Source organism: Juglans regia, chromosome 12 (assembly GCF_001411555.2).
Source record: "Juglans regia cultivar Chandler chromosome 12, Walnut 2.0, whole genome shotgun sequence".
Classification (NCBI taxonomy): Eukaryota; Viridiplantae; Streptophyta; class Magnoliopsida; order Fagales; family Juglandaceae; genus Juglans; species Juglans regia.
This window is the reverse complement of record NC_049912.1, coordinates 4,518,724-4,662,902: the sequence shown is the minus strand read 5'-3', so window position 1 is coordinate 4,662,902 and position 144,179 is coordinate 4,518,724. Positions and strand designations below refer to the sequence as shown.

Genomic DNA, 144,179 nt, shown 5'->3' with positions numbered 1-144,179 from the left:
CAATTTGCCTTTTTCAAACTCAGTCAATCATGCAAGTCAACCTTTAGAATTAATTTTTTCTGATGTATGGGGACCAAGTGCTGTTACCTCAAGCTATAACTCTCGTTATTATGTTTGTTTCTTGGATGATTGTACAAAATTCATTTGGTTTTTCCCTCTCAAAAATAAATCTGAAGTTGAAAATATTTTCTTCCAATTTCAAACATATGTTGAACGTCACTTTGATACAAAAATTAAAGCGGTTCAAACCGATTGGGGTGGTGAATTTCGCCGCCTCAATACTTATTTCAAAAATTGTGGTATTGAACATCGTATTGCTTGTCCTTATACTCATGAGCAAATGGGTTCGCTTGAAAGACGCCATCGTCAAATTGTTGAAATGGGACTTGCTTTATTAGCTCATTCAAAACTTCCTCAATCCTATTGGGAAGATGCTTTTCAAACGGCTACTTATATTATTAATCGTTTGCCAACTAAAATTTTGAATAACCTCTCTCCGTTTGAAAAAGCTTATCACAAAAAGCCAAACTACGATTTTATGCGTGTCTTTGGTTGTGCGTGTTGGCCCAACCTACGACCCTATAATCGTCACAAAATTGATTTTCGCTCCAAAACTTGTATTTTTGTAGGCTATAGTCTCTCACATCAGGGGTACAAATGCCTAGACTTATCAACAGGAAAAATCTATGTCTCTCGACACGTGGTCTTTGATGAATCTTTATTTCCATATCAAAAATCAGATTCTCCCTCTCTCAGTCAATCTCAGTCAGACACGGCATCCCTTCCTTTTGATTTACATTCCACACGTCCGCACATGCTAACTCCACATATAGGTTCTCAAATATCTCCACCTAATCCCATGCCACTTGAATTTGATCTAATGCCACATACCACTCCAACGGTATTGAACCAGTCAGATGATGCCAACGCTTCGGACCCGCATGCTGCTTCTAGCTCGACACCTGCTGCACTTCCACATCCCAATACCTTGCCACGCCAAGTGTCCACAACTGCTACCACCCAGCGCATGGTCACCCGGTCCCAAACTAATCACCTCAAGCCAAAATTGCCGTACGTAGGATATATCAAATATCCTCTTCCAAAAGCACTTCTTGCCGAGGTAAATACTTCTTACGTTGAGCCAAGTTGTTTCACCGAAGCAAATAAACACTCGCAGTGGAGAAATGCAATGCTTTCGGATTTCAATGCATTAATTCAAAATGGAACTTGGGAACTAGTTCCACCCTGACAAGAATACAACCTTGTTGGAAATAAATGGGTGTACCGTGTCAAAAAAAAGGCGGACGGTAGCATTGATAGATTTAAAGCCCGCCTTGTTGCCAAAGGCTTCCATCAACAAGAAGGTGTTGATTTTACTGAGACTTTTAGCCCAGTGGTTAAACCAACCACAATACGACTTGTCATCTCTCTTGCAGTCTCTAATAATTGGCCTCTACGCCAACTAGATATTCAAAGTGCATTTCTTCATGGATTCCTTCAAGAAGATGTTTATATGCAACAACCACAAGGATTTATTCATCCGGATTATCCTCATCATATTTGCAAATTAAAAAAGAGTCTCTATGGCCTTCGGCAAGCCCCAAGAGCGTGGTTCTCTCGACTCACGGATCAATTGCAAACACTTGGATTTATAGCCTCGAAAGCTGACACCTCTCTCTACACTTTTCACCAAGGCAAGGTCCAATTAATCATCCTCATCTATGTGGATGATATAATTATTACAGGTTCAAACACCAAGGCTATTGATCAATTAATTGGCACCTTATCAAAAAAATTTTCCAGTTAAAGATCTTGGGCAATTATCTTTCTTCCTTGGTGTTGAAACATTGCGTATGGGTGCTGCTTTGTTTTTAACCCAACGAAAATACATTGGTGAATTATTACGGAAAGTAAACATGGACAACGTAAAACCATGTGCAACTCCCATGGCAACCACATGCCATCTCTCTAAATTTGAAGGTGCCGACTTCAATGATCCCCAGCTTTATCGAAGTACAGTTGGAGCCTTGCATTACCTTGGTTTTACACGTCCAGATATCGCTTACAGTGTTCATCGTGTAAGCAAATTCATGCATCAACCAAAAGAACCTCATTGGCAGGCAGTGAAGCGCATCCTTCGATATCTTAAGCATACCATTTCATTCGGCCTTCACTTTTCCAGACAAATTGATAAAGCTCTTCATAGCTTTAGTGATGATGATTGGGCAGGGGATAGCGATGATCGAAGAAGTGTAAGTGCTTACTGTATTTTTCATGGAAAGAACTTAATCTCATGGAGTTGTAAACAACAACAAACAGTTGCAAGAAGTAGCACTGAGTCTGAATATAAATCTCTTTCCAACGCCGCTGCGGAACTTCAATGGATTCAATCGCTTCTACATGATTTAAACATTTCTCTTCCTCACTGTCCAACGTTATGGTGTGACAATATTGGTGCAACATATCTCTCATCCAATCCGGTGTTTCACGCCCGCACTAAACATATTGAAATCGATTTTCATTATGTACGAGATTAAGTCCTACAAAAAAAGCTTCAAGTTTCGTTTATCTCTTCAACAGATCAGTTGGCTGACTTGCTCACCAAAGCATTAAATGCTCCTCGATTCACTCTGTTACGAGCCAATCTTCAATTGCAAGATCTGCCATTTCGATTGCGGGGGGATATTGGTGCACCTGATGCCGAAGTACAAGCAGAAACTCACGTAACAGACATAAGGAATCATAAAGCTGTTATTGCTGCACCTGACGCCGAAGTACAAGCCGAACCGAAACTCACGTAACGGAAATGAGGAATCAGCCACAACAAATCACGCACAAGAGAATCGGATGCTTAAAATCTGGGATTCAGTTTTTTTGTATTTCAAAATTTGAATGTTTACGATGACTCTCCAATTGTATTATATATAGCAACATCTGTGTGCATATCTGATATATGAAAAACAGAGCATATTCTCATCCATTGTTCTTCAACTTTTATACTCATAATTAAAACTGAGATAGAACTACAAACAGAAAGGTAGCAAAAGAATGACATATTTGCAAGTGTAATTGACAAAAGATTGGAAGCAAGCCTGGTAAATATGAGGTGGCCCTTGCAAATCACTTGAACTTGACACGAGAGAGGTGTAGTTTTACACACATACTTCGCTTTCTTAGACCCCAGTTCCACTTTTCTGCAAAATGGAGCAGTAATTAAGCTACATCAATCCAAATATCAAACCATGCACATGATCATGCTGAATAAACCAGAGAGAGATTTCAGCCTCTACAAAATCCTCAAAAATCTTAGGCAGCAAGTTTTCACATCACACCAGAAGTGTGTTTAGTATGTGGCTTACAAATAGGCCTAAATCTTTGAATATTCTAAAAAATAGAAAAGAGTGGCACTACAGCTACCATTGGGAGCTACCGTTAGTAAAAAAAAAATCATAATCGTAAAAACAAGCGGTAGAAACCATTGGTAAGAGTAGTATAACTCAATAGGAAAATACTTTAGCCATAAAGGAATTACACAAAAATAAATCCTCAAACTGATGTGGCTTGATATGATACGTCAGATTGTAAAGTTATTTTTATTATAAAGTAGATCTAACGAATTCCATGATTCCACATCAGTTTGTGGGTTTGTTTTGTGTAATCTTTTTTATTTCTGTAGCAATTCTCTAAAGAGAGAGAGGAAGACACAGGAAAGAGTATCCCAGAACAATGTTTGACAATATTCTTAAATATTACCTTTTATAGTGATTGGCCGATGTTGATCCTATGACAAGCTTCCTGATCCCATATTTAGAGATGAGTTTTAGGATTCCCTCCCTAATAGAGTTCATTTCAATGGTTTGCGTTTGTGCCTGTACCTATATATATTATTTTGAAACACCACAAAAAAGAGGTCAGAAAACTGATCAGCACTTAGATCGATGTTCCAATCCGGACGATCGAGAAGATAAGAATTAAAGATGCACATGAGAAGAATTTATACCCCCTTTTGTTGGCAGAAAAGAAAGTATTCCTCCATGATTGCATGCATATTTTGTGTACCACTTTCCAGGCGTTCTCTGACCTTCCTTTCCGTCATTAAGCTTCGCACTGATCAAGTACATGAAGAGAAGACGACTCAAATAACTCCAAAACTACTTCATAAATAATAAATACATGTGGACTCCAACGTGCTGCATGTTAATTCGGTTTATGATGATCAAGTTTTTTCAAAGATAGATATAAATAACTTGCCTAAAGGGAACAGCTTTGCAGGCTTGTGAACATGAATGATGCAAATCCTGCTTCCTCCGACGTTGTTCTCTATGGCCCAAGACAGGATTGATTTGCAGTCTTTCACATCTTTTCCCACCGCAACGTATGTGATCATATCCTGATGATCAGCCATGGAATTTCCTCAAGTGATCTTATGCCTACTACCCGCCATATATATATATATATGCACTTCATTTTTTGTGAAAAGCACAAAAGTCCGACATGCAGCTAGAAATCATGTAAAATTATTACATTTCAAAGACTTTTGTTGTGCAAATTAGTCTGAACACATTTTCTACTTAAGTACGCATGGACTTGTTTGGATTAAAAAACATTCTCAATTCATTTTATCTTATCTAAAAATTATAATTTTTCTATACTTTCAAATAAAATATAATAGACAATTTAATGTACGTTTTCAAATCCAAAAATAAAAATTATATTAAAATATAATATTCTAATAATATTTTATTCAACTTTTAATTCTCATCATCTCATTTCATCTTATCTCAACTTAACTCAACTCATTATCCAAACCTCACAATTTTTCTTAGTAAAAACTTGTGTGTTTAGTCCTTGTGCCAACATACATTTTTCTCAAAAATAATTTTTATATCTATAAAATAACTAATACATAGATATATAAAATGTTTGGTTGCTGGAGTGAGTTAAAAACTGATCAATTTATTTCATGCATTTAAATATATATCTGAATCTATTAATTACATTTAAACACATTTTAATGAGATGTATAAAATATTACTGTTTATATATAAATTCAGATAATTTGAAATCACCTCGATATATATATATATATATATATATATATATATATTACCAAAAACAGCGGAAAGGAAGAGGGGGACTGAAGAAGAAGAGAAGGAAATGAGAATTTGATAAACGAACAAAGAGTAAACAGAGTAAGCACAATAATAAATATGAGCAGTTAGAAGCAGGCGGTTAAACCGACCATATGTATGTATGCAAAGCAAAATAAGATATATGAAAAATAATTCATTAACATAAAGATAATGAAATTACAAGTGAAGCAGGTAGTGCCAATTTGCACTTACAATATTTGAAATAGGGTGAGAGTAATGAGAGATGGAGGATGGAAGAGAAAGAGGCGAGTGAACTCTGGAATTGACTCTGCCTAATTCTGAAGTAAGGTTCTCCTTTTATAGCATAAGGAGTTCCTGTTTACAATCATTAAACTGAAACAGTAAAAGCAAATCCGTGAGTGAACAGTGGGTACTGTTTTAGCACGGGTATGAACAGGCTGTCAACTTTATGTCTTTAGTTGTCTGAGTGACTGCTTTCGGCGTAGAGTGGCAGCATTATCATTGTGTCGGTTTGTGTCTTTGCTGACTGCTTTTGACACAAAACATCAAAATATCAAAAGAAGGGCTCGATCAGTTTGAGAGACGGTCAGCCTTTCCTTGGCAATTTTTGTTTGAAGAGCTCGATCAGTCTTTTGGACGGTCAGTCTTCAAAATTAATGTGGTCAATCTTCAGATAATCTTGGAGTATCTTGAGAATCATGGCCAAATTGATCATATGAATAATTAGTAGAAGTCTCCGAAGATGCTTCTGAGTTATCTTCATCAGAATCATTTTCTAGAGATTTCTTTAACAATTGAACTAAATCCTTTTTTGAGAGTTCTTCCAAAATATTCTTTTTCTTGGAGGAACTTTTCTTGGAGGAGCTGCTGGTAGCTTTTCCTCGTTGGGAAGTAGTTGGTGAAGTAGGAGCCTGGATCTGTGGATATCCAGTTGAAACAAGAGAACCATATGTAATTTCGGGAAATTCCTTTTTGTTCTGCAAGTCTGGAGCAGTCTGGGGAAAATCTCGAATTACATGTTCAATTATCTGTTAGGTATAGGAAAACCTATCCCACCATTTTGTGCAGCAATAGCGAACCAAAATATCAGCATGTCTTTCATAAGTCCATTTCATTATCCAGGGTACTTTGTATCTTTGGCAGAAATGGAGAATATAGGGAAATTTTTGCATATGCCGATCAATTTTTGGGTTTGCATAACTGCAATAGGATTTGAAAGCTCGGATGAGCTCATCAGGAAAATTTTCAGGAATAGGTCCAAATTGGTCCCACCATCTGAGGAACCAGTATGGGAGATTTCCTTTAAATTTTTTGTCGAAATTAAGAAACCATGAATGACTCATATCTGGGAGCTGGAAAAACATGAATCGGTTCCAGGCAGAGATATAGTCATAATAGTTGAAAGCAGTGTCTGTTTTGGCCAGTCTTTTAGGAGTAGATGGGTTTGTTCCCCATTCTTCCTCATTAATAACATGGAGAATGTAGGCACTGTGAAAAATCAATTTTTTGGGATCAATCTTATCATAAATTGGCTTTATGATAATTGAATCAGTATGGATTAGGATATTGGAGTAAAACTGGAGATTCTTGGAGGAATCTTCAGGGATCCAGTGAAATCCTGGGGGAAAATAGGAAGAAGCAATTTTGAATGGATCTATCTGGGCGGATCTATTCGGCTCAATGTAAAATAGGTGAATAGGGTTCACCTTTTTAATGTACACAGCTTTTCCTTTTGGGAGGAAATGCTGGGTAGCAGAAGTAGAAGTAGCTTTGGACTCAATTGCCTTGGCATAGGGGTTAAAACTACTAACAAGTGTTGAAGCAAAAGTAGGCGGTTGAATTATTTTACCAAGAGGGGTAAACCTATTGGCAATTTGCAAACTGTTTGAAGCAGGGGTTGAAGCAGTTTCATTCTTGATATTTTTCTTATCAGGAATGGGAGGAGGGGGAGCAGTTTGTTTTTCTTTTCCTTTTTCCTTGCTCATCGTGGAGATTTCTGCAAGAATTCACGGGTAAGAAAATCAGGAATAGAATTTTGAGAACCTTTGATGTATTCAATATCAAAGTCAAAAATACTTAAAATGGCTTGCCATCGTGCAAAAATATGTTTTGATGCAATGTTTTTAACATCTTTTTCTAAAACAAATTTAGCACTCATGCAATCAATTCGAACCAAAAACTTTTGATTAAGTAAATCAGATTGAAATTTAGAAATACATAATACTATTGCCAAAATTTCTTTTTTAATAGTACTATATTTTTCTTGTGCAGAATTCCAAGTTCCAGAATGGAAGCGAACAATTTGTTCAGAGGAACCTGGTGAAACACATTGTTTCAGAATGCCACCGTAACCAATGTCAGAGGCATCTGTTTGAACAATTTTGAAAGAATCAGAAGTAGGGATACCAAGGCACGGAAGAGTTTTGACATGTGCTTTGATTTTCCTTACTAAATTAGTATGAATTTCTGTCCAAGGAGGAGGATTGGAAAGGAGTCGTTTGAATAAAGGACGACAATGTTTCCTCATATCCTTGTAGAAATCAGCAACATAATTGAGAGATCCTAAGAACCTCTGCAATTGTTTTTTGTCAGTGATGACATCAGGAAATTTGTCAGCAAATTCAATGGCTCGTTGGATGGGCCTGATTTTGCCTTCAGAAATATCATAACCAAGGAATCTAATCTTGGTTTGGAACAATTTAATTTTTGTTGCAGAAACAACAAGACCATTATGTCTAATGATGTCAAGAAACGTTTGCAAGAGTTTCCAATGTTCATCAATAGACTTGGAGAAAACAAGAACATCGTCTATGTAGACAATGGTGAAAGTAGAGAACGAATTGAAAATGTCATTCATAATATTTTGAAATTCACTAGGAGCATTTTTGAGACCAAAAGGCATCACATTCCACTCAAAGTGACCAAAGGGGGTAACAAAAGCAGTTTTGTACCTATCTGACTCGGCTATTTGGATTTGCCAAAAACCGGACTTAAGGTCAAATTTGGAGAAGACAACAGCATCACTCAACCTATGAATTAAGTCATTCTTGTTGGGAATAGGGTACCTAATCCACTCTAAGACTTTATTCAAGGGTTTGTAATTAATAACTAGACGAGGAGTCCCTCTTTCTAGTTCAGCATTTTTCTGGACATAAAAGGCAGAACAAGACCAGGGTGATTTGCTATCCCTAATAATGCCTTTTTTCCGGAGATCAGAAATTTCTTTTTGACAATATTCCAAAGTTTGTCTGTTCATTTGAACAGAGGTGGCTTTTGTTGGAATATCCTTTTCATCAAAACTTTTAATGTATGGGAGATGTGTTTCTTCCTATACCATAAAGCATTGGGTAAATCAGAACAAACATCTGTTACAAGACGTTTGTTAAAATCATTAATTTTTGAAATCAACAGAGAAGAGGATAATTGTTCGGAAATCTTTTTATATTTAATTTCCTGTTGAAGGAAATTCAAATGTTTTTGTTTTGCTAAAAACAAAGATTTCTTGCTTTTATCCGTATCAATTTCAAAACGAGAAGCAAAATGAAATTTAACCTTTTGACCAAAAGGATCGGTAGTGATACCGTCTTTTTCAGTCATAAAAGGGTATAAAGAAGATATAAAAGGGATTCCCAAAATCACTTTGTCAGACATGTTTTTGACTAAAACTGAGGGAATCCGAAAACAAATGTTATCCTGGCAAACATGAGCATTATTGAGCTCATAATTAATGGTCATCTTTGAACCATTTGCCGAGAATAATCTTTCGGTAGATTTTTCAAAATACTTGCTAGGAATGAGTCCTTCTTGAATGCAATTCAAGTCTGATCCGGAGTCAATCATAGCAACAACAGAAAATTGAAAATCATGAGCAATAATAATATTAACTCGAGAAAACCATTTAGGAGGAATGGTATGACGAATTAAACAGATCTGGTTGTCGGCAGGTAAATCCTGTTGACTAGAACCAGCCTCGGTTTGCTCATTGTCAGAAGGAATATCTTGATCAAGTTGTTTATCAATCTTGATTAATAAAAATTCTTGTCTTAAAACTTCGTTCTCAGATTTGAGGTTATTTATTTCAGATCTGAGATCTACAATTTCTTTTTTGACAGAATTTATTTCAAATTGTCAATCAGAAACAGAAATATCCTTGGGTTTTTTCTTTGAAAATCTTTCCAAGGTTTCTTGAAAATTAACCCTTTGGTTAGAGGGTTCTGGATCTTTGCGAACCATTACCTTTTTCAGCTTTAGGAGGTATTCTTCCTTAAGCTCAGGGTTAGAAATTTGAGAAATCAGGGTTAGCAAAAGATTTTCTTGTTCTTCAGCCTTAGTTAAGACATTAATTGTCTTACTGGGAGGCTTGCAACAAGTAGAATTACAATTGCAACCTAGCTTTAGGTCAGAGGAATCGAGAGTTGTAGTTTCAGAGTAATATTCTGAATCACTAGAACTATACTCAAGAATCTCCAATGATGAAGATGATTCTATTTCTAGGAGTCGAAATAGTTCTTCTTTATCATGGGGATCGACATTCATCTGGCTAAGCTTCTTTTTAAAAGCTTTGGCTTTCTTGGGACATTTATCAGCAAAATGCCCGGTCTTGCCGCATTTGAAACATTTCCCTTGAGAAAATTCTTTAGAATTTTTGAAATTCCTTTTCTTTGGAAATGATTTAGAAACGGGTTTTTTATATGTTTTCTTATAAAAATCATCACGGGGTTTTGTCCTGAAACCGCCATAAGGTTTAAAAATTTTATGCTTTCTTTTAGATGGAGCAATACTAGGAAGACCGAATTGTTCACAAAAAGTGCCCATTTCGTATTTGGCCTTCTTACTATTTCTCATCTGTTCACGAAGCATTCTTTGATCATGACACATACTAATGCCAAGTTTCTTAACAATACTAAAGATATCACCATAGGTGTAATCCTCATAATTAAGCAACCCAGAGGCATCAGTTAGTTCTTCCTTGACTTTATAAGCAAATAGACGAGGTAATCCGTCAATGAATTTCTCTTTCCAGTAAGGCTTTTGACTATCGTCACGAAGCATTACTCGAGAAATAAAAACATCTTGGTACCATCTATAATCTGACATCTGATGACATCTGAGATTGTTCAACTGGTCGCTTACACGACTAGTTATGTTAGATGGGGTACCAACAAAGTGTTTTAAAATAGTGTAAATCAAGGTATTAACACCATGATCAGGATGTGCCATCCCAATAGTCTCATCAAAAATAGGTAAACCTTCCTTATCGCATTTTACTGCATGTTGGATGGTTTCTCTAGCACTATTGGTTAGATACTTATCCCACCAATTTCTTAAAACACCAGTAAAACCTTGTGTTAAAATCATGACAATGTCTGGTTGTCTAATGTTATTGTTGATATAAGCATTAGCCACCATAGACATTTTACTCATGGTATTGATGATTTCTTGTTCTGAGAATCCATCAATATTCCATTCGTAAACTTTGTCAGCAAAGTAAGAAGATTGGTTTTGAAAAACTTTTTCTTCAAACTGTAAATCAGGAGGTGTAGGTCTGGAATACCAGTTCTTTGTCAGACTCATTGGCTTGGGTCCTTTTGAAGAAAATCTGGCAATTTCCAGGTTTTGAATATCCTTGTCTTTAGAGGATTCACTGTTAGATGATTCTTCTGAAGTTTCTTCAGGAACAAATCCATCACCATTACTGTTAAGAGTACTGGTAGAAGGTTGTTCTTTCTTTAAATCAGCAATCATTTGATCAATTTTTTCCAAAGTTTTGGCCTGAGGATTTTGGAAATCAATTTTTGGCCTTTCTTCGGGTAAACTAATCAAAGGTTTTCCAATCTTTTTCTTTGGCTGATCTTTAGGAAGAACCAAAGGATGATTGGTTTTAAAAACAGGGGGAGAAGTGAAAACAGGCTTCTCAACCTTTTCTTCAATCCGATCTAACTATTCTCCGATCGTATGAAGGGCAAGATTCGCAAAATTGTTTTGAGAAATAATCTTTTTTGCTTCTTTCAGAATCTTGTCTTTTTCTGGATCTTTTGAAGCAGCGTCAGAGAGTTTGAAAGGTGAAGCTATCACTTCTAATCCCTTAACAGGAATAACAATAGTCTCCAAAGGAGGATGACTGGATTGAATTACAGTCCTTCCTTCTTCTTTGACAAAATCATTTTTAACAACATTTAAAGTATTTTTTGAAACATAAGTGTTTTCAGCAAAATCTAGAAGAGAAATATGCTGCTGGAGCCTATTCATCTCTTCCTTCCATTTGCGTTTAACACGTTGTTTTTCTATATCTGAAAATTTTGCAACATAGGCTTTTCGCCTTTGTTTATTTTCAGAAGAAGCAAAATCTTTTAATAAAGCAGGTAAATCAATTTCAAAAGGTTTGTTCAAAACATTTAAACTGTGATGAACAGGTGCAACAGGGTCTTGCATATCTGAAGCTGTTGGAGACATAGAAGAAGTATCTTCTTTGTCTGCTTCATCATTTATGTTCTGGTTTTTTGAGGAACCAGTAGCTCCTTGTGCAGTATAAAAAGCAGAAGTAACTTGAGAGGACGAAGAAAGTCCTTTCATTTTTAAAACAGGTTTAACAGGTTGAGCTGTCCTTACAGAATCTTCAAGAAATTGATGGAGGTCATCCTTTCTTGGATTGTTCTGAACATGATCAACAAAGCTAGATCTGGAACCAGCAAAAGAATTTCTTCTTCTATTTGAGGTTTCAGATTTGTCAAAAGAAATTTTTACATCTCCATTAAGATATTGCTGGATGATGTCAACATCAGCACCCGTAGCAATATTTTTTGGAGGCATGGGCATTTCTTGTTCCAAAATCCATTCATTGGGAAGAGTTATTTCATCCCAATAAATTCTTTTTGGAACTTTAATATCCACATCTGAAGAGCTACTCTGGATCAGGAGAGTATGCTTTCCAGAAGGTTTTGCAATGGCTTTTGGATCTAAATTCGCTTTTAAAAGACGATAATAAATCCTGAAAATTAAAGCAAGAGGTTTACTTCCTTCAATCATATGATATCCAGAGGTCAAAATATTCAAAATCAAACATTTCAGAATATGGTTGTCTGTTAGGGACAACGTTATGTTTGGGAAACAATCAAAATGGACCGGCCCTTCAGATAAAGAAGACTGGACCATTCCGAGAATGCTATCCTCAAAACCGAGGAATCTGCCATCTCTTAAACAAAAAAGAACAGAAGCATTGATGCCTAACCTTGTTAAAGGTTTAGCAGAAATTTGTACAAAACCTATGTGAATATATTTAAATCCCTCTTTAATGTATTTTTTAATGTCATCACTGTTAAGGAGATAACATTTTTCATGAGATTTAGATATACTATAGGTTTGTTCGACTGTTCGAACATTCAAAGTATTTAAAAAAGTATTTTTTAACCAAGTTGTTTGGTAAATAGAAGATGGTTTAATATCTGAGATCTTCCACGATCCTAGATTAGGAGAAACAGGCTCTTCTCCAAAAGAGCAATCTTCTTCATTAACGATGTCAGGAGGCAAAGCCGACCTGGAACTAATTGAGGAATTACTCCTCCACATCCTAACAGGTTTTGATCTTAATCTACAGGGAAGGTTGCATCTCAAAGAGGCTGCGAACTTACCGTTTGTGGGACTACCCTAGGGAACCCATCCATGTCCTGACGCCTACCCCGGCAGAAAGTGGGACTTACAAGGATTCCTTACTCTATCCCAGACCTGATCCTGAACCACCTAGTGCAGAAACTCCCGCACCCAGTAGAAGATGATCAAAACAAGATAGAAAATAGAAGAATAATGTGCAACAATTAGATATACCAGAATGGCTCTGATACCAGGGAAAGGCTGCTTCTAACACAGGTTTAACAGGTTCACCCAGTAGAACATGTAATTCGAGATTTTCCCCAGACTGCTCCAGACTTGCAGAACAAAAAGGAATTTCTCGAAATTACATATGGTTCTCTTGTTTCAACTGGATATCCACAGATCCAGGCTCCTACTTCACCAACTACTTCCCAACGAGGAAAAGCTACCAGCAGCTCCTCCAAGAAAAGTTCCTCCAAGAAAAAGAATATTTTGGAAGAACTCTCAAAAAAGGATTTAGTTCAATTGTTAAAGAAATCTCTAGAAAATGATTCTGATGAAGATAACTCAGAAGCATCTTCGGAGACTTCTACTAATTATCCATATGATCAAAGACAATAATCAAAGACCAAACCGAATTAGAAACTGCATGTGTGCGTAGACTCTGAAATCGTCAAAGTCCAGTGATTAGCTAGCTGTATGCATGCATGCATGTGGTAATTACAGTCAGCTTTTGATTGATAATTACAACTCTATACCCAATTCGTGTCCCGCCCGCGTAATATATTTTTATAGGAAAATAATTTGTATAATATTTAAGATTTGTTGAGGAGAATAACTTATAAAATTTAAATAAGATTTTGATAATGAGTTGAATTGAGATGAAAATTAAAAGTTAAAAATTAAATAAAATATTATTAGAATATTATTCTTTAATAATATTATTATTATTTTAAAATTTAAAAAAATTAAATTATTTATTATATTTTATGTAAAAATTTAAAAAAATTATAATAATTAGATGAGATAAATTAAGATGAATAAAAATTATTTTTATATCCCAATCATCTTTTTTAATATTATTCATTTTAAAATTGTATTTATTATTATTATTATTATTATTATTATTATATAATTGGAAGGAAAGTTCTCAACATTCAAACATGTTTGGTGAGTCAGATATGACAAATGCACTTTTATAAAGCAATTGGCAATTCGTGTTGATCCTGTCCCTGATCGGGCTTAATTCTAGTCTTTCCACAAATTTAAATATCTTGTCGTATTCATAACATAATATATTACAAGTGGGAGATTCATTAAAGAAAAAAAAACAAGGTTGAAGGACTAGGGCAGGTTTGGGACCTCAAACAAAACACAAAATTTTCATCTTATCTTATCTCATCATTACACATTTTTCAAATTCCCATACAAAATATAATAAACAATTCAACTTTTTTAAATTTTCAAATTCCAAAACAATAATAATATTAAAACTTAATATTTTAAACTTCAAAATAAAACATAAAATTCTCATCTCACTCCCAAACCTACCTAAGCAAGTCATCCTTTGATAGCTCTTGCCGTCCACCCTCCTCCCCATTTCATTTTCCTCTTCATTTCTTCTACCGATGTGTGAATATATTTTCAGGGTAATATTTTTTTTTTCTCACTTCCATTTTCACAGATTTATTATATTCCGGCAACCATTAATTGATACATGCTCCACCACATCACTCTACAGCCACCGATCTATTGGAATGATGCAAAATTACGATAAAAATGTTTGCGCGTGGCCCTCACGTATAACTTGTCTCTGTGCATGAGCTTCACTTGCTATCGCTCCCTACAATTTCACCGGCTACATTTTTTCATTTTTAATAATATTTTATTAATTATTATAAAACTAATTTTTATTTTATTTTGGGATAATAATTTTATTCTATCACATTAAAAGATAAAAAAAAATAATAATTAGAATGATGATAGACAAAAAAAATATTTTATATTCCATATAATATTTTTCATTTTCTCGAACTACATAATATATTAAGATTTGAAAATTTAGCAAACGTACAAATACGAGAGAAAAAAAAAAAAAAAGTAAGATACACTATTTATCATTACTATAGCTTGCAACATTATATATATTTATATATATATTTAAATATATATTTGTTAGAAAATTTTTGTTCACGATCCCTAAGTTGTTATTAGTTTTTTTTTTTTATAAGAAGTTGTTATTAGTTGAAAAGACATGAAGCATTAAAAATAGTAAATTATAAAGCTATCTTAAAGAAGAATGAACATCTTAATTTTAGTAAATTACTAAATAAGCGTGGCATGAAAGAATGAAGACTCAAGTGCCCATCACCCGTGTGGTGCCTACAAACCTCCAGCGGCATGTTGGAACACTTCATTATCTAAAAAAATACTTTTATGGAGTTTTGAGAGAGAGAGAGGAGATAAAAAAAAGTTGAATAAAAATAATATATTATAATATTATTATAATATAATTTTTATATATAATTTTTAATTTAAAATTTTAAAATTTTGAATTTTTTTATATATTTTTTTAAAATAAAACCTGATTATTGATAATCGGTTACAATTTCTATTGATCATGTCCTGATCGAGCTTCTAGACTCATTTAAATAAAATAAGACAAAAAAAAAAATCAAAAAGGGCGATCCATTGTCTCCCTATCTTTTTCTTCTATGTACGGAAGGTTTGATTGGTTTGCTAAAGAGGCATGATGGTCCAGGCATGGTTGAGGGGGTTAGAATTTGTAGAGGGGGACCACGAGTCAATCATTTGTTATTTGCGGATGACAGTGTTATTTTTTGTAGAGCTGATATGGGTACTAATGAAAAGATCCAGCTTCTTTTAGATGACTATGAGAAGGCCTCTGGGCAGTGTATCAACAAAGAGAAGACTTCTATGGTTTTTAGCAAAAATGTGGATGAGGGATTGAAAACAGAAATTATGCAGCTTTGGGGTGGGAGTTCTACACAGCAATATGAAAAATATTTGGGGTTACCACCCATGGTTGGACGATCAAAACAGCGGGCTTTTTCTGGTATTAAACATCGTTTGTGGCAAAAACTTCAAGTGTGGAAAAGGAATCTGATTTCCCAAGGAGGTAGAGAAGTTTTGGTCAAAGCAGTAGCTATGTCCCTACCAACTTATGCTATGAGTTGTTTTCTATTTCCCAAGTCTTTGTGCCATGAGTTAGAGATGATGATGGCTCGGTTTTGGTGGGGTAATCAAACTCATGGCAAGAAAATTCATTGGGCACGTTGGGAGAAACTTTGTGCTCCTAAATTCCGGGGTGGTTTGGGTTTCAAGAAACTTAGTGATTTCAACTTGGCTTTACTTGCTAAACAAGGTTGGCGGCTTCTTACTCACCAGAACTCTCTCCTATTTCGAGTGTTTAAGGCAAGGTACTTTCCAAATTGTAGTTTGTTTGAGGCCAAGATTGATTTTAATGCTTCTTTTGTTTGGAAGGGTATTTTTAGTGCTTTGCCTTTGTTAAAATCTGGTTGTATGTGGAGAGTGGGCAATGGTCGCAGTATTAGAGTTGTCCAAGACTCTTGGATCCCGGGTTGTAGCCGTGATGAGGTCCAGGGAGCTATGGAGCATCTGAATAATGAAATTTTGATGGTAAATGAATTAATTGAGGAAAGAACAGGTTGGTGGAAGATTGATGTAGTTAGAGCTCTCTTTGATCCAAGGTTGGCAAATCTGATTTTGAAGATTAATATCTGTTTATCTGAAGAAGACTCTTGGTTTTGGACTTCGGAAAGAAGTGGTTCATACTCCGTTAAGAGTGGTTATAAGGTCTTACAATGGGAAGCTTCTCAGATTCTTGGTGAAGGGTCTAGAGGTGAACAAATTTTGAAATTCTGGAAGTCCTTATGGCAATTGAAGATTCCCCATAAAATGAAGATTTTTGCATGGAGGGCTTGCCACGATTACTTGCCTACTTTCCAGAACTTGAGACAAAGGAAGATAAAAGATGAGGATAGATGTGTTTTTTGCCATCTGTGTTCTGAAGATACAGCCCATGCATTATTTTTCTGCCCTATGATTCATGATGTGTATATGCAGTATTTACCATCTTTGCAAACTTTAAACTCCCCTTTATCTTTTTGGGATGTAGTGCTGCATATTAGAGATAAGGGTGGTCTTGAAATGCTTACTACTTTTTTTGTTATTTGCTGGGCTTTATGGTACCGAAGGAACCAGTTTTTGTATGAAAAGGTGGTGCATCCTTGTTCAACAGTGATTAATAATGCCCTTTCGATGCAATCAGCTTACAAACAAGTGCAAGTTCTTGATGGGGTTAGCAAGCAAGTAAATACGGTGCTTAGTTGGTCTCCACCCCCACCGGGCTTCTTGAAATTAAACGTGGATGGTGCTATATTTCCTGATCATCATAAGGCAGGTATTGGGATCATACTTCGGGATGAAAAAGGTGATGTGATTGCTGCTTGTAGTAAGTTAGAAGGTGATGTTGCTTCTCCCGAATTTATTGAGGCCACTACTTTGCTGAGGGGTTTACAATTTTGTGCTCAATGGGGTGTTCCAAAATTGGTTCTTGAAACAGATTGTTTGATTCTTGTCAATGCATTGCAATCCCAAACTACTTTTCTCACTGATTTTGCATTTCTCTTAAATGATATTAGTCGTATGATGAGGGGCTTCCAAGAAGTGCAGATTTTACATGTTAACAGGTTGGGGAATATTGCAGCTCACCAATTAGCAAGAAATGCATGGAATGTTGAGGATATTGTAATGTGGTGGGGCTCTTGTCCTTCTTTTGTATCACAAGCCGTATGGCTTGATAAAAACAATGTTATGTAAGGACTTTATTATTTGAAATGAATGGATGAATCATTGGTTATAAAAAAAAAAAAAAAATGATTGACTATTAAAAAATGGGAAATGGGGGCCCGTTTTGGGCTCCCGTTATTGCTACCCGCTTGACGCTTAAAGGCCTTCATTTTTTTTTGTTTTATTCATCGTGCTGCCTCTCCTCTTCCCTTTTCAGTTTTTTCTTTTCTTTTCTTCCCTCCCCCTAAAGGAAATGAAATTGAGGTTTGAAATATGGTTTCTTTCTAATACAATTAATGGAAATTATCTTTTGGGAGGAGTAGAGAAGGGTGGGTTCTTATTTTAGGGCCTGTTTGTTTTTAAAAATGAAATGAGATGAGATGAGATTTTTAAGATATATGTAAATAGTATTGAGATATATTGAGTATAAATAAGATAAGATAAGATGAGATAAAATTGTGTTTGTTTATAGAGATGAGATGAGATTAGTTTGACTTTTTTTACTAAGAATTGATTGTTGTGGGACCCACAACTAATAAAATTATTTTTAAACACAACTCAGCCACTGAAAATGAATTGCAACCCGCGCATGAACAGTGGATTCGGAATGAAGAGCTTCCAAGCGTTTGAAAGGGCACTATTGCTGTGCTCGTTACATTTTTTTTTCCTGTTTTCCTTGCATGCTTCCTTTATTAAAAATTCATGTGGAATAATTTTTTATTTTTATCAAATATTTTGCTGAGTCACTAGAAATATTTGTAATGTAAAAAAAAAAAAAAAAAACCAAAATTTCATTTAAAAAATAATATGCTAAAATCTTTTGTATGTAGTACCTATTTTATCAAATATTTGTTTGAGTCATTCCTAATATTTTGATATGATTTTTGCCATTCATTATTATTACAGCAGACACTCGTTAAAAAAATATATATATTAAAATAAATGTAAGGCATGGATGAGAAAGAATTTATTTTTTAATATTTAAAATTATTTGCGTGATATTTGCTATACACAAACACGTGTGTTAATAAAAGGAGCTTCGTCAAACCTATTTTAATATGAACGAAGATTAAAAACACTAATCATTAAACCCAACAACCTTATAAATAAATAAATAAATAACCAAATTCAATAATGTAATTCATCTACCATTTGTCATTAAATAAATAATATGTCCAGCATGATGAAATATTGAGCAATCCACATCGAGAATGATATAATGTTTAAATTCACATCTCGCATAAAATACATCAGTTGTCGAAAATAAGTATACTTTCAATGGCAACAAAAAAAAATCAGTATTAAATACACGCATAATGAATTAAATAACACCATCAATGGCCACCCCTTGCTTTCCACATAGAAATGGCAATCTCATCTCTAATCGCACCCATATTGTTTTGGGCTTCAGTTGACAAGTCTACATGACCAGATGAGGATGCCCTGTCACCAACCGCATGCTCAATAACAGGTAGATGCATCGTACTCCACGTCTGAAATATCCAGTCATCGGGGGTGACCGTTCTAATATAGTTGTGCAGTGCACAACACGCTGTAATAATAAGTCCTTGCCTCCCAACTGAATATGGAGGCATGTTGGAGAGAATGGTGAATCGTTCTTTTATAACACCAAATGTTCGTTCTACAATATTACGAACTGTTGAGTGACAATAATTAAAATAATCTTTATATCCATGAAAACCCCTGTGATTGTGACGATCACTCCGGTGATAACGTTCTCTTAGATAGGGACAGCAATCCCCTAGTGCATGGATAAGCTGAATCCACAAGATAATACTGACCTAAGAGTCCATTTATTTTCAAAGCACTAACTTCAATTAATATAACGGCAATCACAATGAAAGTTCCAACTTAATAATATTTGACAAAGTTAATAAAAAAAATTACCCTCTGGTGGCCATGGAAAACGGGCTTCTAGATCACTGGCAGCATGGTGGAACACATGTGCATCATGCGCATATTTCTCCCATCCAGTGTAAACAAATATAAACTTCATATCGAAATCAGCTATTGCCAAGACATTTTGGGCAACTCTACCCAACCTATTTCGATATGCCTCGCGCAACTCAGCTGGGACGACAGCTGGTATCAACGTACCGTCCATCGCGCCAATGCATCCCTATAAACTCAACAATTCAATCCCAACTGCCTAACACAACCAACTAATGCATGATGTGATTGTTACATTGTATGTTGTAAAACAAAGTTTGAATTTTAATTGTTACCTGAAACCAAGGATAATTACGATTGTTGCTTGAAATAAAAGGGTGCACGTTGTTCCTTGGAGTTGGCACAATCAATTGCCTCCCAACCTCACATAATGCATTAATGACTTTTCTAACGTTTTTATTGATTGTTTGCGTCGAATGTTGAAACCTGTCCCCAACAATTCACTGGCCTTCTGCATGGCCCACAAGAAGGCAAAACATACCCACAGCTTCCTCCACCGTCACTTCTCTTCTAGAATCACGTATCAAGTGATTGTTACGTAACAATCCGCATAAACAGCGGAATGTAGGTACCTCCATACGAAACATAATCTTGCAATTATCTAGATGACTATTTAGAATTCCTAAAATATATTGATTCCCTCAGAGGCCTATATTATGTTGTGGTGATTCTTTCGCTGTCTGTGGGACAATATCCTAATAGCGTTCATGATATCTATGGGCTCCATCGGATCACCACTATCACTCCCGTCGGTCCAAGAATTGTTATGCTCCATTCTCTACTATATGATGTGGAACTGGGCTAAAAACTCAAGACAAGTTGGGGAATAGACCAATAGGAGAGACCTATAGCATTGTGAAGTAGTTTTCATGAGTGTACGTTTCCATTATAGAGAAGCAACCAACAAGCTCAATATATGCAAAGAATCATGCAAACTTTTGGGATTCTTGACCATATCCCGTATCTTTAATTTTCAAGCAAATGGAACTTACACTTATTTCAGCAAAAATTATTGAATATATCACTTAAAATATACTTATAAATTCTTATGACTATAGTATATATATATATATATATATATATATTCTATATCAGTGCAGCAAAGACATGTGAGAAGAGTAGTTTGTGTCTACTATTCATATTAACATCATGTGTAAATTCTTGTACCACTGGCATGCATCTAACCCCATGACCAAATCCTCGTTATGATCATTCTGTTCTATTACATCTTGACCATATTAAATTATATAGAGCATATCGATAGTTATGAAAAATAACGATATGCTGTCGAACAGCTTGTTGGGCAGAGAGCATATATATATATATAGGCCTAAATTAAAGTAAGTCAACCTATCAAGTGGAAATGCTAATATTGAGAAAGAGCAAAAACCAGTATACTTATGACAAAATACCCACAACTTCAATGAGACCAAATTTACAAATTACAGTCCAATATTAGCAAATAAATCGCTACATTATAAACCATGTGAGAAGCACCCAAGTAATTGAGTGGTCCTCTTCAGTCCAAAACAATAACTGCCATAACATCATCCCTAAAGTACACCGCAGCATTATAAATTAAGATGAAAGACCCAAGTAATTCAAGAGGTCCACTTCAGTCCAAATTGCAGTGTTCTAATTACTAATGGTTTTTCTGTTCACTATTGTTGTTGATATGGTAGTTTCTGTGGTCCTATGCATGGCCATGAATATAAAAAAAATTTAAGTACTGTTTTTTAGGAGAACTTTATAATAAGCCCTTCCTGTTTCTATCTTCCTATATTCTGTCTTGATGTTTACAGTTGATTTATTCCTAGCTAGACTCTGCTGAGTACATGTAGGACTGGTACATGCTAATAACTACTTAGATGCATTGTGCATAAGTTTGACACTTTATTCCTTCTCCTGTAGTTCAAAATTTTGAAAGGTTACTAATTCTGTTTATATTACATTTATTTCTGGGTGATTCAATTACCTACGACCAGTGGTACAAGTCAGTGGCTTTCCAATAACATATTTTCTTCTCACTGTGAAAGACTACCCTCATAATTTACTAAGCATGCCTCTAGGTGCTAGAATTACAACCATGTATTTGTGGAGCTATGTGAGAAGTTTTACATGAATAGAGACATCATTTCTTTGCTTTAAGGGCAAAGGGCAAATTTGCAAACCTACAGCTGGCAAGTAATCTGTTGACCCGACAGGAAGAAAACTTCCTAATAACTTCCTGTTATTTACAAGAGAATTATTTCATCTATACAGGAATCCTACAAAAGTGATTTTATAAGCTGATTGGTCAGTTTTATTTTTCCTTTATTGAATTTTTAGTTAGCATTTTGTTGAGCCAAAACTTGCATTGTTATTGTCAAGCGAGTGTGTAAAAGGTCTGTCTCTAATTTTGCAGTTCTCACTAAAACCTAGTCATTACTGATAACAAAATTTGACCTTATAGCGTGAGAAAATATTTTTTACATGCTCTGCAATAGTCCCAGTGAAAATATTCATTTACTTTACAGCATGAACACAGATAACACCATTTGCAAACCGTTAGGCAACTAGTTAGGTAAGTCAAAAGCAATATCAATATATCATAATCCTGGGACATGTAAACTAGTTTTTAGGCTTCTTACCCAGAGGAAAAAAAAATCTGGAGTAAACTAGTGGTTGGGATTTCCAAAACCTACAGCTGCATATTCTAACAAAAGTTACAAGCATATTGTACTCTTGATAGCAGTGGAATGGAACTATATCTCCAACAGTTGCAAATGTCTATGAGGTGTCTATTAATAGTTTATGTCAAACCAGATTAACATCATGGCTAATTGTCTTCAAATTAACATCATGCAAATATTTCTTCTCACGAGCTAAACATCTAACCCCATGACCAAATTATATAAAACAGTCCACTTGCACTAGTTTTTTCAGTAACCAATATATATATATATATATATATATATATAAAGTCACCTAGTTTTAGGTTAATATACATCTTATTCATAGTTGATGTAGTATAAACAATATCTTGAATACATCGTATTCAGCAATATATATGGAATATATTTCATCACAATAACCAAGACAAATATATATATGCACAAACTATACATCAAACTATGGACAAGCAGTAGCAATAACATCAAAATAATGAATCAGCAGCTCCAACAGCCAGTTTGAAAACACACTAATCTGTAAGAGAAGTCAATATTTATTTAATGTGGTAGGTCCTACCACATAATGAACCAACCAAATATTTCAAATTAAACAGTTCTGATGTTAAAATATTTAACATCAAAACTGTGAGTTTTTTCCCTCCATCCATTCATTCAAGTGAATATAAAATGGTTGATATTCCTCCAAACAGAAATATGACAAGTTTGAGAAGAAGCATAACCTAGGGGGTAGCAACCTCTACCTTCGGGATTCGAGTAGATGCCTTTGAGAAAATTTGATCACGTTCACAAAAACCTACAGCTGGCCATTGGGCAGAGCACCAAATCAGACATCAATTCAAGAGGCAGGAAAAATGTGATATAAACAAACTCTAATAACATGAACAAATACATTCACAATTTTGTTGCTCTACCCAACACATAACACAATACTATTAATATAAAAAGAATTATTCCGCAACATCACAACTGGATTTGAATTAAAAAAGTGCATTTATCTTCCAAAGATATCCATGAAACCAACAAATGTTAACAACAATCGATGGCAAACTCAAATTACATTACACCGATGAAAAATTACAACGAAGCAAAGTAACTAATCAACCACTCAAGACAACCTAGTAACTAATCAACTATGCATAGTTCAATCACTCAACTATGCGATGCCCATGCGTGCCTATGGGCATCATCCATTACCAAAAATCCTCGTTGTGCCAGAGGATTCATTAATCGATCAAACGCACAGGAGAAAACATCGGTAGGCAGTGGGGGCTGAAGTGCTTGTAACAAGGCCACATAGTGTGAAAAAAGAATCGAAACCATCATCCCTATCCATGCAATGTATGGATCCTCTACTCCGCTTTTCCCTTGACGCTTCTCCTCTGCCATCGTAACACTTTTGCGTGCCAAGTAGGAACGCGTGATCACTGCAACCATGTTCGATATCTTTTCGTCGTGCTAGTTGCTTTGCCCTCCCTTCTGACTTCGTCGGGATGAGTGAGTCGATGGTGTCCCCATGTCCATGGAAAACTGGGACGGGCCATTAAAGACAAAATCAGAGTTCCCTTGGGTGCCAAGTGCGGGGCTCCGAAGGCGCATCTCAGTGTCAAGATGCTCCTCCTCGTCCAAAGATGGTGGTGGTTGGGTGGACGCGTGGTGGAGTGTACTGGTGGCAACAACAGCGCCAAAAATGGCACAGAGGTCTGCATATCGTGGGCAACCTGAGGTACGAAACTTCTTTACTTGTGGCTTGGCCTGGATAAGGAATTTTAAATTCAAAAAAGTAGGGAGGGATTAACTCGGGAAAAAGTGATATATAATAAAGGGATTATTTCGTAATATGAAAATATGGCATGGTTAGAGAAGTATTACCCTAATGGCATTTGCCCAGTGTTCGTCACTCCCTATAACCGTTTTGGTATCGGAGTCCCATCCTATACCAGTTTGGTGCATGAGGTCCGCGAAAAGTCGTTGCATCATCTTAAGCCGATGTATTTTCCCCTTGATTTGGCTCGCTTCGTACGTCCTTACACCCAATGCCGTAAGATGTGCAGCATAGGAAGCATGGTCCCTAGAAGTGATCTTCCCAGCCCTCAATGCACCATTAAGGGCGTCAGCTAACATCATGTCAATGAAGACATCCTCCATTCCATCCACCCAAATCATCGGATCAACGTCTGAAATGTCGGTATCGGGGTCCATTTGAAAATGCTAATAATATGATATTTCAATCCAAAGACATTTATATCATATGGCCAAATAAATGATAAATGAAATCCAAATTGTTTAATTTAGAAGTGGGTCATACCTGCCGAGGGTGAGGTAATCGAGAGGAGCGTAGGTAGTAACGCTAATAAATTAAAAATGTTGTTAAAAACAGTTTGTTGCCAATATGGAATCCAAATAAACACGTGTTTCCAAATTATTCACGTGATCATATACGAGCTTGACATATATTACCTACATAATCAATGAAGATGTTCTATAATATTATTTTCCTAGGCAGAGGCTTTGTAATTATTAGCAAGAATCAATGGCACAACGTGCATATATGCAGGACATGCAATTGTTTTGTAGAACTGTGATGTGGAGGGGCTGAAATTGCAAAGAAGTGAAGGACTGAATTAGTCTGAAAATTAACTAAGCAATCGCTATCCACTGCTTAATAATTCATACCACATATCATAAATGTCTAAAAAAAAAAAAAACAACCAACCAGGCTTCGTATCCTATTCTGTTGTAATTTCGTACTCTTATAATTGCAATTCCGTAGGTTTATCACATAATGAAATGATCATGTGAATAATATAATACACACTTAGATTTTTTTTTTCCCAAATGGGTATGTAGAAAGACCGATTCCTTTCAACTAATGCACCCATTGAAGTCCTAATCAGTCCTTCACTTATTGTTAATGGCAGTCAACCATTTAGATTAAAAACTGGGTTCATATATAGTTTATTTCAAGTTTCCATCTCTTGATATTAAATTCTCCACTAGGAATTTTTCCTCTACCACTGAATGGTGTCTAGAAAGTACACCATCAAGTTACCTTCATTTTTTTGCATCTAATATGAATAGTTTTAAAAAAACACATTTCCACCCAAAAACACAACCTCAGATAAACCAGATTTATCAAAACTAAACTACAAAAACTTATGTATTTCAGCAATTCAGCCCTTAACACTATACAAATATGATCAATGCCTGTGACATGTTGCCCCATAATTTTGATGACCTATGAATGATTAAAAGTATTAAAAAAGCAAAACCAAATAACCTTATAAAACAAAACTTCCATTCTTCCTTCTCATTTTCCTAGTCCTTCTCCTTCTTCACTACTGCCTTCTTCTTGGCAGTCAAATAGGGTTTTTAATCATAGCTTCAAAACCCCTTGCATAATACAGCCACTTTCCAGCTCTTCAGATGGAATTTAAGCTAATATGGTGTAAGTTGCAATTATGTTAGTAGGAGATGATAATGGAGACTTGTTATAATTATAGCGTTTGGTTGGTCTTTTGCTGCCTGTGTCTAACTTTGACCATATATAAATACAACTATTGTGTCTATCACTTGATATTGACAAAGCAAACCATTTCAGTGTTCAGACACACTTGCATTGTTCAGTATTATAGCCTACGAATTGTAATAATATTTTTTTCCCATTTCCTGCTCAAAGTTCTTTGGCAATAACTTTAACTTTGCTAAATTATTTTGGTATTTGGTGGTCATCCAAGTTTTTTAATGCAAATATTAAAGACAACCAGATTGGTAATTGGGCTTTTATCTGCCCATCAGTTGCTGATCTTTCATGTTCTACCATTTTAAATTCAAACACAAAAGAGAGTCCATTCAAACCCAAAACAAAACACAACCACTAATCGATCGATAACCACAAACAAATCTGGTCCAATGCATTAATCACCAACAATAAACAAGATATTTGCAGAAATTATTCATATAAACAAACAAATATTAGAGGGTTCCTAAAACACTACCTGGTATGACCTCGTTGTCGGACCCGTGATGCCTTTGGAGACGATGGTGAGGGAGCGTTTATGGCAGTTGTTTTTGAGAGATAAACCCAGGTTGCAGCACCTAACTGTGGTGGAGGAACGGGGGGTTTTGGCACTTTTCGGCATTTATCTATATGTAGGGTGCTTGGAGAAATGAAATGGGAGAAGATGACTTCGCAGCAATTACTTCGGTGATGGGTAGGGGAACAGGGGAGATTCGCACGGCAAGAACAATAGAGGTTCCAGACATATTTCGATTTTTCTTGGAGATAAGCTTTTCTCGAGATGTCGTTTGGAAGGGTATGTGAATGGCAAGGATTTGCAGCCGGGGGATGCACTAAAATCAGTTTTCCCGAGAGAGATGGAATCGAAATCTTGTGAGATGGGATGGGTGAAAGAAGATTCGCACGGCTTGCAAGTTCGAAATGGGACTTACAAGAGAGAGGAGACAGACGCGAGATTCGCACGGTAGAAGGTAGTCAACAGTGTTGAGTGAAGAGATGAAAATCTTGGGACCAAATTGTGTTTGTTTTCGGGAAACTTCCTAACCATACGAAACTGGTTTTAAGGTTTTCATAGTTTTGAGTTTATCTCTAAAAACAAACGGGCCCTTAGTCTCCGTTGTATTCCAACCTTTCCCATCATCCAAACTGACGATTGGGGGAGAAACTGAAGGTATTTAGTATTACAAATTGAAAGAACTACAGCTAACCCAGAAATTTGATATCCGACGCACTAGCACTACATATAGAAAGAACTACAGCAAAAAAGAAGTGCATTACGCCACCAGTTCCAGCCCCGATTTGAACTGGAAGGAAAAGGATATACAATGTGATAGAAGCCCATTTGCATAAACCAGCTCTGGTCATTGACTTGAACCAGAAAGCTAGAACTTTCAATGGAAAGGGAGCTGCTTTGCAAATTACTTCTGCACCAATATTTGATATGAACCAGAAGGAAAATTATCTTTAGCGGAAAAGATGCCACCAAGCGACAGATGACTCAGGTTTTTTATCTTCTTTTTTTTTAGAAAGAGAACGGTACTCCAATTTTATTGATAGTTCTCACTTGTGGTGGGGGAAAACCGTGGTTACATTCAAACACCTGGTGGATACAAATAAGCATAAAACCAAAACCTAGGTATCAAAAAACCTAAACAACCAACCAAAGTAAAACATTAATCACTATTGTTGAAATTACAATAACACAAAACAGAACCAACCTTAGAAAGAAACCAACACCTACAAGAAAGAGCACACAAACAAATAATAATATCCAATGAATAAAAGAAACCATAGAAAACCAAACTTACCAAGAACAAACTTATGAGATGCGAAAATACGGATGTCCAATCCTGTCCATACGAAGAATCCCTCTTAACTGGGTCGGCATATCGCTTTCATCCACCCAATCCCTGTTTAAACCTCCAGCACCATTCTTAGCCAGAAAATCAGCCACAGCATTACGTTCTAATTGATTAATGATAATCTCAATTCTACCAAAAACAAACTGGTTCCAATCCCTTAAAGCCACCTTAACTTTGTTCAATTTATGAGAAAGATTAAAAAGGCCAACACCATGCCCCTCTAATCTCTACACACTCTCAACAAGACGAAAAAAATCACTATGATCAGTCCACATAAACTGAAATCGAAATGGACTAGAACCATACCTGAAAGGATCCTCACCCATTTGGATCACCAACGGGGAGTGATTAGAAGTAGTACGAGCCAAAACCTGAAAAAATACATTAGGAAAACAATTAAGAAAATTAGAATCGATGAAACATCTATCTAACATTGCCCATTGACGAGCCAGTCCAGCCTGACCATTACACCAAGTCATACTTGGGCCTTTAGAGCACATATTCAACCAACCATTGTTATGAATGCACAAGTTGAAATTTTCCATAGCTGCAAAAAGACGAGGATGATGACCTTGCCGTTCCGAATCATTTTTTATAATGTTGAAGTCCCCCCAAATAACCCAAGGAAGGTTACCACACCCAGAAGCTTCTAGGTCCTCCCACAACATTTTCCTCTCTAGCTGAGTGCATTTAGCATACACAATGGTAAGGACGAAAACATGCCTCTTCTCTTCAATTTTTACTGACATAAATTGATTAGACCTAGCCAACTAATGAATAGAAATGGTAGAATTCCAAAGTAACCAAAATTTTCCCTGTTGCTCTTCATTAGTAAGAAACAAGTCACAGTTGAAACGCCCAAAAAAATTTAGGAATTTTATCCGCCTTCAAGAAAGGTTCGGCCAAAGCAATGACACAAGGCCGAAATTTTCTAGTAAGTTTCTTCAAACGCTTATGAGAAGTACCAAGATCCCGAATATTCGAAAAAATAATTGGACTTATCATAAAGTCAGTTTGGAAGGGCGAGTGACCACCCTAGTGGAGCTTCGTTTTTGAATCTTACCAATCATAAAATTTGGGCCTTCTGAATCAGAGCAATAGTCTTTGGACATATCACCTTTCAGCTTATCTCACTCCAGTTCACAATCGGGAGTAATGGCAATGTTCAACTCTTGCTCGTCAACAAATGTACACCCATCATGAGCAATATCTTCATCACCTTCCTCTTCAAGTTCCTTAGTTAAAATCTATTCCAAATAAACCTTTGAGCTGGGCCCATTACCAAGTGCAACAGCCTCATTTCCATGGCCGACCAAGTCCAAAACCAATTCATCAGTCTGAGTAATCTGTTTCCCCTCACTTTGGACCTTAATACCGAACCCGTTGGCATCCTTTTCTTCACACGGCCCACAAGAAACCTCACACTCCATCCCTGTACCTGCATCGCCTTTAGCAGCAACATTCACCAACGGAACTGACGCCGAATCCTTGCCACCCATTTGAGCTGCTACAAATTCTGTCTCCCTAGCCAAGAATGGAACAACCTCTGTCGAAGACTCCTTTTCAGGTAGAATCGGTTCCTCCACGACCACGTCTTCATGTGATTCCATATTTTGGTCAACCTGAGCAGCATTATTATCTATTGCATGCGGAACTACATCTAGCTCTTCTACCTAGGCCTGCAACCCGACCAAACCGGGATGTGTTTTGGCCCAATCCGACCCGATCCGACTTTCAGTCGGACACTAACCAATATGACCCGACTTGAAATGGGTCAACTCATTATAACATCTACTAATTAAAAAGCTTCGATCTGACTGCATGCATGCCCAACTTTATCGAAAACAGATTTATATCATTATTTTCGGCTTGACAAGATCTCGATCTCTCTCTCCCTTAATAATCCTTGACTGCTAGTTGAGAAAAAAAAATCCCTGACTGCATCTCATCACCACAACTTCAAACTACAGCTGAGAGCTCTAATAATCTTCACTATTGTTCAACAAAACTCATTCAATCCTACTATCACATCTCCGTAAGGTTCCATCTCAATCATCCCGACGTCTGAGAGGCTGCCTTTTCCCACTACAGCACTCCACTTCTCTCTGTCTCTTCCTCGCAACCATTTTCTGTGCAAGATAGAAACCATTAAACAAAGATTGAGGGAGGGGAGAAAGAGACCCTTTTGTTTTGAGCGAGAGAGAGAGAGAGAGAGAGAGAGAGAGAGAGATCAAGTGGAGCCAGTACCTATCTTTATGGACCATCGATGGTAACCCAAGTGACCGTTCCTTCGAAGGTGTTGCTTGCAATGAGAGAGGTCAAGTGGCGAACATTTCATTGCAGGGAAATGGGCTCTCAGGCAAGATCTCTCCAACCATTGCTGGGCTCAGGCACTTAATCATGAACGAACGTAGAGAAGCAATGATGAACAGAGGCGACAACGATGACGAATAGAGAAGACGGCGATGACGATGATCACAGAGAGAAACGGGGACGAATGGCAGCAAGGGGGTGAGATTTGTAGAGGGCAAGAGGGTTGGCGGCTAGGGATTGAAATCCCTTGAGCTGTTAAAACATGTAGTCGGATTGTTTTTACTTCTAGCGGGTTCGACCCGCAAGCTAGTCGAAACAGTATTTCTCGGTCGGGTCGGTTCGGGTCACACGAACGGATCGGATCATCAACTTTTCTGCACAGCCCTACTTCTACCACATTTTTTTTTCAGCTTTTTTAACCCAAATATGTCCACTTTTCACCATCTTTTTCTGATCACTTCCACTTTTGCAAGTTTTTTTGGTTATGGCCCTGACACCTGCATATATTGCAATACGCCGGTAAAGTTTCAAACACAACGTCCTGTTTGCGGCTTTGAGGCTGACCAGGTTTCCCAATCCAAAAGTGCGAAATTGGTCCTTGTGAAGCATCCACCTCTAGGCACATCCTAGCACCATCAGTTCTGGTGGCGCAAGTTGTAGAGTTGTCTAGACGTATCAGTTTGCCAATGGGTGCCGTAAGCATCCGTAAAACAGAGGAATGGTATAAATTCGGAGGGAGGCCTGGCAGAAATACCCACACCGGAACCCACGATGGTTCAAAAAATTCATCAAAATTTGGTCTCCACGCAAAAGATCTATAAGGAACGCCATTGATGTCTCAAGATTCATGGGACAAAGATTTATTGAAATCAGTTTCATTGGATAACCAAACACATGTCGCGGCCTTTGCATGGCAGAGACAACAGGCAGACTCGAGAGTCCCCATCGGCAGCAAATAAAGGCCCTAATGGCATCCAAAGATGGTCTTTGCCGTAGAAATTTCAGAACCAAAGAGAAATGGAAGTGTTTAGCAATCTTCTCCAGTTCCTCAACTGAGAACGTGAAATATGGTTCTCCATCAATGGTTTTCTGGTGCCGAATTCCATCTCCGGCGATGGTTGGGGCACCTCAGAGACAAGATCAACAAACGATCAAGGATGGCCAGCCTTAGGCAGCGGCCCATGCAGCCTAAGTACAAACCCAAACGAAAAGCGAAAACCCTAGCAGAGCAGTTTTACGTAAATAAGGAAAGTTAAGCCTAGTCCTTCGACTCAGGTTTTTTACTTGAACCAGCTTTTGGTATTATTTTCTAACCTGTGTGAATCATGAGCTTTAAGTTCTTCCATTTGCTCTATTTGTTTTTAAATGAGCCAATGTCCTCATTGATTTTTTTGTTTGCAGACAGAGGAGAGGAGGAACTACCAACTAATTCTGAGCCATCAAGGAAAAGCTTACTTAGGGGTGGAAGTGATGAGCAGAACAATGATATGAAGTTATCAATTTGTAGGGAGGGGCAACACGAGTGAGAGAGAGAGAAAAAAAAATGATTCTCAAGTGTTTTCTTCTACAGTAATAATTACAGTTTTACATATGTTTCATTTAGATATAAAAATGATTTCATCTTATCTTATCTCAGTATTACAATTTTTTTTAATTTTTATATAAAATATAATAAATAATTCAATTTTTTCAAATCTCAAAAAAATAATAATATTAAAAAAATATTCTAATAATATTTTATTTAATTTTCAATTTTCATCTAAAATCATCTCACTATCCAAATTAATTAACAAGATCTTAGACTTTTATTTACAATGTCTATTTTATTAGTTTTGTTTTGAATTTCAAATCTCATGATTTTCAGCATATCAATATTTAACATAAAGAGAAGTAAATTTTTTTTTAAGTACATTTAATATTTTCCTTTCTTCTATTTTAATTTCATATATTTTTTTTTAAAAAAATCATAAATTCCACTCACCATTTTTTTCTTGTTCTCTATTAAAATATTTATAGGCTTTTATATGTAAAAGGCAATTATGCATAAAAATGTAACTCGAATTTTTTTTTTTTAATATATATTTTCCTTTGAACAAAATCCTGTCCCCACCCTAAGATTCGTCTTTGATTGCAGATTCTCTCAGCGACATATTTTTCTTCCTTTTCCTATCTGGTTTGGAATAAGATTAGGCGTCGTTAGAATTCAAAAATCACCTTAAGGTTACGTGTGGTTCTTAAATTCAGTTTAATTCAATTTAATTTTAAATTAAGTTTAATATTTAAATATTTAATTTTTAAATTATTAAACTTATTTTAATTCAAAACCTTCTTAGATATGAGACCCATAATATTTTTCAATTTAAAACATTTTCATACGTGAGACTCATAATTTTTTTAATTTTTCATAAAATGTATTAAATTCATCTTAATATACAAACACACTTTAAACTCAGTTTAGATAGACTCCATATAACTCTCTTCACTACTCAACTCACTACTATTTATAAAGAATTCAACTCAGCTCAACTCAACTAACATACAAACGTAGTCATAACTCATCTCAACTCATTATTATAACTTTCTCAAATTTTCACATAAAATATAATAAACAATTCAACATTTTCAAATCTCAAAACAATAAAAATATTAAAACATAATATTATAACAATATTTTATTCTATTATTCATAAATCATCTCAACTCATATCTGAATCCAAACGACTAAACGAAAATTTTGTAAAAAATAATAAGATGGTTTGTGAATAATAGTGAGATAGTTTAAATTGAATATTTTTTGAGTTTTATGAAATGAGAGAAAAAAATTGAATAAAAAATATTATAAAGTTAAAATATTATTTTTGTTTGAAAATTTGAAAAAATTGTATTTTTTTTTTAATTTTTGTTTGAAACTTTTGGAAAGTTGTAAAGATTAGTTTTAAAATATTTATATTTAAATTATATTTGAAAAAGAAATAGAATGAGATTAGATTAGATGATGTAGATTAGAATCTTGAAAGGATATATATTTACAAACAAGCAGTCCAACCCAAAAGGTTTGGTTTCTGAGAATTTAATCAAGAAAATGATATTTCCAACCGAGGGAAGCCACCACAAAACTCACCGATTTGCAGACCGCTCAATGGTTAAGATGAAATTTAATTGACTAATTTGTAATTATATTATAATAAAATATAAATTATTATATGAAATATTTTTAAAATTTTTAGTAAAAAAAATTATTTAAAATTTTTAAATAATTTTTTTTTATTTAAATTTAATATAACAACTTAAAATGAGGTCTCAATGCAAATTTTGTACCTCAATTTAGCAAGATTTTAAAAATTTTATTTAAAAATATAATCAATTCATTGAATTAAATATTTAATTTAGTATTATGGAGCTTTGTATACATTGAAAAATATTAAATATTTTATTTAATGAAATGGTTTTTCTTTTTTTTCAAAAAATAAATAAATATAACACCTCACTTTTATTTATATAAGCCTTGTGCAATGTCGTTACCATTGAGTCGACCTGGCTGATTTATATATATATATATATATTATTTCATGATTAAGAAGTATATTTTAATAAATTTATGATTAATTTTAATATTTAATGGATTTAAAAAATGTTTAAAAAAATCAAAAATAGATGTTCGGTATCTCTCCCCTCGGTGGGTGTAGCACCACCCTTTAATTAAGCCGTGGGCAGGTTTTATTTTGCAGGAAAATTAACTTTCCTTGACATAGTGCAAACCACATGTATCTATTCATCCATTGAGAAATATTTGGAAATCCTGAAATTTCGATACCTTTCAGTTTGGACTAGGGGTGAAAACTGACGTGTTTGGCATGGTTTTTGGGTAAGACCGATGCCGACCAACGAGAGGAAATATAGAGGAGCAACCGGCCATAATCGGTCGATGAAGAGGAGAAAAACTGGTCTTCTTGACTTCAACGATTCTTTGGCAGTTCATGGTCAGTTCTCGGTTTGAGCTAGCGGCGATGGTGGTCTGAGAGTAGAGAGAGAGAGAGAGTTGCAGAGGAGAGAGAGAGAGAGAGGATAAGAGATACTAGAAATGGATCGAGGAAGAATACGGGAGGTAGAAGACGATATAATACCGAAACGACGTCGTTTGGTTTTAAATCAAACGGCGTCATTCTACTTTTTTTTTTTTCATACGTTAAGGTTAAAATGATGCTGTTTGGATTAAAACACAACTACATGCATAAATGACGCCGTTCTACTTAAACTTAAGTGGAACGTCGTCATTTCATATATAAGACTGAAACTAATATACCATCGGCGGGTTCGGCAATGGTTCAAATCAGGACCGAACTGGCCAACTTTGGTTTGAGCAAATAACTGACGTACGCCGACCAGTTCTTCACCAATTCTGGCTGGTTCCTAACTCCGGCGGCTGGTTCCAATCAGTTGCAGCCAATTTGGTCAGTTCCTGTACACCCCTCGTTTGGACAAGAACAATAGAATATAAATCGTAGAAATGTTTTAGTCATAATGAGATTTCATAAAGATAAATTGACAAGTTGATATGGTTTGATGTGGTACACCAGATTGTAGAATAAATCTAACAGCTCACATAAAGTCATGTCAGTTTATAAATTTACTTTTATGAAATCTTTTATTCCTCAATGGTTGAAATATTTGCATAGGAAGATGTTTGATTTTGGGGGCCAAATTAATATCACCTTGATTATATGTGTTTGAGTGCATTATGTGTGTGTGTGTGTGTGTGTGCGCGTGTGTGTGTGTAAGGATATAAGAATGACAAGTCTCATATGGCAATTTCCATGATCACTGCACTGTTATAGTTGCGACCCCAATTCGTGCCACGGTTATTATAACCACAATTAACATCACAATTGAAGCAGTTAAAATATACGGTGGTAGTATGGCCGTTTGGTATATGACAAGGATTCCAAATATCATGATAGAACCAAACACATAAATATTTGATTTCACTGCATTCGAGATGTCATTGCGCAAGAAGTGGTAATCTTACAATATATCTTTACCTGAAAGATGATAGTTGATCCTCTTACCAAGGCTACTAGTAGAACTGTAAACATATGCTAGGAGTTGGAGACTTAATCAGATTTTATATAAGTTGTATTAATGATACTTTACTAACTTTATTGTACATTTGACACTATTAGTATCTATTGTGTAACTGAGATTATTATTTTTATCTCATAATATAAGTTAATTGATACTAAGTGAAATGGTAGGGGGCAAATATGGGCATCTCAGGCCCATCCCAAAGGAAGGGCCATAATCAGAAAGTAAAGAGAAGACAAGGGGGACAAGAAAAAGCCAGTGTAAAAGAAAAGGGAAGGTGACAAAAAAGATAGATTATAAATAGCGCAAAACAAGTCAGACACGCAAGGGGGATGAAGTGACATAAAGTTGAATTCCTCACCAAGCACTAATAGGGCTTAATAAATAGGGAACTTCAGAACAACCAAAGGAGGATTACGAGAACACATTAGTCATCTTCAACTTGAGAACAAGAGCTCCAAGATATTATACTTTCTCCAGAAAAGAGGTCTCCGACCTTCATTGTACAAGGAAAAATGAGAGACCATGAGAGACTGTAAAATAGTGGATTTGCCCTCCAAACAACCCATGAACGTAGACCCTGTGCCAAACTACGTAAATTTGTGTCTTGTTCTCTATTTATATTTCCTATATTTATTTTCTATTCACTACTACGGATGTACGTACAGACACATTATAGCCGCTCAAGACTGCCATCAGGAGCTCTAAACCACACTGATTGAGGCTCGAAACATCACCCTGGGTCGGGAATTATTTTTTCTCCAATTTTGGCCTGTTGTGCGATTTTTAGCATTAATAGGTGGCGTTGTTTGTTGGATTGATTTATTTTCTACATTTAAAGTGGGAGAGTGATCCTCTCCTGACTTGCAAAATCATCTCCAAATGAGTAGAAAATTTTTCTCAGATAGGCATTTTCAGCTTTTCTTATTTTATTTAGTTGGTAACACTATCATATCCTCAATTGCAAACTTTCCATGCTCGGGAAGAAAATTTCCTCACTATCGAGATCAAATGTACTATCCATTTAAGTGCACAATACCGTCACATACATAGCACACGTTAATTGTTCATAGTGTCCAAGCACCCACTGTGCATGCCGTGAATAGTGCCATGCATAGGGATATACTGCCAGTCGTGGGCCATCGGCGCTTTCTGTCGCCTACGTAGTGGTCCCCAAGGACTATGGTCGGGCATGCAGTGGCCCAAGGCTACGCATGTCATGCACCTAATGTGCGTCGAGGAGCCGTGAGCCCGGTGTGGCTACTGACGACCACCACGTGGACCGACGATGCCTTATACCCCGACCACCACAGCTAGGGACGTGGTGGTCCACGACCATGCATGTCGTGTACGAAATATAAAACAAAGACAAAACCATAAAGGTATAAATATTTCGAGATCTTAATTAGCCTTTTGCAGTTTTTGAAAAATTCTCTATAAATCTTGTTTGAAGATGCTTGATTGATTTCCACTTAAACCATCACCATTTATTTTATCACAAATATAAGCGAAAATGGAAGAGGATATAAGCATGCACATTGTGAGGTTATAATTACCTAATGAAATATAAATATTAAAAAATAATCCTATGGAATAAACTTTGATCATTTTATAAAATAAAAAATCCTAGGTGTATAGAACCGGATCCAGATCCAAATATCGAGCCATAACCGGAGCCGAATCCGGATCCAGGTTTTAAAAAACTGGTGGATAACCGCCCAGATAAGCCTGAAAAGAATATGGGTGATAACCGGATGTAAATCCAGACATCCAAATTCTAACCAGATATCCGAATTGTAACCTTTTTTTACTTTTTTTAAGACTTTTTAAAACCATATTCTAGCTTTGCCTTTGCATACACAATTTCATGCACTTGATAATTTTTTCCAGCTTAACCTTTTGTTTTCTTCCATAAAAGAATATTTTTCATTTTTAATAATATTTTATTAGTTTTTATAAAACTAATTTTTATTTTATTTTATTTTGGGGTAATAATTTTATTCTATCACATTAGAAGATAAAAAAAATAATTAGAATTGCTAACATAATGTTTCGCACACCTTTGGGCCAAGTTCCGATAACTAAAGCCTTTGAAAACGGGTCTTGCACAGGTGTGTGAAGTAGTTTTATTTGTGTTGAACTCTAATGGCAGCTGCAAAAATTAACAACACCTTCATTACACTAATCCCCAAGAAAAAGGCCCTTACTAAATTGACTGAGTTTAGACCCATTTCTCTTTGTAATGTGATGTATAAGCTTATTTCAAAAGTAATGGAAAATAGATTAAAGAAAATTTTTCCACTCATAATTTCTCCTTCTCAATAAGCTTTTGTTCCTAATAGACTAATTTCTGACAATGTTATTGTGTCATTTAAGGCTTTACATTCTATAAAATTTAAAATGACAAGTAATGAAGGCTACATGGCATTGAAGCTAGACATGAGCAAGACTTACGATAGAATTGAGTAGAGTTTTCTAATAGTAGCGCTATACAAAATGAGATTCTGCAATCAATGGGTGGGGTGTGTAATGAAATGTATTGAATCTGTCTCTTATGCAATTTTGGTAATTGGAGATCCTCAAGGAGCTTTCCAACCAACTAGAGGTACAAGACAAGGTAATCCTCTTTCATCATATATTTTCATCTTGTGTGTTGAAGCTCTAAGTAATCTAATTGGAAAGGCTGAGGAGAATGGTTTGATTCATGGTGTTCCAGTTGCAAGAGTTCAGCTTAGAATCTCTCATCTTTTCTTTGTGGATGATACCCTTTTTGTTTTCTAAGTCTAATTCTATTGAATGGAGAAGGTTGTTCAGTCTTTTGAAAGTATATGAGACAGCTTCAGGACAAAGATTAAATATTGAGAAGCCCTCTATTATTTTTAGCAGAAATACTGTCGAGCTTACTCAAAATTACATCCTATCTATTGTTAGGATGAGGACTGCCATGCCATATGAAAAATATCTTGGGTTTCCATCTGTAGTGAGAAGGAATTGAAGCAAGTCCTTCAAAGGAATCTTAGATAATATCAGCCTGCCTAGTTTGGGTACTGAGAATACCTGAAGTATTCTTATAATACCTCACTGTTATTCATTATTTTATTATTATTTTTTACATATTTTTTACTATTATTCAATATTCTATCGTTACTTTTTTATTATTTTTTCATTACTATTCACAGAATACCTGAAAATACCTCTCTACCCAAACGCAACAAATTGAAGTGTGATAAAGAACCTTTGAATTCCCGGTAACTCCTGCAATAGAATGGCACCTTTGTTTGTTTATTATGTCTTTACTTGTGCCCTGAATGTTTTGAAATCGGAAGTTTACAAAGCAATAATGCTATATTTCAATTTTTTTTTTTTTTTATTTTGTTACCTATCATAAAAATTATTTTGTTTTTCCTTTGTTCTCATTTAATTAATTGTACTGGAACAGTGCAGAAGTTGCTGCTTCTTTTAATATATATATATTTTTTTTACGTCTAGAATATATGGTGGTGGTCACCATATATTCATGGATTGGTGAAAATTCATGGATTGGTGGTCTGGTGGTGGTCACCACCAGCCACCCAGTGGGTGGTCCTTGTTGTTCACCCCGTGGGTGGCCCGTTTCTGGCTAACAATGGGCACTTTAGTGGGTGGCCTTGATTTGGGCCTGAAAAGATGGTAGCCTGTAAATAAAAGTTTTTAATATTCTTTTAATTAGTTTATACAATTTGTTAGTAGGAAAAATAACACAGTAGCTCAAACTTTAACAAAGAAAGCTATAGAGATAGGAGAATAACTAGTTTGGATAGAAGAGGTCCTGGACTTCATTGTGGGATGCCTTCTTGATGATACAAGTTGTAACACGTAATTGCTATGGAAAGTTTCTGAGGTTATTTTCAAAAAAAAAAAAAACTGGGAGATGTGTACTATATTTTTATTCTATCAATTTTTTCTTTTGCTGTGTACTTGGGCTACATATATTCATTAGATTTATAAAATTTTTATTTTACTTACAATTTTTATTGCTATGGTTCAACGTGGGTTAGCTGATAGGCCTACATTGTCATATTTACTATTGTATAAGCTTCTTTGGGTTCCAGTGGACTTGTCAAGGGTTACAAGTCATATTAACAGCTCACTTGCCAATAATCAAGCAAATATTCTCTCCACATTTATACCTCCAAGATTTTAGGAATTACTCTTTATGTTTTGTAACTGTAAATACATACCATATTGTAATAGTTACCTTAGATAGATTATACCATATTGTAATAGTTACCTTAGATAGATTTTTCCTGTATCTATTTATTCTAATCACCTTTCACTGTAAAAGTAAGAGTTTCAGAAATACAAAGTTTTATTTCTTGACATGGTATCAGCCTAATCGATCTTTTCCCATGGCTTCCCCCTCCCCATACCTCCTTCACCCATCCGACTCCCCTAGCCTCATCCTTGTCTCTGGTCTTCTCACCGGTGACAATTTTCCCAAATGGTAAAAAGCCATGACCCATGCTCTCAACGCCAAAAACAAATTAATTTTTGTTGATGGCACTCTCCCCCCACTCGACCCTACTTCTACAGATTACAAACAATGGAATCAAACTAAAGATATGGTTCTCACCTGGCTTCTCAACTCCATCAGTCCCTCCTTAGCTAACTCCCTTGAATTTCACACTGACCCTCGAGAAGTGTGGCTTGATCTTCAGTCCTGTTTTTGCCATGGCAATAATGCCAGGATTTATCACCTCAAGCGTGAGTTATCATCTCTGCAGCAACACACCCAGTCTATTCAGGACTATTATAATCAAATCAGGCAAATTTGGGATGAACTCAGCCATTTACAAAAAACCAACGATCTGAAAGAATTACAGCAACAATCTAAAGATGAGAGAGTTTACCAATTTTTACTCGGCCTAAATGATTCTTTTTCCCAACTCCGAACCCAAATCCTTGCCATGGAAACCCTTCCCCCCATCACCAAAATTTTTTCTATTCTTTTTCAGGAAGAGCAGCAGCGTCTCCTTCATGTCCGACCAACAATGGCGTCGGAAGCAACCCATGTCTTCGCCGCTCACTCTGGTGGTCCTCCAAAGAAACCCCTGCTCTGCACCGAATGCGGCAAGCACGGCCACACCCATGACCGATGTTGGCGGATCATTGGGTATCCCACAAGTCGTGAGTCCCGCGGCAAACAGCCGTCTTCCATCCTCGGCAAACCCCCTTCCTCCTCGCCCATGGTCCACCAAGTTTCTTCCTCATCTCCGATTCCCGGTTTAACGCCCGATCTGTACCAGAGGTTACTCGATTTGCTCAAGCCGCCCACTCCCACCGCAAACTTCGTCGGTAACGTCTCCTCCTCTTTCTCTTTTGATAGCTACCGTGACTGGGTGGTCGATAGTGGCACCACCGACCATCTCTGCTATGACCGAACCCTGTTCTCCTCCATGATCTCTCCATCCTCTGACCGAATGGTCACTTTACCAAATGGAAGCCTAATTAAAATTGAGGGAGTCGGCACTTGTGTAGTAGCCGAACACCTCATTTTACGAAATGTCCTTTTTGTTCCTCAATTTCTTTTTAATCTCCTTTCTGTCCCTCAACTCACCACAACTAATTCTTGTACTGTTTCTTTTTCTTCTTCAAATGTTCATTTTCAGGACCTGCACTCGACGAGGCTGATTGGAGCGGGTGAACTTTGCAATGGACTTTATGTGTACCGGTCACCTCCCACCATGGTTCTTTCTACTCAAATTACTGCGAATAAAATTTTGTGGCACCAACGCCTAGGTCACCCTTCCCGCTTAGTTATTCCTAGTCTTTTCAATAATTCTTGCATCATTTCTGATTGTGATATTTGTGCTCGCTCTAAGCACACTAGACTACCTTTTTCTATCCATGCTAATAAAAGTGATACGGTTTTTAATAGAATTTTTTGTGATATATGGGGTGGCTATCATACCTCCTCTCTTTGTGGTGCTCATTATTTTCTTACTATTGTTGACAATTTCTCTCGCACCACCTGGATTTATCTCATGCGCTATAAATCCGAAGCATACACTCATCTCATGCATTTTTTCGCTCTCATCCAAAATCAATTCAATACTACCATTAAAATCATTCGCACTGACAATGGCCAAGAATTTCTTTCTCATAAATTTCAAAATTATCTTCATGAACACGGCATCATTCATGAACGCACCTGTGTCGAAACTCCTCAACAAAATGGTGTTGCGGAACGTAAACATCGGCACCTCTTGAATGTCGCTCGTAGTCTACGTTTTCAAGCTCACTTACCTCTAAAATTTTGGGGTGATTGTGTCCTCACCGCTGCTTACCTCATCAACCGCACGCCCAACCGCATTCTTCAAAATAAATCTCCTTTTCAACTTCTCTTTAATACCCCACCAAAATATGACCATCTCCGAGTGTTTGGTTGTCTTTGTTATGCCCAAACTCTCCAAGCTTCCCGTGACAAATTTTCTCCTCGTGCCTCTAAGTGTCTTTTTCTCAGATATCCTAGCACTCATAAAGCATACAAACTCTACAATCTTGACACTCAGGTTATTTTTTATTCTCGTGATGTCACCTTTCATGAACATCAGTTCCCTTTCCAGGATCTTCCTCCTTCTTCCCCTACATCTCTCCCTATCATCCCTCTCCCTGTTCCTGAACCCATTTTACCAACTCCTCCCCCTTCTCCTCTCACTTCCGAACCCCCTTCCCCTCCTCCTCCTTCTCCTCCTCCCCCTCCTCCTCCTTCTCGTCCTCGTCGCACTATTACTAGACCCACACATCTTCAGGACTATCTCTGCCCGACCATACACACTGAGCCCACTGCATCTTCATCCGCTGCATCGACCTCAGGTACTGCTCATCCTTTATCTGCTTTTCGTTCTTATTCTCGTTTCTCACCCTCTCATCTCATTTTTTCGTTCTTAAGAATTTTTGTTGAAGTTATTTTGCTCTCTTCATTTTCTCTCCGTACACTTTTATCTTTTTTTTTTTTTTTTTTTTTTTTTTTTTGCTGGTTGGTATCCATGTTTCTTTTATCTTTGAAGTTGGTGTCCATGTTTCTTTGAGCTCGTTTGGTCAGCGCCATAGGGAAGGAGATGGATTAATTGAATATGATGCTGTGAGATGATGTAACTTGCCTCGTTTCGAGAGGAGTGGGAGGATTAGCTCTTGTAACATTCAATCCAACTTTCATAACATATTTAAAATACTCCAATATTCCCAAAAAAATACAAATCTGTTTATTCAAACCAGATTATATGTTCCTCTACCAGGACACCAAAAAACAAATACCTCAATGAGATAATTTAAAAATTCCATAAATATTTTGAAATATCTAGGACTCCAAATATCAAATAACATAAAATCATAAACCTATTAAATAAGCCTCTCCAATAAACTTGTACCATCTGGCACTTATTCTTCTATGATCATCAAACTTCACTCTTGACTTCTAGCTGATGCATCAAAATTATCTAAAAAATATTGTGAAGATAAGGGGTGAGTTATCAACAACTCAATAAACAGTAAACATATACTAGTATGTAAACATGAGCATTTTCAGAATTCAGAATGCAAAACAAAATGTTTACTTTCAGAATGCAGAAACAGAAACATTTACTTTCAAAATGCAAATATCAAAACATGTTACAAAACATCAGAGCGGAACTTTCAGAAAAACATTCTTATTCCAAAAATCATTTGGCATATCAAGATCTGAGATCTCATCTTCATAAATCAAAGCATCACATCAGGACAGATACCATGTTTAACCCTCGTAGTAGGGTTATAAACTACCATTATAACCCGTGGAAGGGCCGTATCAACTATTATAACCCGTGATTGGGCCGTATACCATATTTAACCACCGTGATAAGGTTATAAACCACTATTATAACTTTTGGAAGGATCATATCCACTATTATCACTCGTGGTTGGGCCGTACCCACTATTATAACTCATGGTTGGGCCGTATGCTACTATTATCACCCGTGGCTGGACTGGGTAGGCAGTGGCAAGGAGGCTGGAAAGTAGGCGTGTGGCGAAGATGCTGGTTACGGTGGAAGGTGGTGAACTCGGCGGCTGTGCACTGGACTAGAGAGAAAAACACGGTGAGAGAGAGAGAGAGCAAAATGTAAGGGAAAGAGATCAAGCTCACTGTGAGGTGCGACAGACTGGGGGTGTCGAAAAGTCCTTGGTGGTGGTTTCTGTGAGGTCTAGACAGTGGAGATCGAAGGCGACAGCAAGGTGCAACACCTAGTGAAAGGCCAAAGGAGGGGGGCTCGATGGACGACTTGAGCAAAAACTTGCTCTGTTTTGGGGAGCAAAAACATGGGTGTTTGAGGGTGGTGTTTTTCGACCTGGGTTCACAGCTAACTATGGCGGTGAGGTCTGGGCAGAGGTTTACGTGGGGTGGATGAACCAGGCGGCAACTATGTGGAGGTGCTAGGGTGGAGCGACAGTGCACGGTGAGGGCTTCGTGCATGCATGGGTTGCGTCGATTTCGTATAGGGGCAACGTGAGTTCTGGATGGTGCAACGACTAGAAAAATAGAAGGCACAAGGAAGCTTAAAGCATTGGGCACTATCTCACAGTGGTGTGTGGTGGCCAAGGGAGTCGATGGCAGCAAGGGGATGGCTGAAGAGGGCAGCAGCGGCAACGAATGTCACGAGGCAATTTCTCTATGCGTGGGCTAATGTATGTATATATATGTGAGTGATGGAAACCCTAAAGGAAACACTGAGATGAAGAAACGTGCATGCCACGGACTTGAAGAATGTAGGGGAGAAAATGACGAAAAAGAAAACGTGTGTGAACTGTGAAATTAACGTATGAAAATAGGTGATTGAAACAGAACAAAAACAAAAACCCTAAAGCTGAAGAGAATAGAGGCATATGTGCATGGGAGTGCAATCGTGCGTGGCGGTGAAAATATCATAAATCTTCAAAACAAATATTTAAAACCTATAGTCTATTCCAAAAAAAAATCGAACACTCAATTGGGTTTTTCATACGCATAAGCCCAAAAAAATATATAAAGATTGGGCTTGATTGAGTCCGAGTGTTACAATCGAAGTCCTTTGAGGTTGTAAGAGAAGGTAGAGGGGTGCACATCACAAAAAAGGGTAGGAAGATAGTGAAACATCTGCGCTTGGATATAACCACGGCATGGTGGTTCATAAAGGCGTTGGAGGATTGCATGAAGTTGGGGAGAAGTGAGCTCTACACAGCCCACCATGATGGAGACAAGGGTTTCGTAGCTCAAAGATGTTTCAACACCCAGGGGGTGTTTATGGAGCTGGTGGAACACAGACGGGGGTCGATGGGAGTGTATCTTCATTCCTGAAGACAGAAAAGGGAGGGGGTGGAGAAACCTGGTGGGTGTTTTAAGGGTGGTTGGCGGAAAAGGATACTCCATTGGAATTCCACCAACTATGACAACAGTGACGAAGAAAGCCCAAGGATACTCCACTGGTTTTCTATCAGGGATGTCATCAGCGTTGAAGGGTGCGCAACCACTTACGTCGTATATGCAAGCGTTGCAACAACCGAGGTGAGTTTGGTATGTAGGTTGGCAAAAAGCCTCTGCTGCAACTAGCTCTGGCCTGCGAGGTAGTGCTTCCATTTCTGTAGGGGTGCAGAGAAGTGGGGAGGATGATAGGTGGGCTACTGGCCTTAATAAGGAAAGACTTCAAAGGGAGTTGGATGAGGTGTTCTTGCAGGTAGAGGCTTTACAAAAAAAATAATAAAGGGGCTGAAACAGTGCGTAGAGGAAGATTATGAGGGAAAGACTAAACGATGCGTTGAGGCTATTTTGGTGAAAGAGGTAAAATGGAGCATTGAGGGTGTAGGGGGACTGGGGACTAGGCTGTTGAAGTCTCGTTTCAAAGCAAAGCCTCGTCTGGAAGGAGAAGGCCCGAGAAGGCCATATCAGCGTATTGGATGAGAAAGGGAGGCTAGTACGTCGGTGCCACCTCGTTACTCGGCGGTAGTATCCCTGGCATAGAAAGAGTCGCCGATCTTGGGCGAGTCTCTTGGTGGTACATCGGAGCCGGTGACTTTGCCTGAGGTGGAAGAAGGAGAAATTTGTTCTCCGCAGGAAGGGGAAGCTTCACAGATGTAGGTTGAAGCTGAGGGAAATATTGAGGAGGAAAAATTTAGAGGGGATGATGGCGAAGATGAACTTGGAGGAGTGACTCAGTCCTGGAGGGAAATGAGTGTCTTAGTCATGGATTCCCGTAGCACTGGGCTAACTCAGAATATGCCGATGGAGGGAGAGGAGAGGTTTGTAACCGAGGATATTGTTGTTGAGGAGGATGGGACTGAGTTGGAGAAAGGGGAAACAGAAGGGGAAGGATCGTTGATCCTGTTTGAGGCTGCTGACTTAGTGGCTGAGGACAATGTAGGGGAGGATCCCTCCCCAATCAGTATTTAGCCCCCTCTACCTTCTGATTGGGTAATGAAAAAGATGGAGGAATCACAGTGTTGTGTGGGAATTTCGTGTGAAGGATATGCTGATCAATTTAGGGAGTTGTTAATAGGCATTGAGGCAGGCCATTACCAACAGGGAGCAGGGCCAAAAAGAAGCAGGGAGTTGAAGAGGCTAGACTGATCTCTTAATTATTATGGAAAGGATGGGAGTGCAAGTCGCAGTAGGAGTAAAGAGAAGGCTGGAATTGTTGGTAAATGAAGCCCAAAATATTGATATGGAGTTGTAACAACCCGATCCAAGAGTAGGTCATAAGATAAGTTTTATGTAACTATAAATATTATTATTATTATTATTATTACTTTATTAGATTTTACATTCGTTAATTTTAATAGGATTATTGTCATATTGTTATTGGTATTTTATATATATGACCCTTCAAATTTTTCAATAGCCACTAGAGTTCTTTTGTTTCTTTAAGAGCATCCCATTGGATGCCCCATAAAATTCTCTATAATTTAACTAAAAAGTACATTTCCTAAAATTGTTTCCTAAATTTTACTCATATTTCAAAAACCTTTTATATCTTATTCCCCATCCCTATCTCTATTATATTAAATAATATTTCTCTATTCTTTCTTTATTATTTTTTTCTCTCACTTCCATTTACAATCTTAACTACCAACTATTTTGTCTGATTATCTTCTTTTTAAATATCACATTCTACTAAATACTTATACGATTTTGGCTACCGAATACAATATTATTTTTCAAACAAAAATCCGTATTATAAAAATAGTAATTTTTCTTTTAATATGTGCATTTTCTAACAGTAACATTTTGAACTCCTACCTCCAACAGTAATATTGTGAACTCTTGCCTCCAACAGTAATATTTTTTTTTCACCAACGGTAACTTTTTTTATCTTCTCTCAAACGATAACATTTTTTGTCATATATGTAACGGTAACTTTTTCCTCTATAAATACGCATTCTGCTTGCATTTACATTCTCACAAACTCAAGTCTCATTTGATCTAAAGAACCGAAAGATACGAAATACTGCAAAGAAACCCAACAACACAGAACAAATTACCCATGGAAAGAGGAATGAAACATAATTGATTTAAGGAACCAAAAATTACATTTTTTAGAATATCATGAAATTTACATAATTGGTTTAAGGAACCCATGAAATTTAACCATCATTTCCTTTTTTCAATTTATAGTAAAATGTATGCACATTAAACCTCAAGGAAGAAAAAAAAAATTGTAAATAGTGTTCAAAAGATGGTACTATGCTAATGAATAAACAACTTCCGTAGGAGGTTCCTCAAAACATAAACTGAAATAAAAGAAAGACTTATATCTAATATGAGACTTCAAACCAAATGGATTATAACAAGAGAACAACTACAAGTGAGTTTTCATCATTAAAGTTTAGCCCAAATCTTTATAAAAAAAATCTTTAATTTTGTAATCTTTTATCCAACAAAGTTCCTAAGTATAAATATGTATCTTTTCTTTTTAAATTTCCGATTTATTACTTGTCAATTCAACCCAACATCGTTCAATTACTTTCAATAGTTCCCCTTCTATGAAATCAAACACCACAAATAATTACATATAGCACATTTGAAAGAAGATAAACCACAAGTTGAATCACACATCAAAAAAGAGATAATTCCAAAACTAACAAAAATAGAACAATAGGTCCCAAATTCCATAAACCTGAGCTTAATTAAGTATTTCATTTAATGATGAAGGATTCTCACTTTTAACACATTCAAAAGCACATACAATGTCAAGACCCAAATATAATTTTCTTTCTCCTAATTTACACAGCAGCCAAGTATATGGTACACAAAAAAGGAACATATTTTAAGTTTCAAGCAAACCAAGAGGCATATATTGTTTGATATAAAGCATCAGAAACCAATACATGAGGGAAAAGGGAAATCATCATAAAGCAAAAGGGAAAAAAAATACATCAGCTATTCAATTTCTTATTCTTTTTGCAACTAGAGATTTTCACAATAAGCAAACAGTACATGAAGGAAAATGAGAGCAAAATCAAAACGATCCCACACAAGCACAACATAAAACACAATTTTAATTCAATAAATCTAACTGGATTTTCGCAGCAACCAAACAACGATGAGAAAAATGAGAGCAAAATTGGAAATATCAGCTTCGACTGCAACACAAAACAAATTTCACAACCACATAAGTCCGAAAGTCACATCTCATAGAAAGTGAAAGAAAAAACATCTATACAGAGTAATTTAAAAAAAAAATCTATGAAACATCATCACTTTCTCGGCAACCAAACACTCAACACAGACAACCAAAATACAGACAAATCAATGGCAACGCAAGGTCAAAATGAGAACCAATTTTCTCAAACAAAGCCCAAAATGAGAATGACTAAACGAGAGTGACAAAAAATAAAAAAAATTGAACCAATTTGAAAGCAAAGAAACATTCTCGGCAGTCAAACTGTGAAGAGATCGCCGACGCAAAGCACCAAATTGTAGGCTCTCCATCGCATACTTACCTTGATCATGGCCTCGGGAGGAAGAAAAATGGGAAGAGAGAAACAGAGAAGGAGAGAGGTATGAAGTGAGAAATTGTTTTCGAAAATGAGGGAGAGGGGTTGCGAAATATGGTGTTGCGAAATCAAAGTCACAAAATTTTGAAGAAACCGAAATCAAAACTTACATAATTTGCCGATAGAGAGGGGTTGCGATCGTTGGTGTTTCGAGGGAGGGGTCATGCCATATATGGGGAACGACTGTAGATCCCGTAAACTTAAACCACAAGATGGGCACTCTAATGGATAGGGGTTTTTCTCCAAATCCCTAAACTTATCCCCAAATTATAGGATAGATCCCATATAGAAAATCCAATGGGAATGCTCTAAGCCTTGTTTCTTCCTATCTCCACCCTTCATCCTTATCTCCTAATGGATCATATCTCCTAATTGATCATCCTAATGGAAAACAAACTCATAAATCCTATCATCAATCCTCCATTCTCCCTCTATAAAATCTCATGAAGTGTCTGTATTATATACAACACAAACAAAAGACCTTCCCTATGCACATATTAGCCTTGCTTCACAACAAACCACCGTCTCATGGAACAAGCAAAACACATAGCACGCCCATATGGAAAAAGCTAACCACCACCCCAGTGAGCCACCCGTGATCTGAACTATAGCCAAAGAACTTTGACACCCTGCCATGCACGTAAACCTCCGCCACTAATAGATCTGAAAGTCGACCACCATGAGCCTAAAACATTCACGAACACAGAGACCACTAGTTGCACCCATCAAACAGAGCACCGTCAGCAACAACCATAAAGGGCCGCGACTCGACGACGGAACCACCGCGGCAACTCCACTGCCCAAACATGCATGATCGTGAAGACCTCCAAGCACTGTCACACATGCACCATGTTGTGGCCTTTTGCACCCATAGACGAGCATCTTGACGCAGCCAACCTTGGTTGTTCCACCACTACCCTACGCCAAGGACAACTTAGGCATCACAGAAACTGCCGACTAGTTGTTCCTGTCAAACCCACGTCTTCCTAGTAAGCCTACGACCGCCGCCCCTCCTCTCTCTCTTGGTTGCTTTTCGGCGTGACAGAACTCTCTCTCCCTCTCTCGGTGTTGAACCACCACAGAGGAGCCTCCAGTTGTGTCGCCTTCACTCCCAGCCACCTAAAGCTACCGTCTTCTCACCCAGCTCAACCACTTGCTCCTCCTCCTCTCGGTGAGTCCCCTGCCTCGCACGCCTCCCCGTTGCCCTCTGTTTCTCGACGGAATATATTAGTTGCTTTTAGAGCAATGGTAGTGGCTTTTCCATCTTCATCTCTATCTTTAAATTTGAAGAATATGTCTTTAAAATCATCCACATTGGTTTATCTATCTTCATTTTTATCCATAGCTATAAACAGTACTTCTTCAAATTTGAAGAAGCATTGTTTAATCTTCAAACATTATTTTTAATATTTTTTCTCTCTCTATCGAAATGACTCTTCTCTCTCACGCGTATTTCCTCGAAAGTCTTCCTCCTTCTCTTCAAACGACTCTTTTCTCTCTTGCTCTCTTGCTCTCTTCTCTTTGACACCAACATTTGCCTCAACAATATTTCAGCCTTCTCTCTGCGCTGATACACCATTGCCCAAAGCAAAGCTCAAGTGCACCACGGTGCTGTTCCTTCATCAACGACGGCCTCTTCTCTCGCCAAGTACTCAATTTCGTGCGGCTGTTTGGAAACCCTAGAGAATGTGATTTTGTGCAAGCCACTTGTTTTTATTTCACAAATTATTGTGTGATTTCCCCTTATATGGAATGTGTGATTTTCCCTAATTAGAGTTGTTTTAGGTTTTTTTGTGTGATTTTCCTTGATATTGAACCGAGAATAGGGATACATAGAGCAGTGGAGTTTGGTTCTTGGGTTTTTTAGATTGTACATGCCTCTGTACATGCTTCTTATTTCTCGTGAAAAAAACTCATGGGTTGTATATGCTGTCTCTAAAAATTTGGGATTTGCTTCTTGTGGTTTGCAAATGAGAATGTATGCTAATAACCTACACTGATTGGTATGATTTGCTTATGTTCTTTGCCCTTTTATTGCCAAAATAATGAAAACTACTTTGTATTTAACTGAGCAATAAGATTTGAAAAATGCTTGGTTGCATGTTCTTATAATGTGTCTATCATGTGCCCTTTTATCTTTGTGCGTTGTTACTCCAGTGTCACCCTTAAGTCAGCAGGTATGCAACTATGTTTTTGTATGCCTTTAAACTAGATGCACAACATGTTTATGTATGCCTTTAGACAGATTCACACAAATAAAACGAAGGCATATTAATGTTTTTCCCTTGTGCACTGCATACATACTCTGTTTTTTATTGTATTTTCTTTTTTCCATGTTGCATACATACTTTTTCTATTGAGACAGTTTTAGTAACATTTTATCCTTCAATATTTTGTTGCAAAATGAACTGTTTAATTGATGAGGATCCATTCTTCACCACACTATTAGAAAGTGGTGAATGTGATATTAACAACCCCCTATGGGCAGTGCAAGTGTTAATGTCCAAGCGACACAACCCCAACGGGAAAAAAGGAAACAAAAATCCCAGCGGGGTGTGTCATTTACTGTAGAGGAAGATACTCTCCTCGTTTCAGCTTGGCTTAATATTAGTATGAACTCCATACGGAAGACTAACCAATCATCTACACAAACATGGAGTAGAATTTATGACTATTACCACACATTTAAAAAACCTAATTGTCAAGAACGGTCTATACCCTCTTTGACCAATCGGTGGTCAATCATTCAAAAATGCGTCAATAAATTCTGTGGTAGCTTAACCCAAGTTGAAGGAATGCATCCAAGCGGTGCGACCGAGCAAGACAAGGTATAATGCTCTATGCTATGTTTTGTGGTTCTAATTATTACATATTTGCAATATTTTTAGTTGTATCTTGTTCCACTATTTTGTAAATTGATAAGGCAAAAATCTTATACAAAGAGAACCGAAAACATAACTTTAGCATAAATCATTGTTGGAATTTATTAAGGCACCAACTGAAATGGCAAACACACATGGACCTCTTAAAAAGGAAAAAAAATGGGACAAGTTTAGGTATTACTCCAAACTCAATACTTTTAGGGAAAGACATGGAAAATGTGTTCGTCGATTGTGAGAGACCTCTGGGCAAGAAGGTTAAAAAAGCAAGAGATAAAGAAATAAAATGTAATGAAAGACAAAATCTAGTAATTAATGAGGCCTTAAACCAAATGAAAGATGATAGGAGGACTTGTATGATGGAGAGAAGAGAATCACAATTGAAGTATGAGAACGAAAGATCTGAGTTACTACTTCTTATGAAGAGAAAACTTGAGTTGGAAATTAAGACTGAAAGAGAGAAATCTGACTTGGTAGCTCTTAAAAAGAGAAAAACTGATATGGAAATTATGAATTTGGATATTGATTCCATGAAGGGTTTGCAGCAAGAATATTTCCATAATCTTCAAATGGAGATAATTGAGGAACAAAGGAATAAGGTCATATCTCGTACATAGTTGTATGTTTGTATGATGGTAATTTTGTAATTGTTTTGATTGTGGTGATATATTTTATGTAATTTTTGTACTGCTGGTTGAACCAAATTACATCATTTTTTTGTGGAGCTGCTGTGGAGCTGGGCTGTTGTGGAACTGCTGTTGTGGAGCTGGTGGTGACATATGGAGCTGCCAAGTCCAACTTTATGTAGTTCAAGTTGTATTAAAATCAACTTTGTGGATTTTCTATTAAGTTGATTTTGATACATGAGGTTTAAGGATAAATCTGTTTAGAATTTCTTTTGGTTGGAAGTTGAATGTGTATGGAATTTATTTTGGGGGTAGTTGAATTTGTATGTAATTTATTTGGGCAGTTGAATTTGTATGGAATTACATTATATTAAGTTGTGAATTTGTATGAAATTTATTGGACTTGGAGTTGAATTTATTTGAGTTGGATGGTCTATTGAATTTTTTTGCCTTCGGGTAGTGTAATTTGACTTGAATTTATTGGACCATTCAGATTAACAATAGACCATCTAGATGCATAAAATAAACCATCTAGATTTATAGGAAAAAAAATTTCTAAAATAATGAATATTTTATTATTATTTGATTTAAATATGCATAATCCAATGTGGATAAGTTTTTCATATGCAAAATCAATCTTCAAAAGATGTGATTTTGCATATGAAGATGCATAAACCACTATCAATACTCTTAGGTTTTAATTTACTAAGTACATGTGTTAATGGAGATTACTTTTATGCCCTTTTTAATCCCTTCCCATAGTATCTTGAAGGAGTGTTTTAAGTATAATTACATCTATAACCTTACGTTTAAGTATATGTTAATTATGAATATTATTGTGTCATTTTATTTGAAGTTGAGGTTAATTTTATTAAATAAATATATTAGTCATAAGCTCATTTTTATAAGAAAGTGTTTAAAGAATTTGAAATATATTTTAAAGTATACTATTGAGCCTAATATTTTAGTTAATATTTCTTTTGTCTATTTAGTCGGATTTTTAATAAAATTATTATGTTATATTTTAAATAGAAAAATTAAGAAATATGTTAAGAATATTTAAATGATATTTACTAGATTTTTTATAAGATTGAATAATTATGTGAAGAAATGAAACCTATTTTAAGAATTGAGATTTTTCATGACTTATTTAAAATAGCCCAAGTATTCTACTGGATTATAATATGTTATTAGTATGGAAAACACTACAGACACAAAGGGATCCTACAAAGGGATCTCACACACTCATGTGACACACTGTGTGAGTGTGCCACGTTTCTTTTTTTCTTACTTTTTTTCCTCCTTCCATGCAAGTCCCCTCCCCTCCTCCCTCTTTCCCTCTCTGTCTCCGCCCGTCGCTGCCATGGTGGTCGGGGACCACCCCAAGGCTGGCAGAATCCACCTCATGAGCTGTCGTGCACAGGAGCTCCCATCCCCCTGCTGAACTATTCCTCTTGGACCGTCGGCAGATTCTGCCGGCCCTGAGGTGGTCCTTGACCACCATGGCGTCGACAGGAAGGGTGGAGACAGGCAGAGACAAAGAGGGAAAAGGGGAGGAGGGGATGGGACTTGCACAGGAGAGGCGCTACCATGAATAGACTACTGGTAGGAGGTGTTACAGGAATGTAAGAGGGTTGAATGAGCTCAACAAATGCCTTAGAATTAGATCTTCGTTGAGACAATGGAAAGTAGACATTATCTGTTTGCAGGAAACAAAGCTGGAGTTTATCACAAGAATAACTATACTAAGTATTTGGAGCTGTCAGTATGTAGGATGGTCTTACTTACCTTCACAGGGGGTTCCGGGGGGTATTTTGGTGATATGGAACAAGAGAGTAGTGGAGAACATAAATGAATTTGTGGGAGAATACTCGATGGGATGTTCCTTTAAAAATTCTATAGATGGTTTTGCTTGGGCTTTTACGAGGGTTTATGGCCCTAACTTAGATTGCGAGCGACGATTGCTTTGGGATGAATTGGCAAGCTTATGTACTTGGTGGGAGGTCCCTAGGTGTATTGGTGGAGATTTTAATATGATAAGATTTCCTAGTGAAAGGTCGGGGCAGGGGAGACAAAACCATGCAGTGGTGGAATTCTCAGATCTAATATTTGAGTTAGACCTTATGGACTTACCTCTCATGGGTGGAGAGTATACTTGGTCTAATAATCAAGTTTGGTCAAGGCTGGATAGATTCCTGATATCTCCTTCATGGGAAATGCAATTTCCAGATTCTTGTCAGAAAATACTTCCTTGTGCTTGCTCTGATCACTTTCTCATAATGCTAGATTGTGGAGGAATTCTAGGAGGTAGAAGACCATTCAAATTCGAGAATATGTGGCTAAAAACGGAGGGGTTTGTGGAATTGGTGAGACAATGGTAGAATTCTTATCAACTAGAGGGTACTCCGAGCAAAGTATTGGCTGGAAAATTGAAGGCTTTGAAAATGGATTTAAAGAAGTGGGATGAACAGGTATTTGGTATTGTAACCTTACAAAAAAAGAATCTACTACAAGAACTACAAAGTTTGGAGGGTGTTGAAGCGGAGAACGAACGCAAATGACAAGTTGAAGTCGATTATTTTTCTCTCTAATAGGCTCTGCGAAGATGGGATGAACTATGCAAATTGAGTTACTTCTTAAGTGAACTCGAAAGAAGATTAGCATCGAGCCTATAGGGATGGCGCCAAAGCTAAATTCAGCCATACAGGAAGATCTTGTGTTATGGTCAATATGAGAACATTAATTAATAATTTGACAAAGGACCCAACACACCCTTCTCCAATTCCAAAGACCTGAACCAACCCAACAAAAGAGAAACTATCCCCATCGGCCCATAAACTCATACCAACACCGATGAAGGAAAAAAGGAAAATGAACTGTGATTAAAAATGCAAGGTCATAATTATCATGTAAACCAAAGACAAAACCATAAAGGTATAAGTATTTAGAGATCTTCATTAGCTTTTTGCAAGTTTTTGAAAAATTCTCTATAAATCTTGTTTGAAGATGCTTGATTGATTTATTGTAAAATAAAAAAATGCTGTTAAACAAGTCATAATTAAGTACTCTAGCTGACATTTGACAATCACTTATCAGCAAACAATTTTTTTGTTTCACAGCCAACTAGCTAGCTCCACCTCCGTTGATAACACTTGATAACAATGTTTTAAGGAGTGGTCCACTTTTTTACAAAGATACATGTCGGAGCATATCTATTTGGAGCTTGTACAGATCATTTCTCTATAAATATTATCCAAAAATATTTATTGAAACAACTCATAGTTCAATGGAGTTTTAGAATAGACTCTCACCTACAATACCACTCAAACATCCATATTCCTGCAAAAATACTTGACAATTAATCAAATCACACAACATTAAACAATTTATTGCCAAGCTCCATCTTGGCTGATAATCCTTTCAAGTACCTCCTGTTGGATCCCTTAATGATTCGAGTGGCTTCAAGACACCTGTCCCAAGATCTGGTCTCCTTTTTCTGTTATTGTCAGAACACTTCAGTGCCAATTGAGCCAAAGATTGAGCAACATTCAATGGCCAACGTCCAGCCGAAGGATCCAAAAGGGATTCAAAATTGCCTGCACGTAAGGCAGAGTTGACTTCATCTACTATAGAGTAGGGTGGTGATTTCCCTGTCAACAATTGCAGTAAAATGATTCCAAAGGAGTAAACATCTGACTTCACTGTAAGAACTCCTCTTTGAAGAAATTCTGGATCTAAGTAAGGCAAAGTTCCCTTTGGTACAGTGTTATGACTCAGTGTTACACTGTCACTTGAACTTTGATCGCGGCTTAACACGCGGCAAATTCCAAAGTCACTAAGTTTACATACATAGTTGGAATCAAGGAGAATATTGGCTGGTTTCAAATCTCCATGCACTATGGTGCGAGGTCGAGTACTGGAATGAAGATACACCAGGACAGAGCATAACTCTATGGCGATCCGTAGTCGAGTTTGCCATGACAATGGAGGACTGTTGTCCTTGCAATTGAGTCGATCTTCAAGGCTTCCATTAGGAAGATATTCATAGATGAGTGCAAAAGCTTCAGGGCAAGATCCAATGAGTTTCACAAGATTGGGGTGCCTCAACTGACCCAATACATTAACCTGATATATATGTATACAACCAATAAATTTAAGATCAAATTATTCAACCAAAATTTTTGAGATCAAAATAATTTTTCATTGAAAATGTCTCCAAACGTGCTAACTTATTTAAGTAAAATATTTTTCTGATCTAAAAAACTCTAGTGTTTTTCAATTAATGCATATACAAACCTCCATTTGGAACTCTTGGGAGCCTTGGGAGCCATGAGAATGCAACTTCTTTATAGCTACCTCAGTTTGTAGGAGACCTATATAAATGTTGCCATATCCTCCTTGTCCAATTTTCTGGGATTCATGAAATCCTTGAGTAACTTCTGCAATTTTAGAAAGGGAAAATTGAGGCAGCTCGAGCATGTATCCATTTGAGTCCTCTTCTTTTCTCTTTAGCCCTTCAGCTTCTTTCAGTACATGATCACGCTCCATCTGCAATTCATCCCTTTCTTTCTGTAACTCTGCAAGTTGGCTCTTTAATGATATTTCCTGTTCTTTGGAAATCCATAGTTCATCTATGTATTTGTCTCTCTGATTCTCTGCATCTTGGGCCTATTGATCAGATTATTAGCAATTTCTGTAAGATTTAAAAAGCTTACAATTGTATTGTTTTCAAGCATATATGGTGAATGCATTTAGAAAAATTATAGACATAAGCCCCACATTTCTACTCACCTCTTAAAAGTATGTGATTTTACTCTTTTGCCCTCATATTTTTTGAAATATTTCATGATATGAGGGTAAAAGAGTAAAATCACATATTTTTAATTGATGTACAAAGTGTGGGGACTTCTGTGCAGCACAACTCATGCATGTATTAGTCATGTAAAATGCACTATTTTTTTGCAAAACGTGTACTGAAGAGTGTAAAGAAAACCCCCATGAATTCAAAGCGTTGAAGAAGTTCACTTATAAGTAGCAGAACTCGTAACTAAAAAGCTTACTCTTAGTATTGATTCAATCATATATTCCTCTGCTCTTTGACGCACGAGTGCCTCTTTTTTTAAAGCTGCCATCGCTTGTTGAAGCTGCTCTTCTAAGCTCCGCTCCTGCTATGATCCATAAATCCTTTAATTTCAAAGCCTTGTCGTGTTTTATACCCATTTGATTATTGATTGATTCAGATGAATAATGCCAATGAGAAATGTTAATTAAACATTTTTGGCATACATTAAATTTGCAAACACAGAATGGAATGTAACAGAATGCTTTGCACATACCACAACATTGTGAGCTCCATTAGAAGAAGTTGATATGTTACTTGAGCTGGAAATCAATCTCGGACTTTGTTGCACAACTGATGGAGCGAGAGCCAGAGTAGAAGAGCTTCTTGAATAATCCAAAGCCGCCGGCGGAGAGAGTGAACAGCTATACTGCAATGCTTTGCCATTTCTATCATTCCATCCATTTAGAGTTATTTCAACCGGTCTTGTGGGAGAGCTTGCTGAGTAACTAGAATCCTCAGGACTCGTTGGAGATGAAAGCTCTTTAGAACGTTCCGGGAAAGGAGCAATTAGAGCAGCCAGATCAGTGGTGCTCCTATTTCGCCCAACCGTAGCAGACCGTAATTTGGGGAAGTCCGAGCATTCAATTACGGGACTGCCGACCCTGTTGTTGTACCCCGAAGGACCAGACCGTGATCTATTTAGGTTTGATTGTCCAGTTTCTGCACTTGCTTCCCTATTTTGGCACGCTACTTCCATCAGCAGAATGATGATCATCACAAAGAAAGAGGACGACTTTGAAGTGTTTGCGAGAGTTTAATTAAATATTTTTTTTAATATTATTATTGTTTTAAAATTTAAAAAAGTTGAATTGTTTATTATATTTTGTGTGTAAATTTAAAAAATTTATAATGATGTGATGTGATGAGATTAGATGAAACACTTCTTATATCTAAACGGAGCTCTGACTGCGTTTAGATGTTGAGATGAATAGTAGTGAATTGAGATGGTAGAGTGTAAAGAAGTTAAGATGAGTTTAGATGTATTTATAGGAAGTTAAAAAAGGTTGTGGAACCCACGAGTAAAGAGGTTTTGAATTGAGATGAATTTAATAATTTGAGAGTTAGGTATTTAAATATTAGAGTTAACTTCAAAAGATGAGTTTAGATGTATTTTGACACATAGAAATTGGAGTATTTTGAAGTGTTTGCCGTAGTATTTACATATAAACTTTTGAACTTTCTTCAACTTAAAAAAAATAAAGCATGATCCAAGAGTAATAAAGTATCATATTTGCAAAGGAATATGTATAGACCACCTCATTAAAAACTGAGACAGAACTACAAACAGAAAGGTAGCAAAAGAATGACATATTTGCAAGTGTAATTGACAAAAGCTTGGAAGTGCAAACCTGGTAAATATGAGGTGACCCTTGCAAATGACTTGTACTTGACACGAGACAGGTGCAGTTTTACACACAAACTTCGCTTTCTTAGACCCCAGTTCCACTTTTCTGCAAAATGGAGCAGTAATTAAGCTACATCAATCCAAATATCAAACCATGCACATGATCATGCTGAATAAACCAGAGAGAGACATTTCAGCCTCTACAAAATCCTCAAAAATCTCAGGCAGCAAGTTTTCACATCACATCAGAAGTGTGTTTAGTATGGGGCTTACAATAGGCCTAAATCTTTGAATATTCTAAAAAATAAAAAAGGGTGGCACTACAGCTACCATTAGGAGCTACCGTTAGGAAAAAAAAAATCATAGCGGTAAAAACAAGCGGTAGAAACCATTGGTAAGAGTAGTATAACTCAATAGGAAAATACTTTAGCCACAAAGGAGTTACACAAAAATAAACCCTCAAACTGATGTGGCTTGATATGATACGTCAGATTGTAAAGTTATTTTTATTATAAAGTAGATCTAACGAATTCTATGAATCCACATCAGTTTGTGGGTTTGTTTTGTGTAATCTTTTTTATTTCTGTAGCAATTCTCTAAAGAGAGAGAGGAAGACACAGGAAAGAGTACCCCAGAACAATGTTTGACAATATTCTTAAATATTACCTTTTATAGTGATTGGCCGATGTTGATCCTATGACAAGCTTCCTGATCCCATATTTAGAGATGAGTTTTAGGATTCCCTCCCTAATAGAGTTCATTTCAATGGTTTGCGGTTGTGCCTGTACCTATATATATTATTTTGAAACACCACAGAAAAGAGGTCAGAAAACTGATCAGCACTTAGATCGATGTTCCAATCCAGACGATCGAGAAGATAAGAATTAAAGATGCACATGAGAAGAATTTATACCCCCTTTTGTTGGCAGAAAAGAAAGTATTCCTCCATGATTGCATGCATATTTTGTGTACCACTTTCCAGGCGTTCTCTGACCTTCCTTTCCGTCATTAAGCTTCGCACTGATCAAGTACATGAAGAGAAGACGACGACTCAAATAACTCCAAAACTACTTCATAAATAATAAATACATGTGGACTCCAACGTGCTGCATGTTAATTCGGTTTATGATGATCAAGTTTTTTCAAAGATAGATATAACTAACTTGCCTAAAGGGAACAGCTTTGCAGGCTTGTGAACATGAATGATGCAAATCCTTCTTCCTCCGACGTTGTTCTCTATGGCCCAAGACAGGATTGATTTGCAGTCTTTCACATCTTTTCCCACCGCAACGTATGTGATCATATCCTGATGATCAGCCATGGAATTTCCTCAAGTGATCTTATGCCTACTACTCGCCATATACATATACATATATAAATATATATATATATATATATATATTTATGCACTTCATTTTTTGTGAAAAGCATAAAAGTCCGACATGCAGCCAGAAAACATGTAAAATTATTACATTTCAAAGACTTTTGTAGTTCAAATTAGTCTGAACACACTTTCTACTTAACTACAAAAACTCTCAAATATTTAACGCATGGACTTGTTTGGATTAAAAAACTTTACTAATTCATTTCATTTTATCTAATTATTACAAAATTTTCAAACTTTCAAGTAAAATATAATAAATATGAATTCAATTTTTTCAAATTAAAAAACAAAAATTATATTATAATAATATTTTATTCAACTTTAATTCAATTTTCATCTCATCTAAACTCAACTCAATTCATTATAATTCAGACCTCACACTTTTGTTTAGTAAAAACCTGTGTGTTAAGTACTTGAGCCAACATACATTTTTCTCAAAAATAATTTTTATATCCATAAAATAACTAATACATAGATAAAATGTTTGATTGTTGAAGTGAGTTTAATTCATTCCAAACTAATCATTGATGAACCCATCATGTTTTCAATTAAAAAGTTAAAAAAATCATTTCAATCTATTCCATGCATTCAAACACATATTTTAATTTATTTACATTTAAACATTCATAAAATATTACTGTTTATATATAAATTCAGATAATTTAAAATTACCTTGATATGAAAGACCAAAGCGAAGAAACTGCATGTACGTGTGCGTAGACTCTGAAATCGTCAAAGTCCGGTGATTAGCGTGTATGTGCTTATTACAGTCAGTTTTTGATTGATACTTGCAACTACCCATTAATTCATTTGTTGATTCGTCAAAGTCCCGACCGCGTCATATATATAGTTGATTTGTATAATATCTTTTTATAGGAAAATAATTTGTATAATATTTAAGAGCTGAGTAGAATAACTCATAAAATTTAGATGAAGTTTAGATAGTGAGTTGAGTTGAGTTGAGATGAAAGTTAAAAGTCGAATAAAATATTATTAAAATATTATCTTTTAATAATATTATTATTATTTTAAAATTTAAAAAAATTAAATTGTTTATTATATTTTGTATAAAAATTTAAAAAAAATTATTTTCATATCCAAATCATCTTTTTTAATATTACTCATTCTAAATCAGTAATTATCATAATTATTATTATTATATAAATGCACCTAACTAGCTAGCTTGGCAGGAACGTTCCCAACATTCAAACATGTTTGTGAAGTCAGAAATGACAATTGCACTTTTCTCTAGCGATTTGTATTGATCCTTTCCTGATCGGGCTTCTAGAATTTCCACAAATTTAAATATTTTGTCGTATTAATGACATAATATATTACAAGCAGGAATCTCATTGCATTAAAAATACAAGGTTGAAGGGCTCAGCAAGACTATCGTCCTTTTCTAGCAGCAAAAACGGAAAGCACGGTTGATGAGCATTTAAATAATTGCCTCTTAAAAAATTCATCCAATTTTTAATTCTCAACTGTTTTCTTCTATATTAGTTTTATATATATTTACAGTTTTACTTATACATATTTGAATATAGAAACGATTTCATTTCTTCTTATCTTATCTCATTTCATCATTATAATTTTTTTAAATTTATACAAATATAATAAACAATCCAAAATTTTCAAATTTCAAAACAATATTAATATTAAAAAAATAATATTTTAATCAACTTTCAATTTTCATCTAAAACAATCTCATCTCATCTTACTATTCAAACATGGAGAGTGAGATCAGAATTTTGAATTTTAGATAAAAGTTTAAAATATTATTTTTTTAATATTATTATTTTCGGATTTCAAAAAATTAAATTGGGATTTGAGAAAGTTAAATTGTTTATTATACTTTGTATAAGAATTTGAAAATTTTGTAAATATGAGATGAAATGAGATTAGATGAGATGATAATTTTGTATTTTGTCTTTGCCCCAAACCTACTTGGCCATTTGAATCCAGAAACTATCTCATCTCATCATTACAACTTTTTTAAACTCTCACACAAAATATAATAAACAATTCAATTTTCTCAAATCTTAAAATAATAGTAATATTAAAAAATAATAATCTAACAATATTTTATTTAATTTTTAATTTTATCTAAAACTATCTCTCTCACTATTTAAATCACACCTTAGACTTCTATTTACCATGTTCATTTTGTTAGTTTTTTTTTAAATTTCGATAGACTTTTAAGTTTATATTTAAAAGGCAATTATGTCTAAAGATGTATCTCGAAATCATTTCTTCTTCTATTTTCCTTTTAAAAAATTCCTGGCCCCACCCTAAGATTCTTCTTTGATTGTATCATTTCATTTCTCTCAACCACATGTTTTCCTTTCTTCCTCGATAGTTAGATTGGAGAATAAAATTTGAGATGAGTTGAGATAGGTTTAGATAAGTTAAAATAGTTTGTGAATAGAAAAATAGAAGTTGAATTATTTATTATATTTTGTGTGAAAATTTAGAAAAGTTATTTTAAAATTTGAAAAAGTTGAATTGCTTATTATATTTTGTGTAGGAATTTGAAAAAGTTGTTATGATGAGATAAGATGAGTTGAGATGAATTTTGAATGCAAATGAGGCAGATGAGATGAGACGAGAATTTTGTAAAAAATAATAAGATAATTTATGAACAATAGTGAGATAGTTTGAGTTGAGTATTTTTTAGATTTTAGGAGAAGAGAGAGAACAAGTTGAATAAAAAAATATTATAAAATTAAAATATTATTAGAATATAGGTTTATAATATTATTTTTGTTTGGAAATTTGAAAAAAATTGTATTATTTTTTATTTTTTGTTTGAAAGTTTTAAAAAATTGTAATGATTAATTTGAAAATATTTATATTTAAATTATATTTAGAAAGAAAATGAAATGAGATGCTTCTGATCAAGCGGGGAATGATCCTACTCACTGAGAGCGGACTTTCTGAACAGATCTTCCTGCTCTTCTATGTTGTTGCATGTTGTCCCAGGCCTCCATGGCTTTTTCTGGGTAGATCTCCTTGCCCTTTCTCTATAGCTGTTGTCCCGACCTTCTCTCCACAGCTTTTACCGAGCATATCTCCTTGCCCTTCATTACTATTGTTGTCCCGGGCCTTCTCTCCTTGTTCTCGCGTTTTTGCTTATGAAGTTTTGCTCATTTTCGCCCTTTTGCTTATGAGGGTCGTCTTCGAAGCCATTCATATCCGTTGTCTTCACCTTCTCCAATAGTTTCTCATACCTCTCCACGGCCAGTAAGTAGTTTCAGGCAACTCCAGGTCGATGACTATCACTGTACGACTCAATTAGTTGCCTCATCACATCCCTGATGATTTTTGGAGGTAACCTCGGGCGTTATCGACATGTCATAGTGATGGAGATATCTATCTGCCACTTTTATGGAATATGATTTGATCGAGCTTGGTTATGATGAGTCGCCTTGGGTTATACCCAACTCCTTGCTGCTTTACGGTCGCCCCAGGGCCTTAGCGACTTTGTTTGGAGAGACCGGTGTTCTGTACATTCGTTTATTTAATGAGAAATGCTTTAGACACAAAGATAAGATCTCACAAAAATAAATTTATAAACTGAAATATCTTAATGTAGTGATTTAGTTTTATAAGAATCTCTTTGCATAATTGTAACATTTTTCTTATTTATTTGCACCCAAACTGCTCAGTCTAAATCGAGCATGCATGCTAATTTCGGATGTATTTGGACCCAAAAATACATCCGTTTATAAGAATCTCTTGGCATGCCACACACTTTCCTCCGTCGGTGTAAATCTAACCATTAACATTAATAAAAATCTGACGTGCGAAACTATCAATGGATCAAATCCATGAGTACTCGATTAATTATAAATTAAATTATAGTATTAGTACTTCTCAACTAATACCAGATAAAATTATGAATTGTATAAACTTTGCAGACCATTCTTAAAAAAGAGAGGCACTTTATGATAGCAAGTTTTTTTTAAAACAAAAAATAAATATAAAAAAATTAATTTTTTAATAATAAATCTTATTAAAAATATAATGCGCTTACGTAATTTATAAATATATTTAACATTAAGAGTAGGGGTATAACCGGTCCGGTCCGGTCCGGTTTTAGATAAAATCTAGGACCAACCGGTATGTACCGGTTTTATATTTTTCAAAACCGATTACGCACCGGTTACCCTCCTAAACCGATTACGCACCGGTTACCCTCCTAAACCGGTACTTCCGGTTTTACCGGTTTCCGGTCTGGTCCGGTCCGGTTTTTCGGTTTTTTAAAAATATAAATTTCATAATTTTTCATTAAAAATTTGTTTATAAAAAAAAAAAATTGATTTAAAAAAAACTATTTTATACTTTTATTAATATATTAGACTATATAATAGTATTAATATTAGACTATTGATATAGTTATAAGTTATATATTAGTATTAGTTATAAACTTTTAGTGATTTAGTATTAACATTTTATGTAATAATTTATAAATTATAATAAGAAATTATTTCATATATGAATATATATGTTATATATAAAATTTCACATAAAAATTTATAATTATACATTATATATAAAACTTATATATATTAATATTTAATATATATAAAATATTTTGTATAAAACTTATATATAAAAATATTATTGTTTATTTTTTTTAATCAACCGGTCCGGTCCGGTTCGGTCCGGTCCAAAAAATTCCGGAACCGGAACCGGACCGGTTCCGGACCGGACCGGTTCAAAACCGGTAAAACCGGTCCGGTTCGGTCCGGTCCGGTCCGGTCCGATTTTCCGGTTTGAGTTTACACCCCTAATTAAGAGAAATAGTCCGAAACGCGAGCTGTCCTAAACAAAGACCAAACTGAAGAAACCGTGTGCGTGGATTCCGAAACCGTCAAAGTCCGGTGATTAGAATTTAGCGCGTACGTGCTATTATTCCAAAACAAATAAGAGAAGCTAATTAAATTCTGTACCTTCTTTTTAGAAAAATAATAGATAAATTTTAGAGAAGCTAATTTAAGTATTTTTTAATAATCATAAATTTATATATTTAAGAAGAATTTGCGAAATTTACATATATTAAAAATTATAGTTAAAATTAAATATTTTTATATACATTCCAACTTATATTAAAAAGGACAATGCTAGGTGGTCGTCTAGCATGTACCGATGGACGTGTCCTCTAATATATTTGAATTTTTTTTATAAATATTTGTTAATATTCTTAATTATTAAAAAAAAAAAAGAAATTCACAAATTAATTAAAAGTCATTTTTTTAACTATTTAATAAAAATTAAAATACCGAAACGGTAATTTTTGTTGAAAATATTTTCAAAATAATATATTTATTATTAATATTATTTTTTGGATTTATTTGAAAGCTATGAATAATTTTGAAAATGGAGAATTTATGGAATGTTTATAAGCTATGAATTATGTTTATAATAAATTGCGTCTACACAAGGACATTAAACAGTTGGCACAATGATATTGAGTAAGACCATTGATCCTCTTGGTGAGGGTGATTTATTAAGACTAGGGGTGTAACGGGTCTAGTTTGATTTAGTTTTGAACAAAATTTGGGATTGAACCGATATGTACCGGTTTTACATTTTTAAAAACCAATTTCGCACCCGTTACTCCCTAAACAGGTACTTCTGGTTTACCGGTTTCGGTCCAATTCGGTCTGGTATTTCGGTTTTAATATGCTATATTATATATGATATAATATATATAATACTATAGTGACAATATATTGTAGTGTATTATAATATATATTATAATTGTATTATAGACTATAGTGATATATTATAGTATATTATAATATATAGTAATATAGTATTAGTATAACTATTAATACAACAGACTATAATGATATAAGATTTTAAAATTTAATATTATATTAATTAGTAATTAATCATATAATACAAAATTATTTTATATATAATTATATATTATATATATAAATTATATACAATATAAAAAATTATAATATAGATGAACCAGTTCTGTCTGGTCTGGTTTTAAAAAAAGATAAACCGGAACCGAACCGATTTTGACTGGTTTTAAGAAAAATAAAACTGGTACCGGACTAGACCAAACGTAGGTGGGTTCGGTCCGGTCCGATTTTGCCATTTTTTTTTTACATCCCTAATTAAGAGGATGGACCCCAAGGTGCTGCCAGCGCTTGGCGCATAGTTTGCAAAATAAAATACAATAGGTGCAGCAGTTGGGACTCGAACTTGGGCAAGTCAGATGGAGGGAAGCAACGTAATCGTTGGACTAGAGTCCAACAATTGAGTCACTTGATAACAGGCATAATAAATATACCTATTTGGATCAGATTTTAGAAAAATGAAAAGTTACAACTTTTCATGCACATCCTTTGGCCCTCTATAAAAGGACTCATTGGCCTACGAATTTAAACATAGAATGACAAGAGTTCAAGAAGGCAATTTTGAAATTGTCTCTCTCCCAAAAGTTTTCATTTCTTCAAAACTTGTTATAAGATCTGTTCATTTTACAGAGAATTGATTTCTAATCTCTTGGTTGAATAGCAAAATCTGATGGTATTCGGGGTCTAATTTTGTGTGTGTGCATAACGCAGTTAGACAAATAGACTTGTTCTGGGTTTTATTGTATCTTAGATACAAATTCGCTTGTAACCCGTGTGCATATCGTTATTGGTGGGGGTGAATATTGTCTTAAGGAAAACTACATTGAAACGCGTCTTGAAACAAACTTTTCCCTTACTATTTTCTCTTTTGCAGCCCCTCTGCACCAGCAATCTTAAGACAATATATGATTATTAATGACAAATAGTTTGAGAGAGTTTGCTTCAGATTTTGTAAAAGTCAAACGTTTTGATAAAACCAATTTTCGGCGCTGGCAAAACAAAATGCACTTCTCCTGGCTAGTCTCAAAGTGGTTTATGTTCTATCCACTCCTACGCCTTCTGCAAATAAGGATGAAACAATCGCTCAAGGTCGGGCAAGGATCAAATGGGAACAAGACGACTACATTTGCAAGGAACATATTTGCAATGCAATGTCTGACACATTGTTTGACGCGTACCAAAACAAAGCAACTGCCAATGATCTATGAGACGCACTTGAGGCTAAGTATCTTATAGAAGATGCTACAAGTAATAAATTTCTGGCTACAAAAATTTTCAATTATACCATGGTAGATTTTAGGCCTGTTATTGAACAATTCAATGAGATTATGCATATTCTTAAACAGTTCTCTCAACATGAAATGAAAATGGATGAATCCATATCAGTTTCATTCATTATTATTAAACTTCCTCAATCATAAAAAACCTATAAAAAAAGTTTGAAACATAGAAGTGAAGAAATGTCTCTAGAAGAATTAGGCCAATATCTTTGTATAGAAGAAGAGATTAGGCTTAGAGACATTAATGAAGAGCGTGACTCTTTGACTTCCAACATATACATGGTAGAGGAAGGAAAAATCCAGAAACCAAGACAACCCAATGAATCCAAATTTGAAAATCGGAAGAGAAAGAATAATTTTGAAAGAAAACAAAGTCATTTCCAAAGAATCAGAAGAATCTGGGAGTAAGATTCTTCTATTGTGGCAAATAAAGTCATTACAAAAGAGACTGTCGTTTTCTTAAAAAGAAAAGACAGGACTCTGGTTCTAGAGAGAATTATGAGGACTCTGGTACTAACACTCTTGAAAGAGATAACTTCTAGTGAATTGACTCAGGAGCAACAAGGCTTGTTTGTAAAAACAGGAGCCTGCTCAAGAGATACGAGCCAATGGTAGATGGTTATGTTCTTTACATGGAAAACTCATCCACTGCCGTAGTTAGAGAAAAAAAGATAATAAAAAATAGAGTTTACCTCCAAAAAAGTTCTTACTCGAAAAAATATGTATCATATACTAGAAGTTAGAAAGAACCTTCTAATTATAAGCTCCATTAGAAGAAGATGTTGATATGTTACTTGCACTGGAAATCAACCTTGGACTTTGTTGCGGAAATGAAGGAGCGAGCTCCACAGTAGAAGAGCTTCTTTAATAATCCATGTCAAGAAATAAAACTTTGTATTTCTAAAACTCTTACTTTTACAGTGAAAGGTGATTAGAATAAATAGGTACAGAAAATAAATCTATCTAAGGTAACTATTACAATATGGTATAATCTATCTAAGGTAACTATTACAATATGGTATGTATTTACAGTTACAAAAATAAAGAGTAATTCCTAAAATCGTGGAGGTATAAATGTGGAGAGAATATTTGCTTGATTATTGGTAAGTGAGCTGTTAATACGCCCCCTCAAGTTGGTGCATGGAGGTCCGTAATGCCCAACTTGGGTAAAAAATGATGGAAGAGATCCCGGCCCAATGTTTTGGTGAAGATGTCGGCAACTTGCTCATGGGAGGAGGTGTGAATAGCATTGAGAAGGCCGGAGCGAGTTTTATCTTGAACAATGTGACAATCAATCTCAATATGTTTAGTGCGCTCATGGAACACATGATTGTGAGCAATGTGTAGAGCAGATTGGTTGTCACAATGGAGATGGATAGGCTCGGGGTGAGAGACACCAAGATCAGTGAGAAGTTGTTTCAACTAGGTGAGTTCGCAAGTGGTAACGGCCATGGCGCGGTATTCAGCTTCAGCAGAGGAACGAGCCACGGTGGTCTTTGTTTTGTGCGCCAGGAAATAGGACTGGTGCCGATCTGAACAAAATAGCCTGGGGTGGATCGACGAGTGGTGGGACAACTGGCCCAATCATAATCATTGTAGGCAGTAACATGAAGAGTGTTGGATGAAAGAAAGAAAATGCCTTGTCCTGGACTGCCTTTGATGTACCGAAGAACGCGAGTGGCAGCTTGCATGTGAGGGGCATGAGGAGCGTGCATGAACTGATTGAGAATGTTTACTGCAAATACAATATCAGGGCGAGTGATAGTCAGGTAAATGAGATGACCAACAAGTCTACGATAAGGAGAAGGATCTGAAAGAAGAAAGCCATCTTGGTTGGTGAGCTTTAAATTTTGTTCCATGGGAAAAGAAGCTGTCCGAGCACCGAGTTGACCACTATCAGATAAAATGTCAAGGGCATATTTGCATTGGTTGAGAAAAATGCCTTGAGATGATCGAGCAACTTCGAGACCAAGAAAATATTTGAGAGGGCTGAGATCTTTTGTTTTGAAGTGTGTAGAGAGAACACTTTTGAAGATTTCAATTTGTGATCGATCATTACCAGCAACTAGAATATCGTCAACATAAACAATAACAAGAGTGATGTTGGTAGAAGTAACCAGAGTGAATAAAGAATGATCCGCCTGAGATTGAGAAAAACCTGCATCAAGAAGCATAGTAGTCAGTTTAAAAAACTAGTTGTGGGAGGCTTGTTTGAGGTCGTAGAGAGATTTGCGGAGGCGACAAACACGAGAGTCCTCTGTCGAATAATATCCAGGAGGAGGGATCATGTAGACTTCCTCATCAAGGTCGCCATGTAAGAAGGCGTTATTGACATCAAGTTGGTGGATAATCCATTGGTGGGAGGCAGCGACAGCCAACAAACACCGAATAGTAGTCATCTTGGCAACCGGAGCAAAGGTCTCATGATAGTCAAGACCTTCAACTTGAGTATAGCATTTGGCGACTAACCAAGCTTTGTATCTTTCGACTGAGCCATTTGCTTTGAGTTTAGTTTTGAACACCCATTTGCAGCCAATGGGTTTCTTTCCAGGAGGAAGAGACTCAAGGGTCCAAGTAGAATTAGCTTCTAGAGCATGAAGTTCAGCAGTCATGGCGTCACGCCAATGGGCGTGACGAATAGCAATGGAATAACAGGAAGGATCAACAGAAACAGTGAGAGCATTTAAAAAATGAGATGAGAGGGTGAGAAACGAGAATAAGAAAGAAAAGCATATAAATGATGAGCAATACCTGAGGTCGATGCAGCGGATGAAGATGCAGTGGGCTCAGTGTGTATGGTCGGGCAGAGATAGTCCTGAAGATGTGTGGGTCTAGTAATAGTGCGACGAGGACGAGAAGGAGGAGGAGGGGGAGGAGGAGAAGGAGAAGGAGGAGGAGGGGAAGGGGGTTCGGAAGTGAGAGTAGAAAAGGGAGGAGTTGGTAAAATGGGTTCAGGAACGGGGAGAGGGATGATAGGGAGAGATGTAGGGGAAGAAGGAGAAAGATCCTGGAAAGGGAACTGATGTTCATGAAAGGTGACATCACGAGAATAAAAAATAGTTTAAGTGTTAAGATTGTAGAGTTTGTATGCTTTATGAGTGCTAGGATATCCGAGAAAAAGACACTTAGAGGCACGAGGAGAAAATTTGTCACGGGAAGCTTGGAGAGTTTGGGCATAACAAAGACAACCAAACACTCGGAGATGGTCATATTTTGGTGGGGTATTAAAGAGAAGTTGAAAAGGAGATTTATTTTGAAGAATGCGGCTGGGCGTGCGGTTGATGAGGTAAGCAGCGGTGAGGACACAATCACCCCAAAATTTTAGAGGTAAGTGAGCCTGAAAACGTAGACTACGAGCGACATTCAAGAGGTGCCGATATTTACGTTCCGCAACACCATTTTGTTGAGGAGTTTCGACACAGGTGCGTTCATGAATGATGCCGTGTTCATGAAGATAATTTTGAAATTTATGAGAAAGAAATTCTTGGCCATTGTCGGTGCGAATGATTTTAATGGTAGTGTTGAATTGATTTTGGATGAGAGTGAAAAAATGCATGAGATGAGTGTATGCTTCGGATTTATAGCGCATGAGATAAATCCAGGTAGTGCGAGAGAAATCATCAACAATGGTAAGAAAATAATGAGCACCACAAAGAGAGGAGGTATGATAGCCACCCCATATATCACAAAAAATTCTATTAAAAACCGTATCACTTTTATTAGCATGGATAGAAAAAGGAAGTCTAGTGTGCTTAGAACGAGCACAAATATCACAATCAGAAATGATGCAAGAATTACTGAAAAGGTTAGGAATAACTAAGCGGGAAGGGTGACCTAGGCGTTGGTGCCATAAAATTTTATTTGCAGTAATTTGAGTAGAAAGAACCATGGTGGGAGGTGACCGGTACACATAAAATCCAATGCAAAGTTCACCCGCTCCAATCAACCTCGTCGAGTACAGGTCCTGAAAATAAACATTTGAAGAAGAAAAAGAAACAGTACAAGAATTAGTTGTGGTGAGTTGAGGGACAGAAAGGAGATTAAAAAGAAATTGAGGGACAAAAAGGACATTTCGTAAAGTGAGGTGTTCGGCTAAGACACAAGTGCCGACTCCCTCAATTTTAATTAGGCTTCCATTTGGTAAAGTGACCATTCGGTCAGAGGATGGAGAGATCATGGAGGAGAACAGGGTTCGGTCATGGCAGAGATGGTCAGTGGCGCCACTATCGACCACCCAGTCACGATGGCTATCAAAAGAGAAAGAGGAGGAGACGTTACCGACGAAGTTTGCGGTGGGAGTGGGCGGCTTGAGCAAATCGAGTAACCTCTGGTACAGATCGGGCGTTAAATCGGGAATCGGAGAGGAGGCAGAGACTTGGTGGACCATGGGTGACGAGGAAGGGGGTTTGCCAAGGATGAAAGACGGCTGTTTGCCGCGGGGCTCGCGACTTGCAATGATCCGCCAACATCGGTCACGGGTGTGGCCGTGCTTGCCGCATTCGGTGCAGAGCAGGGGCTTCTTTGGAGGACCACCAGAGTGAGCGGCGAAGACATGGGTTGCTTCCGACGTCATTGTTGGTCGGACATGGAGGAGATGTTGCTGCTCTTCCTGAAAAAGAATAGAAAAAATTTTGGTGATAGGGGGAAGGGTTTCCATGGCAAGGATTTGGGTTCGGAGTTGGGAAAAATAATCGTTTAGGCTGAGTAAAAATTGGTAAACTCTCTCATCTTCAGATTGTTGCTGTAATTCTTTCAGATCGTTGGTTTTTTGTAAATGGCTGAGTTCATCCCATATTTGCCTGATTTGATTGTAATAGTTATGAATAGACTGGGTGTGTTGCTGCAGAGATGATAACTCACGCTTGAGGTGATAAATCCTGGCATTATTGCCATGGCAAAAACGGGACTGAAGATCAAGCCACACTTCTCGAGGATCAGTGTGAAATTCAAGGGAGTTAGCTAAGGAGGGACTGATGGAGTTGAGAAGCCAAGTGAGAACCATATCTTTAGTTTGATTCCATTGTTTGTAATCTGTAGAAGTAGGTTCGGGTGGGGGGAGAGTGCCATTAACAAAAACTAATTTGTTTTTGGCGTTGAGAGCACGGGTCATGGCTTTTTGCCATTTGGGAAAATTGTCACCGGTGAGAAGACCAGAGACAAGGATGAGGCTAGGGGAGTCGGATGGGTGAAGGAGGTATGGGGAGGGGAAAGCCATGGGAAAAGAAGATCGATTAGGCTGATACCATGTCAAGAAATAAAACTTTGTATTTCTGAAACTCTTACTTTTACAGTGAAAGGTGATTAGAATAAATAGATACAGAAAATAAATCTATCTAAGGTAACTATTACAATATGGTATAATCTATCTAAGGTAACTATTACAATATGGTATGTATTTACAGTTACAAAAATAAAGAGTAATTCCTAAAATCATGGAGGTATAAATGTGGAGAGAATATTTGCTTGATTATTGGTAAGTGAGCTGTTAATAAAGCCGTCGGTGGAGAGAGTGACCGGCAAAACTCCAATGCTTTGCCATTTGTATCAGTCCATGAAATAGTTGATGATATAAAACTAATTGGAATATTTGCTCGAATTTTTTATTACTAGATCATATAAGCTTTTTTAGAAAACAATTTAAAACATTGTTATTACTAATATTGGATATATGGATTCATTCGATCCCCTCAGTTACTAAGAATCTGACGTGTCTTGATATCAATACTTGATAGATTTTTATAAGAATATCTTTGCGTAATTGTAACATTTTTCTTATTTATTTGCACCCAAACTGCTCAGTCTAAATCCAACATGCATGCAACTTTTGGATATATTTGCACCCAAAAATACATCTGTTTATTTAAACAGTTCTTTTATATACAATCGGTAAATACAACCGGCATGCAATCGTCCATGCTACGTTAGATTTAAAATGAATAATTCTTCCTCTCTCATCAGCTCTCTAGCTCTCTCATCAGCTCGGTCTTTCTCTCTCATTAGTTCCAGTAGCTCGGTCTCTCTCTCCTCAGCTCTCTCTCATCTCTCTCATCAGCTCGATCTCTCTTTCATCAAGTGTCTCCACGTCAGCTACGTTTACATGACGCCGTTTACACCAGACGCTTGCAACAACTAGCGCTTTTCTTACTTAAAATTTAGCATGCCACACTTTCCTCCATCCCCGTAAATCTAACCATTAATTAACATCAATAAAAATCCGACGTGCGAAACTATCAATGGATCAAATCCATGGCTCGATTAGTTATAAATTAAATTATAGTACTTTGTGATGTAAATTACAGCTTCTTTGAATAATATTAGATAGATTTATGAGTTGTATACATATCTCGCTCATCTTTTTTAAAAGAGATTGAGACACTACCGCACATTATTTGAAAAAAAAAAATCTAAAATTTATATAAAAAATTAATTTTTTAATAATAAATCTAACAATTTTTAAGAAAAAGAAAAAATACGCCACGCAACTTATAAATGTATCGAAGAAGTATTCCAAAACGAAAATCTAACTCATGTCCTAAGCATCGATCCTTGGACACTTATCTGATTAGTTTTTTTAAATAATAATTATAATAATTTAAAAAGTTCTCTACCAAAAAAAATCCAAAGACCAAACAGAAGAAACCGTGTGCGTGGACTCTGAAACCGTCAAAGTCCGGTTTTTAATAATCATATATTGTATTCTTTTTTATGAAGAATTTGTGAAATTTACATATCTTAAAATTATAATTAGAATTAAATTTATTTTATATACTGAACGTCCCAATTTATATTAAAAAGGACAATGCTAGATCGTCCAGCATGTACAAATGGCCGTGTCCTTTAGTACACTTGAATTTAAAAAAAAAAAATAAATTAATATTCTTAATTATAAAAAAATAAATTTATTAATAATCACTTTTTTTAATCATTAAAAAAGTTAAAATATCGAAACAGTAATTTTGAAGAAAATCAAAGTATGATGTTTCCTTGTAAAAAATTCAACATCAAAACATGTCGGTCAAGTCAGATGTGATAATTACACAATTCTCCAACCATTTTCAAAGGAAAAAGACTATTTTGACTCCCCACTTTGCCCACTTTATTTGACCGCTTGTCCATTTTTAATTTTTTTTTAATTTTTTTTTTTTTAAGTGATTTTAAATGTATTTGTGTTTTTTTATTTTTTTTAAATATATTTAAATGTATTAAAAAAATATGAAAAGAAAAAAGGGAAAAAAAAAAAAGAAAAGTTACGCTGGGCGGTACGCCCAGCGGTCAACATGGGGCGGCATTGTAGCCGCACCCTTTTCAAAGTCTTTCAACGAATTTAAACAATTTTTTTTTTAATTAAGTGAGAGAATCATAAAATTAAAGAAAAGGTTCATGAATGTTTAAGGGTCAGCAAGTCATCCTTTCTCAAGAGCCAAAAAAAAAAAAAAAATCAAAAGCATGGTTCATGATATATTTGACGATAATAACTATTTACGAGTTGATTTTGACAAATGAGTAATTTTTATTAGAAGTAACGACTATAAGATCATCAGTTGAGTACTCCAAGAGTTGGTAATCTAATTAAAAAGAAAAAGGAGGAAATTAAGTCCCAAGTTCCTCCCACATATTATACTCAATTCAAATAAATATAAGAGCATTTACATGATTAACTCTTAAATAATTCACCCAAATTTCATTCAAAGCGTTTTCTTCTATTTTAATTACACATTTTTTTTTAAAAAAAAAAATCATACATTCCACTCTCTAGCTGTTATAGCATGTTTAATTCAAGATAAAACGTCTAATTATTTAGAAGAAGTTTCTACATATAAAAGGAAATGTTTTAATCATAAAGAAATTTTATAAAAATAGTTTTATAAATTTACGTAATTTGATATAAAAAAGGTCAATTTTGATATATAAAAAGTCAATTATGTATAAAAATGTTAACTCGAGTTTTTTTTTTCTTAAAAAAATAATGATATCCGTACAATACATTTTATAATATATTTTATAATACATGTTATAAAATAAGGATATTTTTATAAAACTGTGTTAGTTTTATAAGGTATTTTACAAAAATAACTCTCTTTTTAAAATATTATTGTGTAAAGTATTGTGAAAAGTTATGTATGTTTATAATTTCTCATCTTGAAATTGCTAGAACTTTCCTTTTGGGCAATAAGAACATTATATAATTCTTGATGGGAAAATTAGTTTTATTGTAGAATAAATCAAACAGATCATATAAAACAAGTCAATTTATAAGTTTATATATATATATATATATATATTGAAGATATAGTAGTACTTTTCATTTAAATGATTGAAATATTTCTTAATTCATCTTCTACAGCTAGCCCCTAGAGCACACCAATATCATGATATGACTATATTGCTCTTTTCTAAAAGGTTAATAAATATTAAAATTGTGTTGAAATCATGTGCTTGAGAGCAGAAGTTGATATTTTACTTCAAGTACTGCATGCATGAAATTTTTTGGTGCATACTGATCATTTGAAGAATAATTGTTGAAATACCGACCGTCGGAGTCAGGAACCGGACAGAACTGGTGAAGAACCGGCTGGCATGCAGAAGATATTTGCTCAAATCGAAGTTTTTCGGTTCGGTCTCGATTTGACCCAATAAAAAATAGATGAACCGGCCGACCGTTTCTACTATTTTTTTTTTATTTTATACTATATAAGAAACGATGTCATTTTAATCCACCTAGTTGAAAAAAAAAAAATAAAGCAAACGGCGTCGTCTCCATTTCATGATTAGGTTAAGATCCCCCTTCTCTTTTCTCATTCTCATCTCTCTGCGCCGTTCTGTGTCTCAGCTCTCTCTCTCAGATTCCTCTCTCTCCAATGCCGTCCCTCTCTCCCTCCATCCATTTGCACCGTTTCATCCATTTGCATTGTTTCAAGCTCCCATTTCCGATTCGTTGAGGTTTGTTGATGGAGACCAGGGTTCTTTTATTTTTCTCAGATAGGGTACCGATAGTGTTGTGATAATGTGATATTTGTTGTGAATCATTTGATATTTGTTGTATATCTTGTAATTTTGTGAATCTGTGATGATGGAGTTCGAGTTTACGTGTAATTTTGTGAATCTGTTTCTGTGTTTCTCATTCCTCTCTCTCTCTCTCTCTTCACGCCATCGACGATGTGGACGAATCGACTGGTAGAAAATCGAGACCGACATCGACGATTTTCTTTCCCTTCACTGGCTGGTTTCGGTCGAGATATTCTTTTTTTTTTAATGTATCGATGCAGTCTCGGTTTCGACTCTAAACCGAACTGATAGGTAGGTTTTTCATCCCTACTTCTCATGATTAACTTTGCAAATTGGGGAGGGGGAGCAGGTCAACCACCTGCTCACAAGGCAAGACAGATAGGTTGTCTTTTTTACGAATAATATTACATATAGTCATAGAGTACGCAAGAATTATGCAATCCTTTTAAAAAAGAGTGAGATCCATTATTAAAAAATTAGTTTTTTTTCACGTGAATCTTGTATTTATTAATTTTTTTCAAATAGATTGTGCAGCACTTATGCATTACATGATTGTAAATATTATTTATTTCTTTTTTATTTTTCTTTTCTTTTTCAGATATGTGTGATTTGTATCATTCTTTTGGATATTTGTTTTTTGGGCGTTTGGATTTTTTGGTTTGGATTGGCAGAGGTTGGACAGTGGGGCCGCCTGTTTGGCGGGAGCTAATGGTGAAGAGGTTAAGGCAAAAGGTTGGGCCAGGATGGATAAAAGATGACCAACCCGCCCGGGTGAGTGCAGGAGCTGGGTAAGGGTTTATACCATGCATTACACTTCGTAATTTGTATATGAACTATGAAGTGAAGACTTTATAGTTGGCCAGCCATAGGTTACACGGAGGACGCTAGATCTTTAGCCCTGCTCTTGTCGTTTGGCTTGACACAAAAGTAATGAAAAATCTATCTCATAAATATAGTTCTATCTAATATCAGCATTTAGGTTATAGAATATGTAGATGCTGCTTTGACTTTAACCATTTAACCATTGTTTATCCCTTAAACATTTTCCCTAAAATAGGGATTCGGATGTAGGGATATTTTGACCAAAACCGTAAAATAAACCTCAAATTATAGGAAAAGTGGTGCTTTGGGGGCACCGAATGTAAATGCTCTTATGCTTTGTCCAGCTGGCAAATATATATGGGGTGCTACAAATGGCATACTTTCTTATGTTTTTAGATCATGTGTTGTGGGGTGTCCAATGGAAGGAATGGTATCTCCAGCTAAAGTAGCATATGTGGCTCTGAAATATCACTTGGCGATACAATCGGTGTTGGTACCCCAGGTAATCTCTAAAACTACCTTCCATTTTATAGTTTTTTTGTGTTTGTGTTCATAATATTCCATATCAGATTTGGGTGTTACAACTAGTATGCACAATGCAGTACTTGTTTTGTTTATTAAAGGTTCAGATATGAGAGTTGGGTGCAAATAAATAAATCTGACCTCAAGGTCTTGGTTTGGATGAATGGAGCTGAAGAGCTAAGGGAGAAGACATAGGGTGGAGGTTTGGAGTGCGAGTGGAGAAATTGGCTGAAGTAGCTCTGAAAATTATTAGGTTGGAGGGAAAGGAGGAGAGGTAAGAACGTTAGGGAAAACAGCTAGAGAATCTGATCAGGAAAATCTAGCTATCTTAACACCTACCTTGCTTGAAAGGATTTAGTAGAGACCAAAGCCCATTGAAATTTGAGTGGTTTATCAAGGAATTGGAGAACATTGAAATTTAATGTACGAGGGAGGGAGGTGGAAACATTGAAATGTTGAGAATGTGAGCATCAATATGAATTGTGAGACCTTGTGCACCTCTCATGCTTGAAGCAATTGGTTGAAGATTGAAATTGGCAACCGTTAGGCTGTAGGAAAGTCATCAAATTTAAACCTTTCCTTACAAGAATTTTGATGATGATATACCTAAGTTGGAGATAAAATTCGTGAGCCATCATGTTGAATCCTTATAATTTTGATATGATCTTACAATGTAACAATGGTATCAAAGCAGTGGAATTCACTTTCAAGCAGCCTCATTCCATAGTACTTATCAGTCAAATGCAGTTATTATGACGTAAATTTAGTCATGTCAGCTGTGTTGATATGAATTTGAAATGCCTTATTCATTTTGGAGTTATGTTAACCTGCGTATTATGAGTTCTTTCGTATTTTTATTAAAAGGCACTTTATGTGGCGTTGCCTTGTGTGTTTTTATCTTTTCAGGTACTGTCATTCCAATGTCATGTTGTTGATTTCCTTCACAGATGGGGATCAGCACAGTCGATTCATCAGTTTCTTGTCTTGGGGGCTGCCCATATGCCAAGGGTGCATCTGGAAATGTTGCAACTGAGCATGTTGTGTACATGCTAGATGGGCTCGGTGTGAAGACAAATGTGAATCTTGGTAAGCTCATGTTGGCTGGGGAATTTATCTCTAAGCATCTGGAACACTCATCTGGCTCAAAGACCGCAATTGCCTTGAGTAAAGACACAGCTCGAGCCTCCAAGCTATGAGGTACTAGCTCTAGGCCAATTTACACTTGCATCTTCCCATTCTTTAGATAAGTTCTGAGCACGCATCCTACCATGGGGATTCTAATAAATAAATTGTATTACCACGTCACCATTTTTGGCACTACGGTTTCCTAGTACACGTGCTGTTACATGTTTATCAAACAACCAAAAAAAACAAAAAGGAAATGATATTTTCAATCATATAGTGTTCTACGTACTCCTTTTAAAAAATGTGAGTAAATGTGATACCAATATGAAAAATTAATTTTTTAATTATGGATCACATTCTTTTATAAATGAAGTGCACGGTGCTTACACAGGTCATAATTGCATCTAGTATTACTAAACAAAAAATCCAAAATAAAAAAAAAATAAAATCAGTGCATATGAAGTGAGAATAGAGAAGTGCATATTCAAGTGTGAAAAGCTTGTAATGATAGCTCAACTCAAAGGTGTTCAAGTGTACTGGAGATTTTTACTCAAAAGTGTGACTGTGAGGATGTTGACCAGTCCCATGTATTATATTGTTATGGGTACTATACAAAATACTAGCCGGAAATCTTATATTTTAGTGACCATCAATGATTTAGGGAAACCTTTAATTATTTTTGTTGTTGATAGATTTCTTTTTGGGGGACACTGGGCAGATATATGGCATATCTAAGATGCCCCTAGGTTGAATGACGGATCCTGATTAACTGCCAGGTGCTCAGGCCGAGGAACTGCGAAGGTTGAGCATGCGGTCTACAGGTAGAGCAAGGTTAACCTCGTGCACGGCCATAGAATAGTTATGACCAAGGAGACTTGGTCAAGCAAACTTAGGCTGAGCATGGTTACCTGCCTTCGTGCATCGCGGGATGGTTGCTTACTTGAATGGCTAAGCAAGGGGTGGTCGAGCGAGCTCAAGGATACCTTGCCGGTGATAGAGATTACTGATGGGACTAGTGATGGCCGTTTATGGCCTCGCCTGCCCACATACGCCACGGGAAAGGCTCCTTTGGGTGCATGACAATATGCACCCGTTGCCCACTGTGCGAGGACATATGACACCGGTGGTACACATAGTAACTATTAGCCCCCCTGTCGTGCCATAGCTAGGCCAAGCCGAATAGTTTCGACCACTTGCAATCCTATGCACGTGGTCGCATGGTAGAGGTTGCCTTCGTGAGGGTTGGTCAGGGACCACCCCATTGGAAACAGATGACGCAAACAGTCCACATGGTGGCTGCTAACGCCCCTGTTGGCCCATAGCTGGGTCGTGGCAAGTAGTCTTGACCACATGCAATCCCGTGCACATGGTCGAATGGCGGAGGCCACCTTTGTGTGGGGTAGTCTGGGACAACCTAGTCAGAGATAGATTACACCGGCAGTCCACATGGTGGCCATCGGCACCCCAATTGGGCCACAGTTAGGTCGTGGCCGAGTAGTCTTGACCACGTTCAATCTCGTGCATGTGGTCGCATGGCGGAGGCGGCCTCCACAGGGACCACTAGGCCGTAGAAGGCCTCAACGACCCATGTAGCATTTAAGTGCACAGTGCACCCCTGCTCTGTGCCCATGTGCATAATCCAAGTGCACAATGCCTATGGCGAGAAGGTGTTTTCATGTGTGAAATGCTGGGTGCATATGTGCCACGTGCACAATGCGTGTGTTTCAGTGTATTATGCTCCTAGTTGTATGGGCGAGAGTAAGGTAATCTCGCCCATTTTAATAGTGCTATGAAAGCAATAAAATAATGGAGGAATCTTACCTGATAATTGGTAAATGATTTCAGAAGTCAGGAAATCCTCCTCCTTCAAGTTTCTGTGCAGGAAATAAATCAAATCCCACAAACGATGCAAAATGTTCCTGCCAAAAATCGCACATCATGCTAGAATAGGAGAAGAAATTATTCCTGGCCCACGGTGGCGTTTCGGCCTCATCGGAGTGGTATGGAGCCTCTAGTAGCGGTCCAGAGTGCGGTAAGGTGTCGTACGTACATCCATAGCAATGAATAGGAAAGTAAATGCAAGAAATATCAATGGAGATGGAGATATTGATTTACGTGGTTCGCATTGGGTCTACGTCCACGGGCCGTTTAAAGGGTAAATCCATTATAATATGTGTTTTATAATCTCTCATGGTCTCTCATTTCTCTCTGTGCAATGGAGCTGGAGAATTATTTTATGGAAAAGATCCTTGTCTCTGGAGCTCTCGTCGCGAGGTTGAAGAAGGTAAAGAAGTCCCCTCCTCGTCCGGTCTGATCCCTTTTTATCCTAACCTTGGGAGTGATGAGGAATGACGACTTTATTCCACTCCTCACTTGCATGCCTCACTTGTTTTTCTCTTTCTCCTTTTTATTTTCCTTTCCGTCTCCTCATTCTTTTTCCTCTGACATATTCTTTTTTCTTGCCCCCTCCTTGTCTCCTCTTTGTCTCTTATTCCTCTCTTCTTTTGTTGTTTTCTAATAGGGGCCCTTTGTTGGCTGGGCTTGTTTATCTGGGCTTTTATCCCCTTTAGTGACATTTTGTTAGGCATCCGAGTTGGGGTTTTCTTCGCTTTGCTTTTCGTTAAAGATATTTTCTTTTACGTTTCATTCTTGTAAAAGCTTCTCATTTTTCTGATTGATTTATTTATTATGTACATAAATTTTGGTTTTGAACATAGGAAGCCCAATAAAAACAACAAAGAAGCATTGCTAAAAACCATTTTGACTAATGTGGAATCTCTCACCCGTGGTGCTAAAAAGGAAATTAAATAATGGTATACTTACAACTCTTTTACAACCTACTAATATAGTAGTGCAACGTCATTAAAAATACTAAAATTTTCTTGATTTATATGCTACAATAGTTTTAAAAGAGTTGCAAGTATATCATTTCTCATAACAACACTATGGAAGTGCTTTCTCCATCATGTATTTTTGCTTTGCTATAACTCTTGTGCCTAAAGATACAATACTCTTGTCACATAATTGGCTTTGAAAGAGATGGCCAAGAAGCCTGTAAAAAAGATGAAAATAGCTATGTCTGATTGATTTCTCTCCTCTGGACCATCCATGCATAAAATTTGCATCATTGGCAGATGAGAATGATGTGGGAAGCTTGATGATCTAATTGAGGTGAGTTTTTTTGTCATGTTTTTCTATATACTCAATTTTTTTGTGGAAGCAAAAAGTATTACTGCTTGTGGGTATTTGGATTGTAATGTGGGGTTTACATATGGAGGTAACAATCTAATTATAAGTACCATTCCTTGCATATCCAATGATTTGCATTTTTAATGGATAGTTCTTTTGTAGATTATATGGATGTGGCTTTTGTTGTTGTTTACATGTTTTTTTAAAGTAATTATATGGCTCAACAAAGATCAAATTAAAGCTCAATGGCATCTCCATTTTAGTAAATATATGCTGCATATGAAATAACGAGCCACCTGTGCCAGCTGCATTATATATATAGATGCGGCATTTGATTTAGTCTGTTATGTTATCCATTAACATTTCAATGGCTGATTAAGATCTTTAGGTATATAGGGGAAGATGATGCAACTTAAACAGGCTTAGTCATCTCAATGCTGCTTGGCTATTTGCGTTGGAGTTTATTTCTTCTTCTCCTTTTAGTTTCAACCACTTTTAAGATTATACAAAATCTGGTGTTGATGATTTGTTGATCAATTGCAAAGAAGTTGTGAAAAGAAGTGTTTCTCTTAGTGATCCCCTAACCTCTGCATTAGTGATACATACTTTTGTTTCAGATTTATTCACCTCACTTGGACTCACCTCCTCCAAGATAGGTTCATGTTGCACACAGATTGCATCAGAATCAATTCAAGCTATGTAATGGTCCACAGAGAAGACTGAGTGAATACCCTTTTTTATTTTGTGTATGTCTTGCTGAAGACTTCTCAGTGATGATTTAGTGCAAATTTTTTTATTATTCTTTAAATTTTTAATAGAATTTGATCGCCAAAAAATTTTATTTTATCACAAAAGACTTTTTCCCGTGAGAAGAAATTGCCATAAATAACTCTATCAAGCAAGCAGCAAGGCAGTATTTTTTTGTAAAAAAAAAAAATAGTGAAAGACAAACATCAAGAATGGAAAATTAAAAGAGAAAGTTGAAGTCGATCATTTCTCCCTAATAGGCTCCGCGAAGACGGGATGAATTATACAAATTGAGTTACTTCTTAAGTGAACTCGAAAGAAGATTAGCATCGAGCCAGTGGAAGTGGCGCCGTAGCTAAATTCATCCATAAAGGAAGAGCGTGTGTTATGGTCAATAGAAGACCATTAATCAATACCTTGAGAAAGGACCCAACACACCCTTCTCCAATTCCAAAGACCTGAAGCAACCCAACAAAAGAGAAACTATATATCCCTATTGAAGGAACGACAAATTCTGCACCCACAATGCATGGTAATGCACATGGCAAGGCTCACACCCACACTGCTATACCAGACAACACAGACCACAGCCAAAAGCAAACAACAGATTCATGCACAACGACTACAAAAGAGCCTCTGCCAAAAGCATCTTCAAGAGAACCAATGAAAGAGCTACAAGTGTCCTAGGTCTAGAATATCATTTTTCAATTCTTGTGTAAATCTATACCGTTGATGTAATCTGATTCTTTGGATAGTTCTCTGATATAAATAACATATGGATATAATGAATAGTGTGTGGTGAATACAATATACGAAGGAACTTTTTCCCTCTCTAATTGTGTCATTTCCTCAAGCACCTTGAGTGCTTTATTACTTGACTTTTATGTGTCTGTTTATGGTATCCAAAGCCCTCTAGGACTCGCGTCCCCTATCCATGGCCAACTTAGGACATTCTTCTTCTTCTTCTTCTTCTTCTTCCCCACCACCTTCCCACAACCTCACCACCATTAACTCCTCTACCCATTTCATCACCATCAAGTTAACGTTAGAGAACTACCTATTGTGTAAAGCACAGATGGAACTGTTCTTGAAGGGACATCGTCTCTTCGGCTTTGTGGACTGATCCATCTCTGCTCCTCCCTCTACCATTGCTGGTTCTCCCAACCCCGCACACGCCAACTGGGTCTTACAAGACTAGTTGATCATCTCGGCCATAAATGCCTCTTTGTTCGAAAATATTCTTGCCCAGGTTCTAACGTTCACCACTTCCTTTGATGTTTGGTTTACTCTTCAAACAATGTTTTCAGCTCAATCCTCCGCTCATATAATGCAAACCCAATACCAGCTTGCTACCTTGAAAAAGGGATCTGACTCCATCTCCACTTTCTTTCACAAAGCAACCTCCCTAGCCTCTACTCTTGCCGTTGCTGGCCAAACACTCTCCCACTCAGAGGTCATTATTTACCTCTTAGCCAGCCTTGGAACTGATTTTGATTCCATCGTTTCTTCCCTAACCACATGGCCTGAACCCCTTACTCCTCCTTAGGTCTTCAGTTATTTCTTAAACCATGAAAGTCGACTTGCTCATCAAACTAATGCTCTGCTTTCCAAGTACCTCTCTTGCAGCAAACTCCACCTCTCGACAAGCTTTTCCCAATACATTTTCAAACCAAGACAGGGGAAATCAATTTAGGGGTCGATGTGGACGTGGTGGGCAACGTGGGGCCTTTAACCAGCCCCCTCATCGTCCCTTTGACCGAACGATATGTCAAATATGCAACAAGCCCCTACACCTGCCTCATTTGCTGCCCATTATACCTCTCTGCCTTAGCAAGCTCTGAACTCCAATATGTGGTTCCCAGATACAGTGGCGATGAACCACTTTACCAATGATTTTGCCAACCTCAATCTTGACGTTGCATCATACCAAGGCCCTGACCAAGTTAGCATCGAGGATGGTTCTACTCTTCCCATACACAATATTGGTTTAGCTCACTTCCCCTCTTCTTCTGGAAATTTTATCCTTAAAAATCTTCTTCATGTGCCCTCTATTACGCGTAATCTAATTTCCTACATCAGTTTTGTCTTGAAAACTCTGTATTTTTTGAATTTCACTCTAATTCTTTTTTTGTGAAGGATTTGCGCACCCGGGCAACACTCCTTCAGGGCAACGTTAGGAATGGGTTGTATGAACTCCCTACTTGTGTTTCGGTGCCTAAGGTGTTTCCACAACCTTCCCTCTCTCCTCAAGCAATAATCGGTGAACGAACCTCTACTCAAACATGGCATTCTTGTCTTGGTCATCCCAACCCACGGACCACTACCTTCACAAAAAAAAAATTCAACCTTCCCCTCACCTCTCACAACTGGATGTCCCCCTGTCACCTCTCAAGCCAAATCACATACTTTACCTCATCCGCTACTCCATCCCATTCTACTAGGCCTTTTAGTCTTTTATTTTTAGATGTTTGGGGACCAGCGCCTATGCCGTCGTCTCATGGTTGTCGCTTTTATCTATCTATTGTTGATGATTATTCGAAATACATTTGGATTTTTCCTCTCTTAGCAAAATCGGATTTATCATCTATGTTTCTTACATTTTACAAATATGTCACAAATTTCTTTTCACAAATATTGCTTTGGTTCAAACCGATGGGAGTGGTGAATTTCAGCCCTTACATAAAATTTTTCAAAATGCATTTAACACCGTGTGACGTGTCCCTACTCTCATGCCCAAAATGGCATGGTTGAGAGGCGACACCGTCACATTGTCGAAACCAGCCTTGCACTTTTGGCCCATTCTTTTGCTCTGTAAAAATATTGGGCTGAAGCCTTCTCAACCACGGTCTTTCTTATAAATCGAATGCCTACACCAACACTCCAAAACAAATCTCCCTTTCAATTAATTTTTAATCAACCACCTAACTATACCTTTTTACGCACATTTGGATGCCTCTGTTGGCCCAACTTAAGGCCATTCAACCATCACAAAATGGACTTGAGATCCAAACCGTGTGTCTTTTTGGGTTATAGTCCCAATCACAAACTGTATTTTTTCCTTCACATACCTACAGGTAGGCTCTATATTCATTAGATGTCCAGTTTTATGAAGACACCTTCCCATTTGCCCCTCAAAACTCATGGTCCACTCTCTCTCTCACGGCAATACTCTCCCAGCTCCCTTACCAGGCCTCACAAGATGTCCACAACTTCACACCCGTCTAGGTCCCAGCCCACTCTAAACCTAGGCCCACAAATACACCCTTTTCCTCACAGATCAACCCAGCCTGTCATAACAACTTCTTCTCCAAATAGGGCATCATCTTTCTCTTCCCTACAGAATTCATCTTCCTCTTCCCTATAGTCATCTCCTTCGCACATATCAAACCTCCCTCTATTATTCGGCAACCATCCCTCTAGTATTCGGCAACCATCCCAGATCAACCCAGCCGCCGCATCACCTTCTCCCTCTATTATTCGGCCGCCATCCCCTTCGTCTGCCATGTCCCTTCCCACGACACCTCATATCCATCCCATGGTTATGAGGTCCCGCAACAACGTCCATAGACCCCTCCGTCGACTTGATGGCACTATCCCCTGGCCTGCGCGGAACACTTTCCCTTCACCTCACCACTTTCGCTCCCTCCGTTGTTTCGGAGGAACCTTCCTCCTTCACTGAGGCCACTAAATTTCCCGAGTGGCGCGCTGCTATGGCCGTCGAGTTTGATGCCCTGCTTCTCAAGCGCACCTGGGATCTCATCTCGTATGACTCCAACCTCAACACTCTTGGCTACAAATGGGTCCTAAAGACTAAATGTCTTGCCGATGGAACTCTTGAAAGGCGAAAAGCTCACTTAGTTGCTAAAGGATTCCATCAGCAAGCGGGGGTCAACTTCACAGAGGCCTATAGTCATGTAGTCAAACCAGTGACCATTCGAACCATCCTATCCATTTCTGTTACCTTGTCTTCGCCCCTACACCAGTTGGATATTCAGAATGCATTCCTGCACGGTGACTTGGAGGAAGCTGTCTACATGCAATAGCCGTTGGGGTTTGCAAATCCTGATCTTCCCACACATTTACAAGCTACGTAAGTCCTTTTATGGTCTCAAACAAGCCCTTTGGGCTTGGTTTTCAAAATTAAGCAACAAACTTTTGTCTCTTGGTTTTTTGCCTCTAAGTCAGATTCCTCATTGTTTATATATTGTCATGGCTCTGATCTAATTTATGTTCTTGTTTATGTTAATGACATTATTGTCACTGGCTCTAGCAATAAGTTATGTTCTGAATTTATCTCTGCCATGCACAATTCGTTTCCAGTGAAAGATCTAGGTTGCTTGCATTATTTCCTAGGAACTGAGGTTATCTGAAACTCTAGTGGTCTGTTCATATCTCAGCATAAATATATCTCAGATCTTCTCAAAAAAACCAACATGCATAACTCAAAGGCTGTCTTGACTCCTATGTCTACATCTGAAAAACTCACTGCTCTTGATGGGTCTTCATTTGAAGACCCACAGCTCTACTGCAGCACAGTAGGAAGTCTTCAGTATTTATCTTTTGCCCACTTTGACATTTCATTTGCTGTTAACAAAGTCTGCCAGTTCATGCATTGTCAGAAATGTGGAGACGTCGGGAATCTTAATAATGCTATGAAAGCAATAAAATAATGGAGGAATCTTACCTGATAATTGGTAGATGATTTCGGAAGTCAGGAAATCATCCTCCTTCAAGTTTTTGTGCTGGAAATAAATCAAATCCCATAGACGATGCATAATGTTACTGCCAAAAATTGCACAACATGCTAGAATAGGAGAAGGAATTATTCCTAGCCCACGGTAGCGTTTCGGCCCTCAATCGGAGTGGTATAGAGCCTCTAGTAGCGGTTCAGAGTGCATTACGATGATCGTACATACATCCATAGCAGTGAATAGGAAAGTAAATGCAGGAAATATCAATGGAGATGAAGATATAGATTTATGTGGTTCGCACTGGGTCTACGTCCACGGGTCGTTTGAAGGGAAAATCCATTATAATATGTGCTTTAGTCTCTCATATTCTCTCATTTCTCTTTGTGCAATGGAGCTGGAGAATTATTTTATGGAGAAGATCCTTGTCTCTGGAGCTCTCGTCATAGGTTGAAGAAGGTAAAGAAGTCCCCTCCTTGTCCAGTCCGATTCCTTTTTATCCTAGCCTTGGGAGTGATGAGGAATGACAACTTTATTCCAGTCCTCACTTGCATGCCTCACTTGTTTTCCCCCCTTTCTCCTTTTTATTTTCCTTTCCATCACCTCATTCTTTTCCCTCTGACATTCTTTTTTCTTGCCCTCTCCTTGTCTCCTCTTTATCTCTTCTTCCTCTCTCATTTTGTTGTTTTCTAATAGGGGCCCTTTGATGGCTGGGCTTGTTTATCTGGGCTTTTATCCCCTTTAGTGACATTTTGTTAGGCATCCGAGTTGGGGTTTTCTTCACTTCGCTTTTCGTTAAAGATATTTTCTTTTAAGTCTCATTCTTTTAAAAGCTTCTCATTTTTCTGATTGATTTATTTATTATGTATATAAATTTTGGTTTCGAACATAGGAAGCCTAATAAAAACAACAAAGAAGCATTGCTAAAAATCGTTTTGACTAATGTGGAATCTCTCATCCGTGGTGCTAAAAAGGAAATTAAATAATGGTATACTTACAACTCTTTTACAACCTACTAATATAATAGTGCAATGTCATTAAAAATACTAAAATTTTCTTGATTTATATGCTACAATAGTTTTAAAAGAGTTGTAAGTATATCATTGCTCATAACGACACTATGGAAGCGCTTGCTCCATCATGTATTTTTGCTTTGCTATAACTTGTGCCTAAAGATACAATACTCTTGTCACAGAATTGGCTCTGAAATAAACGGCTGGGAAGCCTGTAAAAAAGATGAAAATACCTGTCTTATTGATTTATCTCCTCATGACCATCCATTCATAAAATTTGCATCATTGGCAGATGAGAATGATGTGGGAAGCTTGATGATCTAATTGAGGTGAGTTTTTTTGTCATGTTTTTCTATATACTCATTGTTTTTTGGAAGCAAAAAGTATTACTGCTTGTGGGTATTTGGATTGTAATGTGGGGTTTACATATGGAGGTAACAATCTAATTATAAGTATCATTCCTTGCATATCCAATGATTTTGCATTTTTAATGGATAGTTCTTTTGTAAATTATATGGATGTGGCTTTTGTTGTTGTTTACATGTTTTTTTAAAGTAAGTATATATGCTGCATATGGTATAACGAGCCACCTGTGCTAGCTGCATTATATATATAGATGCGGCATATGATTTGGTCTGTTATGTTATACATTAACATTTCAATGGCTGATTAAGATCTTCAGGCCGTATACAGGGGAAGATGATGCAGCACCAACTTGCTGGCTTAAACGGGCTTAGTCATCTCTATGCTGCTTGGCTATGTGAATTGGAGTTTATTTCTTCTTCTCCTTTTAGTTTCAACCATTTGTTAGATTATACTAAATCTGGTTGATGGTTTGTTGATCAATTGCAAAGAAGTTGTGAAAAGAAGTGTTTTGCTCTAACCACTGAATTATTGATACTTACTTTTGTTTCAGATTTATTCACCACACTTGGACTCATCTCCTCCAAGATGGGTTGATGTTGCACACGGATTGCATCGGAATTAATTCAAGCTGTGTAATGGTCCACAGAGAAGACTGAGTGAATACCCTTTTTATTTTGTGTATGTCATGTAGAAGACTTCTCAGTGATGATTTAGTGCAATTTTTTTAAAAAATTTTGTAATAGACTTTGATCGCCAGAAAATTTTATCTTATCACAAAAGACTTTTGGAAGAGTATTAGTAACATTGGAGTTGATTATCTGGTAATATGAGTTAACTTTCCGGACCCTCGAGGAAAATAACTGGAATGGCGCCGCAACTAAATTCATCCATAAAGGAAGAGCATGTGTAATAACCGGGCTTAGGCCCAGCCCCTTTGTTTTGGTCGGATGTGCGAAACCCAGCCCACGAACTGGTTGAGTGAAGAACGGCATCGTTTTGGGGAGGGATTTAATTCCCTTCATGTCGTGCACTGTTTCTCTTCTTCCTCCATTGCGTTCCTTCATTCTGCTTTCGGTCTGCATTTCTGTGATTTCCTCCATTCCCGTGCATCTGCTTCCCACGCCCCACAATCTCTACTTTCGGTTCCGCTCATGAAGAGCCTTCCTCACCACATTTCCGAACCACTCAAACTCTCTATCTTGCACGAACTGGTATTTCATCCTTAGCCGACACATCCGTTTCCGTGGGTCTCGAGTTTTCTGATTCTTCGAAGGTAAGCCATCGTCCTCTCTCGTTCTCTGCATATTTTTGTTCTTTCTTTCTGTTTCACTAGCAATTCGTGAATTATTTTCTTTGGGTTTTGTCACTTTGCAGCATATTGTGGGTACCGAAAATCTGAGTGCCGTGGTTGGGTTTTCCCTCTTTGAGTTCTTGAATTTAATTTTCGGTAACTCTCGCTCCAGCCACTGAACCGTTAGTCACTCTTAATTCTATACTTGCTGTTAATCCTCTTAATTCTTCCTTCAATCCGACTTTCCCTCTCTTTCTTTTTATGTATATTCTTCTTTCTTTCTTTTTTTTTTTTCTTTTTTTTTCTTTTTTTTCTTTTTTTTTTTTTCTGGTTTTATGTTCACTAGAGATTGCTGTGAATATTTTGGACGTGAATTCCAGTGGCCATTCGAAGTGGTTGAAGTTTTGGGACGTGAATTGTAGTGGCCATTCGAAGTGGTTGAAGTTTGTATTTTCTGTTGGGGTAAGTTCCTCGTAGCTGTTGGTGGTTTTTGATGATAGGTTTAGACTGTGAAATATAATAGAGTTACTGACTTGATGGTGGTTGAGTGTGATGGAATTCTTGATGTTGAGATATATGATTTTGGATGATTTGTGAGACTGTTTTTGAATTATTATTTGAGACTTCTTGGTGTAAATGATGGGTGTTTTGGAACTAGTTGTATTGAACTCTCATGCAAGTCTTAAAGTGCTGAATGAATAAAATATTGATGCGGACACTGAAATTGTTTTATTCGAAGGTTGGAAGTGAAGTTGGGTTGGGTTATGTTTTTAATTATTGAAGTTGCAATTGTTGGTTTTGGAAATAATTATGATTGGTTTGGTGTTATAGAAGGTGGTTGTTTTGGGTTTTAAATGCGAATGATTTGAAGGGAGAGTTGTTTGGGTTTAATTGTTAGATAGTTATGGAGCTGTGAAGGGACTGTTTTGATTTATTACTCAATAAATAACAGTCTACTAGATTGGTTATTAAATGTTGAATATATGTTCTTTTTGTTTAGGTGGTGTTACTATTAGAGTTCCGGCTCAAGGTGTTGATAATACGAAGAAGTCAGGTAAGCGGGGTTCATATACTAGTTTTGCATAAAAGAAATAAAATGAGGTTGACTTTGAAAATAAACGTGTTTGTTTTTTAAAAGAAATGATCTGAAAATAACCTCAGATGTTTATTCTGCATATGCATAAATTCAATATAAGAGAAAGTGTTTTCCGTCATGACTGGTGTAGACATGAGCTAGTTTTGTGCACTTTGTTTCTGAACTATGTAAGAGAGCGAATAAGGAATTCTAAAAGTTTTGTTATGAACAAATGAGAATATTTTGTTTATGTTTATCTCGAACATGTGAAATGATCTGAAACTTTTCAGTGTTTTGTTTGATATGATGTGTTATCTGAAAATCTTGGCATGAAGTTCTGATTTTGTATATGTTTGTAACCGGATTTTCGATGAAATCCGTTTTGTCTCTGTTAAGGCCCAGCCACGGGTATAATGGTGGTTTATAACCCTACAACGGGGGTGAAACATGGAATATGGCCCAGTCACGGGTATAATGGTAGTTTATAACCCTACCATAGGGGTTAAATATGGTATCGTCCCGATGTGATGCTCAGAGATGACTTAATTATAATGTTTCAGATTGGAAATGCCAACGAATTTTCTTTTTGGAATGAGTTTATTTTTCTGAAAACTTCGCTCTAATGCTTTTGTACAAAGTTTCATTTCTGCATTCTGGAAGTAAATGTTTTGTTCTACTTATCAAATGTTATAAATGCTCATGTTTACATGCTAGTATATGCTCTCTGCTTGCTGAGTTATTGATAACTCACCCCGTTAATCTTCATAATATTTCAGATGATATCGATGATTCAGCTGAGGATCAGTATTAGAGTCTATGGAGAAGATTAGCAGTGATTTGTGGTTGGGTATCCCATGATATTAGTGTTGGTGTTGGAGGTTAATTATTTTTCTTAAGTTTGCTTCAATGGATTTAGACGGTTTATGGGGACATATGTTAATGTTATATTATTTCTAGTTGTTATTTGAGACATGAAGAAGAATTGATTTTATTTGGGTTGTTGGATTGAATATTGGATAAATGAGTTTATTTGATTTATTTAATTGAAGTATTTACGTTCGATTTGAGGTTTGGGAAAATAGATATATTCTTGACTTTGGAAGTACTCTAGCCTTGTTAGAGTTGATTATCAGGTTTTATGAGTTAACTCTCTGGACCCTCGGGGACGGGACGTTACAGCATGTATTATGGTCAATAGAAGAACATTAATCAATACCTTGACAAAGGACCCAACACACCCTTCTCCAATTCCAAAGACCTGAACCAACCCAACAAAAGAGAAACTATATATCCCCATCGGCCAAAACTCACACCAGCACAGATGAAGGAAAAAAGGAAAATGGAGTTTCTTATGACTGATCAAAAATGCAAGGTCATAATTATCATGTAAACCAAAGACAAAACCATAAAGGTATAAGTATTTCGAGATCTTAATTAGTTTTTTGCAGGTTTTTGAAAAATTCTCTATAAATTTTACTCAAAAAAAAAAAAAACAGATCATAAATGTGAGTATTTAAAGATCTAGCTATTAGTTTATGAAAACTTCTCTATTTTTGTTTGAAGATTTCTGGCTTATTGTATAGCAATACTATCCAAAAATATTTTGGAAAAGCAAAATATTATTCAAACAACTCATAAGTTCAATGGAATTTTAGAATAGACTCTCACCTACAAATACCACTCAAACATCCATATTCCTACAAGAATAGACTCTCATCTACAAATACCAAAACATTTAATTATTTATAGCCAAGCTCCAACTTGGTGGGTAATCCTTTCAAGTACCTCCTGCTGGATCCCTTAATGATTCGAGTAGCTCCAACACAACTGTCCCAAGATCTGGTCTCTTTTTTCTGTTAATTTCAGAACACATCAGTGCCAATTCAGCCAAACATAGTGCAACCTCAAATGGCCAACGTCCAGCCGAAGGATCCAAAAGGGATTCAAAATTGCCTGCAAGTAAGGCAGCGTTGACATCATGTGCTATAGAGTAGGGTGGTGATTTCCCTGTCAGCAATTGCAGTAAAATGATTCCAAAGGAGTAAACATCTGACTTCACAGTAAGAACTCCTGTTTGGTAAAATTCAGGATCTAAGTAAGCTCCGGTTCCCTTTGCGATAGTGTTATGACACACTGTTACACTGTCACTTGAACTTTGACTGCGGCTTAACACTCGGCAAATTCCAAAGTCACCAAGTTTGCATACAAAGTTGGAATCAAGGAGAATATTGGCTGGTTTCAAATCTCCATGCACTATTGTGTGAGGTCGAATACTGGAATGAAGATACACGATGACAGAGCATAACTCTGTGGCAATCCGTAGTCGAGTTTGCCATGACAATGGAGGAGTGTTGTCCTTGCATTTGAGTCGATCTTCAAGACTTCCATTAGGAAGATATTCATAGATGAGTGCAAAAGCTTCGGGGCAAGATTGAATGAGTTTCACAAGATTGGGGTGCCTCAACTGACCCAATACATTAACCTGATATATACGTATACAATCAATATTAAATTTAAGATCAAATTATTCAACCAAAGTTTTTGAGATCAAAATACTCTCATTGATACCTTTTCAAAACTTTCGTATTGAAAATTTCTCCAAACATGCTAACTTATTTAAGTAAAATATTTTTCAGATCTAAACTACTCCAGTGTTTTTCAATTAATGCATATACAAACCTCCATCTGGAACTCTTGGGGGCCTTGGGAGCCATGAGAATTTAACATCTTTATAGCTACCTCAGTTTGTAGGCGACCTATGTAAATGTTGCCATATCCTCCTAGTCCAATTTTCTGGGATTCATGAAATCCTTGAGTAGCTTCTGCAATTTTAGAAAGGGAGAATTCAGGCAGCTCGAGCATGCAGTGTCCATTTGAGTCCTCTTCTTTTCTCTTTAGCCCTTCAGCTTCTTTCAGTGCATGATCACGCTCCATCTGCAGTTCATCCCTTTCTTTCAGTAACTCTGCAAGTTGGCTCTTTAATGATGATTCCTGTTCTTTGGAAATCCGGAGTTCTTCTATGCATATGTCTCTCTGCTTCTCTGCAGCTTGGGCCTATTGGTCAGATTATTAGCAATTTCTGTAAGATTTAAAAAGTTGTGTGTATTGTTTTCGATACATGTAATGTGGAGTGTAAAGAAAACCCTCATGAACTCAGAGTTGAAGAAGTTCATCTTCTTCATTCATTCTTTCTTTCTTTCTAACACTACATTTATACGCCAAGCAGAACTAGTAATTAAAAAGCTTACTCTTCGTATAGCGTCAATCATATATTCGTCTCCACGTTGACGCACGAGTGCCTCTTTTTTTAAATCTGCCATCGCTTGTTGAAGCTGCTCTTCTAAGCTCCGCTCCTGCTATGATCCATAAATCTGCCAGGTTCCCGAAACTACTACCATCAAGTGCCCATCACCCGTGTGGTGCCTACAAACCTCCAGCGGCATGTTGGAACACTTCATTATCTAAAAAATTATTTTTATGGAGTTTTGAGAGATAGAGAAGAGATAAAAAAAAAGTTGAATAAAAATAATATATTAAAATATTATTATAATATAATTTTTATATATAATTTTTATTTTAAAATTTAAAAAATTTGAATTTTTATGGAGTTTTTTTTTTTTATTCATCGTGCTGCCTCTCCTCTTCCCTTTTCTGTTTTTTTTTTTTTCTTTTCTTCCCTCCCCACTAAAGGAAATGAAATTGAGGTTTGAAATATGGTTTCTTTCTAATAATGAACGGCCATTGACGATGTCTAATACAATTAATGGAAATTATCTTTTGGGAGGAGTAGAGGAGGGTGGGTTCCTATTTTAGGGTCTGTTTATTTTTAAAGATGAGATGAGATGAGATCTTTTAAAATATATGTGAATAATATTGAGATATATTGAGTATAAATAAAATAATATAAGATGAGATAAAATTATATTTGTTTATAGAGATGAGATGAGATTAATTTGACTTTTTTTTACTAAGAATTGATTGTTGTGGGACCCACAACTAATAATATTATTTTTAAACACAACTCAGCCACTGAAAACGAATTGTAACCCGTGCATGAACAGCGGATTCGGAATGAATAGCTTCCAAGCGTTTGAAAGGGCACTATTGCTATGTTCGTTACATTTTTTTTTCCTGTTTTCCTTGCATGCTTCCTTTATTAAAAATCCATGTGTAATAATTTTTTATTTTTATCAAATATTTTGCTGAGTCACTAGAAATATTTGTAATGTAAAAAAAAAAAAAAACCAAAATTTCATTTAAAAAATAATATGCTAAAATCTTTTGTATGTAGTACCTATTTTATCAAATATTTGTTTGAGTGATTCCTAATATTTTGATATGATTTTTGCCATTCATTATTACTACAGCAGACACTCATTAAAAAAAAAATATTAAAATAAATGTGATGCATGGATGAGAAAGAATTTATTTTTTAATATTTAAAATTATTTGCGTGATATTTGCTATACATAAACACGTGTGTTAATAAAGGAAGCTTCGTCAAACCTATTTTAATCTGAACGAAGATTAAAAACACTAATCATTAAACCCAACAACCTTATAAATAAACAAATAAATAATCAAATCCAATAACGTAATTCATCTACCATTTGTCATTAAATAAATAATATGTCTAGTATAAATATTGAGCAATCCACATCAAGAATTATATCATGTTTAAATTCACATCTCGCATAAAATACATCAGTTGTCGAAAATAAGGATACTTTCAAAGGCAACAAAAAAAAATCAGTATTAAATACCCGCGTAATGAATTAAATAACACCATCAATGGCCATCCCTTGCTTTCCACATAGAAATGGCAATCTGATCTCTAATCGCACCCATATTGTTTTGGGCTTCAGTTGACAAGTCTACATGACCAGATGAGGATGCCCTGCCAGCAACTGCAGGCTCAATAACAGGTAGATGCATCGTACTCCACGTTTGAAATATCCAGTCATCGAGGATGACCGTTCTAATATAGTTGTGCAGTGGACAACACGCTGTAATAATAAGTCATTGTCTCTCAACTGAATATGGAGGCATGTTGGAGAGAATGGTGAATCGTTCTTTTATAACACCAAATGTTCGTTCTACAATATTACGAACTGTTGAGTGGCGATAATTAAAATAATCTTTATACCCATGAAAACCCCTGTGATTGTGACGATCACTCCGGTGATAACGTTCTCTTGGATAGGGAAAGCAATCCCCTAGTGCATGGATAAGCTGAATCCACAAGATAATAATGACCTGAGAGTCCATTTATTTTCAAAGCACAAACTTCAATTAATATAACAGCAATCACAATGAAAGTTCCAACTTAATAATATTTGACAAAGTTTATAGAAAAAATTACCCTCTGGTGGCCATGGAAAACAGGCTTCTAGATCACTAGCAGCATGGTGGAACACACGTGCATCATGTGCGGATTCCTCCCATCCAGTGTAAACAAATATAAACTTCATATAGAAATCAACTATTGCCAAGACATTTTGGGCAACTCTACCCAACCTATTTCGATATGCCTCGCACAACTCAGCTAGGACGACAGCTGGTATCAACGTACCGTCCATCGCGCCAATGCATCCCTATAAACTCAACAATTCAATCCCAACTGCCTAACACAACCAACTAATGCATGATATGATTGTTACATTGTATGTTGTAAAACAAAGTTTGAATTTTAATTGGTACCTAAAACCAAGGATAATTACGATCGTTGCTTGAAATAAAAGGATGCAAGCTGTTCCTTGGAGTTGGCACAGTCAAATGCCTCCCAACCTCACATAATGCATTAATGACTTTTCTAACGTTTTTATTGATTGTTTGCGTCGAATGTTGAAATCTGTCCCCAACAATTCGCTGGTCTTCTGCATGGCCCACAAGAAGGCAAAACATACCCACAGCTTCCTCCACCGTCACTTCTCTTCTAGAATCACGTATCAAGTGATTGTTACGTAACAATCCGCATAAACAGCGGAATGTAGGTACCTCTATATGAAACATAATCTTTCAATTATCTAGATGACCATTTAGAATTCCTAAAATATATTGATTCCCTCAGAGGCCTATATTATGGTATGGCCTTGGGTGATTCTTTCGCTGTCTGTGGGACAGTATCCTAATAGTGTTCATGATATCTATGGGCTCCATCAGATCACCACTATCACTCCCGTCGGTCCAAGAATTGTTATGCTCCATTCTCTACTATATGATGTGGAACTGGGCTAAAAACTCAAGACAAGTTGGAGAATAGACCAATAGGAGGGACCTATAGCATTGTGAAGTAGTTTTCATGAGTGTACGTTTCCATTATAGAGAAGCAACCAACAAGCTCAATATATGCAAAGAATCATGCAAACTTTTGGGATTCTCTAAAGTACACCGCAACATTATAAATTAAGATGAAAGACCCAAGTAATTCAAGAGGTCCACTTCAGTCCAAATTGCAATGTTCTAATTAATTACTAATGGTTTTTCTGTTCACTATTGTTGTTGATATGGTAGTTTCCGTGGTCCTATGCATGGCCATGAATATAAAAAAAATTTAAGTACTGTTTTTTAGGAGAACTTTATAATAAGTCCTTCCTGTTTCTATCTTCCTATATTCTATCCTGATGTTTACAGTTCATTTATTCCTAGCTAGACTCTGCCGAGTACATGTAGGACTGGTACATGCTAATAACTACTTAGATCCACTGTGCATAAGTTTGACACTTTATGCCTTCTCCTGTAGTTCAAAATTTTGAAAGGTTACTAATTCTGTTTATATTACATTTATTTCTGGGTGATTCAATTCCCTATGACCAGTGGTACAAGTCAGTGGTTTTCCAATAACATATTTTCTTCTCACTGTGAAAGACTACCCTCATAATTTACTAAGCATGCCTCTAGGTGCTAGAATTACAACCATGTATTTGTGGAGCTATGTGAGAAGCTTTACATGAATAGAGACATCATTTCTTTGCTTTAAGGGCAAAGGGCAAATTTGCAAACCTACAGCTGGCAAGTAATCTGTTGAGCCGACAGGAAGAAAACATCCTAATAACTTCCTGTTATTTACAAGAGAATTATTTCATCTATACAGGAATCCTACAAAAGTGATTTTATAAGCTGATTGGTCAGTTTTATTTTTCCTTTATTGAATTTTTAGTTAGCATTTTGTTGAGCCAAAACTTGCATTGTTATTGTCAAGTGAGTGTGTAAAAGGTTTGTCTCTAACTTTGCAATTCTCACTAAAACCTAGTTATTACTGATAACAAAATTTGACCTTATAGCGTGAGAAAATATTTTTTACATGCTCTGCAATAGTCCCAGTGAAAATATTCATTTACTTTACAGCATGAACACAGATAACACTATTTGCAAACCATTAGGCAACTAGTTAGGTAAGTCAAAAGCAATATCAATATATCATAATCCTGTGACATGTAACTAGTTTTTTGGCTTCTTACCCATAGGAAAAAAAAATCTGGAGTAAACTAGTGGTTGGGATTTCCAAAACCTAAAGCTGCATATTCTAACAAAAGTTACATGCATATTGTACTCTTGATAGCAGTGGAAATGAACTATATCTCCAACAGTTGCAAATGTCCATAAGGTGTCTATTAATAGTTTATGTCAAACCAGATTAACATCATGGCTAATTGTCTTCAGATTAACATCATGCAAATATTTCTTCTCACGAGCTAAACATCTAATCCCATGACCAAATTATATAAAACAGTCCACTTGCACTAGTTTTTTCAGTAACCAATATATATATATATATATATATATATATATATATAAAGTCACCTAGTTTTAGGTTAATATACATCTTATTCATAGTTGATGTAGTATAAACAATATCTTGAATACATCATATTCAGCAATATATATGGAATATATTTCATCACAATAACCAAGACAAATATATATATGCACAAGCTATACATCAAACTATGGACAAGCAGTAGCAATAACATCACAATAATGAATCAGCAGCTCCAACAGCCAGTTTGAAAACACACTAATCTGTAAGAGAAGTCAATATTTATTTAATGTGGTAGGTCCTACCACATAATGAACCAACCAAATATTTCAAATTAAACAGTTCTGATGTTAAAATATTTAACATCAAAACTGTGAGTTTTTTCCTTCCATCTATTCATTCAAGTGAATATAAAATGGTTGATATTCCTCCGAACAGAAATATGACAAGTTTGAGAAGAAGCATAACCTAGGGGGTAGCAACCTCTACCTTTGGGATTCGAGTAGATGCCTTTGAGAAAATTTGATCACGTTCACAAAAACCTACAGATGGCCATTGGCAGAGCACCAAATCAGACATCAATTCAAGAGGCAGGAAAAATGTGATATAAACAAACTCTAATAACATGAACAAATACATTCACAATTTTGTTGCTCTACCCAACACATTACACAATACTATTAATATACAAAGAATTATTCCGCAACATCACAACTGGATTTCAATTAAAAAAGTGCATTTATCTTCCAAAGATATCCATGAAACCAACAAATGTTAACAACAATTGATGGCAAACTCAAATTACATTACACCGATGAAAAATTACAACGAAGCAAAGTAACTAATCAACCACTCAAGACAACCTAGTCACTAATCAACTATGCATAGTTCGATCACTCAACTATGCTATGCCCACGCGTGCCTATGGGCATCATCCATTACCAAAAATCCTCGTTGTGCCAGGGGATTCATTAATCGATCAAACGCACAGGAGAAAACATCGGTAGGCAGTGGGGGCTGAAGTGCTTGTAACAAGGCCACACAGTGTGAAAAAAGAATCGAAACCATCATCCCTATCCATGCAATGTGTGGATCCTCTACTCCGCTTTTCCCTTGACGCTTCTCCTCTGCCATCGTAACACTTTCGCGTGCTTAGTAGGAACGCGTGATCACTGCAACCATATTCGATATCTCTTCGTCGTGCTGGTTGCTTTGCCCTCCCTTCTGACTTCGTCGGGACGAGTGAGTCGATGGTGTCCCCGTGTCCATGGAAAACTGGGACGGGTCATTAAAGACAAAATCAGAGTTCCCTTGGATGCCAAGTGCGGGGCTCTGATGGCGCATCTCAGCGTCAAGACGCTCCTCCTCGTCCGAAGATGGTGGTGGTTGGGTGGATGCGTGGTGGAGTGTGCCGGTGGCAACAACAGCGCCAAAAATGGCACAGAGGTCTGCATATCGTGGGCAACCTGAGGTACGAAACTTCTTTACTTATGGCTTGGCCTGGATAAGGAATTTTAAATTCAAAATATTAGGGAGGGATTAATGCGGAAAAAAGTGATATATAATAAAGGGATTATTTCGTAATATAAAAATATGGCATGGTTAGAGAAGTATTACCCTAATGGCATTTGCCCAGTGTTCATCACTCCCTATAACCGTTTTGGTATCGGAGTCCCATCCCATACCAGTTTGGTGCATGAGGTCTGTGAAAAGTCGTTACATCATCTTAAGCCGATGTATTTTCCCCTTGATTTGGCTCGCTTCGTACGTCCTTACTCCCAATGCCGTAAGACATGCAGCATAGGAAGCATGGTCCCTAGAAGTGATTTTCCCAACCCTCAATGCACCATTAAGGGCGTCAGCTAACATCATGTCAATGAAGACATCCTCCATTCCATCCACCCAAATCATCGGATCAACGTGTGAAATGTCGGTATAGGGGTCCATTTGAAAATGCTAATAATATGATATTTCAATCCAAAGACATTTATATCATATGGCCAAATAAATGATAAATGAAGTCCAAATTGTTTAATTTAGAAGTGGGTCATACCTGCCGAGGGTGAGGTAATCAAAAGGAGCGTAGGTAGTAACGCTAATAAATTAAAAATGTTGTTAAAAATAGTTTGCTGCCAAAATGATAATCCAAATAAACACGTGTTTCCAAATTATTCACGTGATCATATACGAGCTTGACATATATTACCTACATAATCAATGAAATGTTCTATAATATTATTTTCCTAGGCAGAGGCTTTGTAATTATTAGCAAGAATCAATGGCACAATGTGCATATATGCAGGACATGCAATTGTTTTGTAGAACTGTGATGTGGAGGGGCTGAAATTGCAAGGAAGTGAAGGATTGAATTAGTCTGAAAATTAACTAAGCAATCGCTGTCCACTGCTTCATAATTCATACCACAGATCATAAATGGCTAAAAAAAAAAAACAAACAACCAGGCTTCGTATCCTATATTCTGTTGTAATTTCGTACTCTTATAATTGCAATTCCATAGGTTTATCACATAATGAAATGATCATGTGAATAATATAATACACACTTAGATTTTTTTTTTCCCAAATGGGTATGTAGAAAGACCGATTCCTTTCAACTAATGCACCCATTTAAGTCCTATTCAGTCCTTCACTTAGTGTTAATGGCAGCCAACCATTTAGATTAAAAGCTGGGTTCATATATAGTTTATTTCAAGTTTCCATCTCTTGATATTAAATTCTCCACTAGGAATTTTTCCTCTACCTCTGAATGGTGTCTAGAAAGTACACCATCAAGTTACCTTCATTTTTTTGCATCTAATATGAATAGTTTAAAAAAACACATTTCCACCTAAAAACACAACCTCAGATTAACCAGATTTATCAAAACTAAACTACAAAAACTTATGTATTCAGCAATTCAGCCCTTAACACTATACAAATATGATCAATGCCTGTGACATGTTGCCCCATAATTTTGATGACCTATGAATGATTAAAAGTATTAAAAAAGCAAAACCAAATAACCTTATAAAACAAAACTTCCATTCTTCCTTCTCATTTTCCTAGTCCTTCTCCTTCTTCACTACTGCCTTCTTCTTGGCAGTCAAATAGGGTTTTTAATCATAGCTTAAAAACCCCTTGCATAATACAGCCACTTTCCAGCTCTTCACATGGAATTTAAGCTAATATGGTGTAAATTGCAATTATGTTAGTAGGAGATGATAATGGAGACTTGTTATAATTATAGGGTTTGGTTGGTCTTTTGCTGCCTGTGTCTAACTTTGACCATATATAAATACAACTATTGTGTCCATCACTTGATATTGACAAAGCAGACCATTTAATTATTCAGATACACTTGCATTGCTCAGTATTATAGCCTACGAATTGTAATAATATTTTTTTCCCATTTCCTGCTCAAAGTTCTTTGGCAATAACTTTAACTTTGCTAAATTATTTTGGTATTTGGTGGTCATCCAAGTTTTTTAATGCAAATATTAAAGACAACCAGATTGGTAATAGGGCTTTTATCTGCCCATCAGTTGCTGATCTTTCATGTTCTACCATTTTAAATTCAAACACAAAAGAGAGTCCATTCAAACCCAAAACAAAACACAACCACTAATCGATCGACAACCACAAACAAATCTGGTCCAATGCATTAATCACCAACAATAAACAAGATATTTGTAGAAATTATTCATATAAAAAAATAAATATTAGAGGGTTCCTAAAACACTACCTGGTATGACCTCGTTGTCGGACCCGTGATGCCCTTGCAGAGGATGGTGAGGGAACGTTTATGGCAGTTGTTTTTTAGAGATAAACCCAGGTTGCAGCACCTAACTGTGGTGGAGGAACGGGGGGTTTTGGCACTTTTCGGCATTTATCTATATGTAGGGTGCTTGGAGAAATGAAATGGGAGAAGATGACTTCGCAGCAATCACTTCGGTGATGGGTAGGGGAACGGGGGAGATTCGCACGGCAAGAACAATAGAGGTTCCAGACATTCCAGACATATTTTGATTTTTCTTGGAGATAAGCTTTTCTCGAGATGTCGTTTGGAAGGGTATGTGAATGGCAAGGATTTGCAGCCGGGGGATGCACTAGAATCAGTTTTCCCGAGAGAGATGGAATCGAAATCTTATGAGATGGGATGGGTGAAAGAAGATTCGCATGGCTTGCAAGTTCGAAATGGGACTTACGAGAGAGAGGAGACAGACGCGAGATTCGCACGGTAGAAGGCAGTCAACAGTGTTGAGTGAAGAGATGAAAATCTTGGGATGAAATTGTGTTTGTTTTCGGGAAACTTCCTAACCGTACGAAAACTGGTTTTAAGGTTTTCATAGTTTTGAGTTTATCTCTGAAAACAAACGGGCCCTTAGTCTCCGTTGTATTCCAACCTTTTCCATCATCCAAACTGACGATTGGGGGAGAAATTGAAGGTATTTAGTATTACAAATTGAAAGAACTACAGCTAACCCAGAAATTTGATATCCGACACACTAGCACTACATATAGAAAGAACTACAGCAAAAAAGAAGTGCATTACGCCACCAGTTCCAGCCCCGATTTGAACCGGAAGGAAAAGGATATACAATGTGACAGAAGCCCATTTGCATAAACCAGCTCTGGTCATTGACTTGAACCAGAAAGCTAGAACTTTCAATGGAAAGGGAGCTGCTTTGCAAATTACTTCTGCACCAATATTTGATATGAACCAGAAGGAAAATTATCTTTAGCAGAGAAGATGCCACCAAGCGACAGATGACTCAGGTTTTTTACCTTTTTTTTTTTTTAGGAAGAAAACGGTACCCCAATTTTATTGATAGTTCTCACTTGTGGTGGAGAAAAATCGTGGTTACATTCAAACACCTGGTGGATACAAATAAGCATAAAACCAAAACCTAGGTATCAAAAAACCTAAACAACCAACCAAAGTAAAACATTAATCACTATTGTTGAAATTACAATAACACAAAACAGAACCAACCTTAGAAAGAAACCAACACCTACAAGAAAGAGCACACAAAAAAATAATAATATCCAATGAATAAAAGAAACCATAGAAAACCAAACTTACCAAGAACAAACTTATGAGATGCGAAAATAAGGATGTCCAATCCTATCCATACGAAGAATCCCTCTTAACTGGGTCGGCATATCGCTTTCATCCACTCAATCCCTGTTTAAACCTCCAGCACCATTCTTAGCCAGAAAATCAGCCACAGCATTACGTTCTAATTGATTAATGATAATCTCAATTCTACCAAAAACAGACTGGTTCCAATCCCTTAAAGCCACCTTAACTTTGTTCAATTTATGAGAAAGATTAAAAAGGCCAACACCATGCCCCTCTAATCTCTACACACTCTCAACAAGACGAAAAAAATCACTATGATCAGTCTGCATAAACTGAAATCGAAATGGATTAGGACCATACCTGAAAGGATCCTCACCCATTTGGATCACCAACGGGGAGTGATCAGAAGTAGTACGAGCCAAAACCTGAAAAAATACATTAGGAAAACAATTAATAAAATTAAAATCGATGAAACATCTATCTAACATTGCCCATCGACGAGCCAGTCCAGCCTGACCATTACACCAAGTCATACTTGGGCCTTTAGAGCACATATCCAACCAACCATTGTTATGAATGCACAAGTTGAAATCTTCCATAGCTGCAAAAGGACGAGGATGATGACCTTGCCGTTCCGAATCATTTTTTATAATGTTGAAGTCCCCACAAATAACCCAAGGAAGGTTACCACACCCAGAAGCTTCTAGGTCCTCCCACAACATTTTCCTCTCTAGCTGAGTGCATTTAGCATACACAATGGTAAGGACGAAAACATGCCTCTTCTCTTCAATTTTTATTGACATAAATTGATTAGACCTAGCCAACTAATGAATAGAAATGGTAGAATTCCAAAGTAACCAAAATTTTCCCTGTTGCTCTTCATTAGTAAGAAACAAGTCACAGTTGAAACCCCAAAAAAATTTAGGAATTTTATCCGCCTTCAAGAAAGGTTCGACCAAAGCAATGACACAAGGCCGAAATTTTCTAATAAGTTTCTTCAAACGCTTATGAGAAGTACCAAGACCCCGAATATTCAAAAAAATAATTGGACTTATCATAAAGTCAGTTTGGAAGGGCGAGTGACCACCCTAGTGGAGCTTCGTTTTTAATCTTACCAATCTTAAATTTGGGCCTTTTGAATCAGAGCAATAGTCTTTGGACATATCACCTTTCAGCTTATCTCGCTCCAGTTCACAATCGGGAGTAATGGCAATGTTCAACTCTTGCTCATCAACAAATGTACACCCATCATGAGCAATATCTTCATCACCTTCCTCTTCAAGTTCCTTAGTTAAAATCTATTCCAAATAAACCTTTGAGCTGATTACCAAGTGCAACAGCCTCATTTCCATGGCCCACCAAGTCCAAAACCAATTCATCAGTCTGAGTAATCTGTTTCCCCTCACTTTGGACCTTAATACCTAACCCGTTGGCATCCTTTTCTTCACACGGCCCACAAGAAACCTCACACTCCATCCCTGTACTTGCATCGCCTTTAGCAGCAACATTCACCAACGGAGCTGACGCTGAATCCTTGCCGCCCATTTGAGCTGCTACAAATTCTGTCTCCCTAGCCAAGAATGGAACAACCTCTGTCGAAGACTCCTTTTCAGGTAGAATCGGTTCCTCCACAACCATAGCTTCATGTGATTCCATATTTTGGTCAACCTGAGCATCGTTATTATCTACTACATGCGGAACTACATCTAGCTCTTCTACCACATTTTTTTTCAGCTTTTTTAACCCAAATATGTCCACTTTTCACCTTTTTCTTCTGATCACTTCCACTTTTGCAAGTTTTTTTGGTTATGGCCCTGACACCTGCATATATTGCAATACACCAGTAAAGTTTCAAACACAACGTCCTAACTTTATATAAGTTGTATTAAGGATACTTTACTAACTTTATTGTACATTTGACACTATTAGTATCTATTGTGTAAGTGAGATTATTATTTTTATCTCATAATATAAGTTAATTGATACTAAGTGAAATGTTAGGGGGAAAATATGGGCATCTCAGGCCCATCCCAAAGGGCCATAATCACCATAATCAGAAAGTAAAGAGAAGACACAAGGGATAAGAAAAAGCCAGTGTAAAAGAAAAAGAAGGAAGGTGACAAAAAAGAGAGAAAGATTATAAAGAGAGCAAAACAAGTCAGACTAGCAAGGGGGGATGAAGTGACATAAAGTTGAATTCCTCATCAAGCACTAATAGGACTTAAAAAAAAAAAGGAACTTCATAACAACCAAAGGAGGATTACGAGAACACATAAGTCATCTTCAACTTGAGAACAAGAGCTCCAAGATATTATACTTTCTCCAGAAAAGAGGTCTCTGGCCTTCATTGTACAACGAAAAATGAGAGACCATGAGAGACTGTAAAATAGTGGATTTGCCCTCCAAACAATCCATAAACATAGACCCTGTGCCAAATCACGTAAATTTGTGTCTTGTTTTCTATTTATATTTCCTATATTTATTTTCTATTCACTACTACGGATGTACGTATAGACACATTATAGCCGCTCAAGACTGCCATCAGGGGCTCTAAATCACACCGATTGAGGCTCGAAACATCACCCTAGGTCGGGAATGATTATTTCTCCAATTTTGGCCTGTTGTGCGATTTTTAACATTAATAGGTGGCGTTGTTTGTTGGATTTATTTATTTTCTACATTTAAAGTGGGAGAGTGATCCTCTCCTGGCTTGCAAAATCATCTCCAAATGAGTAGAAAATTTTTCTCAGATAGGCATTTTCAGCTTTTCTTATTTTATTTAGTTAGTAACACTATCATATCCTCAACTGCAAACTTTCCATGCTCGGGAAGAAAATTTCCACACTATCGAGATCAAATGTACTGTCCATTTAAGTGCACAATACCGTGACATACATAGTACACATGAACTATTCATAGTGTCCAAGCACCCACTGTGCATGCCATGAATAGTGTCATGCACATGGATATACTGCCAGTCGTGGGCCACGTGGACCATCGGCGCTTTCTGTCACCTACGTAGTGGTCCCTAAGGACAATGGTCGGGCATGCAGTGGCCCAAGGCTACGCATGTCATGCACCTAATGTGAGTCGAGGAGCCGTGAGCCCTGTGTGGCTACCGATGACCACCAAGAGGACCGACGATGCCTTATACCCCGACCACCACAGCTAGGGACGTGGTGGTCCATGACCATGCATGTCGTGCATGAAATATAAAACAAAGACAAAACCATAAAGGTATAAATATTTCGAGATCTTAATTAGCTTTTTGCAGTTTTTGAAAAATTCTCTATAAATCTTGTTTGAAGATGCTTGATTGATTTATTGTATAGCAATAGTACCATATAAAAATATTTCCACTTAAACCATCACCATTTATTTTATCACAAATATAAGCGAAAATGGAAGAGGATATAAGCATGCACATTGTGAGGTTATAATTACCTAATGAAATATAAATATTAAAAAATAATCCTATGGAATAAACTTTGATGATTTTATAAAATAAAAAATCCTAGGGGTATAGAACCGGATCCAGATCCAAATATCCAGTCATAACCGAAGCTGGATCCGAATCCGGGTTTTAAAAAACTGGCGAAGAACCGCCCAGATAAGCCCGAAAAGAATATGGGTGATAACCGAATGTAAATCCAAATATCCAGATTCTAACCAGATATCTGAATTGTAAGCTTTTTTTACTTTTTTAAGACTTTTTAAAACCATATTCTAGCTTTGCCTTTGCATACACAATTTCATGCACTTGATAATTTTTTCCAGCTTAACCTTTTGTTTTCTTCCATAAAAGAATATTTTTCATTTTTAATAATATTTTATTAGTTTTTATAAAACTAATTTTTATTTTATTTTATTTTGGGGTAATAATTTTATTCTATCATATTAGAAGATAAAAAAAATAATTAGAATTGCTAGCATCATGTTTTGCACACCTTTGGGCCAAGTTCCGATAACTAAAGTCTTCGAAAACGGGTCTTGCACAAGGTACAAAAGATTGCAGTTTTGAGAGGGCAGCCTAGGCTGGGTAACCTCTCATGCCAAAGTTAATAAATATTCTTTGAGGGTAGCAAATAAGTAAGAGAGTCTAGAGATCAGAGCGATATTCTCGTACCTGGGATCTGCTATTTATGCTACAAGTCTGAGGAGCAGATAATACCTGCTCCCATGAAGTTTGGGTGATGGAGCCTTAATGTGGCGTGGTTATCCAACCTCCTTCTCTCAATCTGTCTCCCCTCTGGTCCGTTCATGCCTTCTCTGTCATATCAATGGCTCCCCGTATATCACACCTGATGTGCGGGTGGGCACTTGAGGACTAAACACTACTCGAGGGATCCTCAGATCGACGAGTCACATCCCTGCAGCACCATCCCTCCTGTAAGTCGTGTACAGAGGAGCTTTCCCATTGGCTGAGTTAGGGGCTCTCCACTCCGGGCCGGGCTTTTGATCTTTTTTCCTTTCCATTCACAAGCCTCTTGGGCTTAGTGGGGGAAAATCCCCTTACAAGAATGATGATAAATAAAAAAATATTTTATATTCCATATAAATTTTATTCTTTTTTTTTTTTTTGAACTACATAAGATGTTAAGATTTGAAAATTTAGACTTAAAATACAAATACGAGAGAATAAAAGAAAGTAAGATAAACTATTTACCATTACTATAGCTTGCAACATGATATATATATATATATATATATATATTTGTTAGGTGATTTTTGTTCACGGTCTCTAAGTTGTTATTAGTTGAAAATACATGAAGCGTTAAAAACTTTAAATTATAAAGCTATCTTAAAGAATAATGAATAGCTTAATTTTAGTAAATTACTAAGTAGTGGAATTTGAGAATAAGCGTGGCACGAAAGAATGAAGACTCAAGTGCCCGTCGCCTGTGTGGTGCCTATAAACCTCTAGCGGCTTGTTGGAACACTTCATTATCTTAAAAAATATTTTTTTTGGAGTTTTGTGAGAGAGAGAGAGAGGGAGAGAGAAGAGATAAAAAGCTGAATAAAAATACTATAAATTTAAAATATTAATAGAATATAATTTTTGTATATTATTTTTATTTTGAAATTTGAAAAAATTGGATTTTTTTTTTTTTTTTTGTATTTTTAAAATAGGATATGAGAACGAATAATCGGTTACATAACCAGATCCGTGTTCATCTTACTAGCCCGGGTCCAATCCGGACAGATAACTACCCGAATTTTTGGGTTCCAGATCAAACCAGAAAAAAATCTAGCTCGGTTGCACACCCCTAAAAACTCTTGTTAAACAAGTCATAATTAAGCACTCTATCGAGCTTTATATTATTGCGAAAGACACCTAACATTTGACAATCACTCATCAGCAAACAATTATTTTGTTTAATAGCCAACTAGCTAGCTCCACCTCTGTTGATAATACTCGATAAAAAATTTTTAAAGAGTGGTCCACTTTTTTATAAAGATTTGTGCAGAGCATATCTATATGAATTTTGGGGCATGTACAAATCATTTCTATATAATAAAAAGATAAATTTTTTTTTTTACATAAAAAGAAAAAAGAATAGGTCATATCGTAAATGTGTGAGTATTTAAAGATCTAGCTATTAGTTTATGAAAACTTCTCTATTTTTGTTTGAAGATTTCGGGCTTATTATATAGCAATACTATCCAAAAATATTTTCGATAGTGAAAAAGATTATTCAAACAACTCATAAGTTCAATGGGATTGTCCTCTACTTGTTGGGTGAGGTTTCTCTCTAGAATAGAGTGAGTCTCTTAGGCTAGTGTGGCTGGTTTGAAAAGGTGGTTATGCAGGAACAGTTAGCAAAGCAGTGGGAGGGGTTATGTCTCACTGAGAGGGAAAAAGAAGGGATGGTTCTACCATCTACTTCAATGACTAGAGAAGTGCAACATGGTCAGTTTTGTCTATTGGCCATTATTTTGGCTAATAAGTCTATTTACAAAGAAGCATTCAAGAGTACAATGACAAAGGTTTGAAGGTGTGAGAGTTGGATCCAATTCTCTGAAGTTGGAGTTGAAAAGTTTCTCAAAGAGTTCAACAAGGAGAAGGACATACATCGAGTGATCAATGGCAGGCCACGGTCATTTGATCGACAGCTTCTGTGCCTTCAAGTTTTTTATAGCAGCATGTCGATCAATGAGGTGCCTTTCAATAAAGAGGAGTTCTGGATTCAAGTTTACAATATGCCATTGGCTTGTATGGCACAAGAAGTGGGATATCATATTGGAGGAAGTGTAGGGAGGGTGATCAAAGTCCATGCAGATGCTAGAGGGGGATTGGTTGGTGGAAATTTCTGAGAATAAGGGTAGAAGTTGACATCACAAAGGCTCTCTTAAGAGGTATGTTCATAACAGTTGAAGGTAAAAAGTCATGGGTGCAATTTAAATATGAAAGACTACCTACTTTTTGTTTCAAGTGTGGAATAATCAAACACACCCAGAAAGCTTGTTTAATATCTCGAGTGATGGTGGAAAATAACAGTATGGTGTACGGCTAAGAGGCCCTGTAGTTAAGGAAAGTGAATTTCATCAAAAGAGGTATGGTGATGGGGATAGTCAGTCTGCTAAATCTAAAAACCAATCATGGAGGAAGGGTGGGGAGGACAGGGATGAAGCCCAAAAAGTCAACACTGAGTCTCGAGAGTGGATTCAGAATTCTGCTATGGAAACTATAGAAATTAAGGCCAGTGATTCTAAGATGGAAGGTTTGCAATTTTTAAGGAATCTGGAAAATTCAAAATCATTGCCTGAAAAGGAAAGGCAGACAGAGCTACAAAAGGAAGTTACTACGATTACCAAAGTAGAAGGGGGGACATGTCAAATACTAGTGGTTGAGGAAACTAGCTCAGTAAGGAAAGATTCTGCTCATGAGAAAAAAGGGTCTGGTCAAAGGAAGTATCACAACTCAGCACAAGATACTGAGGCTCCTAATGATCTGATGGCTCAGGTTAATTCCCTTGATCAATTCATTACTAACCAAGTTTAGATTTTGGAGCATTCCAAGAAGAGGGCCAGCTGGAAAAGAAAGGCCAGCGATAAATGTTTTGAAGTTTTAAATTTGGGCCCATGGGAGAGTAATACAGGTCGTTCAACAAAAGATAAGAGAGTTGCAAGTCAGTCGAATGAAGGAACTGTCAAGTATATGGTTAAAATATCAAAAACTAAGGGAAAGGAAACTGTGGTCTCAAGCAGTACAAATATGGGGGTGGTTGTTTCACAGCCCCACCAAGAGCAATGAGTTGCCTCAGCTAGAACTTTAGGACAATTCATGACTTACATCTAATGGTGCAAAATAAGCTCACAACTTTTATTTTCTTGATGGAAATAAAGTGTAAAAGGAATAAGGTGGAACTAATAAAAAGGAGATTTAAGTTTGAAAATAGCTTTGTCATTGATTGTAAATGGCTTAGTGGAGGGATTGCCTTCCTTTGGAAGGATGATGTTGATGCTGAGATTAGTTCCTATACCCAAAATCTTATTTCTCTATTGGTTAAGGGGGAAAAAGATGGGGTGAATTGAATTTTAACTGGGTTTTGTGGTAATCCTATCACTGCAAAAGAGAAATGAGAGTTCATAACTGCTCCATACAATCAAACCTAAGGGCTCTAAAGGGTGGTTATGTGTAGGGGATTACAATGAGATACTCAGTTATGAAGAGAAATGTTTAGGGTTTTTTGAGATCTTACAACTAGATAGAGGCCTTTAGAGAGATTGTGGATAAGTGTGGTCTTAGTGATATGTGATCCACTGGCAACAAATATACTTGGTCTAATGGCAGATATGGTGAGGCCTTCATTAAAGAGAGGATTGATAGAACCTTCAACAACAATATATGGGCTGAGGCTTTCCCTAAACCGAGTGTGTACATTCTTCCAACACTGAGCTCAGAACATAGTCCTTTGCACATCATTATGGAACAGAATCATTTTGAACTGTCCAGGAATGCTAAGCCATTCAGGTTCGAGGCTAGTTGGTCTTTAAGGAAGGAGTGATGCAAGATAGTGGAGAAAGCTTCGATTCAACCCAGGATGTCTGAGAATAAAATGAGTTTTACTAATGAATGCCTTAACAAGTGCAAGATGAAATTGATGCAATAGAGTAAGACAAACATTGGCAATTTAAAAAAAAAAAAAAGAGTAATGCTAAGTTGGCTTAGGGCAGGTTTGGGGGGTGGGATGAGAATTTTATGTTTTATTTTGAAGTTTAAAATATTATGTTTTAATATTATTATTGTTTTGGGATTTGAAAAATGTGTATTGAGATTTTTTTTTTTTTTTTTTTTTTGATAAAGGATCTCATTCCATTAATAAAATGGACATACAACTTTGACTTAAAAAGTCAGATACAATCGTTAATAGCACCTCAGCACACTTTCGTGGCTGACATGGTCTAGCCCAGACGACAAAACTCTAAAGACCGAGGTCTAAGAGATTCGTCGTACACATCTCTGTCCCCGACAGAGTAAACAAACCCCATACCCCGACTACGCGAGGTAGGGTACACCAATCCCATACACCGCCAAAGCGGAGATGGGGACATACCACCAGTTCGGACCACGGTCCGCGGGGACTAAATTTTTTATTTTTTTTTTTTTTTTTTTTTTTTATATGTAAAACAGAACACAAGAAAAAACATTGAAACACAACTAAAACCAACAGCAGAAGAAAAGCTCCGAACGGCTGCGGAGGCGCGTGCAGAACACGCGCCACCCTGGGAGAAAACCGTCGACTGATCTTGGAAGTTCCGGGCTCACAGACCCCAGCGGCGCCGCGCGTCGCGACGGTAGAGGGCCTCTCGACGTCGCGAGAAGGCCACTCCCCGAACGCCTACGAGTTTGTTGGCCGCGCGTGCGAGCAACTCGCCACTCCGGATGGCATCGCCTTCGGTAGCCTTGAAGATCGGCGACTGGGCAACACCAAGGGGAGGCTCGTGCTGATCTATTGTCGCCGGAGAGACCATATCCGGTGTTCCCCCTTATTAAGCCTACAAAACAAAAAACACAAAAACGGAGCTGCTGTGGCACAGGGCAGACGGAAGAGGGAGAGGTGGGGCGAGGGGGAAGGAGCCGAAGCTCCCACCCCCTCGAGAGAGACGGGTTCGAGGCGCTGAGGGAGGCGGCGGGTTCGGGAGAGACGAGAGAAGTTCAGACACCAAGGAGACTTTTTTTTTCAATGTCGACAATACTGAAGAGGCTCGGTAGCCAATGTGTATTGAGATTTGAATAAGTTGAATTGTTTATTATATTTTGTATGGGAATTTGAAAAATGTGTAATGATGAGATGAGATGAGATGAGATAAGAATTTTGTGTTTTGTCTTGTGCCCCAAACCTGCCCTTAATTATCAGAACTTCAAAATGTCAATAAGGGACATCTGAATGAGAACATTAAGCAGGTGCAAAAAAATGTGAACAGATTGGTTCAGGAAGATCATATCAGATCGAAGCAAAGAGCCAAGCAAAGGTGGTTGAATGAGGGAGATAGAAACACAAAAAAATTTCACCAATGTGCATCTCAAAGGAAGAAGACAAATTTGATAAAGAAGCTAGTTGATGATAATGAACAGGAAGTACATTCTAAAGAGAGCATTTGTAACCTGTTTCAAGAATACTTTAAAGAATTATTTATCTCTTCTGAACCCAGAAACATTGCAGACGGCCTTGGATCATTGGAGACTCAAGTAACTGTTGTCCAGAATGAAATGTTGATTAGACCATACACTAAGCAAGAGGTTGAAGATGCACTTTTTCAAATGAATGGCCTCAGCTCTCCAGGCCCAAATGGATTCCTTGCAGCCTTCTATCAAAAATATTGGGCTATAGTTGGAGCACAAGTGTGTGATGCAATTTTATTTGTGTTGAACACTAATGGCAGCTTAGCAGAAATCAACAGCACCTCATTACACTAATCCCGAAGAAAAAGGCCCCTACTAAATTGACTGAGTTTAGACCCATTTCTCTTTGTAATGTGATGTATAAGCTTATTTCAAAAGTAATGGAAAATAGATTAAAGAAAATTTTTTCACTCATAATTTCTCCTTCTCAATCAGCTTTTGTTCCTAATAGACTAATTTCTGACAATGTTATTGTGTCATTTAAGGCTTTGCATTCTACAAAATTTAAAATGACAGGTAAACCTGTCATTGAAGCTAGACATGAGCAAGACTTATGTTAGAATTGAGTGCAATTTTCTAAGAGTAGTAGCACTATACAAAATGAGATTCTGCAGTCAATTGGTGGGGTTGGGTATGAAATGCATTGAATCTGTCTCTTATGCAATTCTGGTAAATGGAGATCCTCAAGAAGCTTTCCATCCAACTAGAGGTATAAGACAAGGTAATCCTCTTTCATCCTATCTTTTGATCTTGTATGTTGAAGCTCTGAGTAATCTAATTGGAAAGGCTAAGGAGAATGGTTTGATTCATGGTCTTCCAGTTGTAAGAGTTCAGCTTAGAATCTCTCATCTTTTCTTTGTGGATGATAGGCTTTTTATTTTGTAAGGCTAATTCTATTGAATGGGGAAGGTTGTTTAGTCTTTTGAAAGTATATGAGATAGCTTCAGGACAAAGATTAAATATTAAGAAGACCTCTATTATTTTTAGGAGAAATACAGCCATGCTTACTCAAAATTACATCCTCTCTTTGTTGGGATGAGGACTGCCATGTCAGATGAAAAATATCTTGGGTTGCAAGGCCTTTTGAATCATGTGTAGGGGATTTCAATGAGATACTCAATTATGGAGAGAAATGTTGAGGGCCTTTGAAATCTTACAACCAGATAGAGGCCTTTAGAGAGGTTGTGGATAAGTGTGGTCTTAGTGATATGTGATTCATTGGCAACAAATATACTTGGTCTAATGGCAGATATGGTGAGGCCTCCACTAATGAGAGGTTTGATAGAGCCTTCAGCAACAATATATGGGCTGAGGCTTTCCCTAGACCGAGTGTGTACATTCTTCCAACACTGAGCTCAGACCATAGTCCTTTGCACATCATTATGGAACATAATCATTTTGAACTGGCCAGGAATGCTGAGCCATTAAGGTTCGAGGCTAGTTGGCCTTTAATGAAAGAGTGCTACAAGATAGTGGAGGAAGCTTGGAGTCAACCCAAGATGTTTGAGAATAAAATGAGTTTTACTAACGAATGTCTTAACAAGTGCAAGATGAAATTGAAGCAATAGAGTAAGATGAATAGTGGCAATTCAAAAAAAAAAAAGAGAAGTAGAAGAGAGTAATGCTAAGTTGGCTCAATTATCAGAACTTCAAAAGGTCAATAAGGGACATCTAAATGAGAACATTAATCAGGTGCAACAAATTGTGAACATATTGGTTGAAGAAGATCATATCTGATCGAAGCAAAGAGCCAAGCAAAGGTGGGTGAATGAGAGGGATAGAAACACAAAACTTTTTCACCAATGTGCATCTCAAAGGAAGAAGAAAAATTTGATAAAGAAGCTGGTTGATGATAATGAACAGGAAGTACATTCTAAAGAGGGCATTTGTAACCTATTTCAAGAATACTTTAAAGAATTATTTATCTCTTCTAAACCTAGAAACATTGCAGACTGCCTTGGATCATTGGAGACTCAAGTAACTGTTGCCAAAATGAAATGTTGATCAGACCATACACTAAGCAGGAGGTTGAAGATGCACTTTTTCAAATGAATGGCCTTGGCTCTCCAGGCCCAAATGGATTCTTTGTAGCCTTTTATAAAAAATATTGGGCTATAGTTGGAGTACAGGTGTGTGAAGCAGTTTTCTTTGTGTTGAACTCTAATGGCAGCTTAGCAGAAATTAACAACACCTTCATTACACTAATCCCCAAGAAAAAGACCCCTACTAAATTGACTAAGTTCAAATCCATTTCTCTTTGTAATGTGATGTATAAGTTTATTTCAAAAGTAATGGAAAATTGATTAAAGAAAATTTTGCCACTCATAATTTCTCCTTCTCAATCAGCTTTTGTTCCTAATAGACTAATTTCTGACAATGTTATTGTGTCATTTAAGGCTTTGCATTCTATGAAATTTAAAATGACAAGTAAGGAAGGCTACATGGCATTGAAGCTAGACATGAGCAAGACTTATGATAGAATTTAGTGGAGTTTTCTAAGAGTAGTGCTATACAAAATGAGATTGTGCAGTCAATTGGTGGGGTTGGTGATGAAATGCATTGAATCTGTCTCTTATGAAATTCTGGTAAATGGAGATCCTCAAGAAGCTTTCCATCCAACTAGTGGTATAAGACAAGGTAATCCTCTTTCATCCTATCTTTTCAACTTGTGTTGAAGCTCTGAGTAATCTAATTGGAAAGGCTACTTAGAATCTCTCATCTTTTCTTTGTGGATGATAGCCTTTTTATTTTGTAAGGCTAATTCTATTGAATGGGGAAGGCTGTTCAGTCCTTTGAAAGTATATGAGACAGTTCAGGACAAAGATTAAATATTGAGAAGACCTCTATTATTTTTAGCAAAAATACAGCCAAGCTTACTCAAAATTACATCCTATCTATTGCTGGGATGATGACTGCAATGTCATATGAAAAATATCTTGGGTTGCAAGATCTTTTGAATCATATGTGTAGGGGATTTCAATGAGATACTCATTTATGGAGAGAAATGTTGAGGGTCTTTGAGATCTTACAACCAAATAGAGGCCTTTAGAGAGATTGGGGATAAGTGTGGTCTTAGTGATATGTGATTCATTGGCAACAAATATACTTGGTCTAATGCCAGATATGGTGAGGCCTTCACTAAAGAGAGGTCTGATAAAGCCTTCAAAAACAATATATGGGCTGAGGCTTTCCCTAGACCGAGTGTGTACATTCTTCCAACACTGAGCTCAGACCATAGTCCTTTGCACATCATTATGGAACAAAATCATTTTGAACTGGCCAAGAATGCTAAGCCATTCAAGTTCGAGGCTAGTTGGTCTTTAAGGAAGGTGTACTACAAGATAGTGAAGGAAGGTTGGAGTCAACCCAAGATGTCTGAGAATAAATTGAGTTTTACTAACAAATGCCTTAACAAGTGCAAGATGAAATTGATCCAATAGAGTAAGATGAACATTGGCAATTTAAAAAAAAAAAAAAAGAAGAAGAAGTGAGTAATGCTAAGTTGGCTCAATTATCAGAACTTCAAAAGGTCAATAAGGGACATCTAAATGAGAACATTAAGCAGGTGCAAAAAATTGTGAACAGATTGGTTGAAGAAGATCATATTAGATCAAAGCAAAGAGCCAAGCAAAGGTGGTTCAATGAGGGGCACAGAAACACAAAATTTTTTCACCAGTGTGCATCTCAAAGGAAGAAGACAAATTTGATAAAGAAGCTGGTTGATGATAATGAATAGGAAGTACATTCTAAAGAGGGCATTTGTAACTTGTTTCAATAATACTTTAAAGAATTATTTATCTCTTCTAAACCTAGAAACATTGCAGACTGCCTTGGATCATTGGAGACTCAAGTAATTGTTGTCCAGAATGAAATGTTGATCAGACCATACACTAAGCAAGAGGTTGAAGATGCACTTTGTCAAATGAATGGCCTCAGCTCTCAAGGCCCAGATGGATTCCTTACAGCCTTTTATCAAAAATATTGGGCTATAGTTGGAGCAAAGGTGTGTGAAGCAGTTTTATTTGTGTTGAACTCTAATGACAGCTTAGCAAAAATTAACAACACCTTCATTGGGCTATAGTTGGAGCAAAGAGAAATGGGTCTAAATTGACTAAGTTTAGACCCATTTCTCTTTGTAATGTGATGTATAAGCTTATTTCAAAAGTAATGGAAAATAGATTAAAGAAAATTTTTCCAGTCATAATTTCTCCTTCTCAATCAGCTTTTGTTCCTAATAGTCTAATTTCTGACAATGTTATTGTGTCATTAAAATGACAAGTAATGAAGGCTACATGGCATTGAAGCTAGACATGAGCAAGACTTATGATAGAATTGAGTAGAGTTTTCTAATAGCAGCGCTATACAAAATGAGATTCTGCAATCAATGGGTGGGGTGTGTGATGAAATGCATTGAATTTGTCTCTTATGCAATTTTGGTAACTGGAGATCCTCAAAGAGCTTTCCAACCAACTAGAGGTATAAGACAAGGTAATCCTCTTTCATCATATATTTTCATCTTGTGTGTTGAAGCTCTAAGTAATCTAATTGGAAAGGCTGAGGAGAATGGTTTGATTCATGGTGTTCCAGTTGCAAGAGTTCAGCTTAGAATCTCTCATCTTTTCTTTGTGGATGATAGCTTTTTTGTTTTCTAAGTATAATTCTATTGAATGGGGAAGGTTGTTCAGTCTTTTGAAAGTATATGAGACAGCTTCAGGACAAAGATTAAATATTGAGAAGCCCTCTATTATTTTTAGCAGAATTACGGCCGAGCTTACTCAAAATTACATCCTATCTATTGTTGGGATGAGGACTGCCATGTCATATGAAAAATATCTTCGGTTGCCATCTGTAGTGAGAAGGAATTGAAGCAAGTCCTTCAAAGGAATCTTAGATAATATCAGCCTGCCTATTTTGGGTACTGAGAATACCTGAAGTATTCTTATAATATCTCACTGCTATTCATTATTTTATTATTATTTTTTACATACTTTTCACTACTATTTAATTATCTATTGTTACTTTTTTATTATTTTTTCACTACTATTCACAGAATACCTGAAAATACCTCTCTACCCAAACACAACAAATTGAAGTGTGATAAAGAACCTTTGAATTCTCGGTAACTCCTGCAATAGAATGGCACCTTTGTTTGTTTATTATGTCTTTACTTGTTCCCTGAATTTTTTGAAATCGAAAGTTTACAAAGCAATAATGCTATATTTCAATTTCGTTTTATTTTGTTACCTATCATAAAAATTATTTTGTTTTTCCTTTGTTCTCATTTAAATAATTGTACTGGAACAGTGCAGAAGTTGCTACTTCTTTTAATATATATTTTGTTTTTACGTCTAGAATATATGGTGGTGGTCACCATATATTCATGGATTGGTGAATATTCATGGATTGGTGGTCTGGTGGTGGTCACCACCAGCCACCCAGTGGGTGGCCCTTGTTGTTCACCCCGTGGGTGGCCCGTTTCTGGCTAAAAATGGACAATTCAGTGGGTGGCCCTGATTTGGGCCTGAAAAGATGGTAGCCTGTAAATAAAAGTTTTTAATATTTTTTTAATTGGTTTATTCAATTTGTTAGTAGCAAAAAGAACACAGTAGCTCATACTTTAGCAAAGAAAGCTATAGAGATAGGAGAAGAACTAGTTTGGATAGAAGAGGTCCTAGACTTCATTGTGGGATGCCTTCTTGATGATACAAGTTGTAACACGTAATTGCTATGGAAAGTTTCTGAGGTTATTTTCAAAAAAAAAAACTGGGAGATGTGTACTATATTTTTATTCCATCAATTTTTTTCTTTTGCTGTGTACTTGGGCTACGCATATTCATTAGATTTATAAAATTTTTATTTTACTTACAATTTGTATTGCTATGGTTCAACGTGGGTTAGCTGATAGGCCTACATTGTCCTATTTACTATTGTATAAGCTTCTTTGGGTTCCAGTGGACTTGTCAAGGGTTACAAGTCATGTAACAACATGTTGCAATGTTACTTACGTGTTTTATTCATGTTTTATCTCAAGGTACGTATTTTGATAGGCTTTTATTATCCCTAGGGGTTGACTCAAGTGGTAAAGGCCTTGGGTTTGGGAGTATACTCCCCCTAGGTCTAAGGTTCAAATCTCCTTCGATGCAAATAATCTCTGAGTCATTGGACTGGAGGATTTTTCCCTTGAATTACCCGAAGTGCACTTGCGGAAAACTCCTTGCCGAGAACCTGTGCACCCCCAGAATTTGTCAAGAAGTTGTTCTAGACAGCTAGTGCCAAAAAAAAACAAAAACTTTGATAAGTTGTTATTATACTTCTTACGATATTCTTAGAATGGAATACTTTGTAATACAAATTTAAGTAAACTGCAGTTGTTCAACTCCATCTTTGAGCTTGAAATTTATGAAAAATAAGTCTTGTGTTAGAAATGCTCTTAGGAAAGTAGTGAAGGGACCATGATGCACTTGCCACTTTTAAATATTATGGTCATTCATAATAGTCTCTATGTTACTCTCCGTCACATTACTAGCAAACATAAATACCGTAGAGAGTGTGCTTCTAATCAAACTATGGTTAAGAATTTTTGTTGAAGTTATTTTGCTCTTTTCATTTTCTCTCCGTACACTTTTATCTTCTTTTTTTTTTTTTTGTGTTGGTATCCATGTTTCTTTTATCTTTGAAGTTGGTATCCATGTTTCTTTGATCTCTGTTTGAGTGTTGCTTACACATCTGGGAAGGGAGATGGTTCAGTCGAATATCGTGTTTATTGAATCGATGTAACGCCTCATTTCCGGAGGTCCGGAGAGTTAGCTCTTGTAACCTAAATTCAACTTCCATAACATATTTAAAATACTCCAATATTCCCAAAAAAGTACAAATCTGTTTATTCAAACCAGATTATATGTTCCTCTACCAGGACACCAAAAAACAAATACCTCAATGAGATAATTTAAAAATTCCATAAATATTTTGAAATATCTAGGACTCCAAATATCAAATAACATAAAATCATAAACCTATTAAATAAGACTCTCCAATAAACTTATACCATCTGGCACTTATTATTCTATGATCATCAAACTTCACTCTTGACTTCTAGCTGATTTATCAAAATTATCTAAAAAATATTGTGAAGATAAGGGGTGAGTTATCAACAACTCAATAAGCAGTAAACATATACTAGTATGTAAACATGAGCATTTTCAGAATTCAGAATGCAAAGCAAAATGTTTACTTTCAGAATGCAGAAACAGAAACATTTACTTTCAAAATGCAAATATCAAAACATGTTACAAAACATCAGAGAGGAACTTTTAGAAAAACATTCTTATTCCAAAAAGAGTCGCCGATCTTGGGCGAGTCTCTTGGTGGTACATCGGAGCCGATGACATCGCCTGAGGTGGAAGAAGGAGAAATTTGTTCTCCGCAGGAGGGGGAAGCTTCACAGATGTAGGTTGAAGCTGAGGGGAATATTGAGGAGGAAAAATTTAGAGGGGATGATGGCGAAGATGAACTTGGAGGAGTGACTCAATCCTAGAGGGAAATGAGTGTCTTAGTCATGGATTCCCGTAGCACTCGGCTAACTCAGAATATGCCGATGGAGGGAGAGGAGAGGTTTGTAACCGAGGATATTGTTGTTGAGGAGGATGGGACTGAGTTGGAGAAAGGGGAAACGGAAGGGGAAGGATCGTTGATCCTGTTTGAGGCTACTGACTTAGTGGCTGAGGACAATGTAGGGGAGGATCCCTCCCCAATCAGTATTTAGCCCCCTCTACCTTCTGATTGGGTAATGAAAAAGATGGAGGAATCGCAGTGTTGTGTGGGAATTTCGTGTGAAGGATATGCAGATCAATTTAGGGAGTTGTTAATAGCCACTGAGGCAGGCCATTACCAACAGGGAGCTGGGCCAAAAAGAAGCAGGGAGTTGAAGAGGCTAGACTGATCGCTTAATTATTATGGAAAGGATGGGAGTGCAAGTCGCAGTAGGAGTAAAGAGAAGGCTGGAATTGTTGGTAAATGAAGCCCAAAATATTGATATGGAGTTGTAACAACCCGATCCAAGAGTAGGTCATAAGATAAGTTTTATGTAACTATAAATATTTTATTATTATTATTATTATTATTATTATTATTATTATTTTATCAGATTTTACATTCGTTAATTTTAATAGGATTATTGTCATATTGTTATTGGTATTTTATATATATGACCCTTCAAATTTTTCAATAGCCACTAGAGTTCTTTTGTTTCTTTAAGAGCATCAGATTGGATGCGCCATAAAATTCTCTATAATTTAACTAAAAAATACATTTCCTAAAATTTTTTCTAAATTTTACTCATATTTCAAAAACCTTCTATATCTCATTCCCCATCCCTATCTATATTATATTAAATAATATTTCTCTATTCTTTCTTTATTATTTTTTTCTCTCACTGCCATTTACAATCTTAACTACCAACTATTTTGTCTGATTGTCTTCTTTTCAAATATCACATTCTACTAAATACTTATACGATTTTGACTACCGAATACAATATTATTTTTCAAACAAAAATCCATATTATAAAAATAGTAATTTTTTTTTTTAATATGTGCATTTTCTAACGGTAACATTTTGAACTCCTACCTCCAACGGTAAAATTGTGAACTCTTGCCTCCAACAGTAATATTTTTTTTTCTCCAACAGTAACTTTTTTTATCTTCTCTCAAACGATAACATTTTTTGTCATATATGTAACGGTAACTTTTTCCTCTATAAATACGCATTCTGCTTGCATTTACATTCTCACAAACTCAAGTCTCATTTGATCTAAAGAACCGAAAGATACGAAATACTGCAAAGAAACCCAACAAAACAGAACAAATTACCCATAGAAAGAACAATGAAACATAATTGATTTAAGGAACCTAAAATTACATTTTTTAGAATATCATGAAATTTACATAATTGGTTTAAGGAACCCATGAAATTTAACCATCATTTCCTTTTTTCAATTTATAGTAAAATGTATGCACATTAAACCTCAAGGAAGAAAAAAAAATTGCAAATAGTGTTCAAAAGATGGTACTATGCTAATGAATAAACAACTTCCGTAGGAGGTTCCTCAAAACATAAACTGAAATAAAAGAAATACTTATATCTAATATGAGACTTCAAACCAAATGGATTATAACAAGAGAACAACTTCAAGTGAGTTTTCATCATTCAAGTTTAGCCCGAATCTCTATAAAAAAAATCTTTAATTTTGTAATTTTTTATCCAACAAAGTTCCTAAGTATAAATATGTATCTTTTCTTTTTAAATTTCCGATTTATTACTTGTCAATTCAACCCAACATCGTTCAATTACTTTCAATAGTTCACCTTCTATGAAATCAAACACCACAAATAATTACATATAGCACATTTGAAAGAAGATAAACCACAAGTTGAATCACACATTAAAAAAGAGATAATTCCAAAACTAACAAAAATAAAACAATAGGTCCCAAATTCCATAAACCTGAGCTTAATTAAGTATTTCATTTAATGATGAAGGATTCTCACTTTTAACACATTCAAAAGCACATACAATGTCAAGACCCAAATATCATTTTCTTTCTCCTAATTTACACAGCAGACCAAAGGTACATATTTTAAGTTTCAAGCAAACCAAGAGGCATATATTGTTTGATATAAAGCATCAGAAACCAATACATGAGGGAAAAGGGAAATCATCATAAAGCAAAAGGGAAAAAAAATACATCAGCTATTCAATTTCTTATTCTTTCTGCAACTAGAGATTTTCACAATAAGCAAACAGTACATGAAGGAAAATGAGAGCAAAATCAAAACGATCTCACACAAGCACAACATAAAACACAATTTTAATTCAATAAATCTAACTGGATTTTCGCAGCAACCAAACAACGATGAGAAAAATGAGAGCAAAATTGGAAATATCAGCTTCGACTGCAACACAAAACAAATTTCACAACCACATAAGTCCGAAAGTCACATCTCATAGAAAGTGAAAGAAAAAACATCTATACAGAGTAATTTAAAAAAAATCTATGAAACATCATCACTTTCTCGACAACCAAACACTCAACACAGACAACCAAAATACAGACAAATCAATGGCAACGCAAGGTCAAAATGAGAACCAATTTTCTCAAACAAAGCCCAAAATGAGAATGACTAAACGAGAGTGACAAAAAAAAAAAAAAAATTGAACCAATTTGAAAGCAAAGAAACATTCTCGACAGTCAAACAGTGAAGAGATCGCCGACGCAAAGCACCAAATTGTAGGCTCTGCATCGCATACTTACCTTGATCATGGCCTCAGGAGGAAGAAAAATGGGAAGAGAGAAACAGAGAAGGAGAGAGGTATGAAGTGAGAAATTTTTTTCGAAAATGAGGGAGAGGGGCTGCGAAATATGGTGTTGCGAAATCAAAGTCACAAAATTTTGAAGAAACTGAAATCAAAACTTACATAATTTGCCGATAGAGAGGGGTTGCGATCGTTGGTGTTTGGAGGGAGGGGTCATGCCATATATGGGGAATGATTGTAGATCCCGTAAACTTAAACCGCAAAATGGGGAATCCAATGGAGAGGGGTTTTTCTCCAAATCACTAAACTTATCCCCAAATTATAGGATAGATCCCATATAGAAAATCCAATGGGAATGCTCTAAGCCTTGTTTCTTCCTATCTCCACCCTTCATCCTTATCTCCTAAAGGATCGTATCTCCTAATTGATCATCCTAATGGAAAACAAACTTAGAAATCCTATCATCAATCCTCCATTCTCCCTCTATAAAATCTCATGAAGTGTCTGTATTATATACAACACAAACAAAAGACCTTCCCTATGCACATATTAGCCTTGCTTCACAACAAACCACCGTCTCATGGAACAAGCAAAACACAGAGCACACCCATATGGAAAAAGCTGACCACCACCCCAGTGAGCCACCCATGATCTGAACTGTAGCCAAAGAACTTTGACACCCTGCCATGCACGTAAACCTCCGCCACTAGTAGATCTGAAAGTCGACCACCATGAGCCTAAAACATTCACGAACGCAGAGACCACTAGTTGCACCCATCAAACAGAGCACCGTCAGCAACAACCATAAAGGGCCGTGACTCAACGACGGAACCAGTGCGGCAACTCCACTGCCCAAACATGCATGACCGTGAAGACCTCCAAGCACTGTCACACGTGCACCATGCTGCGGCCTTTTGCACCCATAGACGAGCATCTTGACGCAGCCAACCTTGGTTGTTCCGCCACTACCCTACGCCGAGGACAACTTAGGCATCACAGAAACTGCCAACTAGTTGTTCCTGTCAAACCCACGTCTTCCTAGTAAGCCTATGACCGTCGCCCCTCCTCTCTCTCTTGGTTGCTTTTCGGCGTGACAGAACTCTCTCTCCCTCTCTCGGTGTTGAATCACCACAGAGGAGCCTCCAGCTGTGTCGCCTTCACTCCCAGCCACCTAAAGCTACCGTCTTATCACCCAGCTCAACCACGTGCTCCTCCTCCTCTCGATGAGTCCCCTACCTCGCACGCCTCCCTGTTGCCCTCTATTTCTCGACGGAATATATTAGTTGCTTTTAGAGCACTGGTAGTGGCTTTTGCATCTTCATCTCCATCTTTAAATTTGAAGAATATGTCTTTAAAATCATCCACATTGGTTTATCTACCTTCATTTTTATCCATAGCTATAAACAGTACTTCTTCAAATTTGAAGAAGCATTGTTTAATCTTCAAACATTATTTTTAATATTTTTTCTCTCCCTATCCAAACGACTCCTCTCTCTCACGCATATTTCCTCGAAAGTCTTCCTCCTTCTCTTCAAACGACTATGTTCTCTCTTGCTCTTTTCTCTTTGACACCAACATTTGCCTCAACAATATTTCAGCCTTCTCTCTGCTCTACTACACCATTGCCCAAAGCAAAGCTCAAGTGCACCACGGGGCTGTTCCTTCATCAACGACGGCCTCTTCTCTCGCCAAGTACTCAATTTCGTGCGGTTGTTTGGAAACCCTAGAGAAGGTGATTTCGTGCAAGCTACTTGTTTTTATTTCACAAATTATTGTGTGATTTCCCCTCATATGGAATGTGTGATTTTCCCTAATTAGAGTTGTTTTAGGGTTTTTTGTGTGATTTTCCTTGATATTGAACCGAGAATAGGGATACATAGAGCAGTGGAGTTTGGTTCTTGGGTTTTTTAGATTGTACATGCCTCTGTACATGCTTCTTATTTCTCCTGAAAAAAACTCATGGGTTGTATATGCTGTCTCTAAAAATTTGGGATTTGCTTCTTGTGGTTTGCAAATGAGAATGTATGCTAATTACCTACACTGATTGGTATGATTTGCTTATGTTCTTTGCCCTTTTATTGCCAAAATAAAGAAAACTACTTTGTATTTAACTGAGCAATAAGATTTGAAAAATGCTTGGTTGCATGTTCTTATAATGTGTCTATCATGTGCCCTTTTATCTTTGCGGGTTGTTACTCCAGTGTCACCCTTAAGTCAGCAGGTATGCAACCATGTTTTTGTATGCCTTTAGACAGATTCACACAAATAAAACGAAGGCATATTAATGTTTTTCCCTCGTGCACTGCATACATACTATGTTTTTTCATGTATTTTATTTTTTCCATGTTGCATACATACTTTTTCTATTGAGACAGTTTTAGTAACATTTTATCCTTCAATATTTTGTTGCAAAATGAACTGTTTAATTGATGAGGGTCCCTTCTTCACCACACTATTGGAAAGTGGTGAATGTGATATTAACAACCCCCTATGGGCAGTGCAAGTGTTGATGTCCAAGCGACACAACCCCAATGGGAAAAAAGGAAACAAAAATCCCAGCGGGGTGTGTCATTTACTGTAGAGGAAGATACTCTCCTCGTTTCAGCTTGGCTTAATATTAGTATAAACTCCATACGGGGGACTGACCAATCATCTACACAAACATGGAGTAGAATTTATGACTACTACCACACATTTAAAAAACCTAATTGTCAAGAACGGTCTATACCCTCTTTGACCAATCGGTGGTCAATCATTCAAAAATGCGTCAATAAATTATGTGGTAGCTTAGCCCAAGTTGAAGGAATGCATCCAAGCGGTGTGACCGAGCAAGACAAGGTATAATGCTCTATGCTATGTTTTGTGGTTCTAATTATTACATATTTGCAATGTTTTTAGTTGTATCTTGTTCCACTATTTTGTAAATTGATAAGGCAAAAATCTTATACAAAGAGAACTGAAAACATAACTTTAGCATAAATCATTGTTGGAATTTATTGAGGCACCAACTGAAATGGCAAACACACATGGACCTCTTAAAAAGGAAAAAAAATGGGACAAGTTTAGGTATTACTCCAAACTCAATACTTTTAGGGAAAGACATGAAAAATGTGTTTTAGGTATCTTGTACATAGTTGTATGTTTGTATGATGGTAATTTTGTAATTGTTTTGATTGTGGTGATATATTTTGGATAATTTTTGTACTGCTGGTTGAACCAAATTACATCATTTTTTTGTGGAGCTGCTGTGGAGCTGGGCTACTGTGGAACTGCTGTTGTGGAGCTGGTGGTTGACATATGGAGCTGCCAAGTCCAACTTTATGTAGTTCAAGTTGCATTAAAATCAACTTTGTGGATTTTCTATTAAGTTGATTTTGATACATGAGGTTTAAGGATAAATCTGTTTGGAATTTCTTTTGGTTGGAAGTTGAATGTGTATGGAATTTATTTTGGGGGCAGTTGAATTTGTATGTAATTTATTTGGACAGTTGAATTTGTATGGAATTACATTATATTAAGTTGTGAATTTGTATGAAATTTATTGGACTTGGAGTTGAATTTATTTGAGTTGGAACGTCTATTGAATTTTTTTGCCTTCGGGTAGTGTAATTTGACTTGAATTTATTGGACCATTCAGATTAACAATAGACCATCTAGATGCATAAAATAAACCATCCAGATTTATAGGAAAAATAATATATAAAATAATGAATATTTTATTATTATTTGATTTAAATATGCATAATCCAATGTGGATAAGTTTTTCATATGCAAAATCAATCTTCAAAAGATATGATTTTGCATATGAAGATGCATAAACCACTATCAATACCCTTAGGTTTTAATTTACTAAGTACAGGTGTTAATGGAGATTACTTTTATGCCCTTTTTAATCCCTTCCCATAGTATCTTGAAGGAGTGTTTCAAGTATAATTACATCTATAACCTTACGTTTAAGTATATGTTAATTATGAATATTATTGTGTCATTTTATTTGAAGTTGAGTTTAATTTTATTAAATAAATATATTAGTCATAAGCTCATTTTTATAAGAAAGTGTTTAAAGAATTTGAAATATATTTTAAAGTATACTATTGAGCCTAATATTTTAGTTAATATTTCTTTTGTCTATTTAGTCGAATTTTTAATAAAATTATTATGTTATATTTTAAATAGAAAAATTAACAAATATGTTAAGAATATTTAAATGATATTTACTAGATTTCTTATAAGATTGAATAATTATGTGAAGAAATGAAACCTATTTTAAGAATTGGGATTTTTTATGACTTATTTAAAATAGCCCAAGTATTCTACTGGATAATAATATGTTATTAGTATGGAAAACACTACAGACACAAAGGGATCCTACAAAGGGATCTCACACACTCATGTGGCACACTGTGTGAGTGTGCCACGTTTCTTTTTTTCTTACTTTTTATCCTCCTTCCATGCAAGTCCCCTCCCCTGCTCCCCCTTTCCCTCTCTGTCTCTGCCCGTCGCTACCATGGTGGTCGGGGACCACCCCAAGGCTGGAAGAGTCCACCTCATGAGCTGTCGTGCACAGGAGCTCCCATCCCCCCGCCGAACTATGCCGCTTGGACCGTCAGTAGATTCTGCCGGCCCTAAGGTGGTCCTCGACCACCATGGCGGCGACGGGAAGGGTGGAGACAGGCAGAGACAAAGAGGGAAAGGGGGAGGAGGGGATGGGACTCGCACAGGAGAGGCGCTACCATGAATAGAACGGTGTTGCATGGACCGCCGGCGGCTTTTGCCGGCCCTGAAGTTGTCTCCGACCACTATAGCGGCGACAGGAAGCGGAGACGGTCGAAGATAGAGGGAGGAGGGGAGGGGAGATGGACGGGAAGGGAGAAAAAAGGAACCGAAAAAAAAAAGTGGGGAGACGTGTCACGCTGTGAGTGTGCCACATCAATGTATAAGATTCTTTTGTGGGATTCTTTTGTGTCTGTAGCAGCTCTCTATTAGTATTTAAGTAATTTAAATATCAGGATTTATTGATTATGGTGTTAAACAAGATATTTATTTGACTATCTTTTAGATTATGAATTTAATTAAGTAGAATATTAGTACGTATTGTTCCTAAACAGATTTATTGATAGTTAATATTGCGTATAGGTAACGAGCTACAAAGTGAGATTCAAGAAGAAGCGTAGCGAGGTAAGTAATTTGATCATAAATTAGAATTATCACAGTTCAGCTTATATAAATTATTATTAGCGCCAATTCTTTGATAGCCATTTTTTATGTACCACTCATGTCATATGTAAACATGTCGTCCAACATAGCATACGATCATTTCATTCCGTATAATGTTCAAATTCATAAATTATAATTATGTATGTATTATGTCATGCATCTCATGTGCATAAGACACGTAAGCTATCTTAAGTTCAAATGCAAGATAAGATAAGATCAGTTAATCAGATGGTCATTTAGATGCATGGTACCAATGCAGTTCATATCAGGGTGGCTGTGCAAGCCACGGACTTAAGCGTGGTCCACCATAGTATGCCAGAATACTATCAGCAGCTCCCCTCTCAACCGCAGGACGTGGGGCCGATGCACAACCTCGCACACAGGGTTAAGTGTGTTGGCCAGTCAGATCAGTCAGTTAATTCAGATAGATCATTCATGCATAGCATAAATATCAGTATGAACAGTCATGAATTTTAAACTCTCAGCATGAAAAATTTTATGAAAACCTTATGTTTATTATGTTTACGTTGTGATGGATTTCTGGCTGAGTCTTCGACTCATTTTAGTTTGTTTTCATATTTTTAACCACCCAGATGAGGATGATGAACATGAGCAGGAAGGCCAGGATTAGAAGGAGCAATTGATTTATTTTCAGACCTTCTAGAATAAAAGTGCTTTTATGACATAAATTTTATTCAGTTTATTCATTTAATATTTTTGGAAGACATTTTATTCGACCTTTTTTTCTACAAAATAAATTCTAATTTTAGTTATTAACTATAAGATATCTTGCCGGGTTTATTTTATGAAAAACACATGACACTTTTAGACTACAAGTAGGAGGTGTCACAGGAATGTAAGAGGGTTGAATGAGATCAACAAATGCCTTAAAATTAGATCTTCGTTGAGACAATGGAAAGTAGACATTATATGTTTGCAGGAAACAAAGCTGGAGTTTATCACAAGAATAACTATACTAAGTATTTGGAGCTGTCAGTATGTAGGATGGTCTTACTTACCTTCACAGGGGGTTCCGGGGTGTATTTTGGCGATGTGGGACAAGAGAGTAGTGGAGAACATAAATGAATTTGTGGGAGAATACTCGATGGGGTGTTCCTTTAAAAATTCTATATAGATGGTTTTGCTTGGGCTTTTACGGGGGTTTATGGCCCTAACTTAGATTGCGAGCGACGATTGCTTTGGGATGAATTGGCAAGCTTATGTACTTGGTGGGAGGTCCCTAGGTGTATTGGTGGAGATTTTAATATGACAAGATTTCCTAGTGAAAGGTCGGGGCAGGGGAGACAAAACCATGCAGTGGTGGAATTCTCAAATCTAATATTTGAGTTAGACCTTATGGACTTACCTCTCATGGGTGGAGAGTATACTTGGTCTAATAATCAAGTTTGGTCAAGGCTGGATAGATTCCTTATATCTCCTTCATGGGAAATGCAATTTCCAAATTCTTGTCAGAAAATATTTCCTTGTGTTTGCTCTGATCACTTTCTCATAATGCTAGATTGTGGAGGAATTCCAGGAGGTAGAAGACCATTCAAATTCGAGAATATGTGGCTAAAAACGGAGGGGTTTGTAGAATTGGTGAGACAATGGTAGAATTCTTATCAACTAGAGGGTACTCTGAGCAAAGTATTGGCTGGAAAATTGAAGGCTTTGAAAATGGATTTAAAGAAGTGGGATGAACAGGTATTTGGTATTGTAATCTTACAAAAAAAGAATCTACTACAGGAACTACAAAGTTTGGAGGGTGTTGAAGCAGAGAACGAACGCAAATGACAAGTTGAAGTCGATTATTTTTCTCTCTAATAGGCTCTGCGAAGATGGGATGAACTATACAAATTGAGTTACTTCTTAAGTGAACTCGAAAGAAGATTAGCATCGAGCCTATAGGGATGGCGCCGAAGCTAAATTCAGCCATTAAGGAAGATCTTGTGTTATGGTCAATAGGAGAACATTAATTAATAATTTGACAAAGGACCCAACACACCCTTCTCCAATTCCAAAGACCTGAACCAACCCAACAAAAGAGAAACTATCCCCATCGGCCCATAAACTCACACCAGCACCGATGAAGGAAAAAAGGAAAATGGACTGTGATTAAAAATGCAAGGTCATAATTATCATGTAAACCAAAGACAAAACCATAAAGGTACAAGTATTTAGAGATCTTAATTAGCTTTTTGCAGGTTTTTGAAAAATTCTCTATAAATCTTGTTTGAAAATGCTTGATTGATTTATTGTAAAATAAAAAAAAGCTGTTAAACAAGTCATAATTAAGTACTCTATATTACTGCAAAAGACACCTGACATTTGACAATCACTTATCAGCAAACAATTTTTTTGTTTCACAGCCAACTAGCTAGCTCCACCTCCGTTGATAACACTTGATAACAATGTTTTAAGGAGTGGTCCACTTTTTTTACAAAGATACATGTCGGAGCATATCTATTTGGAGCTTGTACAAATCATTTCTCTATAAATATTATCCAAAAAGATTTATTGAAACAACTCATAGTTCAATGGAGTTTTAGAATAGACTCTCACCTACAATACCACTCAAACATCCATATCCCTGCAAAAATACTTGACAATTAATCAAATCACACAACATTAAACAATTTATAGCCAAGCTCCATCTTGGCTGATAATCCTTTCAAGTACCTCCTCTTGGATCCCTTAATGATTCGAGTAGCTCCAAGACACCTGTCCCAAGATCTGGTCTCCTTTTTCTGTTATTGTCAGAACACATCAGTGCCAATTCAGCCAAAGATTGAGCAACCTCCAATGGCCAACGTCCAGCCGAAGGATCCAAAAGGGATTCAAAATTGCCTGCAAGTAAGGCAGAGTTGACTTCATCTACTATAGAGTAGGGTGGTGATTTCCCTGTCAACAATTGCAGTAAAATGATTCCAAAGGAGTAAACATCAGACTTCACAGTAAGAACTCCGCTTTGAAGAAATTCAGGATCTAAGTAAGGCAAAGTTCCCTTTGGAACAGTGTTATGACTCAGTGTGACACTGTCACTTGAACTTTGATTGCGGCTTAACACGCGGCAAATTCCAAAGTCACTAAGTTTACATACATAGCTTGAATCAAGGAGAATATTGGCTGGCTTCAAATCTCCATGCACTATGGTGCGAGGTCGAGTACTGGAATGAAGATACACGAGGACAGAGCATAACTCTATGGCGATCTGTAGTCGAGTTTCCCATGACAATGGAGGACTGTTGTCCTTGCATTTGAGTCAATCTTCAAGGCTTCCATTAGGAAGATATTCATAGATGAGTGCAAAAGCTTCAGGGCAAGATCCGATGAGTTTCACAAGATTGGGATGCCTCAACTGACCCAATACATTAACCTGATATATATATATACAACCAATAAATTTAAGATCAAATTATTCAACCAAAATTTTTGAGATCAAAATAATTTTTCATTGAAAATGTCTCCAAACATGCTAACTTATTTAAGTAAAATATTTTTCTGATCTAAAAAACTCTAGTGTTTTTCAATTAATGCATATACAAACCTCCATTTGGAACTCTTGAGAGCCTTGGGAGCCATGAGAATGTAACATCTTTATAGCTACCTCAGTTTGTAGGCGACCTATATAAATGTTGCCATATCCTCCTTGTCCAATTTTCTGGGATTCATGAAATCCTTGAGTAACTTCTGCAATTTTAGAAAGGGAAAATTCAGGCAGCTCGAGCATGTATCCATTTGAGTCCTCTTCTTTTCTCTTTAGCCCTTCAGCTTCTTTCAGTGCATGATCACGCTCCATCTGCAATTCATCCCTTTCTTTCTGTAACTCTGCAAGTTGGCTCTTTAATGATATTTCCTGTTCTTTGGAAATCCATTGTTCATCTATGTATTTGTCTCTCTGATTCTCTGCATCTTGGGCCTATTGATCAGATTATTAGCAATTTCTGTAAGATTTAAAAAGCTTACAATTGTATTGTTTTCAAGCATATATGGTGCATGCATGTAGAAAAATTATAGACATAAGCTCCACATTTCTACACACCTCTTAAAAGCATGTGATTTTACTCTTTTGTCCTCATATTTTCTGAAATATTTTCATGATACGAGGGTAAAAGAGTAAAATTATATATTTTTAATTGATGTGCAAAGTGTGGAGCTTCTGTGCAGCACAACTCATGCATGTATTAGTCATGTAAAATGCACTATTTTTTTGCAAAACGTGTAATGAAGAGTGTAAAGAAAACCCCCATGAATTCAAAGCGTTGAAGAAGTTCACTTATAAGTAGCAGAACTCGTAACTAAAAAGCTTACTCTTCGTATAGCGTCAATCATATATCCCTCTGCTCTTTGACGCACGAGTGCCTCTTTTTTTAAAGCTGCCATCGCTTGTTGAAGCTGCTCTTCTAAGCTCCGCTCCTGCTATGATCCATAAATCCTTTAATTTCAAAGCCTTGTCGTGTTTTATACCCATTTGATTATTGATTGATTCAGATGAATAATGCCAATGAGAAATGTTAATTAAACATTTTTGGCATACATTAAATTTGCAAACACAGAATGGAATGTAACAGAATGCTTTGCACATACCACAACATTGTGAGTTCCATTAGAAGAAGTTGATATGTTACTTGAACTGGCAATCAACCTCGGACTTTGTTGCACAACTGAAGGAGCGAGATCCAGAGTAGAAGAGCTTCTTGAATAATCCAAAGCCGCCGGCGGAGAGAGTGAACAGCTATACCGCAATGCTTTGCCATTTCTATCATTCCATCCATTTAGAGTTATTTCAACCGGTCTTGTGGGAGAGCTTGCTGAGTAACTAGAATCCCCAGGACTCTTTGGAGATGAAAGCTCTTTAGAACGTTCCGGGAAAGGAGCAATTAGAGCAGCCAGAGCAGTGGTGCTCCTATTGCGCCGAACCGTAACAGACCGTAATTTGGGGAAGTCCGAGCATTCAATTACGGGACTGCCGACCCTATTGTTGTACCCCGAAGGACCAGACCGTGATCTATTTAGGTTTTGTTGTCCAGTTTCAGTGTCTGCTGCACTTGCTTCCCTATTTTGGCACGCTACTTCCATCAGCAGAATGATGATGATCACATAGAAAGAGGAGGACTTTGAAGTGTTTGCAAGAGTTTAATAAAATATTATTTTTTTAATATTATTATTATTTTAAGATTTAAAAAAGTTGAATTGTTTATTATATTTTGTGTGAAAACTTAAAAAATTTATAATGATGTGATGTGAAGAGATGAGATGAAACACTTCTTATATCTAAACGGAGCTCTGGCTGCGTTTAGTTGTTGAGATGAATTGAGTACGTTATGAATAGTAGTGAATTGAGATGGTAGAGTGTAAAGAAGTTAAGATGAGTTTAGATGTATTTATGAAAAGTTGAAAAAAATTGTGGAACCCACGTGGAAAGAGGTTTGATTTGAGAGTTAGGTGTTTGAATGTTAGAGTTAACTTAAAAAGATGAGTTTAGATGTATTTTGGCACATAAAAATTGGAGTATTTTGAAGTGTTTGCCGTAGTGTTTACATATTAGCTTTTGAACTTTCTTCAACTTAAAAAAAAATAAAGCATGATCCAAGAGTAATAAAGTATCATATTTGCAAAGGAATATGTATAGACCACCTCATTAAAAACTGAGACAGAACTACAAACAGAAAGGTAGCAAAAGAATGACATATTTGCAAGTGTAATTGACAAAAGCTTGGAAGCTGCAAATTAACCTGGTAAATATGAGGTGGCCCTTGCAAATGACTTGTACTTGACACGAGAGAGGTGCAGTTTTACACACATACTTCGCTTTCTTAGACCCCAGTTCCACTTTTCTGCAAAATGGAGCAGTAATTAAGCTACATCAATCCAAATATCAAACCATGCACATGATCATGCTGAATAAACCACAGAGAGATTTCGGCCTCTACAAAATCCTCAAAAATCTCAGGCAGCAAGTTTTCACATCACATCAGAAGTGTGTTTAGTATGGGGCTTACAGATAGGCCTAAATCTTTGAATATTCTAAAAAATAGAAAAGAGTGGCACTACAGCTACCATTGGGAGCTACCGTTAGTAAAAAAAAAATTATAGCGATAAAAACAAGCGGTAGAAACCATTGGTAAAAATAGTATAACTCAATAGGAAAATACTTTAACCACAAAAGAATTACTCAAAAATAAACCCTCAAACTGATGTGGCTTGATATAATACGTCAAATTGTAAAGTTATTTTTATTATAAAATAGATCTAACGAATTTCATGAATCCACATCAGTTTGTGAGTTTGTTTTATATAATCTTTTTTATTTCTGTAGCAATTCTCTAAAGAGAGAGAGGAAGACATAGGAAAGAGTACCCCAGAATAATGTTTGACAATATTCTTAAATATTACCTTTTATAGTGATTGGCCGATGTTGATCCTATGACAAGCTTCCTGATCCCATATTTAGAGATGAGTTTTAGGATTCCCACCCTAATAGAGTCCATTTCAATGGTTTGCGTTTGTGCCTGTACCTATATATATTATTTTGAAACACCACAGAAAAGAGGTCAGAAAACTGATCAGCACTCTCCTAACTGATGTTCCAATCCATGAGACGATCGAGAAGAATTAAAGATGCACATGAGAAGAATTTATACCCCCTTTTGTTGGCAGAAAAGAAAGTATTCCTCCATGATTGCATGCATATTTTGTGTACCAGTTTCCAGGCGTTCTCTGACCTTCCTTTCCGTCATTAAGCTTCGCACTGATCAAGTACATGAAGAGAAGACGACAACTCACTCAAATAACTCCAAAACTACTTCATAAATAATAAATACATGTGGACTCCAACGTGCTGCATGTTAATTCGGTTTATGATGATCAAGTTTTTTCAAAGATAGATATAAATAACTTGCCTAAAGGGAACAGCTTTGCAGGCTTGTGAACATGAATGATGCAAATCCTGCTTCCTCCGACGTTGTTCTCTATGGCCCAAGACAGGATTGATTTGCAGTCTTTCACATCTTTTCCCACCGCAACGTATGTGATCATATCCTGATGATCAGCCATGGAATTTCCTCAATTGATCTTATGCCTACTACCCGCCATATATATATATATATATATGCACTTCACTTTTTGTGAAAAGCACAAAAGTCCGACATGCAGCCAGAAATCATGTAAAATTATTACATTTCAAAGACTTTTGTAGTTCAAATTAGTCTGAACACATTTTCTACTTAACGCATGGACTTGTTTGGATTAAAAAACATTCTCAATTCATTTTATCTTATCTAAAAATTATAATTTTTCTATACTTTCAAATAAAATATAATAGACAATTCAACATACGTTTTGAAATCCAAAAATAAAAATCATATTAAAATATAATATTTTTATAATATTTTATTCAACTTTTAATTCTCATCATCTCATTTCATCTTATCTTAATTTAACTCAACTCATTATCCGAACTTTGCAATTTTGCTTAGTAAAAACTTGTGCCAACATACATTTGTCTCAAAAATAATTTTTATATCCATAAAATAACTAATACATAGATAAAATGTTTGGTTGCCGGAGTGAGTTAAAAATTGATCATTGATGAGGTTTACTATGTTTTCAATTTTATATAAAATGTTAAAATTAATTCATCTCAATTTATTTCATACATTTAAACACATTTTAATGAGATGTATAAAATATTACTGTTTATATATAAATTCAGATAATTTAAAATCACCTCGATATCAATATATATATATATAAAGACAATAATCAAAGACCAAACCGAATTAGAAACTGCATGTGTGCGTAGACTCTGAAATCGTCAAAGTCCGGTGATTAGTTAGCTGTATGCATGCATGTGCTAATTACAGTCAGCTTTTGATTGATAATTGCAACTACCCAATTCGTGTCCCCCCCGCGTAATATATTTTTATAGGAAAATAATTTGTATAATATTTAAGATTTGTTGAGGAGAATAACTTATAAAATTTAAATGAGATTTTGATAATGAGTTGAATTGAGATGAAAATTAAAAGTTAAAAATTAAATAAAATATTATTAGAATATTATTTTTTAATAATATTATTATTTTAAAATTTAAAAAAATTGAATTGTTTATTATATTTTATGTGAAAATTTAAAAAATTGTAATAATTAAATAAGATAAATTGAGATGAGTTAAAACTATTTTTATATTCCAATCATCTTTTTTAAATATTTTGTGCTTAATTCTAGTCTTTCCACAAATTTAAATATTTTGTCGTATTCATGACATAATATAATATATTACAAGTGGGAATCACATTAAAAAAACAAAAACAGGGTTGAAGGACTCGGCAAGTCATTCTTTTTTAGGAGCCAAAATGGAAAGCACGGTTGATGATGAGCATTTAAATGATTGCCTCTTAAACGACCATTATTCTCCATTGTGTTTTTAGAAAGAGAAGTTCTGACTTCTCCATAAAAAAGTCAAATTCCTTTGGTAAGTCTTGCCGTCCACCCTCCTCTCCATTTCTTCTCATTTTCCTCTTCATTTCTCCTACCTATGTGTGAATACATATACTTTCATGGAAGTATTTTTTTTCTCTCTTTCATCGGTTCGGTTTTTCTCATATATATTGTACTTCGGCCACCATTAGTTGACACGTGCTCCACCACACCACTCTATAGCCGCCGATCTACTAGAATGATGCGAAACTACGACAGAAATGTTTGCTCATGACCCTCCGCACATGGGCTTCACGTGGCGTCACTCTCTGACAACTTTACTGGCTATATCTTTCATTTTTAATAATATTTTATTAATTATTATAAAACTAATTTTTATTTTATTTTGGGATAATAATTAGAATGATGACAAACAAAAAAATATTTTATATTCCGTATAATATTTTTCATTTTCTCAAACTACATAAGATATTAAGATTTGAAAATTTAGACAAACATGCAAATACTATAGAAAAAAAGAAAGTAAGAGACACTATTTACCATTACTATAGCTTGCAACATGATATATGTATATATATATATATATATTTGTTAGGTAATTTTTGTTCACAGTCTCTAAGTTGTTACTAGTTCTTTTTTTTTTATAAGAAGTTGTTATTAGTTGAAAAGACATGAAGCGATAAAAACAGTAAATTATAAAGCTATCTTAAAGAAGAATGAACATCTTAATTTTAGTAAATTACTAAGTAGTAGAATTTGAGAATAAGCGTGGCACGAAAGAATGTGCCCGTCACCCGTGTGGTGCCGATAAACCATTATGTTGATACAAAAATTGTTCACACAATTCAACCACTCCATTAAAGTCCCCCAAAACAGAGCATTCTTTAAATTGTTATGCCAGGGATCAGCTTGCCATTCAAATAGGTAGCGTGCATGCATTTTATTGAATTGTCGTTACATATAGAACTATTCTTTAAATTCCCTATCCTTAAAAAAATAGAAAGAGATAAGGGAATCGTGGGTGTGGAATCTTTTGTAGGAGTTTGAAGTGGAACAGGTAGGAAGGGGAATAGAAGAATAGAAAGAGAATGGAAACTGGCAGAGAATGCGTCTAAAAAAGCACTGAAATTCAAACCAGCAGTACTAAAACGACAGATTTTCTTCAACTTGTTTATTATTTTATGAACAGTGCATCCAATCCTCATTATAGGCACCAAGTAGCCATTCAGTGTGACATTGGGATAATGCATATATATGCATGGATTGTACTAAGATTGGGAGGAGACAATTACATTGAGATAATCAAAGCCTGCGAATAATTTTATACTTGCATTATATATTAATTGCATACCAAACACCAAGGGGTCTAGAACTTCAGGATTCGTGATGGATATGGACAACCCATTGGGGGAAAAGTTTCAAATTTTAAAATCAAACAGTCTCCAATTGCTTTATTCTATGGTCATTATGAGGTTTTTTATGGTGTTTAATGAAAAGAAGTGCATGGTTTTAGGAGGATACATGATAATAAAAAAAATGTTTGGTGGGTGGGAGTGGGACTTGGGAGGTTGAGGCTGCTGGTGGAGACTTGCCAGCCTTTGCTCTCACGCCTGTGGAATTTATCTGATGATCAGTCCCGGGAACTGCGTTCTTTATATCTGGGCGGTGTGCTTCGATTTAACAGCCCCATAACTTCACTTTCAGACTTCATTTAAGGTCTGTTAAATCGCTAATACTATATATATATATATATATATATAATTTTGAAGTGTGTAGTTATTATATATATATTTTATTTGAAAAATAGAGATTATTATTAAAAAAAATAATTTTTTATAAAATACACACGAAAATTATGTATTTTACGACTGTAAATATAATTTCTCTTATTAATTAAACATATTCTTTTTATATATGATATTCATTCACCATAAATAAAAATTATCAATAAAATTTACGTACCATCATCTTCCTTAAAAAAAAACATATCTTCTTCAAAAAGATAACTTAATTCCGAGTTTGGACTTTCTTTTTGTCAAATTGTGTAAATTTTGAGGGCTACATTTGTTTAAGCTATGATTATAAACTGTTATTCAAGTTTTTCTCCGTCCATTCCGTGCAAACCCGCAAGCTTCATTTAATTATAAGATGAAGCAGTACGATCGTGGTGATGATGACAGAGATCAAATTTATTGCGTTTGGCTCACCTAGAAGACCGAATAATATTTGATGCAATTTATAAACTAATAATTAAAGTGCATTAAACATCTACATAATTTTAAAACTACCGAATGTACCGATCGAGGTTCTTATGACACCGTGTTGAATCCGCCAACGTTTTCAATTCAGATCATTTTTGTATCAACAAGCTGGTTACTAAGTATTAAAATATTATTAGAATATAATTTTTGTATATAATCTTATTTTGAAATTTGAAAAATTAATTTTTTTTGTATATTTTTTTAAAATAAAACTTGATTACAGATAATAGGTTACAATTTGTATTGATCATGTCCTTATCGGGCTTCTAGACTCCTTTTCCTGGTAGATGCTTTGTCCTTTATGCAATCCTAGAGGCCATTGAGCCAGGTAGTAGGTCGAGGCCCAGTGGGCTTTGTGAGGTAGGAAAAATTTTCTTACAGTGAGAATATTATTTTTTAATATTATTATTATTTAGAGATTTGAAAAAAATGAATTGTTTATTATATTTTGTGTGAAAATTTTAAAAAAATTATAATAATGAGATGAGATGAGATGAGATGAGATGAAATGAGATGAAACAATTTCTGTTTCCAAATATGGCCTAATTAAGACATGGGGCAGCTTTCTATTTTGCAAGAGAATTAACTTTCCTTGACATAGTGCAAACCACATGCATCTTTCGTCCATTGATGAATATTTGGAAATCCTGAAATTCCAATACCTTTCAGTTTGGACAAGAAAAATAGAATATACATCGTAGAAATATTTTAGTCATAATGAGATTTCATAAAGATAAACTCACAAGTTGATATGGTTTGATTTGGTACATCATATTGTAGAATAAATGCAACAACTTACATAAAGTCGTGTCAGTTTATAAATTTACTTTTTTGAAATCTTTTTATCGATGCAATACTTTACATTCTTCAAATGGTTTAAATATTTGTGGAGGAAGATGTTTGATTTTGGGGGCCAAATTAATATCAAGATGATTCTGTGTGTTTGTTTATTATATATATATATATATATATATATATATATATATATATATATATACTAGTTAGGGCAACGTGCGTGCACGTATGCCCAGTTGTCTACTAAATGCTGCAAGATGTATAATAGATAGTAAAATATGACCAACTTCAGATAGAATCATCATGTAAAGTAAATCATCATATTATCACAAGCAACATATGAGTAAGGATTTTTTACTAAATCATTTCCCTTTTTATCTCATATTATAAACCCTAATATCAATGATTATATCCAATAGTATTTTTACGAGTTCCAGATAAAATAACATATAATGAGAATCTTGGATCTTGTTAGGCAGCAAACTCAAGAATTGAATGCACTTAAATGAAATGTAACATCCATAAGCAAATTAAGATTATTTCTTTTACTAAAAATAAAATATTGTTTGGTTAAAGTTACCAAAATCTCTTGTTTAAAAGGCTAATGTTTCTATAATATTAAAAAATAATATTCTAACAATATTTTATTTAACTTTTAATTTTCATTTCAACTAATCTCATCTCAATTAGGATCTAACTTATCAAAAAAAAAAAAAAACCTCAGTATCCAAACTCACCTAATCGGCAAAAGAGCAAAAACATAAGAGAACCGGATTTCATGAGAAAAATAGGAGAAAAGAGAGAGAGAGAAATTGATAAGAACATTGTTCATCCCTTACTTATTTTCAAATAAAAGTCTATTTGAAAATAGATTTTATTCCAAAATTTTCATATCATATCTCATCTCCTTTTTAAACATAACTGAAATACAAAACTTTTAAAATAATCATTACAACTTTTTCAAAATTTCAAATTTCAAATAAAATATAATTTATCTTTTTAAATTTCAAAACAAAAATAATATTATAAAATTATAATCTAAGTGTCTGATAATATTTTAATTTTATAATATTTTTTATTTAACTCTCTCTCTCTTTCAATTATTTTTTTATAAAATTTCATCTCATCTAACTCTCTCCAACATTATATAAATTTTCAGAGAAGGAAAAAATTAAAAATGTTCTAATATATATTAACATATTCTAGATCATATTATTTAACACTACAACTAATGTTAAATTATTGCGTTAGTTCAAAGGCAGTCTAGCTCTTAATTTAAGAATGCAAATAAGATCATCTTAATTTACTTCAAAAGTTTTCATAACTCTTTTTAATATTATTAAAACAGAAACACTATAAAAAATAATAACAATGAAAAACATTAATTTATTTAACATTTTCACACTTGGCTAAATAAAATAGTAATAATGACATATTATATTTTTAAATTATTAAGAAGTTATAATTTATTTCTTTATGAAAATTTGTAATTATACTAACCAACCTACTATTATTACTCTTAATAATTATAGTTCTCAACATTCAAACATTTTTGTTGAGTCAGATATGACAATTGCACTATTCTCTAGCAATTTGTGTTGATCCTGTCCCTGATCGGGCTTAATTCTAGTCTTTCCACAAATTTAAATATCTTGTCGTATTCATAACATAATATATTACAAGTGGGAATCTCATTGCATTAAAAAAACAAGGTTGAAGGACTAAGCAAGTCATCCTCTTCTAGGAGACAAAATGCAAAGCACGGTTGATTAACATTTAAATGATTGCCTCTTAAAAAATTCACCCAATTTTTAATTCTCAAGTGTTGTCTTCTATATTAGTGTTATATATATAAATTTATATAGATATAAATATATATATATATATATATATATTTACAGTTTTAGTTAGGCAAATTTGGTTACAGAAACGATTTTATCTCTTCTTATCTTATCTCATTTCGTTATTATAATTTTTTCAAATTTTTACATAAAATATAATGAACAATTCAAAATTTTTATATTCCAAAATAATAATAATAATATTAAAAAATAATATTCTAAAAATATTTTATTCAACTTTTAACTTTCATCTAAAATTATCTCATCTCATCTCACTATTCAAACAGAGTTTAGAAACCATTTAGATTCAAAAATCATCTCATCTCATCTCATCATTACAGCTTTCCTAAACTCTCATACAGAATATAATAAAAAATTTAACTTTTTTAAATTCAAAAACAATAATATTATTAAAAAATAATATTCTAACAATATTTTATTCAACTTTCATCTAAAACCATCTCTCACTATCCAAATCACACCTTAGACTTTTATTTAAAATATTTATTTTGTTAGTTTTCTTTTAAATTTTAAATCTCATGATTTTCAGTATATTACTATCTGACATATAGAGAAATAAATTTTTTTTAAGTGCATTTTCCTTTATTCTATTTTAATTACACATATTTTTTTTAAAAAAAAAAACATAAATTCCACTCTCCATTTTTTTCTTGTTCTCTATTAAAATATTTATAGGCTTTTACTTTTATATGTAAAAGACAATTATGTATAAAGATGTAACTCGAAATCATTTCATCTTTTATTTTCCTTTTAAAAACATCCTGCTCCCACCCTAAGATTCATCTTTGATTGTAGCATGCTCTCTAAGGGTGTAAAAAAAAATTTATGAACCGATAAACCGAACCGAACTAGACCAAATCGGTAGGTTTGGTCTGGTACCAATTTTGGTTTGGTTCGGTTCTGTCTGGTACCAGTTTTATTTTTTTTAAAACCGGTCAAAATTGGTCAAGTTCTAGTTTTTCTTTTTTTAAAATCGGGCCAGACTGAACCAGACCGTTCCATATATAAAATAGTTTTGTATTATATGATAAATTACTAATTAATATAATATTAAATTTTAAAATTTTATATCACTATAGTCTATAATATAATATAATATATCACATCTATAATACATTTATAATATATATTATAATATACTACAATATATTATCACTATATTATTATATACTATACTATACTATACTATTATATATATTATATATAATACAGTACATAGTATATTAAAACTGAAAAATCAGACCGGATCGGAACCGATAAAACCGGAAATACCAGTTTAGGGGAGTAACCGGTATGATATTGGTTCTTGAAAATACAAAACCGGTGCATACCGGCTCGGTCCCAAATTTTGTCCAAAACCAAACGAAACCAGACCGATTACACCCCTAATTCTCTAAACCACATGTTTCCCTTTCTTTCCCAATAGCTGGTTTGAAGAGTGAGATGAGACGAGAATTTTATAAAAAATAATAAAATAGTTTGTGAATAATAGTAAGATGGTTTAAGTTGTGTATCTTTTTGGGTTTTAGGAAAAGAGAGAACAAGTTAAATAAAAAATATTATTAGAATATAGTTTTATAATATTAATTTGTTTGAAAATTTAAAAAAATTATAGTATTTTTTATTTTTTATTTGAAAGTTTTAGAAAGTTGTAATGATTAGTTTAAAGATATTTCTATTTGAATTATATTTAGAAAGTAAATGAAATGAGATGCTTCTGGTCAAGTGGGGAATGATCCTGCCTGCAGAGGGCGAGCTTTCCAAGCATATCTTCTTGCTATTCTATGTTGTTGTTGTCCCAGGCCTCCACAGCTCTTTCTGGGTAGATCTCCTTGCCCTTTCTCTACAGTTGTTGTCCCCAGCCTTCTCTCCACGGCTTTTATTGAGCATATCTCCTTGCTCTTCATTACTGTTGTTGTCCCAGGCCTTCTCTCCTCATTCTAGCCCTTTTGTTTATGTAGCTCGCTCGTCTTCACCCTTTCGCTTATGAGTGTCATCTTCGAAGCCATTCATATCCGTTGTCTTCACCTCCTCCAATAGTTTCTCATACTTTTCCACAGCCGATAAATAGTTTCGGGCGGCTCTGGTGCGATGATTATCACCGTATGGCTCAATTAGTTATCTCATTACATCCTTAATGATTTTTAGAGGTAACCTTGGGCGTTATCGACACATCGTAGTGATGGAGATATCTGTCTGCCACTTTTATGGAATATGATTTGATCGAGCTCAGTTGTGATGAGTCGCCTTGGGTTAGACCCGACTGCCTGCTGCTCTACGGTCTCACATTGTAACTTGTTTCGTGTAGATCTGAGGCTTTGTGTTGCAACTTGTTCCTTGTAACTCTGTGACTTTATATTGTAACTTGATCCTTGTACCTCTACGGCTTTTTTTTTTGTAACTTGATCCTTGTACCTCTATGGCTTTTTTTTTGTAACTTGTTCCTTGTACCTCTACAGCTTTATGTTGTA

At 36.0% G+C, this 144,179-nt stretch overlaps 6 protein-coding genes and 1 long non-coding RNA gene across 11 annotated transcripts; 2 read left to right on the top strand and 5 right to left on the bottom strand.

Moving 5' to 3' along the window:
- Positions 1–2,625: 2,625 nt before the first annotated feature.
- LOC109004707 (U-box domain-containing protein 33-like) lies at positions 2,626–4,424 on the bottom strand. Its single transcript, XM_035683720.1, has 5 exons — positions 4,252–4,424; positions 4,001–4,107; positions 3,754–3,875; positions 3,032–3,194; positions 2,626–2,694 (listed from the first exon to the last, which is right to left on the bottom strand). Exons 1-5 carry the CDS (start codon positions 4,403–4,405, stop codon positions 2,626–2,628), a joined length of 615 nt encoding a protein of 204 aa, XP_035539613.1. The 5' UTR covers positions 4,406–4,424.
- A 14,444-nt stretch (positions 4,425–18,868) lies between these two features.
- Positions 18,869–19,659, bottom strand: LOC118343996. The gene is made up of 2 exons (XM_035683719.1): positions 19,443–19,659; positions 18,869–19,191 (listed from the first exon to the last, which is right to left on the bottom strand). Exons 1-2 carry the CDS (start codon positions 19,657–19,659, stop codon positions 18,869–18,871), a joined length of 540 nt encoding a protein of 179 aa, XP_035539612.1.
- Positions 19,660–54,592: 34,933 nt separating this feature from the next.
- LOC108980675 (U-box domain-containing protein 33-like) lies at positions 54,593–60,059 on the bottom strand. 4 transcript variants are annotated; one of them, XM_035683874.1, is made up of 9 exons: positions 60,021–60,059; positions 59,132–59,270; positions 58,878–58,984; positions 58,631–58,752; positions 57,969–58,070; positions 56,834–57,293; positions 56,558–56,665; positions 55,794–56,165; positions 54,593–55,622 (listed from the first exon to the last, which is right to left on the bottom strand). In XM_035683874.1, exons 2-9 carry the CDS (start codon positions 59,265–59,267, stop codon positions 54,918–54,920), a joined length of 2,112 nt encoding a protein of 703 aa, XP_035539767.1. In that variant the 5' UTR covers positions 59,268–59,270; positions 60,021–60,059; the 3' UTR covers positions 54,593–54,917. The 4 variants fall into 4 exon arrangements, with proteins under 4 accessions (XP_035539767.1, XP_035539768.1, XP_035539766.1 ...); XM_035683875.1 differs by lacking the exon at positions 60,021–60,059 and having other exon boundaries at positions 56,834–56,940; positions 57,004–57,293; positions 59,132–59,315; XM_035683873.1 differs by lacking the exon at positions 60,021–60,059 and having other exon boundaries at positions 59,132–59,315.
- Positions 60,060–70,436: 10,377 nt separating this feature from the next.
- On the bottom strand, positions 70,437–71,617 carry LOC118343995. Its single transcript, XM_035683718.1, has 3 exons — positions 71,228–71,617; positions 70,786–71,116; positions 70,437–70,471 (listed from the first exon to the last, which is right to left on the bottom strand). The coding sequence occupies exons 1-3, from the start codon at positions 71,615–71,617 to the stop codon at positions 70,437–70,439; spliced, it is 756 nt and encodes a 251-aa protein (XP_035539611.1).
- A 5,141-nt stretch (positions 71,618–76,758) lies between these two features.
- On the top strand, positions 76,759–81,153 carry LOC118344064. Its single transcript, XR_004797830.1, has 3 exons — positions 76,759–76,837; positions 77,764–78,054; positions 81,117–81,153. It is a non-coding gene; the product is annotated as an uncharacterized LOC118344064 (long non-coding RNA).
- A 4,349-nt stretch (positions 81,154–85,502) lies between these two features.
- Positions 85,503–85,961, top strand: LOC108980677 (uncharacterized mitochondrial protein AtMg00820-like). The gene has a single exon (XM_018951678.1). It carries the CDS (start codon positions 85,503–85,505, stop codon positions 85,959–85,961), a length of 459 nt encoding a protein of 152 aa, XP_018807223.1.
- A 6,163-nt stretch (positions 85,962–92,124) lies between these two features.
- Positions 92,125–135,407, bottom strand: LOC109002031 (U-box domain-containing protein 33-like). Of its 2 annotated transcripts, none has more exons than XM_035683871.1 (8): positions 135,251–135,407; positions 134,993–135,099; positions 134,745–134,866; positions 134,084–134,185; positions 132,936–133,404; positions 132,660–132,767; positions 131,896–132,267; positions 92,125–92,833 (listed from the first exon to the last, which is right to left on the bottom strand). In XM_035683871.1, the coding sequence occupies exons 1-8, from the start codon at positions 135,402–135,404 to the stop codon at positions 92,129–92,131; spliced, it is 2,139 nt and encodes a 712-aa protein (XP_035539764.1). In that variant the 5' UTR covers positions 135,405–135,407; the 3' UTR covers positions 92,125–92,128. The 2 variants fall into 2 exon arrangements, with proteins under 2 accessions (XP_035539764.1, XP_035539765.1); XM_035683872.1 differs by having other exon boundaries at positions 132,660–132,764.
- Between the last annotated feature and the right edge of the window lie 8,772 nt (positions 135,408–144,179).

Excerpts from the sequence above, each read along its gene's own strand:
- LOC109002031 (XM_035683871.1), bottom strand. The coding sequence starts at position 135,404 with ATGGCTGATCATCAGGATATGATCACATACGTTGCGGTGGGAAAAGAT. Across the intron at positions 134,186-134,744 it reads TCGGCCAATCACTATAAAAG|AAAAGTGGAACTGGGGTCTA; the intron begins GTAATATTTAAG and ends TCCATTTTGCAG. Across the intron at positions 132,768-132,935 it reads ATGGAACTCACAATGTTGTG|CAGGAGCGGAGCTTAGAAGA; the intron begins GTATGTGCAAAG and ends TATGGATCATAG.
- LOC108980677 (XM_018951678.1), top strand. The coding sequence starts at position 85,503 with ATGGCACTATCCCCTGGCCTGCGCGGAACACTTTCCCTTCACCTCACC.
- LOC109004707 (XM_035683720.1), bottom strand. The coding sequence starts at position 4,405 with ATGGCTGATCATCAGGATATGATCACATACGTTGCGGTGGGAAAAGAT. Across the intron at positions 3,876-4,000 it reads TTTTCTGCCAACAAAAGGGG|GTACAGGCACAAACGCAAAC; the intron begins GTATAAATTCTT and ends TAATATATATAG. Across the intron at positions 3,195-3,753 it reads TCGGCCAATCACTATAAAAG|AAAAGTGGAACTGGGGTCTA; the intron begins GTAATATTTAAG and ends TCCATTTTGCAG.
- LOC108980675 (XM_035683873.1), bottom strand. The coding sequence starts at position 59,285 with ATGGCTGATCATCAGGATATGATCACATACGTTGCGGTGGGAAAAGAT. Across the intron at positions 58,753-58,877 it reads TTTTCTGCCAACAAAAGGGG|GTACAGGCACAACCGCAAAC; the intron begins GTATAAATTCTT and ends TAATATATATAG. Across the intron at positions 56,666-56,833 it reads ATGGAGCTCACAATGTTGTG|CAGGAGCGGAGCTTAGAAGA; the intron begins GTATGTGCAAAG and ends TATGGATCATAG.
- LOC118343995 (XM_035683718.1), bottom strand. The coding sequence starts at position 71,617 with ATGACCCGTGCTCTCAACGCCAAAAACAAATTAGTTTTTGTTAATGGC. Across the intron at positions 71,117-71,227 it reads AACAATCTGAAGATGAGAGA|GAAGAGCAGCAACATCTCCT; the intron begins GTTTACCAATTT and ends ATTCTTTTTCAG. Across the intron at positions 70,472-70,785 it reads TCCCACCGCAAACTTCGTCG|GACCTGTACTCGACGAGGTT; the intron begins GTAACGTCTCCT and ends GTTTATTTTCAG.
- LOC118343996 (XM_035683719.1), bottom strand. The coding sequence starts at position 19,659 with ATGGACGGTACGTTGATACCAGCTGTCGTCCCAGCTGAGTTGCGCGAG. Across the intron at positions 19,192-19,442 it reads TTTTCCATGGCCACCAGAGG|TTCGTAATATTGTAGAACGA; the intron begins GTAATTTTTTTT and ends GTCACTCAACAG.